This window comes from Anser brachyrhynchus (genome assembly GCF_964034855.1).
Source record: "Anser brachyrhynchus genome assembly, chromosome: W".
In the NCBI taxonomy this organism is placed as follows: domain Eukaryota; kingdom Metazoa; phylum Chordata; class Aves; order Anseriformes; family Anatidae; genus Anser; species Anser brachyrhynchus.
Genome location: NC_137704.1, coordinates 12,704,887 through 12,849,065, shown reverse-complemented (window position 1 = coordinate 12,849,065; position 144,179 = coordinate 12,704,887). Strand labels below are relative to the sequence as shown.

The 144,179-nt window shown below is 45.3% G+C and overlaps 1 protein-coding gene across 1 annotated transcript; it reads left to right on the top strand.

Annotated features, from left to right (window-relative positions):
* Positions 1–36,056: 36,056 nt before the first annotated feature.
* Positions 36,057–133,727, top strand: LOC308184987 (CUGBP Elav-like family member 4; the record flags this gene model as incomplete). Its single annotated transcript, XM_080572531.1, has 10 exons — positions 36,057–36,087; positions 37,918–38,046; positions 42,863–42,942; positions 61,448–61,591; positions 72,696–72,843; positions 86,512–86,661; positions 103,040–103,105; positions 104,880–104,960; positions 111,521–111,604; positions 133,504–133,727. 10 exons carry the CDS (start codon positions 36,057–36,059, stop codon positions 133,629–133,631), a joined length of 1,041 nt encoding a protein of 346 aa, XP_080428657.1. The 3' UTR covers positions 133,632–133,727.
* Between the last annotated feature and the right edge of the window lie 10,452 nt (positions 133,728–144,179).

Sequence of the window (144,179 nt, the reverse complement as noted above, 5' to 3'; positions counted from 1 at the left end):
GCATTAACATTGACTGACAGCTGTCAGCCACCTCAGATGCCCCAATGTTGGCAGCACTGCCTGCTTGGCTCCCTGCTCCTCCATGAAGTGAACCAGAGCCATGAGCGCCTGCCTGCATCTGCCTCAAGCTCTTGTGGGGTCACAGGGGGTTGGAAAGAGGTGGCAGCAGCACCTTTGCCAGTGTCGGTTAATGGGGGAACTCAAGTGAGCACCAAACGACGCTCGACCTGAAAATGTTTCTGCTGCCTGAATCCAACCTGGAGTTCCCCCAGCATTCAGTTTTTTTCCTTATCACTTGGGGACAGGAGTGGGGGAAGCATTTCACAACAAATGTCATTTATCCCTGTATTTCCAAAGCTTTATCACAGTATCACAGTATCACAGATTTCTAGGTTGGAAGAGACCTCAAGATCATCGAGTCCAACCTCCGACCTAACACTAAGTACTCCACTAAACCATATCCCTAAGCTCTACATCTAAACGTCTTTTAAAGACCTCCAGGGATGGTGACTCCACCACCTCCCTGGGCAGCCTGTTCCAATGCTTAATAACCCTTTCGGTAAAGAAGTACTTCCTAACATCCAACCTAAAACTCCCCTGTCGCAACTTTCGCCCATTCCCCCTCGTCCTGTCACCAGGCACGGAGGAGAACAGACCAACCCCCACCTCGCTACAGCCTCCTTTAAGGTAACTGTAGAGAGCGATAAGGTCGCCCCTGAGCCTCCTCTTCTCCAGGCTGAACAAGCCCAGCTCCCTCAGCCGCTCCTCGTAAGACTTGTTCTCCAGACCCCTCACCAGCTTGGTCGCCCTTCTCTGGACTCGCTCGAGCACGTCCATGTCCTTCCTGTAGCGAGGGGCCCAAAACTGAACACAGTACTCGAGGTGCGGCCTCACCAGAGCCGAGTACAGGGGGACAATCACTTCCCTAGACCTGCTGGCCACACTGCTTCTTATGCAGGCCAGGATGCTGTTGGCCTTCTTGGCCACCTGGGCACACTGCTGGCTCATATTCAGCCGGCTATCAACCAATACTCCCAGGTCCTTCTCGGCCAGGCAGCTTTCCAGCCACTCATCTCCCAGCCTGTAGCTCTGCTTGGGGTTGTTGCACCCCAGGTGCAGGACCCGGCACTTGGCCTTGTTGAACTTCATACAGTTGACCTCAGCCCATCGCTCCAGCCTATCCAGATCCTCCTGCAGAGCCTTCCTGCCCTCGAGCAGTTCGACACACGCACTTAGCTTGGTGTCATCTGCAAACTTACTGAGGGTGCACTGGACGCCCTCATCCAGATCATCGATAAAGATATTAAAGAGGACCGGCCCCAGTACCGAGCCCTGGGGGACACCACCAGTGACCGGCCTCCAACCAGATTTGACTCCATTCACCACAACTCTCTGGGCCCGGCTATCCAGCCAGTTTCTAACCCAGCGAAGCGTACGCCAGTCCAAGCCCCGAGCAGCCAGTTTCTTGAGGAGAATGTTGTGGGGAACGGTGTCAAAAGCCTTACTGAGGTCAAGGTAAACCACATCCACAGCCTTTCCCTCATCCACCAAGCGCGTCACTTGGTCATAGAAGGAGACCAGGTTCGTCAAGCAGGACCTGCCTTTCATAAACCCATGCTGACTGGGCCTGATTGCCTTGTGGCCCTGCAAGTGCCGCGTGATGACCCTCAAGATAATCTGCTCCATGAGCTTTCCTGGCACTGAGGTCAAACTGACAGGCCTATAGTTCCCCGGGTCTGCCCTGCGGCCCTTCTTATAGATGGGCGTCACATTGGCTAGCCGCCAGTCAACTGGGACCTCCCCCGATAGCCAGGACTGCCGATAAATGATGGAAAGCGGCTCAGCCAGCTCCTCCGCCAGTTCTTTCAGTACCCTCGGGTGCATCCCATCCGGCCTCATCGACTTGCGCACATCCAAGCTCCGTAGCAGGTCGCCAACCATTTCCTCATGGATAGCGAAGGCCACATCCTGCTCCCCATCCCCTTCCACCAGCTCAAGGCACTGGGTATCCAGAGAACAACCGGTATTGCCGCTAAAGACTGAGGCAAAGGCGGCATTAAGCACCTCAGCCTTTTCCTCATCCTTAGTAACTAGGTTTCCCCTCGCATCCAGTAAAGGATGGAGATTCTCCTTAGTCCTCCGTTTCGCGTTGATATATTTGTAAAAGGATTTTTTTGTTGTCTTTAACGGCAGTAGCCAGGTTGAGCTCCAGATGAGCTTTGGCCTTTCTAATTTTCTCCCTGCACAGCCTCGCTACATCCTTGTAGTCCTCCTCAGTGGCCCGCCCTTTTTTCCAAAGATTATAACCCTCTTTTTTCTGCTAAGCACAAGCCGCAACTCTCTGTTGAGGCAGGCCGGTCTTCTTCCACGCCGGCTCGTCTTTGGGCACGTGGGGACAGACCGCTCCTGTGCCATCACGATTTCCTTCTTGAGGAGCGCCCAGCCTTCCTGGACTCCTCTGCCCTTCAGAACCGCCTCCCAAGGGACTCGGCCAACCAGTGTCCTGAGCAGCTCAAAGTCAGCCCTCCGGAAGTCCAAGACAGCAGTTTTACTGGTCCCCTTCCTGGCCTCGCCAAGAATAGAGAACTCTACCATTTCGTGGTCACTCTGCCCCAGACAGCTTCCGACCACCACATCTCCCACCAGTCCTTCTCTGTTTGTGAAGAGAAGGTCTAGCGGGGCACCACCCCTGGTAGGTTCACTGACCAGCTGCGTCAGGAAGCTATCTCCCACGCTCTCCAGAAACCTCCTAGACTGCTTTCTCTGTGCCGTGTTGTGTTTCCAGGATATGTCCGGGAAGTTGAAGTCCCACACGAGGACAAGCGCCGACGATTTTGCAACTTCTGTCAGTTGCCTATAAAACTCCTCATCCGTCTCCTCATCCTGGTTCGGCGGTCTATAACAGACCCCGACCAGGAAGCTAGCCTTGCCGGCCTTCCCACGGATCCTAACCCACAGGGATTCAACCTTATCATTCCCAGCCTGGAGTTCCACAACATCAATATCAAAAGATTCTCTAATGTAGAGAGCCACGCCACCACCCCCTCTGTGCTGCCTGTCCCTCCTGAAGAGCCGATAGCCAGGCATTGCAGCACTCCAGTCGTGGGAGCAGTCCCACCACGTCTCCGTGATGGCAACCAAGTCGTAGCCTGCCTGCTGCACGATGGCTTCCAGCTCCTCCTGTTTGTTACCCATGCTGCGTGCATTAGTGTAGATGCACTTCAGCTGGGCCATCGCCTTCTTCCCCGGCCTAGCCATTGTTTCCCCCGGCACAGCTCCAACAAGCCTTGTTTGAGCCCCGTCCCCCTTCTTACCTAGTTTAAAGCGCTCTCTATGAGTCCCGCCAGCTCCTGGCCTAGGATCCGTTTTCCCCTTTCTGTTTCTTACACACACAATTGCTTTTTAATTTGAGTTGCTGCTGGTGGTGGGAAGGTTGCCTTTTTTCTTTCCAGCTTTGATTTCTCACTTACAGCTCAGAACCCCCTTTTAAGGTCTATTCTCTGTGACAGGCACTTCGCCTCGTATTTAGGGAATCACACCCACACGCTGCACACATCCATATGCAAACACACAGATGTACACACATATTTTCTAAGTGAACTAAACTCCAGATCTTGTGCTTTAATATAATTTAAGCAGCCTGTGCAGAACTCTTTGGAGTCAGGATTATAGACTATGGCTCTTAAAGCACCATAGAAAAATCCAGCCCCAAAGGAGAAGACCATGCTTCCTGCTGGGTTGCACTGCAAGGCTACGGTCACAATTCACAGAGTCTATTCCAGACTGTGCTTCTTTGTAACTTCACCATGCCTCAGTTTCCCCAAACCTGAATCAGGGCTAACAGCATCACCTGGTGCAATATTTGAGTGAATATATTAGAGCAGTGTTATTACTGTGTTGTTATGACTGTGATAGCATGTTCTTTCAGAATTATATCTCAACACAACCAAGGCTAAAATTCCTCTGGATTGCAGATGGAGAGGTGAAAACAGAGGGATTTGTCCAGAACAACTCTCCCATTTAATAGCAGAAATAGAGAGAGGCTTTCTCCTGGATGTAATACCAAACCCTGGGGTGAAGGGGACATGCTGTTGTATCTTACTCTTGAGTGGATTACTGATGAGCAAACTTTCAGTGGTTTTGTTCAAATTCAGAAAGTTTGCATGAAATCCTTCAAGACTCTGTTCTCTGAGTCCTAGCTTCCACTCAGACTCGGTGTGTGCTGCTACCTAAAAGAAAGATGGGTCAGTACCTGACTGTAAGCCCAAGGACCATCCTGGTTTGCATCCATACCACCCAGAGCCAGACCTCCCTCTGTCTGGCACAAAGTGGCTGCAACAGGCCAAAAATCAATGAGGGAAAGCCAACAGTTAAACAGCAGAGCAGTCAAAGCAGGGTTCAGTGCATGCTCCCTGACTTTCTTTTGGTTAACATTACATATGCTAAATAAATGTCATCCCAACTGAGACTTGGGCTTTGTTTCTAGCTCAGAGAAATGCTCAGGGAAGCTGAATGATAAGAATCCTATTGCCTTACATTGCTTCATTATTCAGGGAAATCTCTAAGTGCATTCAATACAATTACTTCTGCTCCCAGGAAAAAGATGTTGAAGTGAGGAAAGGGAAAAGACTGTCTTGTGTTCCCCCTTGCATGAAACACTCTTCAAAACTGTGCCTTTATTTTCCCTTAGTTGCTGGTCTCCTCCAGTTCTCACACCCAGAGAAGCTTTTTCATCCCAGTGTCCTACAGACGTACTAATGGCAAGGGTCTCAGCATGATAAAGAAGAACAGGGTCCTTCTTGTGGTAGTTAAGTCACAGCTTTTACATGTCCATGCCTGCATAGCAGACACAAGCTGTGAGTGAAACAGCAATCAGCAATAACTACCAAAAGTGAGGAACAGACACTACTAAGGACTGTGTCCAGCTTATATGGTAATATCTGGAGAACACTGTAAGTATTTAGGAAAATACAGCATTCCTTAAATGCTGGTGTTAGAGAACTGTGTTGCAACAGAGGTGAAGGCCTGATGTTCAAGCCCCTAGGAAGGAACAATTCCAGAGGCGAGGGAAGGGAAGAGAGGGGCTATGTGTCTTTGAGATCCTATCTTCCCCTTGGCAAAACCAACTGACTGAGTTTTTGTTATCAGTAGAAACTATCATGAGCTGCAAAGGTTGGATCTGTAGAATTGGACCTTTCTTGTAGTTCCTGCTGAGTACAGCATTCAAAAGGGTGGACATTAAATGGATTAAGAAGTGGGTAATGGACAAATCCCAAAATGCGGTTGTCAAAGAGAAAGCGTGATACGGTGAGGGTATTTGTAGCAAGGTTCTTCTGCATGGATCAGTACCAGCTCCGATGCTAGTCAGCATTGTCATGAATGATGTGGAATTAAATGTCCCAGCTGATTAAATATGTGGATAACACAAAATGGGAAACTGTATGGATAGGACTCTGATACAGTTACCTGAGTTACTTAGGTCACTCTGAATGAGCTTTGCCTGGCTGAGGCGTTGTGTGCGTCTTTCTGCAGAACCAAATCGAAACTGACTCATGGAGGAATAAGGCTAAAAACCAGACCTAAAGAATGAGGGGTTGTATTTCATAAGACAGCAACCTAGAAAATAATAAGCCGATGACCTTAGTGGTTAGCACGGCTGAGGAAGTCAACATTAGCTTCCAGCGTGGTGGCGGGCAAAACCATCTAATGGGATATCTTGCTGTATAAACAAGGAAACTGGAGGACAAAGATGATTTTTTAGTAGATAATGTTGGTGGGGGAGTGCACTGACAAACTGATCCCAGCCCACTGTTCACCTTTTAAAAACTGTAAAAGGTTTTGAAAAGACCTGGATAAATGAAACAGATGCCTCAAAGTGTCAGGCTTCACACAGCTCCGAGCAACTTGGATCCTTATGGAATTATCTTTTCTGGGAAAAAAGCCTATGTACTTAAGAGTGCTTTAATCAGCTGGAGAGACACTGAACTTTTCTCAGAAACTTTTCTAATTTAAAGGCGTTGCCAAACACACTGAAGTGAAAAGTCAGAAACGGGCTCTTCTCACAAGAGGTTATGCATCAAAGCAGCTTATGATGCCTAGAGTTGTTCTGCATCTTGGTAGTAAGACTTGACCCCTCTCCAGGATGCACATTTTAGCCAAAATGCAACCCATTGGGATACCTGTAGAGCAGAAACAGAATGGCTAAGCATGGTGGTTCATCCATTAGATCCATGGGATGGGAGGATCCTTGGGAGAAGCTCTGTGGGCATCTGCAGTATGCAGTGGGAGAGACTAGATCACTGAAAGGCCCTTTTGATGATAACCCTGTGAATCTCTGATTAGCCTGGGGTTAAGGGCGGGGGGGGGGGGGGAAGATGGGGTTGTTGCTCCTAGTATTTTTCCCTCACGATGCCCATCTTTTGCTTCCTGACTGATGCTGCAGATCACTGGAAAGGGTCTTTAGCATAGGGAGCGTGCCGAGACCACGCGCTGGCTCCCCGTGTCAATGTTATCGCTCGCTGTCACATTTCGAAAGAGGAAGCAAGCCTGTGCCACACACGCAGAGCCCTTGCAGAGCCAAGTGAAAGTTACAACTTGTCAGCATGTCTCTCAGCCTGCTGAGGGCCAAACATGAAACACGAAAAGGCCTGAAATGAGGGAAAAGGGGGGAAATAGCACAACGAGCTCTCAAGCTCAGAAAAGGCTTGCTATAAAACAGCACCTTCGCTCTCTGTCTCTCTCTGTGTCTCTGAGTCCTTGCTACTGATGAAGGGAAGAGATGACTCCCCTTAGCACAGTTACAGTACAATTGCAGTAATAGGGACTGGAGCCAGGTTCAGATCTGGCTTGCACAGCTTTTCTTTCTCCAGACCCCCAAAAAAGTATTGTTAGCCAAAAAGCATTATTAGTGATCGTGAAACTGGAGGTGGAAAGAGCCTACTGAGGGTTATATCTTCCCACGTGGACAGTGAAGCTCCAGTAGCTGGAAATTGGCATTTTTGAGACTCAGATTTTGCCCTGAATCTGGGAATTAATTTCTTCAGGTACTGCCCTCAGGCAGGAGTGGGATAATGGTCTTTTATATTTGCTAATCTGGCCATAGCAGTTTTGGTGGGGAAAATAGTCTGTTGTGGCGTAATGACCACACGGACACCAGGGTTCTTTTAGGATCAGTAACTGCTACTTTTTTATTGATGACATAACTTCATTCTCTCTTACTGAGGGCCTAACTTCATCTCTCATATCGAGGGCATAACTTCATTATCCTAGTTGCCTCCCCATATTGAGGACAGGCTCCCTTCTTATACCATTCGCCCCACAGCAGTCCTTTTCCACTAACTATTCATTGGTCAACAACTTTGCCCGGCAACCACAAACACCCAGCAACTTCCATGCCTTAAGGGCTGGAGAACAAGCAACCCGAGACAACAAGGCGTCTCCTGAATCACCCTTCTTTGTTCTTTCTAAACTCTTTACATTCCTGATGGCCTCATCGTTAAGAGTCCGATGTTATCACAGACTATGGGGCTTGCCGACCCCCATGGCCAAGCTCCCGCAGTCTGTATTGTTGATTTACACTTGCTAAAGACCTTGTTTCACAAAGCCTTTTAGGTTTATGCTTACTGATCCAGAGGAATGGTTTTCTGTTGCAAGTACTTTCAGCATGGACAATTTTCATGGCAAGAGAAAGACAGTAGTACTGTCAGCACTGGGCAGGGGGCAAGACAGAACACCTCCCTCAGTTCTCTGCTGTACAGAGATGCATCTTGCATAAACTGAACGGAGAAAATTGACTGAAAACAGGAGACCAGCATCTCAGCTTCATATGGACTCACTACTATATTGCCAATTGTTGTTAATATGGTCTAATTAAAATTAGATGAAACAGCGCTGACAACAGAAAATTACTTAACAAATATTTATCTTGTTCCCATCATAGCATTGTTCTGCAATCTCCTTCTGGTACCCAAACTTTTAAGATATTGAGTTCCTTCCTGTAAGACTCCCCTTCTGTGTAGACTAAGAGATGCCCCTCCTCTTGCAGTTATTGTATGGAAGTACATAGTCTCTGGTCCCCTTCTCTCTCTGCTCGTGCTCCTTCATGAGTTGCATGTTATGGAGTCTCAAGTATGAATGTGGGAATGGCACATGTGGGATCAAGTTGTGGCTTAAGGCCAAGATTTTATCCAACTCCTGGATGAGTAAGGAGACTGGTGCATAAAGCCTGAAAGAAACCAAAGGACAATAATGCTCCTTCAGAGAGTGCAGGACCACCCAACAATACCATCTGTACCGAAGCAGAACCTTAAGTCAGTCAGTACGAGTTAGTAGGTCGTGTTGGGCTGAGCTGTGAAGATCTTTAAAAGATCACTGAAAAGAAGAGACTCGGTAAGGGGACAGGCAAAGCCGGGTTTGGCCCTGAACACTTCCATCTCCCTGCATGTCAGGGAAGAAAAGGGTGGAGAAAACCTCTACTGGTGCAAGCCACCGATACATCATACACATCCACTACAGCCAGTGTAAATTTGCTGTGAGTTGAAAGGACAGCAGCCCAAGCTCAGAGTCATGGGACTGTCCTCATGTTAGCGTAGCAACCACATAACCACCAAGTGATTATATGAAGGTGCTTTATTCAGCGCTGGAAGCCGGGGCAGGTGCCCAAATCTGGCTTCAAGTCCCGTTACTTCCCAGCCGTTATTTATACATACAATATTGCGTCAGGTATACATATTCATTACAGGTTGCAACATCAGCCTCGCTTTTCATTCTAATTAGCTCCCCTCCCCTTTGCACATGCGTGGCGCACTCTGGTGGTCGTCCAGGTGGTCGTCCAGATGAAGTAAGGAGTCTTCCTCTTCGCTGAACTTTTCACCTTTCTATTCGACGCATGCTCTCTCCGCTCCTCGGTTCTGCTTCAACTCACTTCATCATTTCCAGGCCCTTATCCAAGGTCAGGTTGTACCTGTTCCCTCCCAGGGTTCCCCTTCAACGATTCCTTTAAATGTTCAGTGTACTCCCTAGGTTTCCAGTATACATAGATTACTTGATAATGTAAGTACATTTAATAATATTTAATTATACCGTATGATCCATCACCTGAGAAACATTAATAGAACATCCATTCGATTCTCCCCAACACTAACACTCACAGGCATATCAAAGTCTGACTAAACCTTGAATCCCGGTCCTCACTCAGGCTCACAAAACCACCACCAGTGGCATCCTCACAGCCCACCAGTCCTGCAGCCTCTGCACACCTGGAGCAGCTGTGTGAGCAGAGAGGTCCCATGTCTTCTCCTGGCCAAGCCCATCCCTGAAACCCAGCTGCAAATGGAGCTACCAGGAAGACCAGTGCCTGGAGTAAACTGCCTCTGAAGCAGGAGGCTGTTTATGAACTATTCTTTACTGCTGGCATAGCACTGGGCTTGTTTTCAACTTTCTTAAAGGTTAACCTCATTTCCCTCTATTAGTTGTTTTTAGCGAATGCCATTCAGTGCAGCAGTTAAAGAGCTCTGTCATAACAGTGGCATTTAGAGCCAGTCAGAGTTGAAAGTTGGAGGGGTGAGAGGGGAGGGTGGAAGAAATAATCTTCAATAAAACGTTTACAGGGGGATAAGTGATATAAAAGGAATCTCACTTTCCCCAGCGAGAGATCTTTGGCTCTGTGTGCTGAGAGCGACGCTTCCCTGAGTCTGAAGTGTGCCCAAATTTAGAGAGATGGAGTGCTTGGGGGGCTCCAACCTGGGGCAGGGGGCGTCCCACATCTATGGGCAACTCCTTATTGGGTCTAGCAGGTCCAGGTTTGTGCTGATTGTTAATTTTGGTAAAGGAAAGTTCCTCTGTGGCCATGGGTGTGATGGTTATAAATTTTATCCCACCTTTTGTCATGTGCTTCCATTTCTGCAATGGCATTTCACATGACACTATTTAATCATAGTTTTCCTGCATTCCCTCACTGCTCACGGGCAATCACCAACTGTATGAAATTTAACAAGAGCAAGTGTTGATTCTGCACCTGGGATGGTGCAACCCTGACTAGACGTACAGACTGGGGGATGAGAGGCTGGACAGCAGCCCCGCAGAAAGGGATGTGGGGGTTCTGGTTCACAGCAAATTGAATATGAGCCAGCAGTGTGCCCTGGCAGCCAAAAGGGCCAGCCATACCCTGGGGTGCATCAGGCACAGCTGGTTGAGGAAAGGGATTGACCTGCTCTGCTCTGTACTCGTACAGCCTCACCTCGAGCATTACGTGCAGTTTTGGGCACCACATTGTAAAAAGGACATAAAACTATTGGAGAGTGTCCAAAGAAGGGCTACAAAAATGGTGAAGGGTCTGGAAGGGAAGATGTATGAGGAGCAGCTGAGGTCCCTGGGTTTGTTTAGCCCAGAGCAGAGAAGGCTGAGGGGAGGCCTCATGGCGGCCTGCAGCTCCCTCACAAGGGGAGCAGAGGGGTAGGCGCTGAGCTCTGCTCTCTGGGGACAGTGACAAGACCTGAGGGAATGGCATGGAGCTGGGACAGGGGAGGGTCAGGTTAGATATTAGGAAAAGGTTCTTCTTCAAGATGGTGTTGAGCACTAGGACAGGCTGCACAGGGAGGTGGTCACAGCACCGAGTGTGCCTAGAGTTCAAGGAGTGCTTGGACAAGGCTCTCAGACACATGGTCTGATTTTAGGGTGATCCTGTGTGGAGCCAGGAGTTGGACTCGATGATCCTTGTGGGTCCCTTCCAACTCAGGATATTCTATGATTCTGTGCTCTGAGCTGCTGTTTTAAAAGCTGGAGTCAGGCTTGCAAGAAAGTCTTCCACTTCCACTCAGAGGAAGGAAGAGTTTTGGTGAAAATAAGCTAAGAAAAGAGGCAGAATCAGGAAAATATGTAAAGGGAAGTATATAGATTCTCAAACCCTAGCACTCGAAAGGTGTGATCAGCATCATTCAGGCTCTGCTGTCCTTTTCCTCCATCGTCACCAGACCTCCTCTGGCACTCTGGCACTACTGTAATACACCGTTCTGCATCAGGGAGATTTTGCTAACATTGGGGGGGGAGGGGGGGAGGACGACACACATGCTGAACAGCATTTCAGCAAATTGAGGGTCTGATCCAAAGCCTGCAAGGCTCCATGGCACTCTTTTTCATTAACTTCAATAAGCTTCAGCTTTAACCTTGGACCTCCGATGTTTATTTCAAGCACTGGTGTAGCATCGCTTGGAATATAATGTTCTTTCACATACGTACCTTGGGGTAATGGTCTAAATGAGTATGTGGATAAGTTAGGCCAGATCCTGCCAGGCAGCGTCCTGAAGCAGACCCATTCATTTCTTGGGTCATTTGTTGAGCTGGCCAAAGCATTTCAAAGGAACGTTTATCTAGCTGAATGTGAAGTTTTGTAAAAGGCAAAGCATTCCCCTGGAACAAGTCCGTTTCAATGAGATTTTTGCCAGGGGACATTTTTTTTTTTAAATTAATGCATATAGTTCTCATTTCAGGAGGCACAAACCTGTCATTTTAACAGAATCTTTTTGATTAATTTTGCTTCAAGTCTGTATTGTATTAAACCACTAAGAACATAAGCGTTTCCGTTTGGGGTTAGACCAAAGGATTTTTCTACTCCAGCATCCTCTGCTCCAGCAGTGCCCATTAGAAAGAGTAAGAACAGGACTTTTATAAAGAGTGACCCTTCCCTTAATATCCTTCAGCTTCCAGCAGACACGGATTCAGTGATTAAGATAGATTTTGCATCTGGATCTTCATGTTTAGTAGCAGCGAGTGGATGCTCCTCGTTCCTTTGGATCTAATTTATGACTTTTGCCTTCAACAACATCCCATGGCAGAAACTCTTTCCTTTATTCATATAGTGTGTGAAAATGTACTTTCTTTTGTCTGGCTGAAAACTACAGCCATTCTGCTTTATATATTTTATGTTTTGAGGTTATTAAGACAAAGCCTTTGTATTCCTCTGAGACAAAACCCCGTAACATTTCACAACTGAAGAATTTCCATTTCACAGGAACTTTGGCCTCTCCAATTCAAAGCTGAAGCACATTTTTTGAGACATAAGTATTTCCTATAGAAAGAAAATTCCATTTTTCATCCAGTTCAGTCTTTTCATTATATCAGTGTAATCGAAGGTGACAGCAAAAAATAATAAAAACAAAGAAACAAAACCCACTTCAGCATCCTAGGAAGAGCTGGAGAGAATGAATGAAAGTTTCACAACAGCAGCTTCTTCCTCCCAGCTGGGCTAGGAAGGTCACAGGGACAGGTTAGGGGGATCAGTCACCCCCACCTGATCACACTGGCATTGTGTCATGCCCCGACTCTACAGTTTAAATGCCTGTAAGTCAGATAGTATTCATTATAGGAAAGGAGCCTAGATAAAATTCCACCTAGATAAAGCAGGACAGGCTTAAGGAAAGATACACCAGATATTTTTAGGTGGTGTGGGTCTGTCTTTTGGGGATAAAACATCACTTTTAAGGCCTCCTTGCAGTCTGTGGGATGTCTGAAGGGTTCAATGGGTGGATCCCATTTAAATTCAGGTCTTGCACCCAACGTGCACCCCATGCCCAACTCTGCTGCTCACATCCATAGGCAAATCCTGACAGGGTTTCAGCTCTTGCTCAGTAAAGCAGGGTGAAATTAAATTTCTATTTCAAACCTTCCTATTTTTCTGCTTATAGTCGCAGGCAGGACTGTCTCTTTCCATGCTTACGTACACAGCCTGGCGCACTCCACTCTGATTTTAGCTGTGGATTCCAGATACAAGCGTCAAACAAATAATACACAAAGCTTCCATGTGAAATATGGCTTCATAACTGAAGTGAGCATTAGGCCCAGAGCTGAATGATGTAGGAGAGGTGTTATTGAGACCTATGAGACATGCTGCTTGGATTCCTTTATTATTATTGTATTCTTTTGCCTCTCCTTCTTCATCTTCTTTGTTTGTAGATGAAGGGATGGAGAGGAAAGAAGCCAGCAAGTTTATAAAAGCAAGAGAGAAAGGAGCTGAGGCATTTTTGTGGAGATTTTTAATGACATTTTGTATAATTTGAAAGTGGGGAGGGAACAGGGGAGAGAAAAAGGGAATTAGCAAAAAAAGTGGCAAAAGAAAAGTGGAATGTGGAGAGAAGTGTGTGGATGAATTTTAATGCAATCAGAAAGCTGTAATAATGGTAATAAAGGAATATATTCAGACGTCAAGAGAAGAAGGAAACAGGACCTGCAAAGCCAGAATTTAAATTAGACATAGGTGCATAATTCTCTTTTCTCTCCCCCCCCCCCCCCCCCCCCCTTCTTCAAATGAAGGAAATGGAATTTTTAAGCACAGCGAAAGAGGGATTAACAATTGGCAGGTTTTCAGCCCTTTGTCTTTTGGCGAATCCCATTTAATCACCATCTTTAATATTAAGGAGGCTGTGGCCGTGCAGGACTGTCTCAGGCTCGGGGGAAAAGGGATGATATACAGAGGAAAAGAGAGATAACACTTAGGTTCAGGCAATTGTGAGGAAGTGTTTCAATTACCTCCACTGAAGTCTTTAAAAACCGAAGTTTAATTTGATCTGAAATGTCACAGCTCCTGCAAGAGAAAATATGTCCTTCCCACCCCCCTTTCTCCCATGTCTTTGCTGTTCCAAGAACCCTCGGTGCTCAAGGCTTGAGTGCTATCATGGATTAATGTCGTGGCCTTCTGGGATTCTGGAAAAAGTTTCAAAGCCCCAACAGGTCACCAGTGGGATGAGTTTAGGAACTGAAACTTATTTTCCTGACATACCAGCCTTGACACCACTGACCCTGCGGAGCTTGTCAAGAAGCTTCTAAGCTTTGGTCTGAACGAGTGTGAAAACCAAACAGCCCTTCAGGCTCAGCCTCAGCCCCGTGTTGCCACAGAGTGAAAAGGGGACCTTACATGTAGGAATTAAGATGTGTTAAATTCCCCAGAACCAAAGGCTGCAGGAGTTGTATTCAAATCTGAGCTGTCTCTGAAAGATGAGTGTAAAAGCGTGATGCAATTCAGTGTTCGTTTGAGGTGTCATTTGGTAGTACAAGACAGTCTTCTCCTTCACCTCCTTCAGGAAATCCATCAAGCTGGGTGAGGGGACAGCTGTAGATCTGCAGGAGCTGGAAGCCCAGACAGTCATGGAAAATCCTGCAAAACTTCGATACAGCACAGCTACATGCCTCCACACTTCTATGCTGGGTCTCCCTAGGTGCTTTTTTTCCCATGAATATCTCAGTGCACCAGCTCATGGCCAGGGCTATTCCCAGGAAACTGCAACTATAAGCACAGGCTGCTAATATTTAGGGAAAGATGTATGGTGTTTTTTTTGTTGCTGGTGGTGGTTTTTTTTTCCATGATTGGAAGGCTGATTTGAATTCAATTATTCTTCCTATTGTGGAGGAACAGAAAAGAGAAGCTGGGTTCCTGGTCTATACATCAAATTTAAAAAGATCAAATTTTGAATCCTGAGTCTTTTCCCCAAAAAACACTGCCTCATGAATCATTCTCAGAAATATTCCAGTTGAGTGTTTCAGATAATGAATAAACTTGTAACAGTTATGATCTGCCAGGCACAAATCAGGCAGAGTCCTTGTGCTCCATGACACCAGCTCTAAGACTGCTCTCACCACCAGATTTCCTAAGTAAAGGCTACTAATAAAGTAGGTTGTTGCAAGTTGTTTTCACAGCTCCATAGCAAACACCATAAAACCTGTCATTTAAGATCTGCACAGGGAGTAGCATCTCTTGGCAATGGACAGTTGTGATAGCGCTGTTCAGCAAGCCAGTACTGCTGATATTTGTCTTGGGGTTATAATATTCTCAGCTGTGCAAGGAGGTTCTGCTGTTAGAAGAATTGCTTAGGCTATCTCTTCATGGCAGGGTTTGCTTGGCCTGTTGCCCTGGTTTTGTCCATAACCTGTCCTGTATCTAGACAGAGGAAGCCTGTGTGTTTTCCTCTGAGCTACAAGCCTGTAGGTGTACACTTGGATGTCACTTCTCTGCAGGTAGGCAGTAGGTACTGCAACAGGAGCACAGGCCAGCAAAGCCCAGAGAGTGATCGTCCTCCTAGTCTGAACTTTCTTCTCCATCTCCTTCCATTTTTTGTCCCAGCTCCATTCTTTACATCCCTGCTCTCCCAGACAACTTCTGGACGTGGTTCAGCAGCTGGTGAGGACCAACAAGCTCTTCCAGTACTCTATCAAGCAGGTCTCTGCGCTCAGGAGGATAGGCCAGCAGTATGGTTGAGGGCCTTCAAAATAGAGAATAGGCCCTGACATGTTTAATTTGAAAACATAATCTTAGACTATGGGTTCACCAGCTGGCAAAACGTTAAATTTCTTTCCAGTTACTCATGAGGCCAACAGTTATCATCTGTATTCTCTTGGACACATTCACCTAAATTACTGTGACAATGTGTTCAGGGGTCATACCACTGAAGGGCTTAAAAATCTCTTCCCGGAAGACCCCTCCAAGATGCATGCTCGGTGTCATTTGCAGGGCTTTCCATTCAGAAATGAACCTTGCCTGGATTTACCCTCACCATGGAGCTGGGGGAAGCTTCAGCCACCTTAATCTGATAGAGACCACCAAAGGGTTCAGCCAGAGATCTGACCACCAGTTGGCCAGATGCCATTCAGTGTTATTGCCAGAACTGCTTGCATTTGTGGCTCTTGGCAAACACTGAAGAACCTCACCAATGCCAAGATATGCCTGGTGGAAACACCCATCTATTCTTTTTAGAAATGGGAAAACTGAGGCTGCCTTTTTCCCTGGGTGATTATTATATCCCATGTTTCCACTGAGGCCCTTGTCCTTGGCAAAGACGTATTGTAAGTCTTTGGTAACAGTAACTACATGGTCTTCTGTCTTGCTAGTGCCAAGAATAACAAATCACATTAAGGGAAAAGTGATTTTGCTTTCCATAATATCCATATCACAGCTTGAGATGGGACCCAGGAGTTCCAAATACCGGTCAGAAATGTACAGATGGGAACTTTGGCCAAACTCTTGCATATCCTCTTGGGTCTACTCTTCCATAACTGAATCAGGAGTGATTTCCACTCTCTCCCAAAACAAGATGCAGGGCCTGTCAGTGGAAACCAGTTAGCAGCATGCTCAACATAAACAAAAGGAAGCAGTTTGTAACACAGTGCATGATTAAGCTGCAGAACATCTTGCTGCAGGATGCGCTGGATGCTCATAGTCCTCATGGGTTCAAATCCCAGTGAATAGTTACATCGAAGAAAGAAAATTTGAGGGCTGTTGTATACAAAAATACCACTTTAGACTCTGGACGTCCCTAAACTGCAGAGCAGTGAAGTCCAGAGAATATCTGGGGAGATTAACAAAATTGTTTACCTTGTTCTCATATTCTTTCCTAGACATCTGCAGTTGGCCATGGTCAGAGGCAGCACTCTGAGTCAGACACACCATCTCTTGTACAGCTGTTCTTCCACTTCGTGTGCAGTATCCACATCCAAATCAAGGCCCAGAGTGCAGGCAAGCAATTAAACAAGAAAAATCCCTCAAACTAAGTTTTTCAGATGTAGCAGTGGAGAGTAATGCACCTGTGGGATGAACTTCCTTCTTTGTGCAGGAGAATTATACTCCCACACCTGGGCTTATATTCATTTGCGCTTGTCCCCATCACACAGCTGTTCAGATTAGCTGTTATTCTCTCTAGCCCAGGTGTCTCAAAGTCTCTGTCTCCAGCAGTCGGAGACCGGCAGCTGTGCAATCATATCTGCTAACGTATGGGATATAAAGAATCTGTTAAGTAAAACCGAACCCGGGAGGGAGGAGGGGAAGAGATCAGCACAAAGAAATCACTCCTGATAAAATGTGATTAGGGATGCCCCACAACACCCAGCTGTGAGGAACAGGTGAACTCAGCAAACATTTTAAAGCCTGCAGCAGAATTAGCCCCTTATGGGTATTGTTGGATACGTGGAGGGGGAGTGAAAAGGGGGCAAATAGGTGCCTGTGTGGGTGGAAGGAGGATTCAGTTGCTATTGTTCGGAGTTAGGTAGAAGTAGGTTTTTGTTGTTTCCAGTGTGGGTTGGATTTTTGGTTGTTGTTGTTTTTCCCCCATCCTAATTTTTGAAACACCTCCATTTTACAAGGTTCATGTATTTTCCAGCAAGGTACCATGGAGAAGATAATTAGCTACAACAAAATTTGTAATCGTTTCCCCTGTGGAAAGGGCTGTAATCATCATTACAGAGCTGTAGGACTGCTGTGAAAATGTCAGTAGGAGTGTGTAGCCCAGGCCTCAGGAAATGCCCTGCTTTTAGCCTATTGATCCGCCTGATTAGCACGGGGTGAGGGGAGCGGCAGGGCACTCCGGCTGAGTGCTGGGTTGAGCCTGCAGATTGGAGTTCAGAGCTGGATCTCAACCCAAACTTTCATGACGTTCAGGGGCTTGCAGCTCACCCCTCTGCTCTGTAGTTCCTTCTTTGGATACCACGATTGTCCGAAATACCCTGTGTTTATAGCTCCTCCATGGATTTGGCACATTCCTGACCCTAGTGTATGGCTGTCTGGTCCATCCCTCCCTGATGGATACCCTTAGTGCCATTGCCTCTCCCCTTTCCACCGATGGACTGATCAGGAAAGCAGGCAAGGAAGATCCACTCTGTTTCTTTTTTCCTTTGTGGTCGATGTGCCCCTCAGTCCTGTGTACTGGCATTTTCTTCTTACCCACACCTGCATGGCAAACATCTCTGGGCTGCTCATTTGTTCATTCGTGGTGCCAAGAAGACGAGCCTAAAGGCCTTCCCAGTGCCTGGGCTGAGGCTCTTCAGCTGGTCCCTCACTGTGTGTGTAAGCAATGTTTGGGGAGGAGGGAAACGGCAGCAGGGACAAATAATTATTAGCTATACAAATAATGGAATTAATTAGCATCTGCTTTCTGAAACGAAGCCATACAGCAACCTGGTCCTGATGCTTAGAAAGCCGAAGGCATTGAGTAACATTAAAGAACTTCTCTGGTGAATATCATGCTCCCACAGAAGACGTGTGTTCCCATACAGAAATACACAAATGTGAGGTTTGCTCTTGCATGGAGAAGCACATGCACCATCCATCTGTGATGCCGTAGCAATGAACTCACAATAAAATAGGGACGCTCATAAGTTTTAGAATGAGAGGTTTGATGGTTGGAAGGGACCGTAGTGATCTTCTGGTTTGCCCTCCTTATTAGCCCAGGCCACGAAGGTGGTGGATCTGTCCCTCTTTATTTCCAAGGCCTTGAATGTGATGTTCTAGATGGTAAAGCCGGCTTATGCTTTCCTGATACAAGGATTCAACCTCTTTGTTTTGCATGAGAAATACAAGAACACAAGTGTATTTATATACTCTTATCTAAATGTACCCCCACGCGCACACATACATTAGCGAGAGCTATCTGGATAAACACAAACCTGTGTCATGTCTCTCTGAGAGTGACCCTAATTTTCCCCCAGTCCTTCCACAATTGCTGTGATTCTTGTTCTTGTCCTTTTGCTCCGCAGAGGGTCAAACATCTTGCATCTCATTGTCCCTTCTGTCTCTTTAATTAGTGCCCATCCTCCCCCTTCTCCCCCTCACTCCTGTGTCCCCCCTTCCCATCTCCTCTCGGCACTTGGTTTGCAGTGCTCTATTATTTCACCTTTCATGCGTGCTGTCTCCTTCGCCTGGGCCTGTCTGACACCTCTGCCTTACGCTTATCATAAAAACATAACATTTAAATACAAATAGAGCAGGGAATAATTTAACTCCTATTTGCACTGGAGAAGGTGCCGAGGCTTCGTATAAACACAGCTGGGGAGATTTATAGAGAGTGTATATTTATCTGACAAGTTACATTTCTTCACCGCTGCACCTTGCAGCCAGTTTGACCTGATTTGAACAAGCCTCTGTGGCTGGCAGAGCAGCCAGGAAGATGTGTAGGCTAGTTTTGGGGGAATATCGGAAATGTCACCAAGGGGACACCTCTGAAATCTTGTGATTGCTGAAGCCTTTCTCTCCCTACCTCTCTTCCTGGGAGGAACAGGGAGTGCTGACTCCTCTAGTCACTGTGGTTTGTTTATGGCTAACTGGGGCAGACTTGAGATGAATTTAGTTTCCAACATTATGGGGGTGCCTCAGGTCACTCATGGTGAGGGTCTCTGGCTCTTCTGGGAAAGATTAGCGCAGAGGAATAACCATCCATGGTTATTTCCCTGGGCCAAGTATGCATGATGGACTCAGGTTGTTGGGAAAGACTGATAATGGGGTTAACACTAATGAAAGAAAACAAAAATGTAGGGAGAAGAGGCTTACATGAACACCCCACTGAGCCCCCATGCTGCAGGGCAGCGTGACGGCTCAGACTGCTGCTGGTAAGGGCTGCCCCTACAGTGAGGCTAGAGAGGTTTCTTCACTGACACGTAAAATTTGGGCATGAGATGCAAGGGTCCTGAGACACGTCGGTATGGGATGTCCCATGCTGAAAGAGGAAGAAGCATGGGACTCATCGAGATGGTAGGGGTGGACCCTACACCCTACAGAGCTGAAGGACAACTTGATCTGGGGACTGCTGCGGGCTTGTGTGCAGCCCAAACCTCTGTTTTTTGTAGCATGTAGAAGTGGCCTGAGTGACGGCCTGTTCCCATCCAAGGACACTGCACAGGTCCGGCAGGGAGCACCCATGGGTGCACACGTGCTCACTCCCACTGACACCATCACATCCCCTCTGCTTTTCATGCTGGCATCCCCACAGCCTTGCTCGGACACATGTACAAAGCAGAAGTAGTTGCCGTGGTGAACGGCAGTCAGTTTTTTGTCTGGGACCTGGCAGAGCAGCACACGGGCCATGCAGGGTGTGAGAGGCTCACACAAGCACATTAGGGGATAAACTCATTAGCCAAGACTGGGAACGTGCTGAATGGGCCCAGCTGCTGGCCCCCTCCCTCTCTCTTCCCACGCTGGTGTGAGAAACACTCTGTAGCCAATAACATAGGCTCAGGCGAGGATCTCAGTGAAGTAGCATTTTTATTCGTGATTGCAATGGCGGGCGTCCCACAAGAAGGAGCACGTCTACTAGTTACATAGTACAGTTTATATACTTTATCTCTCGACAACTGGGACCCTCCCCTGTTTCCCCACTGAGTGGGTAATCCAGGTTCACAACCTATCCGATGCTTCACAGATAATACATGGTTTTCAGTTGCCAGCCTATTATTTTTCAAATTTCTTTTGAATTTTTTTACTCTGTGAGGTGGTAATGTTTCTTTCCTTATCTGACTTGACTTGATATCGTGAATTTCACCTAATTGCACTAAGGAGTCTGGTTGTCTGCATTTTACAAGGTTGTCTGTTAAGCTTTGTTATCACTGCAAGCATATCTCAATACCACATTCCTTCCCTCTAAACAATATAACTCTAAACAATATAACATCTCTAAAAAAAAAAAAAACCTCTTTCTTACATGGTCACATACAGCCAGTAAATGCTTTTCTGTTGAATATCAATTTAGTACTTGTCTTTCTCCCCCTTCCCGCCCCCACCCCCCAAGCCCCATACATTGGGCATTCCCATGAAGCAGCATGTCTGGTACTTCCTGTGCTTATGTTAACAATTCTGGTACAAAAACAACATTTTTGTTCCCTCACTGGGCATGCAAGGGATGCTGTTAAAACACGCTGCCAAGCTCCCTGGCAGGGCTGGGACGTGAAAGGTAAACACAGCACTTTGTTAGAAGAACTTCTCTGAGAAAAAAAGCGTGTTAAACTGACTGATTTTTATCAGCTGAGCGTGTGATCATGTAGATTTCTGAGATGGCAGACGTGACAAATGATTCTCCTGACGGCCCAAGGCACAGTTTTTTGGGAGGGAGAGAGGGCACTGATCTGGAGGCGGGGCTGGAGGTGGTGTCCAGGCGGTGCTGAGCCCTGGCTGGCCTCCGGGTGCCACTTTGGGCCACCTGCCCCGGAGCAGCTGGGCCAGCAGCCACTGAGGAAGGTGGTCCTTGCCCTTGGCAGAGCCTGTTCCTGGTGGTCTGATGGCCACCTTGTGGGCAGCTCACAAAGCAGTGCATCTCCTGCCAGCCAGCTCTGGGGACAGGCATCACGCCTCCCGGTGTCCTGCAGAGATGCAGAAAAGGAGGCTGAAAGAAAATAAAATAAAATATAAAATTGTTTCCTAACACACCTGGTTTAAGCTTTGCATAAACTAAACCAGACAAGGCAGTTTCAGGCCAGTTAAACACTAGAGAGTTTTGCTGACACAGGAGGGATGTGATTTTTTTTTAATGATACATTTATATTATCAAAAAGCCTGGTGAAAATACAGTTACAGAGCTATAGGAGTGCTTTTGCTGATGCAGCTTATTTCACACAGGGGAAACTGTATAACGTACAATATAACAGACACTCCCTCTGTGCTGGAAGTATTTACTAGACACAAACTCCCTCGTCAAAGCCCTTTGCCAGTGGTGTTCCCAGATCACTCCGACCAATCTGCTCCCATCTTCCAGGACAGCTGTTCTCACTTTGCAGGTGGGTTTTCTTCAGGTATCTGGACAACCCTTGGAGTCTGGACTCAGCTCTTTCTCCAAGGCTTTGTCTTTCCCTATGTGGGAATAAAAATGTTGTTTTTGTAGAGTTACATTGTTTAAAGGTAAAGAATGGGGTATTGAGATATGCTTGCAGTGATAAGAAAACTTAGCAGGCGACCTTGTAAAATGCAGACAACCAGACTCCTTAGAACAATTAGGTGAAAATCACGGTGTTAAGTCAGATAAGTGAAGAAACATTACCACTTCAAACAGTAAAAAAGTCTAAAGAAATTTGAAATTTAACAGGCCGGCAACTGAAGGCCATGCATTGCCTGTGAAGCATCAGATAGATTGTGAACCTGGATTACCCACTCAGTGGGGAAACAGGGGAGGGTCCTGTCATCAAAAAGTATATAAACTGTGTTTTGAAACCAGTAGGTGCGCTCCTGCTTGTGGGACGCCCACCATTGCAATCGCGAATAAATTACTACTTCACTGAGATCCTCGCCTGAGCCTATGTTATTGGCTACGGAGTGTTTCTCACAATTTGGGGGCTCGTCCGGGATCCAGTCACCTACTGGGGAGCCCCACCGCCGCAGCAGCAGGAAGGCATGCCCCGCTGATTTCAGCGGTCCTGTGCGATGGTGGCGGTTCTGCGGAGAGCTGACAGAGGGCCCGAGACTGATTAAAGAGGCAGGATCCGTGAAGTAGTGGGGAAGGGAAGAAGGTAGGCACTCCGGGTTTAAGAATTGATCCGGTAACTCTGTGCACAGACCAAGGTAAGAAATATGAAGTATTGCCTTGGGGGTCGGGTGAGACTCTGTGTGACGTGTGATTGAGACGTACTTTTGTATGAAGCGAGTGTGGAGTCCTGATCCGCGATTCCGTAACTCCGCGAGGGGTGCGGCCGGAGACGGACGAAGGGTGAGATAAGGGAGAGAAAGGAAGAGTCTCGGGAAATTTGGTGTATGGTAAGCCCTTGCACAGGGAAGTGCTTGGCAGTACACCAGGGAATCTGGTAAACTCATAGGTGTGTGGTACCCCTTGCACGGGGAAGTGCTTGGTAGTACACCCCCATTTTCCAGAATCGGAACGTTAGTGTGTGGTACCCTGAAGGAGGGAAATTTCTGTAGAAGCACACTGAGAAGGGCTAGGAAGAATGGGAAATATGAGTTTCAGGGGACAGGGAAATATCCCTGGGGGAGTGCCTACCGAAAGTTCTTCCTGAAGAATTATAAGAAATTGGAAAAATAATCTCAAAATTAGAGGAGATGATAAAAGGAAAAAAAAAAAGGTTAAATATTGTGTATCAGTCTGGACAAAAGAACCAATTAAGGAAACAGCAGTATTTTGGCCAAAATACGGGTCTGATGAAAATTCAGGCTTTAAATTTATGTGTAAACAATAAGATTCCTTTTTTTTTTCGGAGGAGGAGCCAAGTTATGCTCCCTATAATCCTAATATTGCACCGGTGGCAGCAGCAGTCGCTCCAGGAAGGGAGACAGGGACTGCAATTAACACTGTCCCTAGAGAAGAGCTGCTATACAAAAATGGGAAAGAGCTCATCCTCCAGGACCAGGGGTAATACCGGCAGGGCAGAAATACCCACTTGCCGACCTGGCTGGAATAATAATAGTGTGCAACACAGAAATCATATGAGAGACTTGGGGTCAGAATGAGAAAGTACTTGGGGATGAATCCTGAGGACCCGGTATCCCAAGGGCTCTTGAAAGTTCATTTTGTGATTAAAGCCTGGCAAGATACCCAGAAAATGCTCCAGAAGGTGGGGGGATGTAGTGAACAGTCACTGGGGGGCCCTCCTGTGGGAAGCCCTGAACGTGTGTGTCAGGAGGGGAGATGAGAAGGAAAAGCAGAGAGTGAAACTAATGGTATTGACAGTGTAGCAGGTAGTGAGGCAGAGGGTTGGAGAAAGAGGAAGAAAATCTTCAGGGGGAGTCAGGGCCAGGATGGAAAAGAGAGGAAGAGAGATGAAGGAATGGCAGGCAAGGAAAGCTACCCGTGTTGCGGCCTGAATCTTAGCAGGGACAGGATTTGATGGGATGTTTTAAGTGTGGCCAGGCTGGCCACTTCAGGTAGGAATACCTGGAGTGGAAGAAGGAGGAGAGAAGGAAAATGGGATGAAATATATTATACTGATGTGTTGTTTCAGCATCCTGGAGGGAGAAAGGGATGGAATTAAGTTGGCTAATGACTGAGACTTTGGTGAAAGTACAGGCTGGAGAAAGATGAAAAGAAGTGTTAAAAACGGTTATTGAAGGTGCTAAAGGTGTGGTATGTAATGTTTGACAGAGCTGTTTTTTGAATGAGTTGGGAAAGTTGAATGAGCAGGGAAAGAGGATGTAGGCATTATCTAAGTAACAGTCTAGAAGTTTTGGTATATTTGCTGTGGTGTTTGGTCAGTTTCCCAAGTATCGAGAAGGGGGGGCAGCCTGCTCCACCAGGGGCCTCTCCACAGGCCGCAGGGGGCTTCGGCTCTGGCACCTGACGCGCCTCCTCCCCCTCCTTCTGTGCTGACTTTGGTGTCTGCGGGGAGGTTTCTAGCTGCTCACTCTCCCAGCTGCTGTTGAGCAGCAGGTTTTTGTTTGTTTGTTTGTTTGTTTTCGTGGATGTGCTCTCACAGAGGCAGGGACTGTGTTGCTCATGGCTTGGCTCTGGGCAGCGGTGGGCCTCTTCGGGGCTGGATGAAATTGTCCCTTATCTGCCACGGGGAGGTTTCTGGATTCTCCTCGTGGGGGCTGCCACTGCAGCCCCCCCCCCCCCCCCCAGCCTTGCCATCAAACCCAATACACTGAGGCAGCTAGGTCATTACTGGACTGTAAAGTATCAGGGATTAAATTAACTAATGAAACCCTAACAAGTGATGGGGGTAGAAGGGGCTGGGATAACAGTGCCACCTTTGGGGGATACCAAGCTGAGACTAGGGGATAAAATGATCTCTGGGCAATTATTGTATGTACCCGAGGCAGGGACTAACTTGTTGGGAAGGGATTTGATGATGAAATTGGGCATTCAAATAGTAAATTGTTAGACTGGAATAATACTGTTATTTATAGAGTGCTCTCAGGCCCTGAGAGCAGATATATTCACCTCTGACTGGAAAGACTCTGAAGTGGGGGCGGAAGCAACAATACAGATGGACAGTTTTACCTCAGGGGTTTACAGGGCCACCAATTTATTTGGGCAAAGTTCTAGAACAGATTTTGGAGCAATTCCAACCTCCCAAGGAGGTATTACTGTTACAAAAATGTGGATGATCGTTTATTGTCAGGACAGGAGAAAACAGTTGTGAAGGAAGCTACTAACAAGCTATTCAACTTTCTGGGAAAGCAGGGCTTGGGAGTATTGAAAAATAAATTACAATATGTAGAAAGAGAAGTCAGGTATTTAAGGCATCTAATGTCTAAGGGGAAACGGAGAATAAATCCAGAGAGGATTCAGGGAATTGTTGAAAACTAAGAAAGAACTAAAAAGTTTTAAGAGAAAGATTTTTTTAAGGAATCAGGAGCCACGAAGTCTGAGGGAAAATGGATACTCCCTGTTATAAATTAGTTTTGGTAGAAATCATTCCCAACACATCGTGGGTAAGGTAGATCGAATTTCTATTTATTTGAGCAATTCAGCAAGCAGCGATAAGTAAAACAGCGCTGGGCGGCCGGGGAGTCTCCTGCTCCGCCAACGGCGCACACCTAAGCCTGCCAGAGTCTTGATTTATAGCCTAGTAGTTCCGGGTTTAGTAGCACCTCCTGGTGTCTTCTACGACTGTGCGGCCTGTTGCTAGGGGGTCTTCGTCAGTCCTCTGGTGGTCGTGGGGATGAAGATCGTCGTCTTCCTCTGCGTTGGGGTCGTGACTTTGCTGCGGTATCTGTGTTCCCATGCAAGGAGGAATGCCATTTTGCCCTTATTTGGAGCTGGTTTCTATTGCAATTGTTAACTTAACAGGAAGTTCCCATACTTGTTTTTTTCCTTCAACAGGATATTGGGGGTATAAGCAGTCAACCGTTGAAACCCCCCTATCAGCAACATTTAATGAACAAACAAGGCTTTACCCATTACAATCCCCCCTTTTTCTCTGTATCATTTTGTTCATTAAATCTATTTAGTTCTAATTGACTCAGGATTAATGTTTCCTCTAGTTTGGGTCTATCATTTATCGATTCGTACTTTGTCCTCATAAGCATCAGATGAGCAGCCTCCAATCTACCTTTAACAATAGCTATGACTTTGTTAAGGATCCAAGGACCAAACGTCAGTGCTAGGGTTAATAAAATCAGCGGGCCAACTATTGTTGACAACAGAGCGGTGAGCCACAGCGAGTGATTATACCAGGACTCGTACCAGCTTTGCTGGGCCTCCCGCTCTCTTTTTCTTCTTTCCAATCCTTCTCTAAGTTTGGTCATGGTATCCCTCACAATTCCAGTATGATCAGCATATACACAGCATTCCTCCCTGAGAATGGCGCACAATCCCCCTTGCTGTACAATAAATCTAGTCCTCTGCGATTCTGTAATACCCCTTCAGATAATGATCTTATAGATTTTTCTAAAGCACTGATAGATTTCTCAATTCTGGCTAAATCTTCATCCACAGCTGCTCTTAGAGAGGTGAACTCTCTTCCTTGTTTGATTAGCGAAGCAACTCCTGTGCCTACCCCTGCACCCCCCCCCAAAACCATTAGGGTAGCCACTGTCAGTGTGGAAATTGGTTCCCGTTTTGTCAAATGGTGTTCTTGATTGATCTGATTGTCATACATGAAACTCTCTGGGTGGTAGAGTATCTTTGGGATGATTATTATTTGAACACAGAATTCTGCAGACCCATTGAACAAGTCCAGGGATAAACAAGGGGTAACTCCTATCTTTGAGCATACCCACCTAGCATCCTTCGCTGGTAATAACCATTCCGCCAGTTTCTTTATATTTCCGATGTTAGTTTGATTTGCACACAAGTGCATTTTATTGGGTGGGACTTGTCCCACGCATCTCCCCTTCTCAGTCACTTGGGTCAGCGTTATGCCCTGACCCTCTTTCCCCCACGTACATTGTGAGGGATTGGATCCATTTACCCGTCGGGCCTTCTCATTGACCCCCACAGCTTCGCAAAAGGGCGGCCTTACCCCATAACAGAGCCAGCACCGCTCAGTCAGGTGAGGGTTGGTAGCATTTAACGGCTGGTAGCTTACTTGCATCAATTTCCACAGGGCCCCTTCCTGGGTTCGAGCTGGGGCAGAGGTAGAAATCTATTTGGTTCAGACACAGGCTTGTGAGTGCCAGTTGACAAAGGGATGTGAGAAAACTTGGTGCACCCGCCGCAGTTACTTGGTTAATGATAACTTGGTCCTCCCACCTAATTAAACTCCACTTAAAGGGCTGGTGCGAATATCCCTGGTCGGCCCCAGCCGGACAGGGGATATTCAATAGGAGAGGTAGCGCCAACATACACCAGAAGGGCAACGTCCTTTTAGAATTCTGGGGAGGCGGCTTCGAGTTATGGTGGGTACTAGGGCGGTTTATTCAGCCGGACTCCATCATCTCAAATAGGGGTGGGTACCAAATAACTCTCCCCACTGTTGTACCCCTCTGCCTCGCCCGCCTACTTGGTTGCCTCAAGCAGCGGGGTTCACTTTCTTCACGGCAGCAAGGGTAATCTTCAGGGGCCTAGGTACCGATTTCCCTGTTCCAGCCACTCCCAGTCCCAGTTACTCACTCCTCCTTAGGCGCGTTACCCTTCTGATGTATGGGTCTGGGTACATTAAAGAATTTCCCTTCCCCTACTTCCCAGTTTCGTTTACAGTGAACCTATTATTCCTTAGAGAGGGTTACCGATCATACGATTACGAATTCACTCTTCAGTCCCTTTTCGCATGGTCAGCCTCAAGTCTCCGGGTCGGCTGACCACTCTCCGCCGTTCCTCCGGTATTGGTCCTTTAACTCGGCTGGCGTGAGTCCATCCTTTCTCGGCTGTCCAGACAGCTGTGTCTGTGGTAAGTAGAACAAGGTAGGGTCCTTCCCATCGAGGAGTTAAAGAGGTCTCTTTCCAGGATTTTATCAGAACCTGGTCTCCTGGTTTGATCCTGTGTATGGCCATCTCTAGAGGGGGGGCGTTGTACTACTCACTTTGCTGCAGGATCCCCCTTATATTGTGAGGTGACAATACCCTCAGTTCGCCCCCAAAGGTGATTTTATGCGTTTCTTCCACCAAGAGCGCAGCCGCGACCACTGCCTGGAGACAGGTGGGCCATCCCCTACTCACGGGGTCCAAAAGTTTAGAAAGATATCCCACAGGTTTCTTTTTCCCTGCCCAGTCTTGAGTTAAGACCCTGAACGCTGTCCCCTCATTTATGTTGATAAATAGATAAAAGGGTCTCTTCACATTGGGTAAATTTAACACAGGAGTGTTCACTAAATCCATTTTTAAGTCTATCTGGCTTTGCTCATCGCTTTGGCTCCATTTCATTACTACTTCCCCAACCAGTTTCTGATACAAAAACTTCACTTTGCTACTATAATTTTTAATCCATTGCCGACAATATCCTAACAGGATGCCTAACAGCTGTCCCAGCTATCCCAGCAGCTGCCTAACTTGTCTTTTGCTTTTTGGCGCTTGTAGTGACAAAATCCCATATACTCGTTCGGGGTCTAGTTTCTTAGTACCCTTACTTAGCCAATGTCCTAAATATTTCACCTCTTCCTCCGTGAACTGTAATTTTGACTTTGATACTTCTAGTCCCTTTAAGCTCAAGAAGTTTAGTAGCTCGATACTTTCTGTTCTGACTGCCTCCTGACTCTCTCCTGCTAATAGCAAATCATCCACATATTGGACTAAGGTTACTTCAGGATTTGGTTCATAGTTCTCTAATACTTGTTCTAATGCCTGACCGAATAGATTTGGTGATTCCGTGAATCCTTGGGGAAGCACGGTCCATCTTAATTGTTGTTTCCGATGGGTTGCAGGATCTTCCCACTCGAAGGCGAAATAATCCCTGCATTCCCTTTTTAAAGGACATGCCCAAAACACATCTTTTAGGTCTATGACACTATACCATTTCTGCGCTGGGGACAGCTGGCTTAGCAAAGTATGTGGGTTAGCTACTACAGGAAATCTGGTTATTGTTCTTTTGTTGACCTCCCTCAAGTCTTGGACTAGCCGATAAGAGCCATCAGGTTTCTTGATAGGTAATATAGGAGTGTTATGAGGTGACATGCAAGGTTCCAGTAATCCCTGTTGTAGTAACCTCTCGATTACTGGTTGCAGCCCCTCCCTGCTTTCTTGAGACATTGGGTATTGTTTTACCCTGATAGGAGTCTCGGGATTCCTGATAGTGACTTCAAAGGGACTAATATCTAAATGGCCTACTGATTCGAGAGAATACCACACCTCAGGGTTTATTTTTGCCTCGTCCTCTACAGTGAGGGCATATAATTTAACCTCAATTCCTTTATTTTCCACCTCCAAATTAATTTTTAGCTTAACCATTAAGTCTCTTCCCAACAGGTTATATTCAGCTTCTGGTACTAATAAAAAGGATCCTGTGCAACTTTGGGCTGGGGTCTCTATTTCCACCCCTTTTATTACTGAGACCCTAAAGGGCTCTCCTTTTGCTCCTATCACCTGTAATTTCTCCGAGGAAGGTTGACATCCCCGGGGTACCATTTGGACAGTCGATCTTTCTTCCCCAGAGTCCACAAGGAACTCCACTTCTTGATGCTGGGGACCTAACTTCAAGTTTATCAAGGACTCCGTTATACCAGAAGTCCCCAGTCGATGGAGCCCCTGACTCCCCTAATCTTCTTTAAACATTCGCTCATCTTGTAAGCGTTTTCTGCAGTCCTTTTTCATGTGTCCCTTCTTTTGGCAATAAAAACATTCTATCTGTCTTAGATCCCTCTGATCACTCTGGCTCCTCAGAGGTCTTTTTCGTGGTAGCGGAACACCCTTTGGGCGAGGGGGGGGAGCCCTTTTTGTCCTTCCCGGACCGCTGCCACTAGAATCCTGGCCTGCCTTTTATGAATCTCTTCTTCTCTTCGCACATATACCTTCTGAGCTTCTCTCAGCAGTTCATCCATCCCTCTATCCTGCCAATCCTCTAATTTTTCTAATTTCCGCCTGATATCCCCCCATGATTTTGCCACAAATTGCATTTTTAACAAGGCCTGTCCCGCTGGTGTACCGGGGTCCAGTCCTGAATAAAGCTGGAGGTTCTTCCTTAATCTCTCCAGCCATTCTGTGGGAGTTTCATCCTTCTTTTGATGTTCACTAAAGGCCTTATTTATATTTTGTCCTCTAGGGACTGACTCCCTTATACCTTGTACAATAATAGTCCTTAAATCCTGCATATGACTCCTATCTTGTTCATTTTGGTTATTCCAGTTAGGCCTCTGTAGGGGCCATTTAAGATCTCCTACAGGACCCTGCTGGTGTTACTGGTCCCAGATTCGCATTCCAGCCCTCCGGATCATATTCCTTTCTTCCGCAGTGAATAATATACCTAAAATGGCCTGGAGTTCTTCCCAGGTGTAAACATTAGACCCCAAAAATTGTTCTACTCGCTCAGAGACTCCAAGAGAATCTTCTAAGAGGTTTCCCATTTCCTTCTTGAATTCTCTGACGTCTCCCGTATTTAGGGGGATGGAGACGTATCCCATACCGGGTTGGGGCCCTCCCATTGCAACCTCTCTTAGGAGATATAGTCTACCCTCACCCTCTCGATTTCTAGTTTGGCTCCGAGTTACCCGTCTAGTTCCCCGAGGGGTGTCCGTGGCCGAATCAGAGTCACTATGGTAGCCCGGAGCCGTGGGGGGGGGGGGGGGCTGGAGGTGAGGGAGGAGGGTGTATATAAGGGGGGGGGTGAAAGTGGGACTTCTTCCTCATTCCATTCATTCTTTCCCGCCCCCCCCCCACCTTTTTCTCTTAATGGGTATAAGTTGGCTCGGGTCTCAGATCCTATCCATAAGTGTGCATACTCACTCTCCTCTTAGGCTGAAAGGCTCCTTTGAATTCACATAAAGGTTTAGAGCCTGACAGATCCATTCCTCAAAGGACCCAAACACAGGTGTTGTGGTTTAACCCAGCTGGCAGCTAAACACCACACAGCCGTTCGCTCACCCTCCCCCCTCCCTCTCTGGGATGGGGGAGAGAAACGGGAAAGTGAAGCTTGTGAGTTGAGATAAAGACAGTTTATTAAGACAGGAATATACTAATAACAATAATAATAATAGTGATAATGATAATAGTATTAATAATAATAATGTGTAAGAAACAAGTGATGCACAATGCAATTGCTCACCACCCGCTGACCGATGCCCAGCCTATCCCCGAGCAGCCGGCCCCCCACCCCGGCCAGCCACCCCTATATATTGTTTAGCATGACGTCAGATGGTATGGAATACCCCTTTGGCCAGTTTGGGTCAGCTGTCCTGGGTCTGTCCCCTCCCAGCTCCTGCTGCACCCCCAGCCTGCTCGCTGGCAGGACAGAGCGAGAAGCCGAAAAGTCCTTGGCCTGGTGTAAACACTGCTCTGCAACAATTAAAACATCGGCATGTTATCAGCGTTCTTCTCATCCTAATCCAAAACATAGCACCCTACCAGCTACTATGAGGAAAAATGAACTCTGTCCTAACTGGAACCAAGACAACGGGCCAGTATAACGGGTGAGCCCCTAATTTGCTTCCCACCCCAGACTTCCATACAATAATGTATCATCTTAACTTTATCCTTACCCCGCCTAGTGGGGTAATCTTTCCAATGTTTAATCATTAACCCTAACGGGCTCTCCGGTGGTATCGGGGGGCAACCTAGCCTTGGGTTCCGACCCACCCATGGGACCAGAAGACTTGCTCCTCTTCTGTCCCATCTTCCAGAGTGCCTTCACACACACACGGTCTTCACCTCCCGTTCGTGGCCCAGTCCCTCGCGGAAGGTGGGAACCGCACTCCCAGGGAGTCCGCACTCGCTTCATCCTCGATTAGACGTCTCACACAGGCACACTCTGGGATTCCCAACCCCAACCGAACGGATAACTGGCCTATACTTACTCACTCCTGAGTCTTCGTTCGGAGCTTCGTGCACAAAGATTAAGGGGTTACCGGTTGTTTATTTACTTATCGCTGGAACTTTAGGTTCGTCGGTAGGGGTGCGTTGGCTTGGGGACCTCCAGACAGGGACCGCAGAATCAGCGGGGCGCGCCTCCCCTGGGAGGGATCCAGCCAAGCTACCACTATCCGAGTCACGGCACCAATTTGTTATAAATTAGTTTTGGTAGAAATCATTCCCAACACATCGTGGGTAAGGTAGATCGAATTTCTATTTATTTGAGCAATTCAGCAAGCAGCGATAAGTAAAACAGCGCTGGGCGGCCGGGGAGTCTCCTGCTCCGCCAACGGTGCACACCTAAGCCTGCCAGAGTCTTGATTTATAGCCTAGTAGTTCCGGGTTTAGTAGCACCTCCTGGTGTCTTCTACGACTGTGCGGCCTGTTGCTAGGGGGTCTTCATCAGTCCTCTGGTGGTCGTGGGGATGAAGATCGTCGTCTTCCTCTGCGTTAGGGTCGTGACTTTGCTGCGGTATCTGTGTTCCCATGCAAGGAGGAATGCCATTTTGCCCTTATTTGGAGCTGGTTTCTATTGCAATTGTTAACTTAACAGGAAGTTCCCATACTTGTTTTTTTCCTTCAACAGGCTATTGGGGGTATAAGCAGTCAACCGTTGAAACCCCCCTATCAGCAACATTTAATGAACAAACAAGGCTTTACCCATTACACTCCCTGATGGGAGAGAAATGCTGAATAAAGCACCAGTGAGGCAAATATGATGTTTTACATCAAGACAGTCATTGGGATGTGCAAGCAATGTGTGATGTTGTGCTAAAAAAAGTATGTCTGTGTAGGAATATACACTTCAGTGAAGCAAATATGCAGAGGATGTACCATATGTCAAAAGGTAAATAAAAAGGTCATCCGTAACTCACCTAGACGGAGACGGGAGCCAGGGATTCGACCTTTCCCAAGTATACAGGTAGACTTTACTGAGTTACCTAAAGCAGGGAGACTTAAGTACTTGTTTGTCCTAGTTGACCACGTGACTGGATGGGTGTAAGCTGTCCCCTCGGTATCTGCCACTGCGAACACGGTGGCTAAGGTATCACTGGAGCAAATAGTCCCTAGATATGGGATAGCTGAAAACATTGATTCAGATCAAGGAAGTCATTTCACTTCACAAGTACTGCAAGGGTTAATGCAGGCCTTAGAGATTGAGTGCGATTTTTACACCCCCTGGCACCCCTCCTCTTCTGGGAAGGTAAAGCGAATGAACCAGACATTAAAGAAGCAATTAACTAAATTAGTGTTAGAAACCCAACTTCCTTGGGTAAAATGCTTACCTTTAGCACTCCTGCAGGTTCAAACAGCACCAAGAAACGATATAGGAATTTCACCGTATGAGATGCTGTTCGGATTACCCTATCTGGGCAGAAGGGATAAGATACCACAATTCGAAACAAGAGAGTTTTCTTAAGAACTGTATTCTGGGGTTGTCCTCTTCTTTGTCATCTCTCAGGACCCGTGGGAAATTGGGTCCTGATTCAGACCTGGAAAGGATCAACTCCGGCCAGAATGGGAAGGACACTTCCAAGTACTACTAACCACTGAAACAGCCATAGGAACTGCGGAAAAAGGTTGGACTCACTATACTCGAGTGAAGGCATCCGTCGACCCTAGCACCTGGGAAGCTGTTCCTACAGAAGACTTGTTGGAAGCTGAAATCGAAGAGAAAAATCTCATAGTGGACTCTGAGCAGGATAAGAGCTTGCAATTGTAAACTAACCTTTTATTTTCACAGGTAACTAATGAGTGTGACTTGTGATTGAGAGAAAGGACAGACCTATAGCGAATTGAAGTGCTCCCAAGGGGTTTTTGTTCTAGTAGTAGTGTACATCTTATTCTTTGTATTGATAATTATTTGGAAACCTAAGGTTTAAAAATAATGACAGGGAAAAATCAATTATTAATTTTGTTTTTAGTGATTGTAGGCCTCAGAGAAAGCCTTGGTCAATTGGCAACTTGGAAAAGGCATGACCAGATAATAGTAAGACGGATATCCCGTAAAAATATGGGTGAATGTGACAGAGGGTTATGTACCACAATCTGTCACGGTTGATGCTTGTGAGGTGTTAGCTTGTGGAGATTTAAATGCCCAACGACAATTGAGCAGAGAGAACAAATAACTGGGAGAGACCCAACAGCCAGATTGAGAATAGCTGTATGGAAACGATCCTCTGTTGCCACCAGAGATAGGAAGAAACTGGAGGAGAAAACAGGAGGCCCTCTTTGAAATGCGGCAGTTCAAACATTTGAGATTGAAACAGGGTATGGGGATGTGAATGCCTGGATAGAATGGGTCAAATATACTGTCCAGAGTCTCAACCATAGCAATTGCTATGCTTGTGCCTCGGGATGACCGATTCCCCAGATAGTGCCCTGCCCATTGGGGTGGACCGAGAACTCCCAGGGGATGCGATGCATGATTGCATTGTACCAAGAAAAGACTGCCTGGGGAAATGAGGCCTGTAAGTCTCTCTCTTTGCTGTTCCCTTCCTTGCGTGATAGCAATATCAGGGTTCCCCCTGCATTCTCTACAGCTATAGGTAACCATACAGCTTGCCTCTCACGGCAGGGTGTGAGTGCTACCCAGCATCTGGGAGAATTTGCCTTGTGCGCGAGGACCTTGAATGCTACCGAGGACTTGATGGGAAACTGCTCAAGACTTGAGATCCCCAGGGCAGATCTCTGGTGGTACTGTGGAGGGAAGATCTTACGGTCCACCCTACCATCTAACTGGGGAGGCACTTGTGCACTTGTTCAATTAGCTATACCCTTCACCCTGGCATTTGAAAGAGAAACATCACAAATACCCAGAAGAAGTAAAAGAAGCTTAGGAGTATCATTTGATGATAGAGTGTACATAGATTCTATTGGGGTGCCTAGAGGAGTTCCCCATGAACAGGAAGCCAGGAATCAAATTGCTGCAGGATTTGAGTCACTGTTCTGGTGGGTAACAATCAATAAGAATGTGGATTGGATTACTTATATTTATTATAATCAGAAGAGATTCATAAATTATACAAGGGATGCGATAAGAGGAATCGCTGAACAACTAGATGCCACCAGCAAAATGGCTTGGGAAAACAGAATAGCATTAGATATGATGCTTGCGGAGAAAGGAGGTGTGTGTGTATGATACTGAGCAACCATTGTTGCACTTTTATACCCAACAATACTGCTCCGGATGGCACAGTAACTAGAGCATTGCAAGGGTTTACCACCCTTGCCAGTGAATTGGCAGAGAAATTAGGCATATTTACATCCTTGACTGTAGTAGCAGGAGTTTTGATAGCCGTTGGTTGTTGCATTATCCCCTGTGTAAGAGGACTAGTACAGTGGTTAACTGAAACTGCAGTATTGAAAGAAATGACCACGAAGCCACCACCTTACTCAGATAAGGTGATGATATTAGAGGAGATGGAAAGCAAAGAAGGTGAAGAAGAGGAAGATATCTACCAAATTACACCTTAGAGAAAAGTTTTGCAAAAATCAACAATTTATAAAAAAAAAAGAAAAGGGGGGAATTGTGGGAATAAAAATGTTGTTTTTGCAGAGTTACATTGTTTAAAGGTAAGGAATGGGGTATTGAGATATGCTTGCAGTGATAAGAAAACTTAGCAGGCGACCTTGTAAAATGCAGACAACCAGACTCCTTAGAACAATTAGGTGAAAATCACGGTGTCAAGTCAAGTCAGATAAGTGAAGAAACATTACCACTTCAAACAGTAAAAAAGTCTAAAGAAATTTGAAATTTAACAGACTGGCAACTGAAGGCCATGCATTGCCTGTGAAGCATCAGATAGATTGTGAACCTGGATTACCCACTCAGTGGGGAAACAGGGGAGGGTCCTGTCATCAAAAAGTATATAAACTGTGTTTTGGAACCAGTAGGTGCGCTCCTGCTTGTGGGACGCCCGCCATTGCAATCGCGAATAAATTACTACTTCACTGAGATCCTCGCCTGAGCCTAAGTTATTGGCTACGGAGTGTTTCTCACACCTAGCCTGAAAGACACTCCGCAGCACAAATTCAGCTTCAGTTGATGCTTTATACCTCACCTCTGTGAGTCTCTTTTGCACATCAGTTTAGCCATCAAGTGAAGTGATTTCTGCTGGGACCTACAAAGTGTTCCATGAAAACGGGAGTTAGGTCATGCAGAAGAGATGTTTCTAAAGCTGAATTCCCACCTGGCTCCCCATCATTTGGTTACTTGACTGAGAGATGTCACTGGTCCACCACAGGTGAAAGAAAGCCAAGGAGGTCCCTCAGGCCCACAGGGATATGATTTGTAGGGAGCATTTTGACTATTTAGTTCATTCTTTGCCATTACTGGATTGAAATTACTCAAATCCTTTCTAAAAATAATGGGCAAAGCACTGACAAGTACGTTTTGAGGAAAAATATCCTGGGATTATACAGGTTCCCCTGATGCAGTTCCTTGGGGTTCGCAATCCAATCAGTGAGCCTAATTGCCAATGCCATTTTACCTCCTGGATGAGAGCAGGAACAAAAACCACCCTGAAAATGAACCTTCGCAATGTCCAAGGCAGCTTCTCTTGAGGTGGGGACAACATACACAGGACTAGTTAGGGCTTTGTGCATCATTAAAGCCTCAACTTTGTGTTGCCAACAAAGACCTCAAAGAGTCCCTTTGCCTAATCAATGCCAACATAAAGTGGGCATATTTCTTGCTTTTAACATGTCTATCAGAAGGTTATTCCTGTTTTTTCTCTTCTATCAGAAAAGCACATGTACCCTCCTCAAACTATTTTTCCTACCATTTCAGCAGCCTAACTGAAACCAACATAACTCCTTGTTTTCTGTGGGCAGTGCACTCTTGGTTCATGTGTATAACTCCACTGCAGGACTGAAAGCTCCTAATATCCTCAGTAGATATCAACTGCATGAAAAATTATCCTCATCCAAGGCTATAGAGTAATTTGCCAATTTGCAGGTGCATCTTGGAGAGGGGAATTTTGATCAAACACTGGTTGAAGCAGAACAGATTGTCTACACCAATGATTTCTCAGTGAACAAAAGTGACATAAATCACCCAATTAGTCAGCCAAAAAATATTTGTTGCAAAGCAATGTTTTGTTCATCTTTAGATTAATATGTGCATTAAAAATAAATGAATAAAAATTCAAAGTGTTTATTTATTTACATTTATTTATTCAGATTGGTTACATTTGCTCTGTAAACTGCTCTAAAAAAATCATGATTCACTCATTTACATAGTGTTTAATGAATGATAAATAAGACATTAATGAATCGTGTGCAAATGGCCTGTTTACATACAAGATGTAAACTATGTAAATTTCTCTTTTTTTTTTTTCTTTCATGGTGTAATGGTAATAGTCTCTAAATATAAACCTGATTTATAGGCATCCCTCTGAGTCCCCTGAGATCTTTCTACCAACTCAGTACCCCTTGGTTTGGTCTGTTTTCACAAACATTTTCTCAAGGTGTTTTGTTCTGGACTGAAGCGCTCCATACTTGGTATAAGTCCAAGTATAAATAGTCTTCTTCATTCAAAATACAATTATCTGTCAGCAGACCCCATCCTGCTTTGACATGAAACAGCACCTTCTTGAGCAAACTCAGATATTAGCATTCGTATAAGTTAACTTTATGTTTCAAGAGACAATATATGTTTCCAAAACTTTGGGTTTATTTCAAATTAACTTTATATATATATATATATATATATAAATGCATCCAAACTTGTAGGTACGTGTCTGTGAGTGGGTATGAACAACAAATCTCAATTTACTGGCTGTGGCTTCAGTTATATCCTGATTCAAAACAGCTTATGTTAAACATTTTTTTTCCCTGTGACTTATTTAGTATTGCGAGGGCTACTAATTTATGTTGTTTTTCAGTTGGACTTTATTTATGTATGCTATCTTTATCCACATTTCACTTAGATGGCAGTCTGAGCAATGTTGTCATTTCAGTTACTGCAAGCTGACTGCAAGAATTGATCAGAAAAAGCTGATTTGGAAGACTTTGGTGCCTAGATTTTGAGAAGCAGTTAAAACATTTTAGATATTTCTGGGTTTTGGGAGTGTTTTTTTTTCTTCTTCTTTGAAATTGTCAAATTATTTTCAAGTACTCACTGAAATTCAGATGTTATTAAGGTGTTTTGAGCAAGGCACCTGAAATGACTATCAGCTTCTGAAATATGTCACCTCAATGAAATCACTGTTTCTTCTGCATGTGATACTGAGCTATCCTGGCTTTCACATCCCTCCCGAAATATGGTAAGCATCTCCTTATTTTGTTCCAGAAGACAGAAAACTCTTTGTGGGCATGCTCAATAAGCAGCAGTCAGAAGATGATGTGCACAGGCTATTCGAGGCATTTGGCAACATCGAGGAGTGCACAATCCTTCGGGGACCTGATGGCAACAGCAAAGGTAAGACAATGGCTTATGGCACACCATGGCTTTAGCTTCGAGCTAGACCCAGTCTTGGTGTATATATAATTTCCTGTCACAACAAAGTCACTAGGTGTCTGCCAGGTCAGCATCTCTTACATTAGGAAGGGTCACGTTTGCCAAGAGAGGCCATTTCTTTGCTGATTGCTGTCTGCTTGTGCATGAGAACAAAGAGTTGATTCCACCTAAATACATCCCCCTCCACAACAAGCTGTGTCTGACCACATTCAAACAGCTGCCTATTGCTGTTTCTTTACAGGACAGCCTCCGCTCTGAATGCAAAACCTTCAAATTTGCTCAAGATCTGCTCTCCCCACCAGCCTTAGGAAAGTTGGGAGTTTCTTCCCCCATTGAACAGGCTCATTCTTTCCTTAAACAAAGCTGTATTTTCTGTTTTACATCCTTACTCACCAGCTCCGCCATTGTCTCTACTTATTTCTCACCCACCAGCCCCAGGTCCTCCTCTTCTTTAGTTGGTTCTTGCATACTTACACACCGACCAGTAACCACTATTTCAAGCATACAGGATCGGATGTAAATATTACACTCAGTAGTTATTTGCTGCTTGAAACATCTCAATGCTTAATTGCAAAACTAGGTGTCTTACCTCCTTCTGCCACTTTTTGGCATCCCTCATTACCTGGATAGCACAAGGAAACCTTTTCTAGAGTCCAAGCTTCTCTGTTAAACATAAGGGTCATTTTTTTTCCCCTGTCACTTTCTAGACAAAGTAACTTCAATTTGAATAGGAAGCCTTCTTCTCTTGATAGTATAATGTGTCCATTAAATATTGATCTGCATATAATACATCATAAACTGCGCTGGAATGTGCAGTACCAGGGAAGAGACCGGTCTTGCAGATGCAGTTCATATCTCACTGGATATTTTGACATGTGACAACATCAACCAGCATATTTTTGCAACAGGGAGGTGAAAAATCCAAATCAAAGTTATACACTGAAGAAAGATACTGCTATTTTGTAAAATCACTGTTAGCCAAGAAAGACTTCACTCTGGCATTATAGGGCAGTATTTTGATGTATGTCAGGAAAGCCCAGCCTTCCTGATACAAATAGCTGAAAATAAACTGTGGGCAACTTCTTTTGATTTTATGGCTACTTTAGTTTCATGACACCCAAAGGTTTGATTCACCAAGAAGAGTTTCAACCATCATAAATGGCAGGCAGTTTGGCACTCCCTTCACTGAACAAATCAGTAAATTGGGGAAAAGCAAAAAAAGTCTGTCTGCCTCCACTTGGAATTGTACAGAACAAAATCTATGACAAAGGAGCTAAACAGAGTAATAATAAAGGCAATAATGTCTGAGATCTGTAAGAAACAGATTCCAAAGGAGATCCAACCCCCAAACTTGTATTCATTCTTGCTCTCTCTCTTTTTTTTTTCTTAAACAATTTCATTATAAGTCTGAATCTGAGTGGCAGCTCCATATTGCTAACCAGTTTAATTATTAGTGCTAGCAGGCTGCAGTCTTAGGCTTGCATTTCACTGAGATGTTCAGGATCAATACTGAGCCTTGACAGAGTTAATATCACCAGCTTCCATTTGCAGGTGCTATTTACTGAGAATGTGAAGCTTCCAATTTCCACACACACAGATACATACACACACACACACACACACAGAGCATTCAATCCAAACTTAAGGGTAGTGCCCTTATCTTAGGAGACAATCAGGCGAGCCACAACTCCCACAGACTTATTCCCAGTCTGTAATGTTTTCCATCTGCTAGAAACCAATGTGACAAATACTGCTTGTGAGATACTTATTTTGGGTAAAACCCATAAGGCATAAATTCCACCTAAATTGAGTTTTAGGCAGATTAACTAAGTGCATAGACTTCAGTCCTAGCAAAGCCATTACATGAAGCCTCACCAGGCATCCCTGTGATGAGCGAGCTTTGAAGACACCTCAATGAAAGCAATGTTTGGAGGAGGTAGGTCCCAGCTTCCCAGTGAATAACACCACAGGCCAGTCATAGCCAGAAAGGCATCTGAGCCTTTCCTGAAGCCATGGGAGGCTGTCCGGAGCCATGTCCTCCATGCAAGCTCCATCTCCTGCACAAGTCACCCAGGGTCAAGCATAACAGTTACTGGAGCATGCAACCAGGTGGCAGGAGAGCTGGGACCAGGACATTTTTCTGCCTTAAGGGAAGTGCAGAGTCTGTCTGTCCTGAGAGAGATGGGAGAGGAATGAGCCTGCCTGTATCTCTCTGGGTAAAGCTCACCTGTGTGCATCCAGGAGCGCAGGAGTACTCAGGTGAGGAAGCCACCATGAAATGGGATCCAGTTTAGTAATCCAGTAGGACCCACAGGATTGCAGCTGCCTGGACAGCCTCTTGGTTTTGTTTTGTTTGTTTTTAATTCCGCAGTTGTCTACTTCAGTAACTCAGAAAGTAAAGATTTCCCACAACACCAGAAGTCCCTCAAGAGGAGTCTATCACCCTCTGCAGTCATAACCTTAGGCTCTGACTCTGCAGTCTCCTCCGTTCCTGCAGGAGAGCTGACAAGACAGTCAGAGCAGCCCTTCCAGCTCTGTAATCCTGAAATAAGGAAAGAAAAAAAAACATACGAGCACATGTATCTCTCTGTTCGGCACAGGTTATATATCTCTCTCTGTGTCAAAATCCCTTCAAACTCCAGAGCTGCTCTTGTCACGAGGACACCGTTGTTTTGAAGAGTGGTATGATTCATGTCCTCAGCTCATGAGATCCTGGAGATCACCTCAATTCTGGTGACAAGGGGCAGAAAGAAGATTATGTACACATTTGGTGTTGAGTTCAGAAGCCATCCCACTGAACACACAAATAAAGGGATCAAAACATTAGGCTCTCCGCTACTGCCTTGCCACCATACACAGGTGAAAGCTGAGTTTTCACCTGCTTTTCTACTTGAAAACCTATCAGAAGCAATGGAGGGATCTCATTAGCATCTCAGGTATTAAACAAGATAAATTCCTCCTGTTCCCTTTATTCCCATCTTTATCCAGCTCTGTTCATCCATCAGGTTCCTCAGCACAGGGGTGAATTTCACCTGAAGAGAGTGAAGACCTCAACATGACAGCAACACGGAAGCCAAAAATCCTGCTCTAAATACAATGGGTGACTGAAGCTGGAAAGTTTTTGTATATTTGCTAATCAGCATCTTCTTTTTAGAGGCAGAAAGTAGAAAAGAATCTCTGCAAATAATTAAACACCCTAATTCTGGATTATCTCTGATTAATGAAGAGGAAGGTGCAGTATCTCAGGAGCCCGGGAATGCTGGACTGTGATTATGTCATAATTGATCCCTATTGTTTCCAGCTGAAGTTTATCTATCTCATTTTCTCATGATTGTCTCCTCTCAGCTCCTTATAAATTATATCCAACTATTAGCAATAACTGCTATGCTTTTCCTGAAATACAGTCTGAGCACAATGGTAAGGAGGAATGCAAAGTGAGGGGCTCCTAACTACAAGCTACTTTTATATGTGTGTGTTCTTTTTAGAAGGGGCTACTATTGTTTCCTTTGATTCTACTTCTGCCAGCCTGTAGTGATGATTATAGAGACTTTTGTTTCTCATTCTTCTAGTTTACAAGTGTTTTAGCACTGCAGTTTCCACCATGCACTGTATGGATCTGTGAGGGTGTGCTGACCTTCTAAAGATGCTACAAAGGGAATAAAGGACAGCTGTCCCATTGTTAGGGCTGGCATCCCTTGTGCAGTGATCTGCGCCCCTTCAGGGAAACAACTGGGGCTTTGCAAATTGATTAAAAGCTTAAAAGTCTTTAATAGTAATAAAAGGGGATAGAAGCCAGAACTTCTCAGATCTCTTCCAATTTGTTCTAAAAACCGCCTTAGCATATGGAAATTACTCTTCTTCTCTGAGTCAGTTTGCTTGTAGCTAAGAACATTAGCAATACTTTCCCCCACTCTAGTGGTGCATGTGACCCTTTGAAGTGTTGATCATTTCTGCACTCTAGCACATATTCATAAATGCACCTCTGTGACCTAAAACCTTAAGTAAGAGTTCAGGCAGTGTGAAATTCCTCACGTGGCAGTGCAGGCCAGAGAAGCACTGCCTGCATTTCTCTGATGTCTGCAGGAAAGCACCCATAGAGGCACTGGCTCTGCAAATTGTGATACAATATTTGCTGTAAAAGACTGATTCAGATTTCAGTGGTAGCAAGATGACAGTCATCACATGTAGATCTCTCCCATCCCTACTTTTTTTATTAGAAGGTATTTCATGCTTTGTCAGACCAAAGCTGTTTGGAGCCTGGACAAGCACTGAGCAGTCTGTGTAATGGAGCTCTACCAGGCAGTGATACAAGACAGAGACCTTGTGTGTTTGGAGCAAGCAGAATGCCTCTCTATAGCTGGCCTGTGGTTGCTTGTAACAAGCATGTGCAGCTTTCTGTTGACTTTCACACAGCTCCTCACTGTTTCCCATAACACCAGAGGGAGGAGCATTCAGCATTATGTCTAATACAAATAGAAGGAAGATCGTTTTCACACAATAAATTATAAAATATATATTCATGAGAAGCTATGGAGGTCAAAAGATAAGTAGATTCAAAAAGTACTCACTAAATTTGGGTCCGCCAGTGCCTGCTGCAGGCAGTATAGGGTTTTGTGATGCAGCTGTGTTTAATGGCTGGGCTTTGAGAAGGAATAACTGGTTTGCTATACTTTCTCCACTAGCTTCTTTATTGCTAGTTCTGAAGACAGGGCACTTAGCTAGATGGACTGTCATTGGTACCTCTGCAACCTTTCTAATGTTCTTTTTCCTTTTCTAGGGTGTGCATTTGTGAAATACTCTTCACACACGGAGGCCCAAGCAGCTATCAATGCCTTGCATGGCAGCCAGACAATGCCGGTGAGTAGCTCTGTAACATGGCACGTGAGGATTGGTCCAGACTTTGCTGCCCTGTGGCCTGATGGAGGAGGAGGGATGATTTATCTATGCTTTGCTACTCGTCTTCTGGGAAGGATGGCTTAAGCATGTGGGACCTTGGGTGTGTTTAACTCATCAGAAGAAAGGCCGGGATGACACTGTCAGTTCATTACACATGCACAGAACTCCAAGGGGTGCTGTGTTCCATCATCAGCAGTTTTGATGCACTGAAAAAAAGACATGGTTCACAGATGCCAAAAACATTGGGTCAAATTCACCATGAGTTTAAGGACTTAAGTTTCGGAGGGATGAATCAAGCACAAACTTGTGTCTAAGGGCTTTTGTTTTCCCTCTCCAAAGAGTCCCTGCTTCTACATGAAGGAAATTTTTGCCAAAACTGAGCAGAAAACAGCATGCTCACATGATAGCGCTAGAAGCTAGAGATGCATCACACCATGATGTGCGCTCTCACTGCCTTTCTGCTGCTGAAGTGCCTGCCTGGGCATAAATGTGGTCCCTTACATCCAGCTTTTGAAAGACAGTCAAACGCTACTGAATCTTCCAGGAAATGTTTGAGGTAATGCTTGGACTTATGTCTAGTAATACAATGTTTCCAAGCTGATAGTTCAGGGAAGTGGAAATTAAAATGGAAATGTGTTTTCTATGCAAAATGATACTTGTACACCACCATGCAGACTTGGAGGAATGTAAGACATTCCATTATCAGCACAGAAAGGCAATCTGGTCCAATATGTTTTGGTTTATTATAATAGCATATTATTATTACTAATTATTCACAGTGTAAATAAGGAAAGGCTAAGAAGCATGCTGAAGACTTGTAAAGGATACAGGGAATCTCAGTATTCAAAATCTCCCTTTCAATAAGAACCTCTGATCTCAATTCACAAGTTTATCCAAATAACTTGAAAATGGGCCGAGTGGACTGGCTCTAGGTCTGTGTAGGGTTGAAAATGGGAAGTTTGTCACAGGGTGTGGTGGTTTTACCGTGCTAGGCAGCTGAACACCACAACCGCTCTCTCACTCCCCCCTCCTTAGATGAGGAGGGGAAGAAGTAAAGGAAAGAACAACTCACGGGTTGAGATAAGGATGATTTAATTAAAGGGAAAAAAATAATTATTAAGGAAAGATTATTATTAATCAAACAATTTAACTAAAGGAAAAAAAGGAAAGGGGAAAAGGGAGGGGGAAAGGGAAAAAACAAAACAAGTAAAGGCTACGTGGAAGTGCGGAGGAAAGAAATTACTCTCTACTTCCCACAAATGAGCGATGCTTGACCATGTCCTTGGAGCAGGGCCTCAACGCACATAGCTGGTGTTCGGGAGGAGGACAGACGTTTTCGCAACGAGAGCCCACCCCTCCCCTCTTCTTCCTTTTTCCACCTTTTATTGCTGAGTGTGACATCATATGGTATGGAATATCCCTTTGGTTGGTTTAGGTCAGCTGCCCTGGTGATGTTCCTTTCTCACTTTTTTGCCCACCCCCTAGGAGGGTTAGAGAGAGTCCTGATGCTGTGCCAGCACTGCTCAGCAGCAGACACAGCACTGGTGTGACACCAGTGCTGTTCTAGCTACAAGTGCAGAGCACAGCACTGTATGGGCTGCTGCAGGGAAAGTTAACATCCCAGCCAGACCCAGTACACAGGGGAAGAGGTTTCTGGTAGTAGCGAATCATCAAGACTGTGTTTTTTAGAACTCAAGCTCAGACAGGTCAGATTAGAAAATGGTACATGTTTACCAGTGAGGTTATTAAAAGGTGGCATCTCCATTTTTTTGAATTATTACAATCAAGACTGTGAGACTCTTCTCAGGAGATTCCTTCTAACAGAACCACATGCTGGGCTTGATGCTGGCATCGCACAGTAAAATACTGTGGACATCTTTACTGAGCAAGGCTGAAGAGGTATTTGAATGTCTTTCTTTAAAACTTTGACCCAAAGTGATAGCGTCTATAGACTGACACCAGGAATTACAGTTCCACAGGGTGTGGTACTACTGAAGAGTGTAATAAAGTCAGTTCCAGACCCAAAAAGCTTAGAAACTTGGGTGACATTGAGACGAAGACAGGGAAGAAAACAGACAAAACCGAGGGAGAGTTGAAGATTTTATCTAGATCTACTATATCCAAAATATCCTTATCCTTCCTATTTCAGCACTCTTTATATAAAGAAAAAATACTTCTCTCTTGACCACTTCAGAGCAAATTTTTGTTCCATCCTGCTGAAGCCAACTGAACTTAGGATGTGTAAAATAATGAAGAATTTGGCCATTTCATCAGTCAGATTTCTATGGGACCATTTTTCTTGTTGACTTATTTGACTCATACTTGCTTTAGAAATGTTCTTGAGTAACCAGATCTGGTTATCTGAGAAAGCATTGCACTTTCACCCTCACTAGATACATCCTAGAAATGTCCATGGCTTGACAACTTCCCATGAATTGGCTGAACCTCATCAGTACTCCATATAAATACTGTTAGTTCACAGAAAATTCAAGGAGAAAATTATGAGCTTAGTCTTCATTTTGAGCCAAATTACGTGGCAGTGCCTTGTATCTCCCATGTGAGCTATGAGCAGTCGTACAGGTGGTTACCACGGCTCAGCAGACTAGTGAGGACCCGTGAAGTGACTTGCCACTTGATCAAGACATTGAGCACACACTGCTTTTCCCACAGGGCCTCAAAATGCTTTGGACACTTTGAAAGAAATAGGCCAAATTCTGCAAGTGATCTCTGTTCCAATTCTCCTTTTCATGGTGCTTCAGGGTGCACTGCATCTTTCAGGGCTTGGATGTTCACAGAAAAACGCAGCCACCTCGTGGTGAGATGATGATGTAGCCCTTGTCCTTGGAAAGGAGGGGTGTGTTGCTGCCATCTTCCTTCAGCTCCCCCTCCCATTTCTTTCACCATTAGGACTGGCCTCATTTGTCCAGCTGCGATGCCAACTCAAAGTTGTTCCTGTGGTTCAGCCAATTTAAATGTCTCTTGCCTTGTCCTCGTGTACTACCAACGGGGCATCCATCATCATTCTTGTCAGGTCTCGAGCTGTTCATTCCTGCGGCAGACTCCTGTTTCTCCACAGCTGTCAGGATTATTGCTCTACTGTGACTTCCTGTTCACACAACATATGTTGCCTAATAGTTTCAAAAGGTAACTTTCTTTTATGAATTTTTTTTATAAACCTTTCCTTGGACAGGTGCCTGACTGCCATCCGTCACAAGCCCACTTCTCTGTACGAGTCTCTTTTTTCTCCACAGGGCCCACCAAGCATGTCTACAACTTTCAAATTTTCACACAAAGAAATTGCTTTGAGAAATAACTTTCCCCAAATCCCTTACTTCTGAGCAGGCCCAAAGTTCCTTCTGTATTTGAGAGCACTAGCCAAGAGTGCTTTTTTAGGGTCTTTTAAAATTGCCTATCAGCTTTAGGATAGAGTTTATTTGACCTTCATGTCCTCCTTTGTGAGAGATCATCATTTTCATGTACTTTTGCACGTATTTTTTTTTTAACAATGATATGTCCTTTACCTTCAGCTTTGTGGGCATAAACAGGTCTCTTCCCTTGAGTCTCTTTACTTCTTCATCCTTGTCCCTAGCAGCCTTATCTACCAACACAAATTCAGCTACTATTTCTATATTGACAGCTTGCAGATCTAACTTCTCTACTGCAGGACTGACTCCTGTCCAAACTAAAATCTTGGCCTGTCTTTCCAGCATCTCCTAGTGGATGGATGTCTAGCTGTCAGATCAAGCTCAATATGCATAAAGCAGAGCTCTTAAACTTTTCCTCCCAAAGCCTGAATCTTCTCTCTTCCACCTCCATTCTCAATTGCTGTGGACAACATTATCATCCTACCTGTCAATCATGCTCCTACCTAAGCATCATCTTCAGCTTGGTTTTCTCTTTCTCTCCGTGTCTTCACATTTGGGCAACAGCCAAATGTTGAAGAGGCATTCTGCGCAACATATATAAGATATGGCCTTGTACATTCACCCACGCAGAATAAACTCTCCTTTGTGCTTCATCACTCATACCAAAATTGCAGCAGCCTTTATGCTACCCATAAAGTACACAGGGTTAAATATTATACTACTGTTGTATCTCTTTGGCTGTCTCACCCACCTCAGAATGGCACATCAGAATTTCTTGTTCTTGTGAATTAATCCCTGAAAGGGGTAAAACTAATGTTACCTATGTTTTTTTGTTTTTTGTTTTTTTGTTTTTTTTTTATTTTGCACAGAAGCAGATAAGGTAAGGAGGAATTAAGAATGTAATCCATTTTATTTAGCTTTAACAGCCTGAAAATTTATAATCTATTCTAAATGTTTTCCCACAAAGGAGGGAGGGGGAGAGAGAGAGAGGAGGAGCGAGAGAGATTTCTAGAGATTTGTGCATTCTTCCCCTTACCTATCTGTGCTAGGATAGGATAAATCACCTTCTGGGCATGTCTGTCCCTTTAATAAATTATAATGGAAATCCCTTTCATTAATTATAAGGAAGATCTCCGTAATGGCATTAGACTGAATAACTGAGGTGGGACTTGTCTCACCTAACCGAAGACATCTAAAAGTTTAGGAACTAAGATCTTGTTGTCTAAGTGCTTGTCATCTAAGTTTCTGTTACAATCAATAGGGAGAAATAGATACCTCTGGAGGTATTCTACTGTACAGAAATATATTTTAAAACCTGTCAAACCAAAACCCAAGTAGAAGTGTGTTTTTTAGCTAATTCTAGGTGTTGGATTTCCATGGTCTGTCAGATACAAAATAGTGGTTAGTCACCTGAAGTGCAATTTAGAATGAAAAAGGACCCTTATTGCTTAAAAACAAAAGCAAAACCACTTGCTTCCTGCAGATGTCTTGGAGTCTACAATTGCCTTTGCTCCCTGATGACACACCATTGCCGTCTGACATTCTGCTCCACTTGTCACTGCCACAGTAATCTTACTGGAGATAAAGTTTTTTGGTAACTTTATCACAGATTAGCCATCTACAAATCAGATGCTGATGCTCTTAATTTGGCCTCTCTTCAGAGAGTGAGTCCTCCTAAATACCTCAGACATCTACCTTAGTATTACCCAACTCAGCCTTGGAGGCATCTGTGCAAAGAGCAAGCAGCTTAGAGTGGACACCTAACTTCATGTCTAATGCAAGGGGAGCTGAATCCCATTCTGGGTGTTTGCTGCCCAAGTAAAGCAATTTGGGATTCAGTAACCAGGCATCCCCTTGTCAGAGTCCTCTGATACCTGATCCATCGAGTGTATTTTGAACTTGCCTAACACCCAACTGTCAGCACTATGTTCATTCTATATCTCTCTTTATTCATGAGTTTTAAAACTGTTAAGACATCCAGAATGCTATAGGGTGGTTTCCTTCATTACACAAAGTACTCTTTTGTTTAGCTATTGAAGTCTCTGCACCAAGTTGGTCAAGCTGCAGCATTTCTTCTGCATCCAGGAAATAGCATTCCAAGTCTATCTATGCCTGGCTGAAAATCTTCCATGAAAATTACTTTTCATGGGGAATCTTTCTTTTTGTGAAAAGAAACGAAAATGTGAGACTTGAATACAAGCACTGAACAGATGTCTGCTTTACAGACAAAGATTCAAATTAGTTGAACTTAAAAAAAAAAAAAAAAAAAAAAAGAAAAAAGTATTGCAACCCCAAACTCTGCTAACCTGGGGACTTCCATTTCCACATTTTTCTGTGCAGATCCTATCAACACAAATAAGAAAAACAATTTCAGATCTCAGTAGCCACATGTATCAAATTGGTGATTTGATAGGACTTGGACTCGATGATCCTTGTGGGTCCCTTCCAACTTGGGATATTGTATGGTTCTATGAAATCATGCAGTTTTTAACTCAGTGTTGTTAGGCTACAGACTGATCGGATCTGTAATTACTATATTTACTATTTTTTATTAATCTATAAATACGAATGACACAGCACAATGAACAAGGTTGACTTTCACCCTCTACCCACCATATTCCTTGGAAGTTCACCCATGGCACTGAAATTCCCAACCAAGCCCATGATTAATAGTCAAATGAAGGGATTCTCTTCTCGCCCTATACAATGTTCATTCTACCCTCTGATACTGTAAGAGACTGTGAACTGAATAGGTTAAAAAATAAATATGTAATTATTCTAGTTTAATGAATGACAAAGTGAGAGTGACTTAAATATGAGATTATCAAAAATTGCCCTAAGAAACAAGTGTCAGTGTCATTATATGCAGTGGGCCTCTTTTTGACTCATAGGAAATGGGGCACCATTTGCCATCTTCCTGGGTTTGGATGCTCAGGTCTCCAATCAAAGAAACCAACCCTGGCTCATATTTATGACTGCTATTATTATTGCTGTGCGTTCCTACAGTGCAGTTAAGGCTTTGCAAAGCACTGTGAAGTTAACTTCAGACACGGCCCCATTATGGAAACTGGCCAAGCAGCTATTCTCACTCCCTGTCAACACAGCAGAGGAATATTTAGGTGAATTAGGGATGGAAGAGAAAACTGTGAGAGTCTGCAAAAGGAGTATTGAGCAGGTGGAGGAAAGAAGGAAAATAGCCCTTTGTGGGCATGATGAAGTTGCAGCCCAGGCGTCTTACTTGCAGAGCGGCGGGGAAGCAGTGTGTACGCTGGCACCAAAGTACTGAGTTGGCAGAAACTCCCTGGGAGGAGCAGCATGGCAGCTCTGGTGAGTGGGGGGCCATAATGCCGTAGATCAGCTGAGGTATTTTTAACAATTATTTTTATATAAACAGCTCTGAACTTGAGGAGCTCCATGTAAATGGGAAGCAGTGGGGCTTGTAATTAGATTTGTGTACGCTTTCATAAATTGGTGGGAAACATCAAAGCTGTGATAGAAGTCTGTGGTGCACTTTATTTCCTTTTTCTGTTCTTCTGTTAATTGAATGGTTGATGTGTGGATAGGAAGTGTTGGCTTCACGGAGTACTATTTACAGACCTGCTGACAGCTGCACTGTGAAAATTAACAGGATCAGAGCAGCCTCTGTCACAGCCCTTCCCATGAGGGACTTGCTTCAAATTGGATCATTTCTTTCATAGGAGAAACTTTCCTCATCTCTCCTTCCTTCTTCGCAAACACACACGCATCCAGCTGCACAATCCAATTCTCCCTCTGGGCTCATGGCAGCCTTTAGTGCTTGGAAGGGGGGTTTGTCATTTCCATGAAGTTGGGAGAGTTCAACTCCTTCACAACTTGTAGCATATTACGCTTCCAACAAGATATATCTTCAGGAAATCAACCAAAATAGTCACTTAAGCAAATCTGGGAGCTGGGTGGGTGAAGCCACAGTTTCATGTTTACATGTCTCACCTCAGCAAGAGCAAACGCTTCACCCTCTTAGAGACTGTATTTGGTTTCCTCTGTGTAACAACTCTGTGGTGGTTTTTACTAATGGCTACTACTGGAAATGTGGCTATCATTGGCCCTACATGGAATTGCTGTGTGCAAAGCACCATGCAAACCTCTTACAGAATAGTTTCCACATTCAGTAGCTTATCAACCAAGGCCAGGGCTGACGTGATTGAATTACATCTAAGTGTTGGTCAAACTATAAAACTTCAGTGTCATCACTAATCTTATCGTCTACACTTCTCTTAATGTCCCTTGCCCCTCAGAGGAACATCTGTTGGTTTAAAGTAATTGATGATTTAGAATAGACACCAAAAATGGCTGCAATTAGGTCATCTGAATGCTCCCTTAAGGGCCAAGACACACAAAAGAAGCAACAAGAGGGAATACAATGTCTGGGAATGAGCAAGTCTTACACACAATTAGTATATTTAGCCAGTTTGTAGCCAGTCACAAAAATTCTTGTTCCTGATCCAGTAGAGAAGTAATTACTAGTGGATACTTGGGTACCTACGTTTTAATATTTATTTAAGTCTGGAAAACACAGAATTAAGAAGGCCAGACTTGAAGGCATCAGTCTACTGCCTCACTTCCCCCAAAGTGTCTTCAAAATATCTAGGTAACATCATACACAGAACTTTAGACAAATCCATCATACAAATAGATAACTAAACAGGCCATGATTCAAAGTATTAATTAACCAAGAAAATTTAGTTTCATCTGGATTCCAGCAGGGCCTCAAGTCCTCAGTTAATAAAAGCATGTGGATAGAGCTGCTGACCCCCTCAGGCTGCCAGGTTAAATAGGAAATGTGGAAAGTCATTAGCTATGTTTTACGTGAATGCAGAAAGATGGGGCGGAAGGGATTTCCAAAGGTAACTCCTGGTGAAAGTTGTTGATTCTGGCATGTAAGTGCCCTCCATGTCTTGAAGCTGAATTTGCCCTAAATTTACTTGCCCAAGGTCTGAGGTGGAGTGGGTTATCATCAACATAAGTCTATCTCCTCAAATAAACATAAAAGGTTGAGGCTTCATTTTACACTGATGCTGGAGGAGCTAATGGAAAAGAGTGGAGATGGCAACTCAAACTCATTTTTTTCTTTTCTCTGTTGATCTTCTGCTCTGTAAAAGAGCATACACTCCAAGTAGTGGCTTTCTGTAACACCACAGACTGGCTTAATTAACTCGGGACTGGACGCAACACACTCATTCCTTCTATTAAAAAATATATATATATATTGCATTAGGAGTCCATTCATAGCTCAACAGCAGTAGGCCTGGCCCTCCTTCCAGTAACTATTTTTATGAGTATGCTACCTAAACACCATTTATAAAGTCATGTGTTGGCCATTGGGATGAAAGAAGCAACAGACACCTAATACCAGGATATTAATTTGCAGTGATGTATTCTATCAAAATCCAGTGCTTCCTGATAGCACAGGCTTATTTTCCTCTGAGCAGCAGGTTAGGGCCAGAGGGGGACTCAGGTTCATGGGCTGTCCCACCCCACTGCTGTCACTAAGACAGCTGATTTCATGTCCTTTGAGCCGGCAGTATCCCAGTATTAATGTAATTCCCCTTAATAATTTCTATATAAAATAAAATCACAGGACCATGTTCCCTGCCTCCCCCCTTGTTCCATAAATGAACTAATAAATCACATGTTTCTGGGTCCTAGAATAGAAATCCAGGCAGCCCGGCTGCCTGACGGGGTATGAATCATACTAGCGCTGAAGATGGCCTTTGGGGGCCAGAGCACTCATTAGAGCTGCTTTTCTTCTCCAGTCACATCGCTGTAGCTGTGCAGGCATCTGGCAGGACAGTGAAGAGACCTGTGGGCTGTGACAGGCTTCACTGGCCATCTTCCCTGGCTTCCTCGCTACATCTCTTCCCTCCATGCCACGGGATTCATGGCCTCCAAATGGGATAAGAGGTGTAACTGCTCGTGAGCCACACAGCCTCACCCTAGACAGAAAGAGCTAATTGGCACTGTAATGTCTCTTCGTGGGTCTGAGGGGGCTTAGGAACTAAACTAGCAGTCGTGGAGGTGGCTGGGAAAAAGCAGGCACAGGACTGTGCCAGAACCCCATGTTGCCCAAGTCCCAGCGCCAAAGCAGGCCTGCGAGGCTCACCATGCTTAACACTTCATCTGGATGAGATTAGGAGCTGGGAGGGGGCTAAAATAATTTGCAAGCGCTGATGTTTTTAGGAGATCAGAGCCATTTATATGACATAAAACACTCCCTGCCTGGCAAAGGAGTTCCCAGCTTTCTGGAGGGTGCTCCAGAGGGCAGCACTGCTGTCCTGTAATAAGGACATCCTCCTTCTGCCACAAAGAAGAGTGAAGGTGTCAGCATCACTCTACTTGCTTTGAGGGGGGTTTCTTTCTTCCTCCCTTTCCCCTTCTTTCTTTTGCTCCAAACCTCCTTTAAATCAGTGGGACCATCTCTTTTATTTTAGTGGCCTCTAGATCAACTTTAAATCACTCTGGATGCTTCTGCTTGTTCCTCTTTAATCCACTCCTTCCTAGCCCTCCTTAGATGTGTGATCTGGATTGATAACATTCTTGTATGGAAGGCAAAGATACCTTAGTATTGGGCAGACTGCTATCCCTTTCAAAATTCTGCCAGGGTTGTGATTCGGTAGTTATTACCCAAATAGGTTATGGAGAGATCAAAATGAATTTTTAAAGGGCAAAAGTATGTTTAGATCAAAACAATAACTTTCAAATAAGATCCTCAATCAAAATCCACACAAATTCACAATTGTAAAGCATCTTATCAAACACCTATGTCTTTGCTTCAGATGTTCCCTTGTTGTCTGTAGGGGTTCCAGACCTACACCCTGGCAAATGAAATCAGGTAGGGAAATATGCTTGACTTCCCATCCTAAAGGTCTGTGTGGTACCCCCAGGGAACAGTGGCTGCTAAGTCTCACGCAGCAGCAAGGAGACATGTTGCAGTCTTGGTGGAGTGGGATGCAGTACGGGTAGATCTTTCAGCATAAACAAACTACTTGTTCTTTCAAAGCCACCAAACTGGAGCTTTGCACCAGTTCATCTCATAGTTTCAGTTCACCACCTGTTTTACCATACTAAAGCATGCAAGTACCTCCTTGCAAGCGTATATGTGTGTCAATGACCCTGCAGTTGTACAGTGCTTTGGGACCTCCAATTTAAACATGCCTCAAAAATGCAAATTATTTTTAATATCCCTGTTAAGCAGCATGCTTTACACTGCAACAGTCTAAAGTGGTACAGCCTGACAATGATCTGGGGTGCCCTGTTGTGTGCAGCATGTTTGCAGCTCAGTGCCAATGTAGTGTTCTTCTGCATCACATGCACGCTTGAAATGTATCTGGTTGTGATGCCGCTGTGCTGTGACAACAAGCAGTTCACTTTATGGCAGCGGAATTATTCTACTTTGTTTCTCTTTCTACTTTGTTGTTTTCATCCCTTTCTATTTAGACTGAAGGAGAGGTACTGTCTCTTTTAAGTTGTGATCATTCAGACACTAGCTTTAATGGGGTTCTATACTGCAGCTACCAAATAGTTTTCCAATAGTAATAATCACAGAATCATAGAATATCCTGAGTTGGAAGGGACCCATAAGGATCATCAAGTCCAACTCCTGGCACCGCACAGGTCTACCCAAAATTTTAGTCCATGTGACTAAGTGTACAGTCCAAATGCTACTTAAATTCAGACAGGCTTGGTGCAGTGACTACTTCCCTGGGGAGCCTGTTCCAGTGTGCGACCACCCTCTTGGTGAAGAACCTCTTCCTGGTGTCTAGCCTAAACCTCCCCTGCCTTAGCTTGACACCATTCCTGCAGGTCCTATCACTGGTGATTACGGAGAATAGGTCGGTGCCTGCCTCTCCACTCCCCCTCGCGAGGAAGCTGTAGACTGCGATGAGGTCTCCCCTCAGCCTCCTCTTCTCCAGGCTGAACAGGCCCAGTGACCTCAGCCGCTCCTCATATGTCTTCCCCTCTAGGCCCTTCACCATCTTTGTCACCCTCCTCTGAACACTCTCCAACAGTTTTACATCCTATTTGTACTGTGGTGCCCAGAACTGCACACAGTACTTGAGGTGAGGCTGCACCAGTGCAGAGTAGAGAGGGACAGTCACTTCCCTCGACCGACTAGCAATGCCGTGCTTGACGCACCCCAGGATACGGTTGGCCCTCCTGGCTGCCAGGGTACACTGCTGGCTCACATTCAACTTGCTGTCAACCACAACCCTCAGATCCCTCTCTGTGGGGCTGCTCTCCAGCGTCTCGTCGCCCAGTCTGTATGTATAGCCAGGGTTTCCCCATCCCAGGTGCAGGACCCGGCACTTGCTCTTGTTAAACTTCATGCAGTTGGTAATCACCCAGCTCTCCAATCTGTCCAGATCTCTCTGCAAGGCCTTTCCACCCTCAGCCGAGTCCACAACTCCTCCAAGATTGGTGTCGTCGGCAAATTTGCTCAAAACACCTTCTAGTCCTACATCCAAATCATTTATAAAAACATTGAAGAGGACTGGCCCTAAAATGGAGCCTTGAGGGACCCCACTAGTGACCATCCGCCAGCCAGATGTGGCCCCATTTACCACAACCCTTTGAGCCGTGCCCATCAGCCAATTGCTCACCCATCGTATGATGTTTTTGTTTAGTTGTATGCTGGACATTTTGTCCAGTAGGATCTTATGGGACACCGTGTCAAAAGCTTTGCTGAAGTCCAAAAAGATCACATCAGCTGGTTTCCCTTGAATAATAATTTATCGCGCTCTACAGGTACCTTAAAGAAGGAGGCTGTAGCGAGGTGGGGGTTGGTCTGTTTTCCCACATCCCTGGTGATAGGACAAGGGGGAATGGGCTAAAGTTGTGTCAGGGGAGGTTTAGGTTGGATATTAGGAAGAACTTCTTTACTGAAAGGGTTGTTAGGCATTGGAATAAGCTGCCCAGGGAAGTGGTTGAGTCACCATCTCTGGAGGTCTTTAAGAGATGTTTAGATGTAGCCCTTAGTGATATGGTTTAGTGGAGGACTTGTTAGTGTTAGGTCAGAGGTTGGACTCGGTGATCTTGGAGGTCTCTTCCAACCTAGATGATTCTGTGATTAAAAAAAAATAATAATAATAGAAAGGAATCTCGTGGCTGTTTTAGATGAATGCTGTTTGGCTCCTTTGCTAAAAATCCTGCACTGGGTGGCCTGATAAAGTTCACTGCCTGATTTCCTTCAGGCCATGTGGAAGGGCTGCACATGAGGAACCACATATAGAAAGTATCCATCCCAAAGTCAATGGTCATATTCAAGAGCAGAGCAGCATCTCTATTGGCTACGTATCTTTAACTGCTTGCGTGTGCATCTCATTGCAGCGTGCTCTGAAAAAAAAAAAAAAAAGCTGCCTTTTCTATTCCTTATTTGTAGTGTGTGTTCTAACTTGATTCTGTTTGCCAATGGCCTTTCTGCCCTGTGTGTATGATAGTGGTATTCAAAGAGGCCTGAAGTCCTGCTGTGACAGGCAACCCAGAAAAACATCTCATAAGAAGCAGTCTTGGATCCCATTGGGTCAAATGGCTGCTGTGCAGTCACTGTGACTCACATCAGGAGGGAAGAACACTCCAGGGGCAAGAACTTCATATGGAGCTTACCCATGTTTTCATGATGTCATCTACAATAAAAGCTTGGTGTGAGAAACAAAGTTGTGTTTTTGCAATAGAAGGTGCTTTTGCAGTGGAAAATTCCACTAACCTTGCATATTCAGAAGTGATTGTGCAGCATAGCAGTGTGGAGTATGTTAAGCAGGTAAGGGGAAGGTCCTACTGTCTCAAAACAAGGAGGATAGCTAAGGAAAACAGGATGAGCAGCACAAAATCAGTAAAAACAAAAATCACGGACCCTCTAGTCATGAGAGAAGAAGGAAAAAAAAGGAAAAGGAGAAATTAACTGTTGGTCAAATCAAATTGTACATATATGGTATAGAAGTGCATTGAGTAGGTTGTGAACCTGTAGTACTCAGCCAATGAGGAAATGGGGGAGAAATCAGGTGTTGGGTAATAGGGAATAAAAGGTTATGATAAACTTTTACTGTGCACTCCTAATTGGCAGGATGCCCACCATTGCAATTGCAAATAAAATAGCTTCACAGAAGATCCTGTCTGAAGAAAATTATTGAGATTTTTCTCACAATTTGGGGGCTCATCCAGGATTTGAACCCAGGACCTTGTTTCTCACATTGGTTTTCAAAAATGTGAGGGATCGGCAATTTCCTAAGGCAGGTCTCCAGCCCTAACACTTCCAGGGCAAACAGAGATAGAAGGAAAAGTCAAAAGAAGAAGACACCAACAGGTCACATCTTCAAAACCTATTTGCGGAGATGAATACTCATTCAGTTTATTCAGTCTGAAAATCCTCCATGTTGTATTGTGCCCACTATGCTGCAGCCTCTGCTCTGCAAACCACAACAACAGCTCTGAACAGCCCAATCTGCTGTGGACCACTGCCTCCTTCCAATACAGCTACAAATAGCTTTAAATGATGAGATTCAGGTTACCAAACAGTCTCCTGGATCAGGGTTAATTAAATGAGTGTTGAAATCTAATTAAGGACTGGTCCAGGTGATAATTAGCAGGAAATGTATGCATTAAAATATTCATTTGTCGATGAGCTGCAATTAAAAGTGTGATTTGGGGAAGGATTAATAACTACATCATGTGATTTTTTTAAAAAAAACTGAAAAGTTGCCCAGTCTTGAGCAGAAATGCAGGGGAATCTTGGCTGGATTTTTTTTCTCCCCCGCTCCCCCCCCCTTCACTCCTGTGTTCTGTTTTGCTCTCATGATAACTTCTGAAGACTGCTCTCCACCCTTGAATAGAGCATTCATCTCTCCCTGCCTTTGTTTTCCTGAAGCACTTCTTTCAACCCCTTGTTCTTCACCACATTGTTCAATTGGGTTATAGATTTATTAGAGAAAGAGTAACAGGTCAAAAAGAAAGATTCTTTGCCAATGAAAATCACTTTCTCCCAGAGCAGGCTGCTAATCCAGGCAAGCAGTGCTCATTGTGTGGCCTTAGATTGTTTTCTGTTTTAGCAAGTTAATTCCTCAATTCCTTATTCATAACTGAGGATCTGGAGAGGCTATTAAATATGCAAAGCCTGGACTTATATATATGGTATGTCTGTAGTTGTTGTTTACTACACTATTCCCAGTTTCTCATGGAGCAACTCTGCTTTCCCTGAGACTGTTTTTGTTCTGGTTGTGGGTACATAGGTGTGTGTGTGTGTAAGCACGTTGACTACACTCCCTGTGTGCAGTCCCACGTAATCCCACCTCTGCAGGAAAACAGAGGGCCTCACAACAGCCCAGCTCCTCTGGCACGGAATTGGCGTTCCCCTATTGCCATCTCCCCGCTGACTGTATTTCCATCAGTGAATACCAGTGTGTCAAAAGGGAAACGTACCACGGGAACATGATGATTTCAGCTGCTCTTTGTCAGTCTCCTGACAGCTCACCTGCCCTTCTCCCCAGGCATGGTGGCAGCCCAACTCCCAAGGCAACAGTCTGCCTGCTGTTGGGGCTGCATCCCTGTCCCCCTGGGGAGACTGCGCTGTAGGGAATCAAGCAACCCATGAAGTGAGGAAGTTCTTGGAGCCAGCCAAAACAATCTCAGTGCATGCCTTCCTAAGCAGATCTATTTCTTCCCATCTCTGCCTCCTATCAGAAATTTAAGAATCACAGTCACTGACCTTTCATCTCATTCTGGGGAGGAGAGGGATTCCTTTCATTCCCAAAAGCTCTACGTTTTTCAGACTTCTGCAGCCAACTCTCATGATCATCAGTAGTTCTGCATTAGTGTTGACTGCAGACAGAATCCAAACATTGTGTAACTCGCCCAGAAAAACGTAACATTACATTTGGGCTCTTTTGTGGTAGCCTCTCTATTCCCTGCTGTTCATGGATGGGGAAGTGAGATCTAGCAGGTCCTATTTTTGCTCCCCTGATTTAATAGTACTGACTAGATGCTGCTTGGTGGGGGGACTTCTGCCCTACCGAGCATACTGAATCCTGCCTCCAAGGCTAGGCAGGGTTTTCTCACTAGACATAGGGGTTACAAGACACCACAGTGTGGAAGTGTGTGACCATCTTAGTGGTCTGGCATGCACAGAGCTAACACATTCTGTCAATTCACAAATCCCATGACATAACTCCAGCAAAAGCTTCTACATATTGCTGCACTGAGCCCAGATCCTCGCCCTCTGTAGAGAGCTAGCAGGCCAGAAGGTTTTCTACAGTTTGAAAGAGTAAGGCAACAACTTTTGCAGAGAGTATATTTATGACAGGCTGGAAGTTTGAATTTTGGAGGAAACTAGGAACTGGGCTGCTGGCCTCAGATGTTCATCCTCCTTGATGTCCTTTCCTTCCTGATGCCCTCAGCCTCTTGCAGCGGTCCAATTCAAAAGGCCAGAGAGTTTGTGTGGGAAAAATCTGTGTCATCTGGATCCAACACTGCCTAGTTGTGATTTATGTGGTCTATGTTGTGTTGTGGTCTATGCCAAGGATGCACGGAGCATCCGGGCCAGTCACAATACGGTGCTTTTGCCACTCGTTCACAGTTAGACTCACTTCAGCCTCCAATACAGTTAACTGCTGGGATCCCCCCATCACGCCATAAATACAGATGGGCTCTGGCCCTTTATAGCTTGATGGCATTAGAGTACAGTGTGCACCGGTGTCTACTAAAGCCTTATACTTCTGTGCGTCTGACGTGCCAGGCCATCGAATCCACACAGTCCAATAAACTCGATTGTCCCTTTCCTCCCCCTGGCTGGAGGCAGGGCCCCTCTAATCCTGGTCAGAATCTTCGTTTCTGTGTTTAAAGGACTGCCTGCTGGAAGTTGGATCAGCAAACTTTTCAGAGAACCCCTTTTTCCCGATTGTTTTCTTTTGCAACTCACGTACCCGTGCCTCTAGGGTCGAGGTAGATTTTCCATCCCATTTTCTCATGTCCTCTCCATGGTCACATAGGTAAAACCACAGGGTGGCGCGGGGTGTGTACCCACCATATCGTCTTCCTTGCACAGATGGACGTTAACCCCTAATAGCTGAGACACTGGTTTGTACAGGTGGGGAGGAAAATAAACTCTCTTTAAGTTGGTGGACCTCTTCAGAAAGTTTCTCAAAAGTATTCTCTTTTAGTTGGTGGACACTGGTTCGTTCAGGTGGGGGAGAAGATAAATTCTCTTCAAGTTGGTGGCCCTTTAAGAAAGTTTCTCCACAGCCGAGACGCAGGCCTGTAGGGAAGAGGAGAGACTTTCTTCGTACTGCCGGAGTTGTTTAGCCACTTCATCCATTGTGGGTTCCTCATCCTCTTTCCAGGTCATTACTGCCAATGAGCTGGCATATGATGATGGTTCACTCCGTACAAACTTCCGCCACATGGGTCGTGTACACTTGACTTCATCTGGATCTGTGGATGTTTGTGCGTCGTCTAGGTCCTTATAAATTACCTCCCGTACGGCTAATTCCCTCAGGTACTGAATTCCCTTCTCCATGGTGGTCCACTTGCCTGGTAGACATACAAGTTCTTCCTTGAAGGGATACCTTTCCTTCACAGCTGACAGGAGACGCCTCCAGAGGCTGTGAGATCGTGCTCCATCTCCATTTGCTTTGTCAATGCCTGCATCTCTAGTAAGGGATCCCAGCCGCCTGGCTTCCCTGCCCTCTAATTCCAGACAATTGGCTCCGGTGTCCCAGCACCGGAGCAGCCAGGTGAGAAGCTGCTCACCTATACAGCGACCAAAATCTTTTTGCACATCTCGTAGCTCACACTGGTATAGGTTTCGGGTAGTTACTGTTGATTTTTCAACATCCTCATCTTCATCTTCATCCTCCTGCACATTTGATGGCCCAGCCTCGTCTTCTCTATACCCAGACCTATCAGAAGACTGTCTGCGTTCTAAACGACCTGACTCTCTATATCATTTTTTCACCTTGTCTACAGGGGCAACTTGCACTGCCACAGCTCGTTTCTCTGACCCAGCCACAGGGTCTGCCACAGGGGTTGGAATACCCTCTGCAGGGGCAACTTGCATTGCTACAGCTTGTTTCTCTGACCCAGCCACAGGGTCTGCCGCAGGGGTTGGAATACCCTCTGCATGGGCACCTTGCACTGCTACAGCTCGTTTCTCTGACCCAGCCACAGGAGCTGGAGCGGCTGCAGGGGCTGGAGCGGCTGCAGGGGCTGGAGCGGCTGCAGGAGCAGGAACTGGAACGGCTGCGGGAGCTGGAACTGGAGCGGCTGCAGGAGCTGGAACTGGAGCAGCTGCAGGAGCTGGAGCGGCTGCAGGAGCTGGAACTGGAGCAGCTGCGGGAGCTGGAGCGGCTGCAGGGTCTGTCACTAGATTGATAGTAGCATCAATTGCAGCTCGATAGGCACAAGCCAGACCCCAGCACGCTACAGTGATTTGTGTCTCTTTGGAACTCCCAGAGTCATGACACCCTTTTTTCAAGCATTCTATAGATGGGGGATTATTAATAGATGGGGGAGAGAAACGGGAAAGTGAAGCCTGTGAGTTGAGATAAAGACAGTTTATTAAGACAGGAAAATAATAACAATGATGATAATAATAATAATAATGATAATAGTATTACTAATAATAATGTGTATGAAACAAGTGATGCACAATGCAATTGCTCACCACCCGCTGACCGATTAGCAGCCGGCCCCCCACCCCGGCCAGCCACCCCTATATATTGTTTAGCATGACGTCAGATGGTATGGAATACCCCTTTGGCCAGTTTGGGTCAGCTGTCCTGGGTCTGTCCCCTCCCAGCTCCTGCTGCACCCCTAGCCTGCCCGCTGGCAGGACAGAGCGAGAAGCTGAAAAGTCCTTGGCTTGGTGTAAGCACTGCTCTGCAACAATTAAAACATCAGCATGTTATCAGCACTCTTCTCATCCTAATCCAAAACGTAGCACCCTACCAGCTACTAGGAGGAAAATTAACTCTGTCCTAACTGAAACCAGGACATCTGTGTGTGCTGTATGGATTGCATGAGCCAATGTGTACCTGGCTAATTGCCTTGCATTTCTCCTTTTCTTTCCTGTCCTGCAGGGAGCCTCTTCAAGCCTGGTGGTGAAGTTTGCAGATACAGACAAGGAGCGTACAATGAGACGCATGCAGCAAATGGCAGGACAAATGGGCATGTTCAATCCCATGGCCATCCAGTTTGGAGCCTATGGCGCCTATGCACAGGCAGTAAGTATAAACATTGCCTCTGTGCGTGTTCACAGGGACAGGAATAGCACGTAGAAAGCACAAAAGCACACGTGAGCAGAGAGACAAGTACAACAGCAAAGGAGGAACAAGTGATTTCTTCATTAGTTGAATGATGGGAGCAAACTGAGCTGTGTCATCCTGGGGTAGGTGAGGGCATCTCCCGGACAAGCTCCAGAGGTGCAATAATTGCTTGTAGCAGTAACCAGTCCATGTGTGTACCTATGCACGACAGTTCCCATGGCATCTAAGCCATTGCTGTTAAATCCAAACACAACTAACCTTTGAGTTTTGGGACCAAAATAGGCCCTGAATTCAGCTCATGCTGGTTCTCTGTCCCATGTCAGAGTTGTCTGGCCCCAGAGAAGGTTTTTAAAGGCATAAATAACTTTCCTGTTCTACTAGGCCACACAGATTGAGCTGAACAGTGGACATGGCTCTTTGCTCCATTTGGCCAGGCCCCTTCTGCCCTGTGCATCATTGGGGGTAACTTTGGAGTGATCATGGGATAAAATATCAGCTGCTTAAAGAAGTGCTTTTAGGTTTATGGAAGCATGCTAGTTTATACTAAAATGGAAAAGCAGATATATGCACACACACACACACAGTTCTGATTCCCCAAAGCAGTATTGTTTAAGCCCCCTGGGAAAATGCGTCAGCTATTCAAAGCAGTGTTGTGATGTCTAACTTTTGGTATCCATCTTACACACCTAACCTGGATGCTGGGCCCCTGGGACATTCATGACTGGACAGGGAGCTGGGCTCCTGACATAGCCCCAGAATGGATGCTTCTAGCATAAGTACCTTTCCTTAGGCTAAAAATAACAAGGATCTGCAAGGCAAGATCAGGTTCATGTCTCTCTGCCAGGTACTTCAGGGCAAGGTAGAGATTATCCCTGCAGTAGGCAGACACAATACTGCCAGGTGACTTTGGATGACTTTTCTGGAGCAGATTAAACAGGAGCAGGCAGTAACACTGTACCTAGATGCTTCATCAGTCTGGTGGTAAAACATGGCCTTCTTTTTCTCTGTGCTAGATTTGCAAGCAGGAGGGAAGCACCATTAATCCCGTTTTGCAGAGTAACATCTTCCTCAGTCAGAGGGACTTGCCTTAGGTGACACAGAGCCAACTCAGGAATCACTCCAGTGTGCCTTTAGTGCCTCTAGCACACTGACTGCAAGGCCCTGTTTTCTTCCCTATTTCTTTCTCATACACTGGCACCATGGACTTCCCATCCCATTCACATGTTCTTTTTTATAGTTTGAGGGCCTAGAAATTTCCATCCTCTACTGTGTCATGTGCTTCACCAAGCACTTGGTATAACCTGTCCTGCCCCTTGCGTGGTCCACATAGAGTCATGAGGACATGCTGTAGAAGCTCCACAGACATTTGTACTCTCCTCCCAGCTGCACACCCTGGTGCTATTCTGGACCTTTTTTATTCTCTCCCCATTAGACAAATTCCATTTTTGCTTCCATTTTGTCCTGTTTATTTTTATTCTCAAAATGAGAGGAGCACTCAGCTGCTTCTTCCTTGGTCCCCTGTTCCTTTCCTCATGCGAATGCAGAGCTGTTCCCTCCCTAGCCTGGCTGTGTTTAGCTATTCTTCTGTCTGGACAAGGCTGCAGGAAGGGGGAAAGAGACAGTAATTCCCAACTGAGCCCAGGCCAGTGGTCAGCAACCTGGCAGAGGGATGCAGCATCTGTGCCCCTGTGTACCAGGGGAATAAACAGGAGGGATACCCATGGGCAGCTGGGAACAAACATCTGCAGATGTTTTCAGGCAAAAGATGTGACTGCAGCATTATACTACAGGCATTAATCAGGCAGCTGGAGAGGTGATAAAAACACCGCTGTCCTGATGCTCTGGACATCTCTTCTTAACTGCACTCTTCTTAGCTACATTCATTTTTAATCTAGACTAATTCCTATAATTGCCATGATAAAAGAGTCAGCCCAGGGTTATACTGATACAAAAGCAGATGAGGTCTGCATCTTTACACCATAAAAGTTCCCTCCATCTATTTCTCACTAGACAATACAGGACATTTTGAGGATAGGTGCTTGAGTGAGGATTTATCTCTGAAGAAGGAGTGGAAACAATTCCTGGGTCTGCTCCCGCTCCCCTTGAAACCAATGAATATTTTTTCCTATTGACCTCTGTGAAAACAGAATTGGACCCATCTTTTTCTTTTTTTCTTTTTTTTTTCCTGGCAAATATGTTAATAAGGGGGAAAGAATAAGTTTTAGATGACCCATTGGATATGACAAGCTGGTGACACCAATTACCCTGGGGACTTCAGAGCTGTCTAAATGATGGGATCACATTTCCGTGTGGCGCCTGTACACCCAGAGCCTGCTCAGATGCTGTCTCTCAATCAGCATCCCTATCTGTGTCTCTACCTATCTGCTTCATCTCGCAGGCTCACACAAAAGGAAAGGAAGGGAGCGCCGAGGCTGTGTGACATTCCCTTGGTCGGATTAATCCACCCCCGACTGCTGGCTCTTAGATATCAGGGTGATTGTCACCTCATAAATGACAGCAGGAGGTGGAGAGATCGATAGCGTGAGAGGGAATGGGAGGCCAGTTTTATTCAGCCTGAACTGAAGTTTAAGAGCTAAGGCAAGTCAAGAGGAGGGAAGGTGAAACAGTGAAAATGCAAGAGCAGGACAGCAGTGACAGCTGTTGCCAATGCCACCAGCAACTCATGTGACCTTGGGTGAGTCATTTGACCCCCTGGTCTCATTTTCCCATCTACAAATGAAGATGATGGCCAGATTTATTTATTTTCCAGTCTCCCTCAGGGACATGTCTCTCTCTCATGCCATCTCTCCATGGGTTTTCACACATGGACCTGGTGGTAATACAAGTTTAAGAACTGCCTCAGTGCTTAATAGTGAGGTCAGGACTAGCATGAGACACTGATTTGTACTCATAGCATGTCCTCCCAGCTATCCCACTGCAGTCCAGCCCTGACTGACATTGCCAGATGAGTTCCCAAGCAGTCCTACAAGAGCTGGTTAACCAGCAGCTTCTAGTGGCTTGTCCCATGGAGCAGGTTGTGGTGTCCCTAGGCAGTGGGTGCGTGCTGAATCCCCCAGAGAGGCACCCTCACCCCATCCACTTCACCAAGGCTGAATTAGCTCCTACACAGAGGTTTCCATGCATCAAGGTTACCAGTTCAACAGAAACCCACATGGTGCACTTGTTTGAGAGATTAGTGGGCAGCCCCGGATTTATAAATCAAGCAGCACCACTGGGTGGTGACAGTCGTTAGCGTGCTTACCAAGAGTGCTCTGGGCCCAATCTCCTCTTTAAGTTGCTTCCATAGCAGCTCAGCAAATGGCCATGTCATGGTTCACTCCCTGCTGCTGCTTCCTGCCAAGCCACTCAACCTCAGCTTAAGCAACCTTAACCTTGATAGCAGCAATGGCCCCATGTCAGCCAAGCAACTAGTCCTCAGGTTCAGCAGCTATATGGCCCCAGCTCCAGAGGCAACGAAATCAGCAAGCAGTGGGGATTCTCCTCTGTGTGGGGTTTTTGCCTCCCCCCTCATGTGCCACCTTCAAGAAAACAGGACAAAGCTTGGCACAAACTCCGTGTGCTGTTTCAGGGTTGCAGAAAGTCACATCAGACCCACCTCACCTCTTCTGTATGCAGCTCAAGGCAAGTCAGGTTTCATGGTTCCCTAAAGCTCCCAGAGTCCCTTTACTAATTTGTTTCAGTTTGTTTGGGTTGTTTCTTTTTTTTTTCCTTTTTTTTTTTCTTTCCCCAGCAATATCTTCCCAGATTCATTTATCTGCTTCTTTATTTTTTTTTATAAGGCAATTAATTATTTTAGTTTATGCATGTATAGGGCACCAGCCCTTTTTGTTGTCAGGTTCCTGTGGATCCACATCATCTGGGCATCAATTTCTGCAGTCTCAGTTAAAGCCTGCTTGAGGTACAGGTCTGAACTCAGCCTGTAGAGGAGGCTGATGCTAAGCAGCACCACCTTTGATCTGCTGCCAGCTGAGAACGAACCTGCAGGCACATACTGCGGCACAATGTGGCACAAAAACTCTTAGATTCTGGTAAGCAATGGGGTGGCCAAGCCTGAAATCATGAGCAGTGAAAGTCAAACCAGACTATGAATGGTGGTAATACAGTCTACAGTCCTGGCCCAAATAAGCAGCAGTGGAAAAGGTTCCTCCAGCTCTTCTTTCTGTGTAGGAAGTGGCAAGTGCTTAGTGACTGTCTCAGGTCACTACTGCCCCACCATGAAGAAAAGGAAACATGCAGAGACCAAGAAGGGTTGGGAAGATGGGAGAATGCAGAAGAGCAAAGCAAGAACAAAGGAAGGAGCCTTGGAAAGTGACAGATACTGTATAAATTATTTAATTTTTAAATTATTTAAAATAAGATCAAAGTCATAAATCAAGTTTGCATAAAAAATAGGGTGGGAGTATTAGCCACAGTCTCCTGGCCAAATTCCAGTCGTGGCACTGATTGTATCCTGCAGCAGGGGACAGGCATAGATTTAGTGAGTGAAAATGGACAGATGGGGACAGAGGCAGAACAGACAATGGTAACATTTGCTCTCTGGCCTAGAGCAAGTCCTTTCCCCTCAGTAAATCCCAGCTCCCCTCCCTCTGAAAAAGTGCAAATGGCTTTGGCTTCTGAACTGCAGACAGTAACTGCAACACATCCAGCACTGCACAGATCTCAGTCATAATCAGAAGTGGTCACCTTGGGATTCTGGGGTGGCAGTGACTCTATGGTGCTGACCATGAAACCTAGCTGCCCACCTCTGCCTCCCTGCTCCAGCTCCTGGGGAGCCGAAAGTGTGTTTCTGCTAAATGATTTGAGGTAGTGCTGAAGGTAAGAATCACTTTTTCCAGTGTTTATTCAATTTGTACTGTAAATTTATTTTTGAAATATATGTATATATATTAAATCTAACCCTACAAAATCAGGGAAAAAATTGCTTTATATAGATAGACTGTCTTCTCCATAGAATTATTTTATTTAAATGACCAAAATGGGACAGTATACTTGGTAAATACTACCAGTTATGCATATCAGTTGTTCTGATCTGTTCCAGAAGAGAAATCTATTTTGAAGTCATGGTATTTTGTAGCAGGGCCAATACCATATTTCTGATTGTCGTTTCCTTCGTATTTCAGAAAAATCGAGTAGCAGGGAATGAACCATGACATAGCCATTTGCACATTTGGGCTCCATATATGTATATATATGTGGTTGTTTTTTTTTTTTTTTTTTTCCAATAGTTTTCAGGAAGTTAGAAATCCAAGCTATCATGTAACAGTTTTCAGAAAGTCACTAAGACACATGAATCCATACATCACATATTTATTATTTTTTTGGTCTTAGTTCAATTTAAATAATATTTTCAAAGCAGAAATTTGTTTCTAAGAATAAATTTTTAAAAGGAAGGACCCTTCTGAATATTTTTCAGAATGCCTTAAGTTTGTTTGAAGGCTTGGAAGATGTTTTTATTTCCCAAGGGCCAGTTAGGTAAAACAGTCATGAGTTTGTCAATTCTGTGATTTACCAAATACGAGTCCTTTTACTGCTTGATTGATCGCTTTACTTACCTCTTTCTACCACAGGGATACCATGAGGATTAATTAGCTAAGTGTTTGTATAGAACATTAGAGGTGAGAAGCGTCGGATGCTGTTATATTACTTTTATTATTATTACTGAATGAAGAATATGAATAGTCAAACAAAGCATCAGGTAATTCAGATATGAGGACAGAAAATAACACTGAAAAAAATGAGAAGGTCATCGGATCATTCAGAGTAAGCCTTCTCCAAGGGCAATGATCACACTATTTCAAAAAGAGCGCATCAGAAATAATCCTTCTCGCCTCTTCCCCTTCTACAATTTCACATGTATTTATTTTGGGGACTAGGGAATGTTGACCGTAGCATCCTTGTCCTATTTCTAGCAGGAATTTTTGGCCTTGAGTAAGTCACTTCATCTCTCCATGCATCTGTTCCTCCTGTAGGAAAAGGATAATATTTCCTTTCCTGGAGTGCAGTTGCACAACCCTGCTGTCTGACAGCCACCCAGTGCCAGAGGCAGCCGTCTCATTCCCAACACCACCTCTGGCCATGGGTCCCCACCGCACTCCTCTAGGCTGGCAGTGACCATGCAGGGACCCACTTCTGGGAGGAGGACTGGCAGCAAGCACCAAGCAAGCTCTTGTTTTGGTGCAGCTGTGCTGCAGAACCTCACCCTTTGCTGTGCTTCGTCTAAATCTATCATGATAGGATATGATGGATAACCCTGTGGAGGTACCTGTGCATCCACTGATGATATAGCCGTCTGAAGTTCAGCCACCTCAAGGTGAGGTAGCAAAAGATGTGAGGTGAATCCTCCCATCTTTCCCCGTTGACCAGCCATCATGTACTACCTCTCCCCACGCTTTAGATGGCCTCACCAGTGCTTGTCCAGATGCCCCGTTGGTTCTCAAGCCCTGGAATGGGGACTGCAGGCTCATAGCTCTAGAAATGCTGTCCACGTGCATGGACCGGTTTGATAACATCTCCTGGTCTCCTCAGAAGACGCACATTTGAGCAATGATAATGGCCAGGCTGGAGGAAAGAGGGAACGAATCCATAAAATCTGATGGGAAAAAGCTCTAAATGCTGAGGCAAAGATCATGCCAAGGAAGTGAGAGAAGCAGAAGGAAATACGTCCTTTCACGTGAGGAAGGGAAAAGCTCCCCTCTGTCCCCTTGGAACAGCCTGAGATAATAAGGCTGCTGCCTTTCTGATTAGTGCTCTGCGGCCCCAGCCCACGCAGGGAAAATCTGCATTTTAAATGGCATATTTTAAAGTACACAATACCCAGGGGCCCTGCTGCTATTGATTTGTCTCTGGTGGGGTCACTGCCTCACTTTCTACAGCTTTATTAACTGGGATCATACACTGGGCCTCTTTCAAAGTGAAAGGAGAGTGGATGGGACATTTGTCTTCAGGGGGAGCTGGGGAAGGAGCGGGGTGACTTTTATTTTAGCTCACTTGGGGATGCCCTGGTGGTTTTATAAGAAAGACCAGTGACCCTTAAGGACTTGCCCTCTTTTTGTAAATCCCCCTGGAGCCACGCGGGGGGAAGGAGTTAGGCCCGTGCCATCAGCTTCTTTCAAGGTGACCAAGTTCTTGTCCTCCCACTCCTGCAATGCCACTGCACTCAGCAGTGCTGTGACCATCAGCCAAGCTGTGACCATCATCTTCTGGGCTGGGAAGGTCCCCCTCCCCTTTCCCCTTAGCCCTTACCCTTGAGCACCTCCAACCTGATAGGGAAGGGCTGCATCTTCAAGGCATGAATGGGAAACATGACAGTAAAAGGGTGCTGGCGTGTTGCAAAGGGCTGTGATGTCTGGGTGTGGATGGGACGTGGTTGGGGTCCCCTCTCCAGCCAATGAAGCAAAGTCGATTAGCTGGGCTGCATGGCTGTGTTCAGGTATGGGATGCTATACTCCTTCCAGCTCTGGAGGAGATCCAGGTTTACCCCATGGGGTGGCTCTGAAGGCTGTAGTGAGCTGTATGTCCTCTGGGTCATGAGCTACAGGTCCCCAGCTCCATGTTTTACTGTGCCAAAGGGGCTTCCAGGTCTCCAGGGCAGCCCAGGTGTCCCCAGAGCACGGAACATTACAGAAATGGGGTGACCACTCCCTACAGGATGCCTGCTAGAGCAGAAGCAACAGAACCTAATTTCCCAAATCACAGTTTAGGGCCTTTACTACTTTATTTTTTCTGCATTAGCTTTTTAACCCTAAGCTGTATTTAACCTCTTTGCTCCTCAAGCTCCCAACTCAGTCTCTATGGGAGTATGGCCAGTTTTATCTGAATGTTTTTTTGAAACACACCAGACTTTAGGCTGTAGTCCCTGCACCTTCAGCAGTCATGAGCAGGTTAGGAATATCTTCCTCCTCTCATGATGAGAAAATTTCTTCTTCTTCTTCCTGAAGATCTATGACAGAAATACACGCATGGCGTTATACTGTAAGAAGTATCACACATGTAGCCAAGGTATAGTCTCCCAACACACATCTTCCAGTGCAAACTTATAAGCCCTCTGAATAGACAAGAAGCCACACATGCAGTTTGCAAACCAGAAGCACCTGCCGTTGTGGAGTTAACTCTGAACAGCTTAGAAACATCTATAAGCAGGAAAGGAAGTTGCATAAGCCATAAATAATGTCACAAGTGATTGTTTAGCTCTGCTGAGTGCAAAATGGAGATTGTCTTTGGAGCAGCACAATCATTTGTACTACCATTGGCAACACAGTGTCTTGTAGATAGAGCCCTGTGTCTCTTACCGCAAAGGTGAAACAAACAAAAAAAGGATTAACACTTTTCTTTTAAATGGTTGGGAACCGACATTCAAAAATATCCGCGGAGGGCCAAGTAAGGGGTGGGAATGATTTCACCTGACTGTGTCAGCATGTGCAGCTGAACTGATCACCAGGGACTTCACATGCAGTCAATAGGAAGAAACAAAGCTGCAATTCATCTTCCCAGAGGCAATTGGATACAGAAGGGATAGATGAATTTTGGCCTAGACTCTTCTTCCTGTTATCATATCAACCATAATAGGTGACTAACTCAGAGGCAACCCCATCTATATTTAGTTTACAGAATCTGACAAATGGAAATGTCAAAATCAAAGTCCACTGTCTGTCCTAGAAGTCCTAAGGAAAGTCCCTGGTACAAATTCCAGGCTATTATCTGCCAGCCAGACTGACCATGACACACACATGACCAGCTGTAGGTCGCTCCATGTTTTGTGTGTTTGTTTGTGCAGCTCTGATCAGGTTTGGAGGAACACAGAGATAAGTCAGCAAAGGCCAGACTGGGACTGACCCCAGCCCTTGCAACTGCATCCATCTCAGAGAGATGCTACTTGGATCAGCAATTTTAAATGGATCCTATAGGCACAGGTCTTGGCCATCATTTCTGCAACCAGCCAATTATATCCTCAGCTGTCCCCAGGTGAAAATACCTGGCACAGAAAATGAGATGTGGGTCAGTACACCCAGTGCTGGAGTCAATACAGTGTTAAAGATGGATGGATTCCCCTTTCTTTATTCACTTCATTGGCATACTTAATAAAATCACCTGCTCAGTGCCTCATTTGGAGAATAAACTCAAATGATGCCTAGAAACAAATGTACTCCTTAAAGGGGAATCAGCATTGTGCTACAATAGAAAAGATTGTCTAATCACTCCATCAGTAATTACAAAGAACAGGATATCACTAATTAAAATGTGAAAGTGTCTTATGCAGGGTATAATAAAACAGGGTAATTAACAATCAAAGGGGAAGCCACCACCTTGGCACCAATCTCCATGAGGCTACAAAAAATAACAGTACTCAGCTCTACTACAGCACTCTTAATCTGTAGATCTGAAGGCACCCCTGCATGGGGAGACAGATATCCTGTGCCTCAGTTTATAGCTGGAGAAACCAAGACAAGTTTACACAATTTGTCCATGGTTAAACAGCAGGTCAGTGGCAGAGCATCCTTTAATTTTGTCTCTTCACAGATGGTGACAAGGAAATTTTCAGCATTTGAGTGAGAGAAGTGATTTCAAGGATTTGTTTCAGTGTGTATATGTAAGAACAGTCAATTTAATATTTCAATATTAAACAGTAAGGAACAGATTTTGTCATGACTTTGTCAGACTTTCTCACAACTTTGTCATGACTTTTCTGTCGTGACTTTTGAAGTCTGAGAAGCATATCCCATGTGCTTAAACAACAGCATCAGAGGGTGATTTCTTGATGCGAGAGAAAGTAAAATCACAGAGAGCAGCAAAACTCATCCTGAAGACAGCAAAGGCATGAGTCACTTCTAAAATCTTTATAAAAAAATATTTTCCTTCTCTGCTGTTATCATCAAGTCATGTGTTACCAGAGGCTGGGGAATGAATACAGTGAGGTTTCAGTCTCTGCTCATCCTCTTTCAGTGGCCATTTGAAAATACCTCTCAAAAGCAAAAACAAACAAACAACAACAAGAAAGTAGCCAACAAGGAAATGCATCAGAATTTGGTTTTTGGTTACTATATATCTATTTAAAAAACCTCACAACATGTCCTATAATTCTGACTTATCTTCCCCATCCTTTCTCTAAGCATCCACCATCAGTCACTACTGGGGATTGGACACTGTTTCACAGGACCTCAAATGTACCTTGTCTGGCTCTTTGTACAGCTCCAGGGAAGGGAGACAAGAGGCAGCTTCATCTAAGCTGTCTTCTTCATACCAGGAGCATTTTACTGGCCCACTGCGGCCGTACTGTACACATGAACTGCACTGTCCATGAGTTAGGTTCAGAGTGAAAAATAATGATAGCAAAGTCTGGTTTTAATATAGGAAGCATTTCTGGCATAGTTATCCATTTGCCACCCTTCTCTTCCAAAATTCTTACTGCAAAATGCCTGAAAATATAGCCCAGGTTCCTTGTTTCTGCCTTTTGTAGGTGCTTTAGAAGAGGCAGCATTTTGATGACATTCTGGAAAAAAAAAAAATTAAGGAAATCCCAGCAGCATGAGAAAGTGATTTTTCTCACCACCGGATGAAAATGGGTCAAGTTATCCCCAGAGAACTAGCTCAGCTTGCTGCTCTGGAGAGGGGATCCTCTCTCCTCACTGCTCCATATGCACTGGTCTCCCCTCAGCAGCCACCAGTGCTTTCCCAGAGCTTTGATACAAGCAACATAAGCCATGAAACCTCTCTGCTCAGGAACATATAAAGTGTTTTCTCTGCCTTTCTCATCAAGGAAGGGCCTGGCAGTCAGAGTGTTGAGTCCAGCTCACAGGAGGCCTCCACACAGGGGAACACACTGGGGATGTGGGGGCCATAAAGACCCCAAGATGAGATGATACAATTTGCCTCCTGTAGTGAGAAGGAAGGCCAAAGTTGGGGGGTACCACAGACGTGGCAAGCTGACATCTCAAATCAGAGGGATCCCTCACACCCTGGTGTGTGGCCTCCATCCTGGTGCTGGTGCCCCAGGCTGTTCTGCTGGTGATCGCGTGATATTTTTTCCCTGCTCTCTTTGTTCCAGCTGATGCAGCAGCAGGCCGCGATCATGGCATCGGTGGCACAGGGCGGCTACCTGAACCCCATGGCAGCCTTTGCCACGGCCCAGATGCAGCAGATGGCGGCTCTGAACATGAACGGCCTGGCGGCTGCCCCCATGACACCAACCTCAGGTAAGGGGCCGAGAGGGGTAGAAAGAGCAAAGGGCAGGAAAATCTGGCCACGTGGCAGAGGAGACGTGGAAGGATGTGTTAGCTGTCAGCTTCTCCTACAGTAAGTGTTTTCTAAAATGGTGGCCTTCCTGGTGAAGGCCACCAGAAGGAAGGAAGGAGCAGAGGTGACCAGATCCATTTTTGGGGCTGGAAGAGGGAACCTCTGCTGGGACTGGGGCCAGCTGGGGGTCAGTGTCTGTATCATGAAAAAGGTACGATAGCAAAGTCAAAGAGGGGGCCAGCAGTGAACTGTTGGGCTAGCAGTGCGCTGTGCTGAGCAGCACTCACTGGTTGGTGAGGGGAATGAGGGGGCTGAGACCCACCAGAGATGGGATGCAATGGGTTTTGGAGGAAGGAGGGAGCATGCCAGAAAGGAAGGCACTGGGAAGGGCTCCCAGCCATGACCCTTTGTGTTATCCCTTATACAGCTTCCCCTTAGCTCTTAGCATCAATGGAACAACATCACAAAACATCCCAGTGACCTGCGCTGGTTTATTGGTTGTTCATAGACACATGAAGGATCAGTGCTAGTTCTGTCACAACCATGCATGTCCAAAACCAAACAAAATAAGGTTTGTGGTGAGATGCTACGTTGTTAATGAGATGAGCTGTGTCTTTGGGACACATAAGCATTGTGCTGGTGTGAAATAGGACTGGAGGTGCTCAGGGAAGACTGGTGCTACCTGGAATGCAAGCATTTGGCAAGAAGGTTTCTTGCTGCTGGAGCAGAGACAGGTAGTCAGTGAAGGGCTGCCAGGGTCTGGCTAGACTGTGACAGGTCACAAGAAGCCTGTGCTAGGAGGTGGGTTATGTTATTCAGAGGCAGAGAATTAAGCTGGGATGGAAACAGGACTGGCTTTCCTGGGGCTTGAAGCACAGGTCAAGGAACTGGGCAGGACAGGTAGTCATGCAGTGGCGGGTGGCCTAGCAGCCAGGCACTAGGGTGGCAGCTGGGGAAAGCAGGGCCAAACTGTGAAAGAAGTGAGAATTTTGAGAGCTTTGTAATATACTGCTGACTCTGGTAGGGGAGCAGAAGATTCAAGGATGTAACTGCAGAGAAGGACCATTTCTAAGGGACAGTTTGGGATAGAAGTGTCCCAGGGGTGATGCCAGTTGTTCCTATGCGAGGTACTGGAGGTGATACTGAGCTCAGTGACATGGCATTGCAGTGAGCAATGCACTGAAGCACTGAGCTAGCCTGGAGAGGAGCAGCTTGACATGGGTTTGAGTTGAGATGTGGCAGGAGTGAGCTAGGCCTGAGCCAGCCATGGTGCAGCCAGTGATGGGAGGGCAGGATCTGGGACTCCTGCAGAGCAGAGTTGTAAGAGAGCAGCTTCACTGCTGAACATGGAGAAGTCTACACCAGCACTGGAGCAGGAAAGGGCCAACTGACAGAGCAACCAGGAAAGATACCTCATGGCTGAGAAACACTGGATGGCAGGGAGATAAGGTACTGCGGCAGAGCAGGCTTGGAGGCTGTTGAATACAGTTCTAATGAATCCAGTTCTGCTAACTCTGTCTGCCAAAGAAAACCTCCCCATTAACACACAGCTTAGCATCTCTTTGCAATCTGTAGCTGGGAACAACGTCAGCAGCTACTGGGTCAGATTGTATTATATGAGAGGGTGGAGGGGAAAGGGGAGAAAGAAAGATAGATCTCATTCCACATGAATTTATGGAGAACCAAGAAAAAGTGCTTGACTCAAAAATCATACCATACATTTTGAAATATTTGCTTACATAACGATAAATTTATAAACAAAGAGTCGATGAAGCTACTGCGAATCCAAATAGAAAAGTGGCTTAATTATATGTGCACCCTTTAAACCTGCTGCTGGAAAGATTATCATATTTGCATTAGCTAGATTTGTTTTGTGTTGGTGGGAGCAGAGAGAATGTCAAATGTTCTTTAGTCACATGGTCTAAAATTTTGGGTAGACCTGTGTGGTGCCAGGAGTTGGACTTGATGATCCTTATGGGTCCCTTCCAACTCGGGATATTCTATGATTCTATGATTCTATGAAACAAAGAATGCCTGGAATTCAAATGCTCTCAGGGCCTGGAAAGCTGAATCCAGGCTGTGGTTCATGATGGCCTCACCACAGAAGAGCACAAACCCTTTTGCATATAAATGTCTTGAGAATTAGCAGTCCTGTGACATAGGCGTGTAAATACCAGTGAAACAACCAAATCCTGCGTCTGCCATGATATCCAGGACATGAAAAATATCCTAGCTCTTCTTCCGTGTAAGTTCTGCTCCTCTTCTGATGTGCCCACTGCCTTCTGGGAACTGTTAAACTCTTATTGTCAGAATACAGGAGGAAAGAAAGGTCATGTTTTTTACATGCTTTCCAGAGCACCCATGACTGGTCATTACTGAAAATAAGATGCTGGTTTAGATGATTGTTGTGGTTTAACCCGGCTGGCAGCTAAACACCACACAGCCGTTCGTTCACCCTCCCCCCTCCCTCTCTGGGATGGGGGAGAGAAACGGGAAAGTGAAGCCTGTGAGTTGAGATAAAGACAGTTTATTAAGACAGGAATATAATAACAATAATAATAATAATAGTGATAATGATAATAGTATTAATAATAATAATGTGTAAGAAACAAGTGATGCACAATGCAATTGCTCACCACCCGCTGACCGATGCCCAGCCTATCCCCGAGCAGCCGGCCCCCCACCCCAGCCAGCCACCCCTATATATTGTTTAGCATGACGTCAGATGGTATGGAATACCCCTTTGGCCAGTTTGGGTCAGCTGTCCTGGGTCTGTCCCCTCCCAGCTCCTGCTGCACCCCCAGCCTGCTCGCTGGCAGGACAGAGCGAGAAGCCGAAAAGTCCTTGGCCTGGTGTAAACACTGCTCTGCAACAATTAAAACATCAGCATGTTATCAGCGTTCTTCTCATCCTAATCCAAAACACAGCACCCTACCAGCTACTAGGAGGGAAAATTAACTCTGTCCTAACTGGAACCAGGACAATGATCCCTTGATCTCTTTCATGGTGGCAGATTTTGCACTCTCCTTATGACATATTTTCAATCATGGAGCACATGCACTTTGGTATTATTGCAGATTTACCTTAAATGTGTAGCTTCCTTCATGAAATTCCTCTGTAATGGGTTGTGGAAATGTCCACTGACAATTATTCCTTGGGTGAAATGTTTAGACTTTGAAATGACTCCTTGTATTACTGCCACACTCACAAAGCTTGTGATAAGATGCATAGAAAATGTTTCACATACGTCTGAGCAAGCAAGCCTACAACACTAGCAGTGATTTCTGAGTAGCCAAGAGATATCTGAAGCCTAAAGTGAATTCTCCTAATGGCTTCTGTTAGCATTCAGAAAGCCAAATGGAAAATGATCATTCTGCTTCATAGCAGGATTTCCAGTCATTGAAGTATATCTTTGTTCTGACTTGGAATGAAAATGAAACATTTCAAACTTCTGTGAAAAACAGGCGTTAGAAAAAGTGTTTGGAACATTGAAAAAAAATTCTTTTGCTTAGGAAAGATCAAAACACAAGAAAAACTGCTAGAAAAAGGACTTTGGTAGCCCAGAATTCCTAAAGGCATTGGAGATATTGGCTGGGCACCGTGCCTCTGTGCTGGTATCTTCAGGCCCCTCGGGTTCTCACCTCCCTTTCAGACCAGAACCTGCTCCTGCAGAATTCCTAACCCAGCCCCCAGGACAACAGGTTTCTCAGGTCATGGCCATGAGTTCATTGATGTTCATGAGTTCCCATGAGACCTGGGAACTTCAAGAGTCTTGGATCCAGGCAGATCTAACAGACTAGAGGCAGGGTGCATCTCATGTGGCTTTAACCATACAAAAATTAGACACCCAGTTTGAACTAGTCATCTGGCTTGCCTGCAGTCAATGCAGAGCAGTAGGCAGTCCCAGTGGGTAACTCAGACCATAATAACTTTATGCTACTTGCCTGCATTTTGATGGCTCCCTAACAAGAATCAGTTTTATCTTGCACAATAGTCTGCAATAGCAAGGAAATTAATTTGATGTCTCTGAAACTTTGGTGCACATTTTGCTTTTCTCCCATCTTTGGTATAATCTGAGTGAAAAGTGGGTCTTTCTGGTTGCTTGTGCCACACTGTTTACTGCAAAGAGGGGACTAGAAATGAAAGTTCATTTAGGCTTCCTTTCTTCCCTTCTCCCTCCCTCCCTTCCTCCCTCTCTCCTTCCATGCTGTAAATCTACACCTGGTGTAGCTGCAGTGAGATGCCTCAAACTGGGGATGAAATCCACAACTAGCATGCGACACTGCCATTTGTTCTCTGTGGTGGCATTATGCTAGTCCTCCTCCGATTACAGATCTGACCTCTCCAGGGGGTTCTTTAAAAGAAGAAAATTAAAGAATTGCAATGAATATGCCTAAACTTCCTTACACATGCACAAAATGGCAAGCGCAAATCCCTTGCTGCAATTTTAGAAAAAACTACTTACATTGCCTATGCAAATAAAGGAGAGATCCAGAAAAGAAACTGAAATTTTAACTAGCTTTTGTGATTTGCAAGTTGATGGCATAAGCTTTGAGCATTGCCTTTGGACTGGGGTTGCCACCATTGGCTCCCAGTACCCCCACTGAGGACATTTTTAAAGGCCAACACAATTTAAATAAGCAAAGGGAAAGCAGCAGCTTGTCTGCTCAGGGTATAAGAAAAGAGATGAAATATTCCCTGCTTCTTGGGCTACTCAAATCAGAACATATAGAAACAGTTCATGAATCTTATTGGCTCTCTTAAAGCACCAACACAGATTTAAGTAGTCGGTAAAGTGTGTTGTTGGACTAACCCATCATGGTGTGCTGCTATGGTGAAGAAAATTTCTTCAATTGGTTTTAAAAAAGAGTTTCCTGTGAAAATGGTACTTTCAATCAGTAGTATACCCTGACACAGAAGGATATTGCTGAAGATAAGATAGTTTAACTTCACCCGCAGTTGGCAAGAGAAAAGTATGATTTCATACGTATTGAAAACTCATTTGGGGTCTTCAGAAACATCCTGAAAATGATTCAAGAAGCACAGACCATCCAGCCATTTTAAACAGACATAGGAGAAGACAATAAGATATGTGAGAAACACTCTGTAGCCAATAACTTAGGCTCAGGCGAGGATCTCAGTGAAGTAGTAATTTATTCGCGATTGCAATGGCGGGCGCCCCACAAGCAGGAGAGCGCACCCACTAGTTCCAAAACACAGTTTATATACTTTTTGATGACAGGACCCTCCCCTGTTTCCCCACTGAGTGGGTAATCCAGGTTCACAACCTATCCGATACTTCATAGACAATACATGGCCTTCAGTTGCTGGCCTGTTAAATTTCAAATTTCTTTTGACTTTTTTACTGTTTGAAGTGGTAATGTTTCCTCACTTATCTGATTTGACTTGACACCGTGATTTTCACCTAATTGCTCTAAGGAGTCCGGCTGTCTGCATTTTACAAGGTTTTCTGTTAAGCTTTCTTATCACTGTAAGCATATCTCAATACCACATTCCTTCCTTCTATACAATGTAACACTGCAAAAACAACATTTCCATTCCCACAATTCCCCCCTTTTCTCTTTTTATAATTTGTCGATTTTTGCAAATTTTTTCTCTAAGGTGTAATTTGGTAGATGTCTTCCTCTTCTTCACTTTCTTTGCTTTCCATTTCCTCTAATATCATCATCTTATCTGAGTAGGGTGGTGGATCCATGGTCATTTGTTTCGAAAGTGCAGTTTCAATTAACCGCTGGACAAGTCCCCTTACACAGGGGATAATGCAACAACCAATGGCTGTCAAAACTCCTGCTACTACAATCAAGGATGTAAATATGGACACTACCATTCCTTTCCATTTACCAAACCAAGATTCCAACCATCCTGTGATGGAAGTGTCTGTTCCTGAGTTTTCTGCCAATTCATTGGCAAGGGTGGTAAGCCCTTACAATGCTCTAGTTACTGTGCCATCCGGGGCAGTATTGTTAGGGATAAAAGTACAACAACGGTTGCCCAGCATCACGCACACACCACCTTTCTCCGTAAGAATCATATCTAATGCTATTCTGTTTTCCCAAGCCATTTTGCTGGTGGCATCTAGTTGTTCAGCGATTCCTCTTATCGCATCTCTTGTATAGTTTATGAATCTCTGCTGATTATAATAGATATAATTAATCCAATCCACATTTTTATTAATTGTTACCCACCAGAACAGTGACTCAAACCCTGCAGCAATTTGATTCCTGGCTTTATGTTCATCCGGAACTCCTCTAGGCACCCCTATAGAGTCTATGTATACTCTATCATCAAATGATATTCCTAAGCTTCTTTTACTTCTTCTGGGTATTCGTGATGTTTCTCTTTCAAATGCCAGGGTGAAGGGTATAGCTAATTGAACAAGTGCACAAGTGCCTCCCCAGTTAGATGGTAGGGTGGACCGTAAGATCTTCCCTCCACAGTACCACCAGAGATCTGCCCTGGGGATCTCAAGTCTTGAATAGTTTCCCATCAAGTCCTCGGTAGCATTCAAGGTCCTCGTGCACAAGGCAAATTCTCCCAGATGCCAGGTAGCACTCACACCCTGCCGTGAGAGGCAAGCTGTATGGTTACCTATAGCTGTGGAGAATACAGGGGGAGCCCTGATATTGCTATCATGCAAGGAAGGGAATAGCAAAGAGAGAGACTTACAGGTCTCATTTCCCCAGGCAGTCTTTTCTTGGTACAATGCAATCATACATCGCATCCCTCGGGAGTCCTCGGTCCACCCCAATGGGCAGGGCACTATCTGGGCAATCAGTCGTCCCGAGGCACAAGCATAGCAATTGCTATGGTTGAGACTCTGGACAGTATATTTAACCCATTCTATCCAGGCATTCACATCCCCATACCCTGTTTCAATCTCAAATGTTTGCCTAAGATCTTTTATTTCTTTAACTGTGACAACTGCCGCATTTTGAAGAGGTTCTCCTGTTTTCTCTCCTGTTTTCCCTTTGAGTTTCTCTCTTTCTCTGATGGCAAGAGAATCGTTTCCATACAGCTATTCTCAATCTGGCTGTTGGGTCTCTACCAGTTATTTGTTCTCTCTGCTCAATTGTCGTTGGGCATTTAAATCTCCACAAGCTAACACCTCACAAGCATCAACCATGACAGATTGTGGTACATAACCCTCTGTCACATTCACCCATATTTTTATAGGGTATCCCGTCTTACTATTATCTGGTCATGCCTTTTCCAAGTTGCCAATTGACCAAGGCTTTCTCTGAGGCCTACAATCACTAAAAACAAAATTAATAATTGATTTTTCCCTGTCATTATTTTTAAACCTTAGGTTTCCAAATAATTATCAATACAAAGAATAAGATGTACACTACTACTAGAACAAAAACCCCTTGGGAGCACTTCAATTCGCTATAGGTCTGTCCTTTCTCTCAATCACAAGTCACACTCATTAGTTACCTGTGAAAATAAAAGGTTAGTTTACAATTGCAAGCTCTTATCCCGCTCAGAGTCCACTATGAGATTTTTCTCTTCGATTTCAGCTTCCAACAAGTCTTCTGTAGGAACAGCTTCCCAGGTGCTAGGGTCGACGGATGCCTTCACTCGAGTATAGTGAGTCCAACCTTTTTCCGCAGTTCCTATGGCTGTTTCAGTGGTTAGTAGTACTTGGAAGTGTCCTTCCCATTCGGGCCGGAGTTGATCCTTTCCAGGTCTGAATGAGGACCCAATTTCCCACGGGTCCTGAGAGATGACAAAGAAGAGGACAACCCCAGAATACAGTTCTTAAGAAAACTCTCTTGTTTCGAATTGTGGTATCTCATCCCTTCTGCCCAGATAGGGTAATCCGAACAGCATCTCATACGGTGAAATTCCTATATCGTTTCTTGGTGCTGTTTGAACCTGGAGGAGTGCTAAAAGTAAACATTTTACCCAAGGAAGTTGGGTTTTTAACACTAATTTAGTTAATGGCTTCTTTAATGTCTGGTTCATTCGCTTTGCCTTCCCAGAAGAGGAGGGGTGCCAGGGGGTGTGAAAATCCCACTCAATCTCTAAGGCCTGCATTAACCCTTGCAGTACTTGTGAAGTGAAATTATTTCCTTGATCTGAATCAATGTTTTCAGCTATCCCATATCTAGGGACTATTTGCTCCGGTGATACCTTAGCCACCGTGTTTGCAGTGGCAGATACAGAAGGGAAAGCTTACACCCATCCAGTCACATGGTCAATTAGGACAACCAAGTACTTAAGTCTCCCTCCTTTAGGTAACTCAGTAAAGTCTACCTGTATACTTTGGAAAGGTCGAATCCCTGGCTCCCGTCCCCCTCTAGGTTAGTTACAAATGACCTTTTTATTTACCTTTTGACATATGGTAAATCCTCTGCTTATTTGCTTCACTAAAGTGTATATTCCTACACAGACATACTTTCTTAGCACAACATCACACATTGCTTGCATCTCCCAATTTCTCTCTTGATGTAAAACATCATATTTGCCTCATTGGTGCTTTATTCAGCATTTCTCTCCCATCAGGGAGTATCCATTTTCCCTCAGGCTTCGTGGCTCCTGATTCCTTAAAGAAATCTCTCTTAAAAACTTTTTAGTTCTTTCTTAGTTTTCAACAATTCCCTGAATCCTCTCTGGATTTATTCTCAGTTTTCCCTCAGACATTAGATGCCTTAAATACCTGACTTCTCTTTCTACGTATTGTAATTTATTTTTCAATACTCCCAAGCCCTGCTTTCCCAGAAAGTTGAATAGCTTGTTAGTAGCTTCCTTCACAACTGTTTTCTCCTGTCCTGACAATAAACGATCATACACATTTTGTAACAGAAATTCCTCCTTGGGAGGTTGGAATTGCTCCAAAATCTGTTCTAGAACTTTGCCCAAATAAATCGGTGGCCCTGTAAACCCCTGAGGTAAAACTGTCCATCTGTATTGTTGCTTCCGCCCCCACTTCAGAGCCTTTCCAGTCAGAGGTAAATATATCTTTGCTCTCAGGGCCTGAGACCACTCCATTAATACCACTGTTATTCCAGTCTAACAATTTACTATTTGAATGCCCAATTTCATCATCAAATCCCTTCCCAACAAGTTAGTCCCTGCCTTGGGTACATACAATAATTGCCCAGTAATCGTTTTATCCCCTAGTCTCAGCTTGGTATCCCCCAAAGGTGGCACTGTTATCCCAGCCCCTTCTACCCCCATCACTTTTTAGGGTTTCATTAGTTAATTTAATCCCTGATACTTTACAGGCCAGTAATGACCTAGCTGCCCCTGTGTATTGTGTTTGATGGCAAGGTTCGGGAGGGGGCTGCAGTGGCAGCCCCCACGAGGAGAATCCAGAAACCACCCCGTGGGTGGCAGATAAGGGACAATTTCATCCGGCCCCAGAGGGGCCCACCGCTGCCCAGAGCCAAGCCATGAGCAACACAGTCCGTGCCTCTGTGAGAGCACATCCACAAAAACAAAGGAACAAACAAAAACCTGCTGCTCAACAGCAGCTGGGAGAGCGAGGAGTGAGAAACCTCCCCGCAGACACCAAAGTCAGCACAGAAGGAGGGGGTGGAGGCGCTCCAGGTGCCGGAGCCGAAGCCCCCTGTGGCCTGGTGGAGCAGGCTGCCCCCCCCTGCCCCCCCCTTCTCGATATTTGGGAAACTGACCAAACACCACAGCAAATATACCAAAACTTCTAGACTGTTACTTAGATAATGCCTACATCCTCTTTCCCTGCTCATTCAACTTTCCCAACTCATTCAAAAAACAGCTCTGTCAAACATTACATACCACACCTTTAACACCTTCAATAACCCTTTTAAACTCTTCTTTTCATCTTTTTCCAGCCTGTACTTTCACCAAAGTCTCAGTCATTAGCCAACTTAATTCCATACCTTTCTCCCTCATCCCATTTTCCTTCTCTCCTCCTTCTTCCACTCTGGATATTCCTACCTGAAGTGGCCAGCCTGCCCATACTTAAAACATCCCATCAAAGCCTGTCCCTGCTAAGATTCAGGCCACAACACGGGTAGCTTTCCTTGCCTGCCATTCCTTCATCTCTCTTCCTCTCTTTTCCATCCTGGCCCTGACTCCCCCTGAAGATTTTCTTCCTCTTTCTCCAACCCTCTGCCTGACTACCTGCTACACTGTCAATACCATTAGTTTCACTCTCTGCTTTTCCTTCTCATCTCCCCTCTTGACACACACGTTCAGGGCCTCCCACAGGAGGGCCCCCCAGTGACTGTTCACTACATCCCCCCCACCTTCTGGAGCATTTTCTGTGCATCTTGCCAGGCTTCAATCACAAAATGAACTTTCAAGAGCCCTTGGGATACCGGGTCCTCAGGATTCATCCCCAAGTACTTTCTCATTCTGACCCCAAGTCTCTCATATGATTTCTGTGTTGCACACTATTATTCTTCCAGCCAGGATCGGCAAGTGGGTATTTCTGCCCTGCCGGTATTACCCCTGGTCCTGGAGGATGAGTTCTTTCCCATTTTTGTATAGCAGCTCTCCTCCTGATCATTCCCATTTGTTTCCCTGTAAACAACATATTTATGTACATAATTCCCCCCCCCCCCAAGAGTATAAGTTAGGTCCTAGGAAACTCCTAACCTCTCTGCTGGTAAGGAGGGGGGGAAGTTCACTTAAGAGGATACACAGTTCGTGTTAGTACTGTTAGTATCAGGGAAGGCAAAATTCTCAGTACCTCTTCTACCTTGTTCTAATTCTTGCCAGAGCCTAGAGTACGCTCTTCTCTAGGGACAGTGTTAATTGCAGTCCCTGTCTCCTTTCCTGGAGCGACTGCTGCTGCCACCGGTGCAATATTAGGATTATAGGGAGCATAACTTGGCTCCTCCTCCAAAAAAAAAAAGGAATCTTATTGTTTACACATAAATTTCAAGCCTGAATTTTCATCAGGCCCGTATTTTGGCCAAAATACTGCTGTTTCCTTAATTGGTTCTTTTGTCCAGACTAATACACAATATTTAGCCATATTTATTTATTTATTTATTTTTACCATCTCCTCCAATTTTGAGATTATTTTTCCAATTTCTTATAATTCTTCAGGAAGAACTTTCGGTAGGCACTCCCCCAGGGATATCTCCCTGTCCCCTGGAACTCATATTTCCCATTTTTCCTATCCTGGAAAATGGTGGTGTACTGCCAAGCACTTCCCCGTGCAAGGGCTACCGCACACCTATGAGTTTACCAGATTCCCTGGTGTACTTCCGAGCACTACCCCGTGCAAGGATTACCGCACACCAAATTTCCCTGGTGTACTGCCAAGCACTTCCCCGTGCAAGGCTTACCGCACACCAAATTTCCCTGGTGTACTTCCGAGCACTTCCCCGTGCAAGGATTACCGTACACCAAATTTCCCTGGTGTATTGCCAAGCACTTCCCTGTGCAAGGGCTTACCATACACCAAATTTCCCGAGACTCTTCCTTTCTCTCCCTTATCTCACGCTTCGTCCGTCTCCAGCCGCACCCCTCGCGGAGTTACGGAACCGCGGATCAGGACTCCACACTCGCTTCGTACAAAAGTACGTCTCAATCACACATCACACATCACACAGAGTCTCACCCGACCCCCAAGGCAATACTTAATATTTCTTACCTTGGTCTGTGCACAGAGTTACCGGATCAATTCTTAAAACCCGGAGTGCCTACCTTCTTCCCTTCCCCACTACTTCACGGATCCTGCCTCTTTCATCAGTCTCGGGCCCTCTGTCAGCTCACCGCAGAACCGCCGCCGTCGATGCACAGGACCGCTGAAATCAGCGGGGCATGCCTTCCTGCTGCTGCGGCGGTGGGGCTCCCCGGTAGGTGACTGGATCCCGGACGATCCCCCAAATTGTGAGAAACACTCTGTAGCCAATAACTTAGGCTCAGGCGAGGATCTCAGTGAAGTAGTAATTTATTCGCGATTGCAATGGCGGGCGTCCCACAAGCAGGAGCGCACCTACTGGTTCCAAAACACAGTTTATATACTTTTTGATGACAGGACCCTCCCCTGTTTCCCCACTGAGTGGGTAATCCAGGTTCACAACCTATCCGATACTTCATAGACAATACATGGCCTTCAGTTGCTGGCCTGTTAAATTTCAAATTTCTTTTGACTTTTTTACTGTTTGAAGTGGTAATGTTTCCTCACTTATCTGATTTGACTTGACACCGTGATTTTCACCTAATTGCTCTAAGGAGTCCGGCTGTCTGCATTTTACAAGGTTTTCTGTTAAGCTTTCTTATCACTGTAAGCATATCTCAATACCACATTCCTTCCTTCTATACGATGTAACACTGCAAAAACAACATTTCCATTCCCACAGATAGCAGAGAGATTTAATTCTCCCCTCAGAAATGTAAGATTTCTTCACCGGTGGGTGACAGGATCCCACCCAAAACATACAGACTAAATTGTTTCTCTGAAATAGCAGCATTACAGCCCCCCATGACAGGGGGCTGGGAAGAAGGGGAGGAGTATGGTTCCATGAAAAAAACAAATCTAGCCCAACTTTTACCCCTTTTCAGTGGGAGATCAAAAACAAAGTCAGGCCAGGGCCAATCAGCAACACTAAAAAATGTATCACAGGCTGCCTTTAGGCTACAAATCAACTTGCCAAATCTTTTCAGTATCTCTGATGCTGAGGAAGTTTAGAATTAGTTTGCAAGTTAAATGCATATTCATGCGAGAGTGCAGAAAGAGTAGCCCTGGAAATCACTACGCCCACAAAGCTGACATCTCCAAATAGAAACTGTAGAAAGGTGGGACTGTGAATTTGCTTTTGGTGCTAAATGATATCTAGGAAAGAAATGTCTGCTTATTAAGCCATTAAACATGTAATACTCCAGGGAGAGAGTTGAGGAGGAAGCATGATATTCCTACAGTCTTCTATTACTTGATGTTAGCTGTGGATCTAGTCTAGAGATAGATCACCAAGCACAGGCCTCTCTGTTGAAGAAAGCTTTGCAAGCCTTTCTTATGTTCAGTGCTTTCCAAACAGAGGAGCAATGACAAGTTTAGCCTGTAATGGTGTGTGGGAGTGTGGCCATGGGGGTCGGCAAGCCCCATGGTTGGTGATAACATTGGACTCTTAAGGATGAGGCCATCAGGAATGTAAAGAGTTTAGAGGGAACAAAGAAGGGTGACTGAGGAAACGCCTTGCTGTCTCGGGTTGCTTGTTCTCCAGCCCTTAAGGCATGGAAGTTGCTGGGTGTTTGGGTTGCCCGGCAAAGTTGTTGACCAATGGATAGTTAGTGGGAAAGTACTGCTGTGGGGCGAATGGTATAAGAAGGGAGCCTGTCCTCAATATGGGGAGGCAACTAGGATAATGAAGTTATGCCCTCGATATGAGAGATGAAGTTAGGCCCTCAGTAAGAGAGAATGAAGTTATGTCATCAATAAAGAAGTAGCAGTTACTGATCCTAAAAGAACCCTGGTGTCCGTGTGGTCATTATGCCACAGTGGTGTGAGCAGTCCCTTTCTTTGTGAGAAAATTTGGAAGATCTTTCATTTCTTGAATTATCAGAAAGCTTCTGTGTGGTGGTCATAGCTGTTGTGTCAGTAGCTTTCTCCATGTAGTTATTGCTTCCAGTACTCATCAGCTTTAATTTTGTGTTCTCCCCACTTGCAGGTGGAAGCACACCTCCTGGTATAACTGCACCAACTGTGCCTAGCATCCCATCTCCAATTGGGGTGAATGGTTTCACTGGCCTCCTGCCGCAGGCTAATGGGCAGCCCACCGCAGAAGCCGTGTTTGCTAATGGCATCCACCCTTACCCAGGTAAGCCAGACCACAACCTGCTCCTTCAGTCCTAGGGAAATTGTCTACATCTGAGGTAGTGTAAGCTACTTCAGAAGGATTATACCTTGCACCTTCAGACCATGTGCACAGGCGGTGGGTGCTGGTCCCCAAAACAACAGCTGCATTCAAACCCTGTTGCCATACCAGGTCTGGAGACTGAAGCTCCTTCAGTACAGCCACAGAACTGGCTCAGCTTCACCCTTCAGTGGTACACCACTGAGGCACGGCTGCTAGGATTCATAGACTGTGAAAAGCTCAAAAGATCCAGTATTGAAAGAGTGATTTTGCAAGTCCTGGCAGTCAGGAATGAATGAGGCAGATTAAAGAATAGGTACCTACCTCTGTACAGGTACTTAACAAATATATGGACGCTGTGAGGCTGTAATCACCAAGAACTTAGGGGTTTACAGGTCCTTAATGTGCACTGACATTTTTCCAGGGTCCTTGGGATTTGATACAGCCCTCTTCTCCAGGCTGTACTTTTGATGGAAAGATCTTCCTAAAAAATTGGTGTACACAAACTAATAATACCAATCATAACAATAAAAATTTAAATAAATGTTACTAATTGATCCTAGTCACCAACATACAAAAAGGCATATTTTACCCTGGGGCACTCAGATTAATCTAGTCTGTTAGGAAGTCAAACATTCAGTCAGATACTCCAGCCAAAAACTCTGCAAAAGCCCTAACAAAAAAAAAAATATAAATAAATCTTTCCATCTCAACTAGTTCTGAAAACTCAGAAGATTCAACATCACTAGGGAGTTTATGAGCTACAAGGAAAAATATCACATAACACAGAAGTACAAAAGTCTTGCCTAGTTACTGCTCAAAGTCACTGGGAAAAAAAAAAAAAACAAAAAAAACAGAACACAAAACAACTGTGAATGCAGCAAAGGAAATCCCAGAAATATCAAGAGTATTGAAAAAATAGTTATGTGAGAAACACTCCGTAGCCAATAACTTAGGCTCAGGCGAGGATCTCAGTGAAGTAGTAATTTATTCGCGATTGCAATGGCGGGCGTCCCACAAGCAGGAGCGCACCTACTGGTTCCAAAACACAGTTTATATACTTTTTGATGACAGGACCCTCCCCTGTTTCCCCACTGAGTGGGTAATCCAGGTTCACAATCTATCTGATGCTTCACAGACAATGCATGGCCTTCAGTTGCCGGCCTGTTAAATTTCAGATTTCTTTTGACTTTTTTACTGTTTGAAGTGGTAATGTTTCTTCACTTATCTGACTTAACACCGTGATTTTCACCTAATTGTTCTAAGGAGTCTGGTTGTCTGCATTTTACAAGGTCGCCTGCTAAGTTTTCTTATCACTGCAAGCATATCTCAATACCCCATTCCTTACCTTTAAACAATGTAACTCTGCAAAAACAACATTTTTATTCCCACAGTTATAATTTCTTCCCACACAAAACTTGTAAACATTTAGCCATGAGTTCAACTTTAAGCAGAATTGAAATCAAGGGTCTTACTGTGCTAGAAGTTAGACGTGTACGTTTGTAGCAGGTTAGAGGGATGGGAAGCTCTTGGTAGCTTATGGGGAGGCATCAGAAGATTGAAGGAAGCCTTAGTGTGCTCAGTGAGCTCAGCCACTGCAGCAAGAAAGCACCCTATCTTTAGGGTGATATAAATAAATCCATTGGTTCATCTAAGCATCTACCTGTTTTCCAGTCTGTCATCTCTCTGTTTATTCGTCCCTTTCTATGTCTATCTTTTTTTCTGCTTTATCTAGCTCCTCTTAGCTAATTTTCCATGATACATTACTGCAGATATCAGAGAAAAGACGATCCCTGTAGATGAATCATAATGATTTGAGCTTTCATTACTACCTCCAAATACTCCCATAATTAAAGAAAGCTTTGAGTTAGGTATTTCATCTAAGATTATATGAAAGGCAGTGGCCTTAATCTGATCTTTTCTGAGTTTTGGAGAGACTTGTTCAGCCAGCAGTCCACAGTAAGCCCCTGCACAAATACCAAAAGCCTAACACACTGAAAGGTGAAAGTCATCCTAGCTTCACTTCACTGCAGGATGAGGGTCTCCTCTTTGCCAGTAGAGCTGACTTCCAAATATTTTGCTTTGTGTGAAGTCGGGATTTATCTCAGCATGTCTTCAGCAATACATTGGTCCTTCCCAGTGCTCAGCTTCCCTATAACTCAATGACATCCTAAGTGATAGCAGAGGTGTAAAGTGGTCAGCCAGAACCTTACCGTTCATTTTATTTCTGCCTGTCCCGACTAGCAATGAAACCTTGACAGCAAGCTCCTTTGTAGCAGGTTAGGTGTAGGACACGTCGTGTTTGCTCCATCATATTCTCTTCCTTCTCATGAGCATTAATACACCCTCCAAAACTTTCTTCCTTGCCACACGCTTTATTGAGGCCTGGAGCTTACCAGCATTAAAAAAATAAAATAATAAAATAAAATAAAAATAAAAAAAGGATTAGACATTTATGTGGCTAATGAGAACATCCACAGTCACATTAGACTAGATAAAAATGTAGAAAGGACACAAACCTTCATGTTTTATGGTATAATCCAGCCACTAATTGCTTGGGGTTAGAAATAAATTTTCATCACTGGGCAGCTTATTCCATCATTGTTCATTGATTTTTCGCACTTTCCTCTGTAGCATCTGTTATTGGCACTGCCCTGTGGTTCTGCATTTCTGAATGCAAGGGTAGAAATAAAATATTAAAGCTAAGCATGCAATTGCATTAACACTATAGAGAAGAAAAGAACACGACAGTCCCTATTCAAAGTCAGCATCTTCCAAACAATTTTCTTTTATGATATATTTCTCATTCTGAAAGTGGCCAAGAGTGCTGCAGTATTATGTATGTAACCATAGCAAGACTAGTCTCGCTATGGTTATGACTTGCTCTATGTTGTTTAATGCCTGAATTTTGCTCTCAGATACTCTTTCATACTCCACAAAAAAACTGAAATGTGGGTTCTGACCGTTATATCCTGTAGCAGAATGTGCTTTGTTGCCTGAAAATAGCAAAACAGGACAATCAAAATCTGTAGTGGCATGACATCCACATCATTCAGACCCAAATAAATCCCATTAATTGTGTACTTTGTCTACACGTCCATCTTTGTGTCTTGCTATATTTTTGCTGTTGCATCTAAACGACTTCAGAACTCCAGTCTTTGCACTACAAAAGCAGGTGCAAATCATATAATTGTATTTGCCCTGTAGTTTCACTATTTTTTTTCTGTCTTCACCAGTGCTCTTTTTTTTTTTTTTTTTAACATTCCCTTTGTCTGGAGCAGGAACAGACACACAGTATCATTTGGGTCTTAGGTTTTTCACTACCGAAATCCCCATGACTTTGGAGCAAAGGCAAGAGTAGGTCAGACATCCCTACTCACCAGATCTCTGATCACAGCTCCAGTCCCTGCAGGAGTTCTCTCTTTCTGTGGCTTTGGTTGGGCTATGGATCCATGCAGCACCACCAGAAAACAATTCCTTGCAGACATACACTTTGCAAGCCATGCTCACATCCTCTCCAAGCTCAACCACTACATACATAATGCTTCATCGTGCACTTTTTGGCATGGACAGAAAAACAAGGGAGCAAAAATTTCGCCTTCAACTAGCATGAGTTCCTTTGGAGATTTGGCCTTTTTGTGCATTAATGCCTGCCCTTTAGTCTTTCAACTTGCAGAGCTATTGAACATGGCAATGTGTCACAACACATAGTGGGGACAAAGAGTATAATCTGTTGTGCCATGACCTGGCGAGTCACTTTGCAGCAGCACAAGAGCATTTGCCATTTTCACATTCATCATAGTAACAAGGATTGCACTCTTCTGCCAACACTTCTTAGCCACCAAGAGCCTGGTGCGTCTCTTGTAACAGTGTGTGACCTACAATAACAGTGGAGGCCATCTGCACTGGTTTCTGCTGTGTTTCGCACCATCAAAGTTCTGCTCTCCAGGAATGGGTCTTGCCCCTACTGGATTGCATTGTGAGGATCTAGACAAAATGCTTGCTGCAGAAATAAAGCCTCCTCAGGAAGAGAAGAGGAGGGCAAGATGAGAAAACTGAGAGATCAAAGGGTATCAAACAAGAGAGAGACAGGAGCAGCTGTCATGGGTTCAGTGACTCAAAATGAGGGAACTGGAAGAGGGCACAGAGCACAGCACTCAGAAAAGAGTGAGCACTGCTCTGTCATCTTCTGCCCAGTGATGTGCCCAGGAAGGAAGCATAAATATAGCCCGGGCCAGGGGATGTCCAGCCCAACTAGAGCCAGGGGTGGACCCAGTGGTAGGGCAACTTTGAGGAGCCTCAGATGGGGAATGTTTTCCAGGATGCTGGCTTCTTCAGTGCATTTAGTCTGGGCATGTGTAACTGAGGACAACGAAAGAAGACTTCCCTCAGCTGTCCATAATGCACTATAAACATGTTTCCTCATTCACAGCTCTCGGTGCTACTGTTTCTGACTGCCTACCACTACCAGGAATAGCTTTATAACTCCTCATTGCAGACACTGCAAAAGTCCCTCCACTCCCCTTTACTTATGCAGTGGGCACATGTGGGCTAGCAAGACAGCAAGCTCCACTTCATGCCCTACTTGAGGCCCACTCCTCTCTGGTGAGGACTACCTGTCAGTACAAATGGACAGCCAAGCCTTTATGCCTACCTTTCCAAGCCACAGCTGAGACTGGCAGCAATTCACCCCATGGGTGAATTCCTGTGCTGTAGAAACTCATGTCTCAGGAACTGACGTGAGACCATCAATTCATTTTTCTTGGCTTAACAAAGAGCCATCAGGCAGTAACCAGTTTCACCCATTGCCAGCAGAGACAGGATTCAAACTCCATCTGTAATTATTATCATTACCCAAACTCATTTTGTAGGGGAGGAGTTTCAGGCATGTTGATATGACAGTCTTATCTGTTAGTTTGTCAATTAGCTAGCAGCACTGCTGATGGGCAGGCTGCTGCTCCAGGCCAGTTGGTCACAGGATCAGTCCTGATCACAACAGACACCCTCCGGTGGCATTGGCCAGGATCAGGGATTCTTTTGTGCAGGCAGAGAAAGGGACTGGCTTCCCCTGCCCCAGTGCATGCCCTGACATTTCAAAGAGGTCACACGGAGTTCCAAGAGCAGGTGAATGAGAAGAACAGAAAAGGAGTGACCTTCCTGCACCTGTAGAAGGTCCAGGATGAAAGCCAAGCCCCCTAGCATTCGGTCTGGTCATACACCATGCCCTAGAAATTACCTGGCTCAGCAGCCCCTTTACTTGCAATAGGAAATCTTTAGCTTCATTGTGTTTGTCCACCCTAAATCCTTGAGTGAGAGCTTTCCCTTTAATATTTTGTATCAGCAGTTCAAAAAATGCAACAGTGAGCTCCTGAAGCATCATTATGAGTGGGAAGCATTTATTTGACCCATTTGTAACTATCTGCCACGTGCCATAAACCACGCTTTACTGGTAAAATAAATAAGTGAATGTTCTGGTTTAACCTGGCCGGAAGCTAAGCACTACACAGCCTTTCATTCACCCTCCCCCCCTCCCTCTCTGGGATGGGGGAGAGATAAGGTCACCCCTGAGCCTTCTCTTCTCCAGGCTAAACAACCCCAGCTCCCTCAGCCGCTCCTCGTAAGACTTGTTCTCCAGTCACCATTGTATCCACTTGTCTCCACTCACCATTAGACTTTTGCACTGGCCATATGAGACTATTAAAAGGTGAATGAGTCTTGCTGATCACTCCTTGGCTCTCCAGTTGATGAATTAGCTTATGGATGGGAATCAGGGACTCTCGGTTGGTGCGATATTGCCACTGGTGCACAGTTGTGGTAGCGATTGGCACCTGCTGTTCTTCGACCCTCAGCAACCCCACAACAGAAGAGTCCTCTGAGAGACCGGGCAAGGTATACAACTGTTTAATGTCCTCTGTCTCTAAGGCAGCTATGCCAAAAGCCCACCGGAACCCTTTTGGGTCCTTGAAATATCCTCTCCTGAGGATATTTCCACTCATTCCCAGTTAGACTCACTTCAGCCTCCAATACAGTTAACTGCTGGGATCCCCCCATCACCCCATAAATACAGATGGGTTCTGGCCCTTTATAGCTTGATGGCATTAGAGTACACTGTGCACCGGTGTCTACTAAAGCCTTATATTTCAGTGCATCTGATGTGCCAGGCCATTGAATCCACACAGTCCAATAAACCCGATTCTCCCTTTCCTCCCCCTGGCTGGAGGCAGGGCCCCACTAATCCTGGTCAGAATCTTTGTTTCTGTGTCTAAAGGACTGCCTGCTGGAAGTTGAAGCAGCAAATTTCTCAGAGAACCCCCATTTTGTAACTGTTTTTCCTTGCAACTCACATACCCGTGCCTCTAGGGTTGAGGTAGATTTTCCATCTCATTTTCTCATGTCCTGTCCATGGTCACGTAGGTAAAACCACAGGGTGGCGCGGGGTGTGTACCCACCATATCTTCTTCCTTGCACAGAACGACGCTTACCCCTGATGGCTGAGATACTGATTTGTACAGGTGGGGAGGAAGATAAACTCTCTTCAAGTTGGTGGATCTTTTCAGAAAGTTTCTCCAAAGTATTCTCTTTTAGTTGATGGAACTCTTGAGAAAGTTTCTCCACAGCCGAGACGCAGGCCTGTAGGGAAGAGGAGAGACTTTCTTCGTACTGCCAGAGTTGTTTAGCCACTTCATCCACTGTGGGTTCCTCATCCTCTTTCCAGGTCATTACTGCCAATGAGCTGGCATATGATGATGGTGCACTCCGTACAAAATTCCGTCACATGGGTCGTGTACACTGGACTTCATCTGGATCTGTGGATATTCGTTCATTGTCTGTGTCATCATAAATCACCTCCCGTATGGCTAATTCCCTCAGGTACTGGATTCCCTTCTCCATAGTGGTCCACTTGCCTGGTAGACATACAAGTTCTTCCTTGAAGGGATACCTTTCCTTCACAGCTGACAGGAGACGCCTCCAGAGGCTGTAGCCTGGTGCTCCATCTCCAATTGCTTTATCAATGCCTGCGTCTCTAGCAAGAGATCCCAGCCGCCTGGCTTCCCTGCCCTCTAATTCCAGACAGTTGGCTCCAGTGTCCCAGCACCAGAGCAGCCAAGTGACAAGCTGCTCACCTAGACAACAACCAAAATCTTTTTGCACATCTCGTAGCTCACGCTGGTATAGGGTTCGGGTAGTTACGGTTGATTTTTCAACATCCTCATCTTCATCTTCATCCTCCTGCACATTTGATGGCCCAGCCTCGTCTTCTCTATACCTAGTCTTAGCAGGAGTTTCTCTGCGTTCTAAATGTTCTGACTCTCTAAACCATTTTTTCATCTTGGTTACGGGTGCAACCGACACTGGTACAGTTTCTTTCCCTGGCTCAGCCTTGGGGCCCGTTGTAGGGCTTGGAGTGGCCGCTGGGCCTGTCTCAGGGGTTGAAGTGGCCTCAGGGTCTGTCACTGGGGTTATATTGGCATTGAATGCAGCTCGGTAGGCATAGGCCAATCCCCAGCATGTTGCAGTGATTTGTGTATCTCTGGTATTGCCAGGGTGATGACACACCTTTTTCAAACACTCTACCAGTTTTTTAGGATTTTGCAGTTGTTCAGGGGTGAATTTCCAAAGCACTGGAGGTGACCACTGCTCTAGAAACCTGCCCATATCCTCCCACTCTCCCTGCCACTCATAACTATCCTGCCTCAGGACAGATCTCTGGATGACACTCTTAAGTATTTGTTTAACCTTAGACAAAACCTGAAGTGCATTCAGGAGACATAACAATAAGAACATGCTGGTCTGAACATCCCAAGGATATTCGACGTTTTGGAAAGCTACCATAACTCGCCTGGAGTTCTGAAAGGGGTAGAGGAGAAAGGGAGGGTGAACAAGTGGGAAAAAATGTCTTCCCCTGACCCCTCCATAGATTGGCTCCCTGAAGGAAAAGCGTGAAAGGTGTAATTGTTAATAGTTTCTGAGGTAGGCTTCCCAAAGTATGGAGTTGATGGCAATGCTGAGTACAAATACCAAATTAGTCTCATGGCCGGTAACTTTATCATATCGTAAGCCGGTGTTACACAGTACAGCAAAATAATAACCCTGTACCAACCCCCAGAAGTGATAAGCAACGCAACAGGGAACACATACAGTAAGTAATGTGCTATATAACTCAATTCGGAAAGCAGGTACATCATACTTGAGATCACAAAAATCGGCATTGTGATTAGCAACTATTAAACTGATGTAATGCTTATCAGAATCTTGTTTTAACATGCTCTGTTGTTATCTCAACACTTCGTGCCCCATGCTGGGCGCCAAAAGGACTGTTGTGGTTTAACCCGGCCGGCAGCTAAGCACCACATAGTTGTTCACTCACCCTCCCCCCTCCCTCTCTGGGATGGTGGAGAAAATCAGGAAAATGAAGCCTGTGGGTTGAGATAAAGACAGTTTATTAGGACAGAAATGAAAAGGATAATAATAATAATAATGATAATAGTGCTACTAATAATAACGTATACAAAACAAGTGATGCACAATGCAATTGCTCACCACCCACTGACTGATGCCCAGTCTATCCCCAAGCAACCAGCCCCCCCACCCCAACTAGCCACCCCTATATATTGTTTAGCATGACGTCAGATGGTATGGAATACCCCTTTGGCCAGTTTGGGTCAGCTGTCCTGGGTCTGTCCCCTCCCAGCTCCTGCTGCACCCCTAGCCTGCCCGCTGGCAGGACAGAGCGAGAAGCTGAAAAGTCCTTGGCTTGGTGTAAACACTGCTCTGCAACAATTAAAACATCAGTGTGTTATCAACATTATTCTCATCCTAAATCCCAAACATAGCACCCTACCAGATGCTAGGAGGAAAATTAACTCTGTCCTATCTGAAACCAGGACAGTGAAGGAACGCACTCATTAAAAATATAATAAGTTGCCATCTTCAATTGTAGTCTAAGCTACTTTAATGATGCTGTGTACTTCCAGCGATCACACTGCAGCCATAATGAATGAGGTTGTTTAAGGCAGCTGTGGGAGTCTTTTCAGATCCAAAGTGTTTTCTCCTCTGATCTGGAAGAAGGTGCAAATACAAAGCGCTAAAGTTTTCAGAGGCACCTAAGTGAGTTAACACCTTGATCTTTATTTTTCAGAGGTGACTTAAAGCAAGCTCCCAAAAAATATGGAGTTAAGCGCCCTAATAGCTTTAACAACCTGAACCCGATTTATGTGTTTATGGGCTCAGGCAATGGGAGGGAAGCCTGGTCCTGTCTCTGCTGTTGAATTAGTACATCACCTTGGGCAACTACCTTCACCTTTCCGCATTTCTGAGTCTTATGTGTCTTTCTTGCTTTGCCCGCTGGAAGCTCTTCATGGGCAGACATGACTCGTATTGTGTGTTTGCACAGCACCCATCTCAGCAGGGGCCCGACTATGGATGAGGCTTGGAGGCAGGAGTATTAAGAACATACTAAGAATAATCCTGATTTCCAGGGATGAGCTATATGAATTCCATACTATGGCCATTTGTTGTCCTAAACAAGCATCTCCTATGCCTGTGGATGCTACAAAAAGATGTTTCCAACCCACAAGATGGAGCGGGGGGCACAAATTCCCTGGATTTCATGGCTCCCCTGATTTGTACAGAAAGAGACAATAGGACAACATGTCTTTGACTGAGTGATGTCCTAAATGACAAAACGAGACTATAAAACACAGAATCAGTCTCTGTTTTCTGCTGGATCAGCACATTCTTTCTATTATTGCAGTTATTGTTGTGTTTGAATACCTAATTAATTACAACAGTAAATGCTGGCTTCTTTAATCACAGCATCAGCTGTCCTGATCAATCTTAATAATATGGAATCTGTACTATGGCACCCATGAATTTTAATCTACATAAATTTCTTAAGACCTGTCGCAAGCTTGTTGTACAAAATGATATACTTATGGATATAGATTAGGGCTGTAGAGAGTGATTTAAATTGGATTTAAGGAGAAGGTGAATAGAACCCTCCCACTCATTTATTTATTTATTTTAATCCTGGACTTCACATAGATTTGTCGTGCTATCATTATTTTATTTCCCCCCCACCCTGACTGAGCAGCGCTAGCTCCATTTGATCACCCTGCACCCTGCCTCCGCCCTCCCAGAGGCTGCAGTGACAGGTCCAGGGAGAGGTGTAAGATATCCCTGGGACTGTGAGGGAAATGAATAGGTGGGGCAGAGCACAAAGCTGTGGATCCAGGTGATAACATGTTTTTGTAGATTAGCGAAGGGAGCAGTGCTGGAAAATAGGGTGAAATAGGTGAAATAAAGCATGACTCCCAGGAAAAGCAGTCAATGAAAAGAAGGGTTTCGAGGGTATATCATATAGGTGGAAGGTTTGCTGACTCCTTCTACCACAGTAAAATCCTAGGGTGTGTAGGGGCCCAAAATTTGCCAGAATTTTGAGAGAAAAAAATCCCTTTTTTGTCTCTCATAGAAACTGGGGCCTTCTGCTTCCAGGTAGTAACCAGCATTGTTTTTCCCCACCACCTCCACTGGCTTCAGTGCAGTTCCTCCTGATTTCATCCCTGAGCATCACAGCAGACTCCAGCCCTCTGTCCTACAACCATTTTCACCTGGAGCACCCACATAACAGCTCAGCTGCAGGTACCATCTCAGGAGGGATTCCTTATAGAACATCCCTTAAACTAATTTTATTTATTTTTAACAGTGTGCTTCTTACTGCCACCTCCATCCTTTCATTCTTAGACAAAAGCTAAATGTGGGGTCTAACACTAGCTGAATGCTCCTTTAAAAAGTTGGACTTCAATCTAGAGTTTTATCAGTAGTAAGAAAGCTTCCTGGTGTTAATTTTAAAGCACTGGTATTTCGTGCTGACTTGGGAAATCATCCCTGGTTTTTGGCATCAGGCAGAGGATTCAGAAAGTGACATTAACAGATCTACTTTCTTTGAAGGACTTGGGAGTCATTTCTTGACTTCCGCCTAATGAATAAGTGCTGCCTTCATTAAATTTATATTTATCGCCATATAGTAGGTCATTGGCTTGTTTTATGTCTCCAGGTTTATGGAAGGTTATCTGCCATGGTCACCTTGTGGCATCTTGGCCAGGATTGTCTTGCAAAGAGACAATAGTATCTGAGCAGAATTTTTCCCGTGGAGATATAGAAATTATCAAATTAATATAGAGGCAATGTCCAGGGATAAGGCTCTTGCCCTGAGCTGCCAAATGAAGTTACTATTAGCATCTGTTTTCACAGTACACCTTTAGTTTGCCCTGGCAAGGCCAGATCCTCAGCTTCTGTAAAGCAGCATGGCTACACTAGCTGCAGTGGGGCTGATGTGACTGATACTTGTCCTCTGGCCTCTCGGGAGCCTCTCTGCTTTTTTTCACTTCACCAGCTGATTCCCGTTTAATCATGTTACATAACATTTAATCACTTAAATGTCTGTATATTGGTCATAAGATCTTCATGAATATGACAACAAGGAAAGCTATTTCAAATGGTATCTATGGGCAAATTTGTACATATAGTCACTAGCACATTTGAGGTCTTTTGCTGATGTCACGACATAAACATGCACTTGTTCTGGTGCAAAAGCCCTTGTAGGTTCTTTATGATAGTCTCATTCCTCATCTAGTGTCCCCTACATCCCCATAGGTCTTACCTGGCCTTACTTAGCTATTTACCTTCTGGATCATGGTGGACTTGAACCCCAGCACAGACAGCATGCAGAGGAACTGTCTCCAGCCCTGCATGCCCATGTTGTCTATGAAATGAGCACAATTATTGGGAGTGCCTGTGAGGGGACAAGTTGCAGGAACAGGGGTGTGGCATTATTATGCATGTTTGCATGGATGTTAGTTCGGTTTGTTTTTTTGACAGTGTGTAACCATTATCAGAATTCAGTGGTCACTCTCTTGAAAAGGATACTTGAAAATTTCAGAACTATTCATAAAGAGTTGAAAGAAAGGCTCAAGATGCAGAAAGCTTCCCCATCTCTGAATTTCATCCATCATTTTCTAGGGATATCAGATCCATTAGTTGTTGTAACACTAACTTCAACTAATATTTGCAGTAACAGAGAAGACTTGTCAGCTGGATGGGGAGAAGGGGTGGCAGAGACAGGGTAAATCTACCTTAGAGGAGCATGATAATATTACGTTATGTGCATCTTACCGAAGAGTAAAGCAACCTTCCCTCCTGGTCTCCTGCTGAGACACAAAAACAATTTACATCTCCCCACCACTGTGAATTTTAGCATGCGGCACACTCCAGCCTACAGTTACAAACAACCCTGGGGCAGGTTGGCTCTGGATCGTGAGCCCCTCGTACATTTGAGCCCTTCCTGAACTTCACACTGGTCATTAGTATGTAGGAGGGCTGTCACTTTGATGAACACAGCATGGCCACAACTTCCTCAAATGTCTAATCAGTGTTTTGAGATTTCTGGATCAATACCAACCGTTGGCTTCATCCATACTACAGCTGGGAGAACAGGCGGTTATGCCCTTCACTAAGTTTAATTCATCTGGCACAGCGAGTGGCAGCATGAGGTTATGCTCATGGATGCCCAAGCTACTCTGGCTTCATGCCAGGGTACCCAGCCAGCCCTGGAGCCTGTGTCCCTGCATCTTCCTAGGCCATGTTGGCCAGCATGGGCACATCCACTGTATTGAAGTCACATCTTCATTTGCTGAGTAAACACGCCTTCGGAGCTAAGGAAGATGAATTTTTCAGTGAGCAAAGGTCATCACTTTTATTTTTAAGAACACCCAGGTTCTTAAACAACACCAAGTAGGTGGTGAATCACCACAACTGCCTTTCCCAGATGGCCAAGGTAGGGTATGAGGCTCTGAATAAAAGAGAGCACTGAACTGGGGGTTGCTGCCTCCCCATGGGGTCTGGTGCTACAGCCCAGAGGTGCTTTTGCCTTGCTCCTTTTCAAGAGCATCCAGGGACTCTTGGGCCATTGTTGCAGTCCTGAGTGTCAGACCAGCCACAAACACCTTGCATCTTCTTTACCTGTGAGTAAATGATTCCCAGCTTGGATCAAAGCTGACTGAAATCAAGGGTTGAGTTATCCCATTGACTTGCATGTGCTGAGAGCCAGGAGGAAATTCTCTCTGTAATCTGGGGCACAAAACAGTCTCTTGAGAAAGAAACTCCCAGTTAGATACTCCCCTTGCTGCAAGTCCTGAAGGCTCAGGGAAATAATGAACTCTAAAAGCTTTGTGTGGGAGGGAAAAAGGCTGCATTTAAATGCCTGTTGTTCCAAAACCCTTTAAATAAAGCATTTGCCGAGTTTTAATATTTAATCTTAAAGGTGAACGGTGATTTTCAGCACATATTACCTACACTGAATGGCTTACTTATGATGGGCAGAGTATGGCTCTGAAGAGAGACAAGATATCCTCACATGGGGTAAGGAGAGCAGCTCCCCAGTGAGCTGGGAGGTCCCATTCAGTTTCTAGCACTAGCACAAAGACAACAACTGTCTCAGGACATCATCTTCGTCATCCAGATGGTGTGATGCTTCTGGAGCTGCTTACACCCATTCTCCCTGAGAAAGTGATCAACCCCACCACGATTTAATCCATTTTAAAGGTCTAAGCCCAGAGCTGGGTCCAGGGAAAGATGTTTAATTGTGAGAAAGAATTTATTCTGATCCAAACCAAAATCAGTAGAAGTATCAGGTTCCCAAAAGGAAAGGCAAAGCCTGCACTCTCAGGCCTGAGAAGCCAGAGGTAAAATAGCTTCTTTGGAGGATTTTGTCATTGTAGCACCCTGTGGGCAGGATACAGACTCAGGTATAGATGGGAGAGTGGGCAGTTTCCATGCATGCCCAACTAAGGCAAGGAAGAAAGAAAAGGCCCACAGTTGGATAGGTACAACTCCATGTATCAACAAAGAGGCAGTCATTGCTAATTGCCAGCATGTCAGAGAAGGAAACAACATGCCCAAGTCCAGCCTCAACTTTAACAGTGTCTTTCTGCATGGCCTGCAGATTGAGCAATGTCAGCACAGACACCTTGGAAGAAATGTTCACCAGCCATACTGCTGTAATGCCCCAGGACATCAGCTAGGTGCTCTGCACCAGCCTGTAAGCCCCAGCAGCCCAGTTTGGGGGCTGGTGTCTCATCCTACACTATGCCCTCCTGGGAAGCTGATTTTTGGTTTCTGACAGGTGTGACCTTCTGCTCCAGCTAGGCTAACCCAGGGCAGAGAAAGGAAATGCCGAGTGTATCTCCTGAGCAGCAAAGAGAATTTCTTTTTCTAGCTCAATAAGCAGATGGGTACCACCAAGAAAGGGCAGTTACCTTTGGGGCAGACACAGTAGATCATCTCCTTTCCTTCAGAGTGCAAGACCATAATTCTCTTATAAAGATTTGCTCCCTCTACCACGTCTCCTTTCTCACCTTGCTCAGGATGTGCCTTCTATTTGATGGCACATGGTCTGTTTGGGGGGGTCCAAGTTATTAAGATCCTTTCTCCCATGGGAGCGCAGGAACTGGTGTATCACTCAGCCTTTCATAACCATTCAGTTTTCTTCTGGAGCAATATGCTCAACAGCCTGTTTTTAGTGGAAAACAGGTTTGAACAGAGGTTAAAAAGAATAGACTTTGGTCACTTCCTTCTTCAAGAAGGGAGGAGTAAGTGGAAAACAGATTTTATACTTTGCAAGCATTTCCTCCAGTTTCCTGCAGCATCTAAACTTTAAAAATACAGCGTTACATCCCCACTATGCCTTCCACTGATCTCCAGAGGTTTTAAGGAATTCTCCTCGTGCCCCTTTTCAAGGGGTGCAAATCTTTACAGTAATTCAGTGCTTTTCCATTCCACATGCATACTGTGGGGCCTGCCAAAGGTCCCACCTGCCAAAGCAATTCAACCAGCCAACTTCCAGCCTAAGACTACAATCCCACCTGTTTCTTCCTGTGACTACCCCGATGATCCAGTAATACCCATAATCAACAGGAGCCTCCAAGACTTAGCCAGCTAATTGAGTTTCTCCCCTCCAATTTTGGTCTTACCATTCATCTTTGCACTTGGGGAGATAAATGTACTAGGAGACCTTACAAGCTGCCATCATTATCAATGGTAATCTTTGCCATTAAGGATCAAATCTGTAATTGCATCTGTAACACAGCACTTTGTCCATGTTCCCCGGGTCCATAGCACTCATGTTTGCCACTGCATCATGCACTTTGGCATGTAGCCAGTCTCTCTCCTTGGCTAGGTCAACAGCACCAGCAGATTTCCTTCCAAGAGGTCCCCATCAGGTGCACCCTCCAAGCCCTTTCCTCCAGCTACACCTCTGCTCTTGTAGGAGGGAAGAAGGTGGGAAGGAGGGGGAAAGCAGCAGTTCCCTAAGGGATCATCCTAAAAGTATGAAGCTGGAGGGACTGAATAAATGTAGAACTATGCAGCATGAATAAATATAAATTAAACTCATAACAAGAAGTGAAATATTAGGGCCAAGGTGACATTTGGACTGGAGGTTCAGCCAAGCTTTGCTTTAAATATTTTATTGCTGCAGATAAAGAAAGAGCTTATCCAACACGTTTCACTCTCTCTCTCTCTTGCTCTCTCTTTCTCTCCCTATCAACCAAAGGGGAAAGGGAAAAAAAAATCTTAAATAGCTTTGGTTGTATTTGAGCTAGACTTCAAAGTTTCACAAAAATAAACAGTTTTAGGGGGAGGAATGCACACTTGTAAAGAGGAAAAAATGCACTTTGAAGCCAGCTAGGGATTGCATGCTTTACACAGAGATCCACAGCATCCTCCTGGAGCAGACAAGTGGTGTCCCCCTCGCCTCCAAGCAGCCTCTCCTCCCCGTGCAGGGGGCTGCCTGGCAGCAGCATGGTCCTTCAAAGGGATGTCAGGGTAGAAAGAGCCAGTGCTCTCTTCCCCTTCCTCCTTCTATGCCCCTGTTGTTTTCTGCTCTGATTGAAAGTTTCATGCGCTTGTAGCCATCACTGAGATCTGAGTGTGCACAGCACCTAGTACAGCGTCAGTCCTGGCTTAAGATGAGGGCTTTTTGGGGGTTGATTGCTGCAGCGCCAAAAATCTGTATGAGTAGAGGTGGTCTCTATAATTTAAACTTAGGAAAGGAGAGGATAAGTTTGTCTGCCTTCTGCTCTGAAGTCGCTCAGGGCAGCTGGGGGACTGTTATCATAGGGGGTCTGCACCACACTGTCTGTAGGGCGAGCAAGCTGCTTCTCCTCTGGAACCTTCAGCCTCTGGGTTTGTCTGTCCCACATCACCCATCGATGAGGGAAGAGAAAGGGGGACCATCTGTCATGTTTTAATCCCTTAATTCCTTCTCTCTCTTCTGTCTCCACAGCACAGAGCCCCACTGCAGCAGATCCCTTGCAGCAAGCCTACGCTGGAGTGCAGCAGTACGCAGGTCGTTAGTATTAACACTTTCTCCCAATAAACCTTTCTCTTCTCTAAAGCCTTTAATCTCTGAACACACCTAAGGGGGCTGGGGGAAGGGAGGTATTTGCTGAGACAGGAACACCAGGGCCACAGATCCTCAGATTAAATTTGCATTACTCATGAAAACAAAGACCCAGGGTCTTCTTCCCCTAAGGAGGCAATCTTCAACCATAAAATACCAGGGAAAGGCTCCCACTGACCTGTACCTTGGTGCAGCTTCATTGACAGGACCGGGTCGGGTCTCCTTAGCACAATGAACAAGTAGAAAATCAGGACACTTGGTTTGGGGGCCACTTTCTGTAGCAACAAAATTGGGTGTTTCCTGAGTGCTGTGGTGTGTAGGGGAGATGGGCAGTCAGACCCTGCTGTGCCTGGCAGGGTTTGGGATGTCTGCACATCCCCATGTTGTAGGGTATGTCTATGCTTTGCAGGTTGGCCATGCGTGAGACACCTCAGCACTGGTTAGCTCTGGTGTGGCTGGAGGTGCAGCTGCTGAAGCGGGGGCTACCACACTCACCCCAAAAGCTATCGTCTCTGCAGTCAGCCTTAACACCATATCCCAGCTAGTTACTCTGAGGCCTGCTTAGAAGCTGCAGACGTACTCCTGGTTCCTCAGCAGCTTCTTCACAACTTCCAGTGGGTCAGCTTCTGCTGACTCTCACGTTGCCCTGTACATGGAGCTGCTCCTTTGCAGCTGATGGACTGACACCAGCCAAAGTGACTTGGTGCAGATCATGACCCTGCCGTGTTCAGCCTCCCCTTGCGAGGTGTCCATGGCCAATGTTGCGAGGAAGCTGCCACCCCAAAGTCATTATTTCCTGTGGTAACTGGAGCAATCATGGGCTCCCGCTGAGGAATGGCTATTATCTCATGTCAGCACTGTATCTGGAAACTTAATTTAATTCTCCATGTAGGGGTTCATTTGCCAGTGTTTTAGTTATTGTCATTTATTGCTTGTGAGGTTTGATAGATGGGAAGCAGCTCAACCCTTTGAGCTGTTAATTAACCCCTCTGTACACACATGGCCCCTATCCCCCTCTCTCTGGGCTCACAGGCGACCCATACTCTGTATTTTTAGCAGCAAGGCACATCATCTACCATCTGTGGTACTGAATGGCTCCCCTTGTCTGCTTGGTGGGGGAGCTGAGGTGGGGAAAATTGTTTAATTGGCGCACACTGTTTCCACTGTGTCTGTGTGAAAGAGAAAGTGTCTGTAGACATGAAAGGATATATATATCTAAGAGTGTATGCACGAGTGTGCCTATACAGGGTGTGTGCATATGAAGGTTACAGTAAGAGAGAGGAAATACGTGTGAACTATTACTATGAGCATGTGAATTAGTCAGAGTGCAAAAGAGATTACACAGGGAAACGTGCATGGGTGCTGCACATGACTGCCAACATGGGCATCAATGTGCTGAGCTCGTCAGTGAGCGTGCTTGTGGTACCATCAGGGATGGTTACGCATCTCTGGTGGGGGAGATCTTAGTGGAGACCCCCGTTTAGACCACGTGGCTGTCCTCAGTGCTACTGTTAGGATGTTGAAGGGAGGTTGGGTCTTCAGGGCCAAGTGCCACCACCTGGAGCACCACTGTGATGTTTCTACTGCATCTCAGGCTGTATGAGGTGGTTAAAATACAGGGAGAAAGTCCACCTTCAGCTTGGTGTGATTGTTTGGTGTGAAAGCTCCATGCTTCCCAGCACTGAAATCTGTCCTTTCTTCTCTCCCTTTCTCTCCCCTATAGCTGCTTATCCTGCTGCTTATGGCCAGATTAGCCAAGCATTCCCACAGCCATCTCCCATGATCCCACAGCAACAGAGAGAAGGTGAGTGAATGGCCTGTTCGTGCTGGACCCAGCATGCCATCCCCACCACATTGGTTCCCCTTCTCACATACCTAGAGAACATCCATTAAACGCCCCATTGCTTCGAATCCCTGGTCCACTGACTCTTTTCTCAATTTCCATATGTGGCATCATTGGCACTAACTATAATATGCATGAACATCCTTGTGGGGAATAGCTGCTGAGATCTATCTTCTCAGCCCCCAGGGACAGGAACACGCTGTTTTGCATGGGCCATGGAAAGGCCTGGTAGCAAAGTAGGCAATAACATCCAGTGGGGGTTTTTAAAGACAGCCAACAAGAATGTGGATCAAAACCACAACTGCATTGGAATAAAGAATTTAATAGGAAACAAAGCACTGGTGGCCCTTCATTAGAAGCCAGTAATGTCATTTCAGAGACCTGCTATTTAGTGGAGCTGATAGAGTCCTTTTAGCCTCCCTCAATAATCAGGAAACAGAAATCAGCCATTTTAGAGTGCAATATCTGTATCAGGGTGAGATGAATCATGTAACAAAGGTACCTATTTATTTCTTTACATTGACTGTGAGAGGAGCCAGGGTTAAGTAGTCTATAGGACAGGCAGCACTGGAGACATGAAAAGTAAGGAGAGGTGAATCTACCCTTATTGCATGTAAATGTTTTGGGAGATAGAATCATAGAATCATAGAATCATAGAATATCCCCAGTTGGAAGGGACCCATAAGGATCATCAAGTCCAACTCCTGGCACCGCACAGGTCTACCCAAAAGTTTAGACCATGTGACTAAGTGCACAGTCCAAACGCTTCTTAAATTCAGACAGGCTTGGTGCAGTGACTACTTCCCTGGGGAGCCTGTTCCAGTGTGCGACCACCCTCTCGGTGAAGAACCTCTTCCTGATGTCTAGCCTAAACTTCCCCTGCCTCAGCTTAACACCATTCCCGCGAGACCTATCACTGGTGATAATGGAGAATAGGTCACCTGCCTCTCCACTCCCCCTCGCGAGGAAGCTGTAGACTGCGATGAGGTCCCCCCTCAGCCTCCTCTTCTCCAGGCTGAACAGGCCAAGTGACCTCAGCTGCTCCTCATATGTCTTCCCCTCTAGGCCCTCCACCATCTTCGTCGCCCTCCTCTGGACACTCTCCAACAGTTTCATGTCCTTTTTGTACTGTGGTGCCCAGAACTGCACACAGTACTCGAGGTGAGGCCGCACCAGCGCAGAGTAGAGAGGGACAGTCACTTCCCTCAACTGACTAGCAATGCAGTGCTTGATGCATCCCAGGATATGGTTGGCCCTCCTGGCTGCCAGGGTACACTGCTGGCTCATATTCAACTTGCTATCCACCACAACCCCCAGATCCCTCTTTGCGGGGCTGCTCTCCAGCGTCTCGTCGCCCAGTCTGTACGTATAGCCAGGGTTGCCCCCTCCCAGGTGCAGGACCCGGCACTTGCTCTTCTTAAACTTCATGTGGTTGGTGATCGCCCAGCTCTCCAATCTGTCCAGATCTCTCTGCAAGGCCTTTCCACCCTCAGCCGAGTCCACAACTCCTCCAAGTTTGGCGTTGTCAGCAAATTTGCTCAAAACACCTTCTAGTCCTACATCCAAATCATTTATAAAAACATCATTTATAAAAACATTGAAGAGAATATATCCATGTCAGGTAATGCTTTGCACCCAAAGGGTTGCCTGAATGAAGAGAGGAGTCCCTCATGTTTCCTTTACATGGGGAAGACTAGAAGAGGAGACTGCTTGCCTAAGTGACGCATTTAAGTTAGATGCTTCAGCCTAGTATAGAGACCCTCATTTTAAAATTTATATTTCAGCTGTTATCCTCTATTAGGTCACTGATTCAGGTATATTCTATGTTATAAGTGCTATTATATATATATTATAACATTTAATATTTTAATATAGTGTAACAGAGTGAAATGAATCAAGATTATATTATCAAACTAAAACATTCTGATGGCCTAGAATTACTTTGAGGGAGAAATCTCATTCTGTGAGAAAATTGGAAATGTTGGCATTTCGATCTAATTTGGAATTATTTTTTTTCCCATGTCAGAATTTCCTGGGGAACATTAATTTTGTTAATGAGCCAGCCCTACCACAACAATAACATAGATGATCACAGTGTTAATAACGATACTAACTCTCAGCTCCTGTATCCTGGTTGGATAACAAGCCCAGAGCTGCTTGGCTGCTGCATCATTCCCATAGAGATTAGTCATTGCTTCCACATGAGTGCTGAGGCTGCTGGCAGCGGATGGGGTGCATAGGGTGGAACAGATCCAAAATGATCAAAGGTAGAGACGACAACAATCAAAGGTAGAGGTGAAGTCTTGATTCAGACTATGTCAACCAAGCAAAACTTGGGGGTAATTTCAAATTTGTATGGTATTACTCATCTTGACATAGTTTCTGAAACTCAGAAACACACATTAAAATAAAGTGATGCAGGCTTGTGACTCCTGCACTCAAACATGCTGAGGACTTGAATAGCAAGTAGATGCAGAAGAGGCAATGAAGTTACAGCCTCTGAGTGTTTGCTGTAGAGGTGAGGTGTATATGCCACTTACTGTGCATCCAACCAAAGGGCTGCAAAAATTCATACAACCTTATGGCACAGCTCATTTTTAGTTACTGTTGGAAGAGCTCTCTGGTCATAGGCTCTCCTTATGACACTGATTCACAGTGCTGGGGATGCAATCACAGATAGCTAATCTCAGCTCAGGTATGTGGAGTTTACTCATGTAGACAGTGGACACCCAGGATAGGTTGGGACGGCTGCTGTCCCCAAGCCAAGTAATTATCAACAATCTGGAGGGTGAGGAGCATGGGCAGAGCAATGACTTAGCAGCTCAGGTCCAACCAACCCAAATAAACAGGGACCCACAGCAGATCTCTTTGCCGTGTGTTCCAGTGCTCCCACGTACAAGTGTTTCCAACATGGTTTGCCTGTAATATAAAAAATATTCATAAACTGTGCGTTTCTCTACAACTTTTCTTTCCCTTTGTCTGAACCAAGACTATCTGTGCTTCTAGTGTATTAATGAGCAGAAATATCTGTTACTTAAAGCAATAAAACCTAAATCCATGGAAGGTGTCAGGGTAGAAATGAACCTTGATTCTCTTTTCATAAAGTGTCTCAAGGGTTAGATTTTGAGCTGATTTACAGCCCTTTCAAAAACCAAAGTGAAGTGCTTAGTAAAGAATTTTAGTACTGTATTCAGCCCTGAACTGCCAAGTTTACTGATCTCCAATAATCCATTAACTCAGTCCAAAACAAGACCTTTCTCTTGACAGTTAGAGTTTTCACTGAGGTTTTGCCATACCAACAGGGATCTTGCTCCAGTGATCCTGATCCCTTCTAAACTCATTGGCTACGTGCACTGAGAAATAACTTAGCTCTTCAGAGCATTCTGAGCTGAACAACTCTTGCATTCAGTTTCTCGAAAATATACATATATGTAAAAAGCAGTGGCCATACACATAACTGTGTGGTCTACCATGGACTGCCTAGATTAGCTTGACTAGGAATAAAGGAAAAACAAAATAGAAGGGCTGAGAGAGAGCTTGTTTTGTGAATTCTTTACCAAGGAATCTAACTGTGATAGGTAACTTACGGACAGATGGAGTTAACGAGAAATTTCTTGTTAAATTCTAATAGCATAATTTTCATATGTGAGAATGATAAAACATCAAACTACCCCAGGTTGTTTCTCAGTAGCAGGTGGAGTTTTCAGCATTGGAAATTAGCAAAAATCTTCTGTAGTTGGGAATGGAGTGAGTTTGGCCTTGAATATCTGAGTCAGTATGGGAAGCCACAGCATGGGTTTCACAGCCACATTTCAGAGCAGAACTGGGCTTTGAGGATGGTCTCTCCTCTTTCAGTTCCTCCTGGTCTCTTCCTCTCAGTCTCCGAGCACTGTGAGTGAGACAAAGCTGAGCTCAAGGTGAGCTAAGGGTTGTTTTTTCCTTAAGCCCAACCTCTAAGCCTGGTGTTGAAGAAATTGCATGCCTTCTGATCTGCCTTATGCCTTAGTAGGTGTTTCTCAGCACATGCAGGCAGAATCCCTACTCATGCACAACACGTCCAAGACCCCAGGAAATGCAGCTGGCATTTTTGAAAGAATTTTCCAGTTTTACAGAGCAAACTGCTGGCTCTGGTGATGTCAGTGGGAATTTTGCCACTAATTGCAGCAAAGCCAAAATTTTACCCATTCTATAATAATGTGGATCTCAAATCCCACAGCAGAAGTGCTCTGGGGCACGTTCAAATGAAGAAATGAATTTTTCCCTGCTATTCTGGACCATGGTCTTCTCCTGGGCAGAATTTTCTCAACCCTAACAGACACCTAAGGGGGGGGTCGGTGTTTGTTTAACACTTTCAGACTTTCATATCTAGTTTATTATGCCAGTAACTGCACGTTGCATCTAACTGGACTGCAGCAAGGACTGGGGAAGGGATAGTTGCTTAGTTGGGAGACTGAGGAGGAGGCAGACAGGAGGTGAGGGGAAGAATGAAAAGCTTGGCATGAAATAGGGGAACCTGATTGTGGGCCACTGAGGTTCAAAAGTAATTTAGTTAAGCAGATGAGTGGGTGCCTAATTAGTTAATTATCCCACCATCCCACTATCCCCTCCATTTGGAAGAAACCCTGTCACCATCTTCATGACCTCTAGGAAATGCACAAGATGCAAAGGATCAGATGTTCCTTTGTGACAGTCCTTTTAGCAAATTAGTGGGGAAAATTGTGCTTAGCAAATATTCATTAGGGCTTCATTTTCCATTAATCCAAAAGGAAATGTGGAGAGCCTGTGACTTCAATCACGCTGAGGCCCAGGAATTTTAATGAGCTTTAAATGGGCATCTGTCAGAATCCTGACTTCGACGTACTTCTCCTGCCAGCCGGGGGGATGAGTAATGGCTAATAAAAGGTGGGAGCATCTAGGCTAACTCCTCTCCCTAACAGGAAAGGCAAAGTTGTAATTTACTGTGTTATGACACCGTAATTATGCCTTGATGAAGAAAAGGAGCGTATTAAGAAACCCTTTACTTCCCCACACTGTGCCCCAGCCATAAATGGGGGAAAACTGGCTCAGTCAGGTCACAGGGTTGTAGGCACAGAGACCGGGTGGGAGGAGTATTACCTGGTATTCCTTCCACCCTTCCTATTTCTCTCTGTCCTCTTACTGTCACAACAAGGAACATGCACTAATTCCCCTTCATCTTGACCCCCCTGAGCAAACCAGAGCTGGAGTTACCTTTGGAGGTCAGTGCAAAGCTGGGCAGCAGCTGGAAGTACCCTTGGAAATAATCCCAAGAAAAAAAACAATCCCAGCCTCCTGAAATTATACAGGTTTCTGCTGGTGGACACTGCAAGTGGTTTAAATGCTTTTTTTTTTTCCCAACAAAACCACTTCGACACAAATGTTCCCTCTGGATTTTTACTCAATGTATTTATACACTATACTTAAAAGTCACATTGATAAGCTTCATTCTAAGCCAGAGGCAGATTCTCCCTCTTCTACCCCAAAATTCGATTCCAACAGAACATGTTCTGAGTCTGAACTTTAACAAAACTGCATATTCCAATGAAAGACTCCTCTCTGGATATTTTTCCAAGCACCCTCTGAAGTCTGTAACCCTTTGAAGTTCGTTACAGCACTGAGGCAAAAAAAAAAAAAAAAGGCAATTTCTGTCCTGATGTCTAGTATTTTGGATTTGAATCCATCTATCATCTCTTTTGAAGAACCCTGTAGAACTGGGGGGGGCGTGACCAAACTGTCCAGATTTGGGGGAGTCTTTGGGCTGAGTCAATCTGGGGAGGCTGAATGTAAAATTCTAAAACCAAAATAAGCCTGGGGGTTTCTTCATCTCTTCCTACTTGTTATCACAGTCCTCCCACAGACATGAGAAAGATAATGAAACTTCTGTGTGCAGACATTGAGAAGAGGCAAGGGTTAGTGGTGGTCACCTAATACTCTACAGATTAAATGACATTATGGGGAACAAAGAAAAACTATGATCTGCATCTTTCATTCTTTTTGCTCTTATTCCTCCATTCTCTCTTTCCATGACCACATGTGCTCTTGCATTCCTCTGTCTCTAGGTTTTATCCTGGTGTTTATCCTGGGAAGGTTAGCATAACCTCTGGGTGGCTTTCTGAACTCCCGGTCTTCTGCTTTCTTTGTTCCTCTGAAAGTGTTTTGAAGACCAATATAGGAGAATAGGGAAGGGTCATTAGGACAGATGCCACATTGCTAGGCATACAGTTTTCCAAAGAGGATAAAATGGTAAAAATAAACAGATGAGCCAAGAAAACCTGTGAAAACACATCCCACAGCCACTCTTTCCCAGCTGAGGAAAGTCAGACATGCAGAGGAACAAAGGGAGGCCTTTCTCCAAGACCCATTAATGCAGTCTGGGCTCTGCAGACTGCTTCCTTGCAGTGACCCTTCAGCTGTCAGAGAGAGGGGACACCAAAGTAAATCTCCACCATGTGCTTCTCATATCCTATTAATTTCCATTCATGGCTCTTTTTTTCTCTTGACAGGACCAGAGGGCTGTAACCTGTTTATCTACCATCTGCCCCAGGAGTTTGGGGATGTTGAGCTGATGCAGATGTTCCTGCCTTTCGGTAATGTCATCTCCTCGAAAGTGTTTGTGGATCGGGCGACAAACCAAAGTAAATGCTTTGGTGGGTAAAGATAACAAAACAATTAGATTCATCCAGGAAAGGGCTTTCTCTGAATACTTCACCTTTCAAACTGCTTTCTTTCTGCTTAAGCTTTATGATTTCTCTTGATTTACTCCTGTTGATACTTTCCCCTTCCCTCTTTCTCTCCTAATTGTCTCATGCTCAGAATTGTGTGCTCTGCTTAGAAGTGAAGGTTGGCATCTCACTGGCAGCTGGGTGCTGCAGTTGCTGCTGGTGGGGTGGAAAACACCCCCCCTTGGAAGGGGAGGTGGGGAGGGTGCAGAAAAGACTAAAGCACCTGGAGCAAAATGGAGGGGGCCAGGGAGTAGGTGAACTGCTGATGGAGTCAGCAGTGGGAATTTCTGTACCCAAGGGAAAGGAAAAACAGGTTGTGGAGTTGAAGGGAGGACAGAGCTTGAGGGACAGCTCTCTAGCGTGTGTGATGCATTAAACTGCAAAGGGCTAAGGGCTGAACACCATCAGCTGAAATCCTGGTCTTCTGCAGGGATGGCTGCTCAGCAGACTGCAGGCAGCCGTGCTCTGAGCCCGCCAGACCTGAGCCAGCACCACGGCATGTACAAATAGCCCCAGCTAACCCTGTGCCTCAGCCAACAAGCCATGCTAAGAGGCTGGGTCTGAAAGCAACGCTGTGCTCACACAGCTCCAGGCCCAACTCCACCAGCTGGAGCATGAGCAGAACACAGCTTCAGCTGCATGTTGGCCACCAGGCAGGGACACCCCAAGGTGCACCCACAAAGGGAGGGTTCAGCCTGCCATCAGTGGTGTGCTGATGTGTGCGTGATGTCTCAGTGGGATCCCCCTGTTCGCAAAGGTGCTGCTGTGAAAGGTCCCTTCTGGCAGCCCCAGAAAGGTCCCATCCCACTTGGTGGATGGGGGATCTCCTCTCACCCGCCGCTGGAATGTGCAGTTTCTGGTTCTCCACCACCCAGTGCTCTTTGCAAACTTTCTCTGAGAACTGCAACGGGACAAACTATTGCTTTTCTTTTCCTGTTACTTGCATCTGATCTGGACTCTGTCTCTCAGGCAAACTTCCAGAGTTAAGACTTGCTGGAATTTCATTTGATTTTAAAGTCACTCTCAGTCTCCACACTATGCTTCCCTCCCATGTTGCCTTCCCCATTCCCTTCATGGACAGCCCACCTCCCAAAACTCTTACCTCATTCCTTGCTAGCTATGGTGCATGACAGACAGTACTTCCAAGAGATTGTGCCCCTTCTCTGTGCACAGTTTCTCCTGCCCATTCACAGAGGGTCTGAACAGGCTGCTTTTTGATTGAAAAAGCTTTGCTCCCTAGTGTGAGGGGATACAGCAATCCCTTCACCAGTAGTCATGGGATTGCTGCACTCTCGAGCATTAGAGAACAAAAGAGTTTGTTAAGAAGAACTTGGGAAGTTCAAATGAGAAATTTAGAGCTTTAACCGTATAAAAGCTCATAACAAAATAAGCAGACCAGCAAAGCTCTAGGTAACATCGAACACTAATGCTCCAAGGATATCAACAAGTGGACCTTTGGCAGTGAAACTGCTATTCCTATCATAAATAATATTTAGGGGAGTACTGAGCTTGTCTCCCCTTATACAGGCAAGGGGGAAGGGCAAAGGTAAATGGAGAAGAAACGAGGTGGGAGCCAAGTCCAGTAAGGAAGAGTATCTTCTGGATAGAGATTCACCTCATATCCTCCTGTCTCAAAGGTTCTTTGGCTGTAAGGCTTAATGAGGGTAATAGCACATATCTAGCTTGCGGGGCAGGGTTATGGGGCTGGCTTTGTTGCTGTTTCCAAGGTACTGTGAGGTTGTGGCTGATAGCTGAGCAGGGGTTGAGGGATCTTAGCAGAAATTTTTCTTATTGTGAGTCTTACTGGAAGAACCTAAACCACAGCTTGTTTGATGCAGTAACCTCCGACACCAATGGTAGGGTATTCCAGCCTGAAGGCAGGAAGGTGCACTTTGGATGTGTAAACTCAGGCAAGCAAAAGCAGGAACTAGAGAATGCTGATGGATTTTAGTCACCTTACATTATCTTCTGAGACACCAATATCCAGTCAGTTTTGGGTTCCAGGCATCAAGCCCCAGTTTTCTCTGACTTCAGCTAAGTTTCCCATAGAGCTGAGTGCCTGATGTGACTGTTGGTTTCAGACACTTACACTGCCATGTACACCTCCTCCACAAGGACAGAAATAGCAGACATACAGGTAGCTAATTATCACAAGTATGTCACACTGCTCTTCAAAACTTCCCACCCCACTGACCTTCAACTTCAGAGCAATGTAAAAATGTGGACATTATTATAGATAATCAGGCCTTTCATTTGTTGTGCTAAGTCCACTGAAGTTGGCACTGATTATAATTCTTTGTTCAGAAACTCAGCTTTTTTAAAAAAGGAAAGATTACTTTTTCCTAAAGGAAAAGAAGGATTTTTGTTAACTTTGAAAGTAAGAAAACTCTTTCCTTTTCTGCTTAAGCATTTCCCCAAACTCATCATATAAAAACATAGCATTTGCATTCTGTTTCACCTTTTTTTTTTAACCAGCCAGAGCTCTCCAACTGGTAGCCTGGGGGGGACAATTCTGTCTGGCCGCAGAAAGATATTCCACCATTATATGACCTTTTAAAGTGTATCTGCTATGCAGATCCCAAGTAAATTGCTATAACAGAGTCTAGCTCGAGGTTGTCGAGAAATTGTCAAGAAGTCCTTCTTTAGACAAACTCAAAAAATTCCATGGAGAAAAATGTCACCATTTTTTTCTTCCACGGGAAGAGAAAATACTTCATTTGCTGCTCTTCTCACTATTGAACTACCAGTAAGTAGCCAGCCCAAAGTGCGTCAGTAGAGCAGCATCTCAAAAAAAAAAAAAAAAAAAAGAGACTTTTATTCCTTTGTGTTCAGTTCTGAACCTCCCCTGTGCTTCCAGCACAAAGATGGATGCATTATCTCCTTTGGCCACTGCTGGCAGGATTGTGTAGGGGCAACTATGGGAGAAAACAAGACCAGCCACAAGCCTTTCTCCCGGTTTCCCAGGGTCCACCATCCTGCTGAGACCCATTAGCACCTGTGTGTGTTGAAGAAACCACACTGCAGTTATGAAGCCTTGGACTTTCTCAGTTCAAAGGCTGCCTCCTGGCTTGACAGTGAGCAGTGCAGAACGGTGACTACAGCAAACACCAGTCTTGTGCAAAAAAAATGTGAAAGTGGTCAAAATATGGCTGTTGTTTACCATAGCAGGTCTGCTTGCTGCAGTGTGTAAGACTGCCTGAGACACAACCCTGACCTCACTGAAAAACAGTCATTGAAGTTGGGAGGCATCTTTGTCTGGGACTTTCCTCTTGCTGCATTTATCCAGTCTAGACCCAAATCCTCCCTTTTTTACTACAATTTTTCAGGCCCCTGGCTTTTATTTTCCCCCCTATCCTGATGCAGCTGAAATATGTCCCACTACAGGCCACACTTCTTTCTCCCTCGCACTCATCACCATCCTGTCTATCCCCATGGCCTGAGCCTCCATCACACCGACCACATCAACATCTCCTTGGGATTCTCCTCTGGTACTGCCCTTTCCACCGTCTTGGATTCAGAGTTATTAATTTTACTTTCACAGCCCTTCACCATTCTGTCTGTCTTTCTCCTCTCCCACCAGCTCTTCACAGCTCTTCAGGGCCCAATCTGTAGCCTCTTCCCATCCGCTTCTTTTATACTTAGCACATTTCTCCTCACTGGGCCTTGCTGTCCTTTCTCAGTGAAATGGCAGGGACACCGCAGGAGTTGTCTCACTTGAGGAAAAATTACACTTAATAAGGCTTTCCTTGAAGACAGCAACTCCCATTCTCAGAGCAGACTGATCTGGGATGTCTTGCACAGAGGCACAATGTGTCACAGCCTAACCATCAGCTTCTGCAGGACCCTGAGTCTATATTTTGTCTCTGTGCAAGGCATGCACTTCCCACTGCATGTGTGTAAGCTCATGTGTATATATACTGAATGTCAGAGGACATACAATATATCTGTATGCTGATCACAATGGTTCTATTGAAAATTTCCCTCTCAGATATGCAGATAAGTTTATTGTGACCAATTTGTGTACAAGGCAAAAAGAAAACTCGATTAAAATGATGCTATTAAAGCTGCTAAGGCAAGTAGTCAATGTGAGAAGAGCTGCTCTTCGTGCTGCCCACACAAGGTTAATTCTCCCTCTGTAGGGTAGGATGACGCTACTATACAGTTGTAATTTCAGCAGCACTAAGTGTTGTCACACAGAACACACTTTAAGAAGGCATTTGAAGACGTTAAACTAGTGAAATGCAAAGACAACCATGTTCTAAGAAAATGTTTTAACAGAGAAGAGAAAGAAAAGGATAGGTTTGAGCAATATTAATTAGGAAGGCATGACAGAAATTAGAAAAATGAGGACGCGGATGGAACAGCAGAGGCCAAATGATTACCCTGAGGTGTCAGATAAGATGTAGATAAATTAAAGCCAGAGGAAATGCTGTACTGGTGCACTTGGAAATTCATTCCCCAGCCTCCCCTTTCCAAGAGCAGCAAGCACCTGGATGTGCCAGCTCTGCATGACACCAAGAAGTGGGCACTGCAAGGGCAGCTCTGCACCATGTAGAGTCCACCCAAATGTTGCTGATGGCCCCCCCAATTTGGCAAAACAACTAATCTTCTTTGAAGATGCCAAAAGAGAGAAGAAAATGCCACTTGATGAGGGTCATAGTAGTTAATTACCCTCGCCGTGAAATATTTCTACTCCCTACTCAACTTTTTCTGGCTCCTATCTTGTGAGCCAAGTGACCGAGATTAAAGGTGAGAAAAGCGGTAAGGAATGAGGACTGGACACAGGAGGGGATGAAACTCAGGAGAAGGGCTGAGACATAGGTAGAGCTTGTGTTGTGTTATTAAAAATACATTGTGGCAGTTCAAGACAGCAGCGTGGTGGCAGAAAGGTAGGGTGGGAGTTGCAAGGCAGCAGGCAGGTCATCACAGTCTGCAGAGTTTCAGCTTGGAAGCTGAAACAGAAAGAGCAGAAACATCGAGAGACTGGGGCATCGGCAAAGCTATGCAGGGCCCCAGGACCAGGGGCACTGCACATCAGGTCTAAAGTGCATTGGCAGCACTCCATAAGACATGAGAGTGGAACAACAGACCCTGAGGTACATCAGAAAAATATTGCTCAGCACCTGCTCGCAATGTGCTTCCAACAAATCCTGAAAAAGCTGGCAGTTTCTCATTTAATTTAAAAATAATAAAAAAAAAAATCTGTCCTTAAATTCATCCAAGGAAATGAACATGTCCAGGAGTAAGGTGATGTACTGGTGAGAAATTCCAGCCCCATGTTCCCGTCCCATCTGGGTGATGACGGGTTAACCAATCTGTGTGCTTCTGTTTCCCCCTCTTGTAGCAGGACACTGATTCCTTTACATGGGGATTTGAGATACGCGGATGAGGAGAGTTATTTATCAGCTCAAAGGTTTTTTTGTTTTGAGGTTTGTTTGGTGTTTTTTTTTTTCCCTCTGTTACTTCCTTTTTCTCACCAGATAAAGGAATTATTAGAAAGCACTTGGGACAGAGATGGAGCTCTGCTTGCTAGTATTACCAGTACTATGATTAAATTCAATTTTTTTCCTTTTAACCTTTAACCTGATTTCAAACTTCCTAAGAAAAATCTCTGCCCCAGACTTTCTCTCTGTAGCCCACAGAATTAGACTATGTCCTTTGTTTTGCATGATCTATGGCAATTAATTTTGTTTCAGTTCCCTGGACAATATGATATTGCCATAGCCATATAGCTATGGGTTTCAGGCCAAAGTTCAGAGTGTAATGAAAGAAACCACTAATTTTAGCACCTGAGTTGAGACAATATGGGAACAATCTTCCAGGTGTATTAAAATACAGAAATACAGAAGTTTATATTTGCTAGCTCCAAATATTATAATTATTATAATCCAAAGCAGCCAGGCTCTAAGACTTCAGATCCACAGAGTGAGGAAGGGACAGTTCTCCAGGTGATAAGGAAAGAGTTGTGTGAGTAAGAAAGTGAAGGAAGAGTTCATCAAACTTACTGCACAGCACCTCCAGCCACTGCAGTTGGTTGAGGGAGGTTTTAGGGGGAGGAAGAGGAGCGGGAAAAGTATTAGGGCTGTGAGCCACTATTCATTTAGAAACTATAATTAATTTGATGTTTAGATTAATTTCTGATGTACTCTCAAAGGTGCACTGAAAGCATTTTTCCTTTATTATAATGTTGATTGCTTACTGAGGAGATAAATCTAACTGTCAGTTATGCACTGACTTACCAAAACTTTCAGACCAAGCAAGCATGTATGCATAAGGAACAGCTGTTTGCAGCTCTCCAGTTAAAGGGGTAGCTCTGTCTTTTCCCAATAACTCACATTAAAGAAAATCTATATATTGTACACAGGGACTTCTGCTTTCTTTTGTAGTTTAACAATTTATTAGACAAGAATATGTTAGCAGAATCTATGTTCTATTTATCTGTCTGTCCTTGTGTCTATCACTATTCTATCCATCTCTGCACCCAAGTGATAGATGTAGTCCATCCAGAATATGTCTAGAAGTTATGTATATGTTTGTACGTACCTACTCGCATACACACACAATCATTTATAACATTTTCACTCATGGTGTGATTAGATGGAGGAACTCATTACTGCAGGGTCTTTGTGGCTACTCATTTAATGAACTTCAAAGGAGGAATGGCCATTTATGTGACTAATGGAAATGACCAATGTTAAGAGTTAATGCCAGAAGAAAGAAAAGAAAAAAAAAGTTTTGAAAGAGGTTAAAAACTTAATGCTCTGGGCTTCAAATTAATCCTTCAGCTTTGGGAACTAGGAAAAGAACCTGAAGGGTTTTTCGCATGTGCCTGCACAGCGTGCCATTTACTGCCACCTCCTCTAAAAATACTTTGATTTTAGATAGAGTAGATGAACCCTAATTAGATACAGCTGGTCCTCCCTATGCTCCAAGGATATTGTAGTTTTAAATGCAAACACCCCCATGTGTAGAAATGCCAGAGGAGTCTCTAGTGCTACTTTCATTTGGTCCAGAAGTTTCTGTTCAGAAAACAGTTAACCCTTCAACAGGCAGGCCCATTTCTGAACTCAAGGTGATTGAACTGCTGAACATGGACTTACCACATCCTGCTCTTGTGAGACTGCAGACCTACAACAACATTTAGCTTTCCATTACATCTGTTTTTATTTTGTTTTCCCAAGATCTCTCTCATTCAATGTAAATTTGAGCTGTAGAACAAGTGTTTCTCCATCCATCCATCCATCCATCCATCCATCCATCCCCACATATTTATCTTCAACTTCTTTATACCTGTCTGTTCTTTCTCATTCGCTGCACAGGACTGCTCTTCAGCATTTTGAAGTCTGTCAGCTAGCTTGTTACAGAGCAGCTGTTCGATAGATCCTCACAGCTCCCTGCTTGGCCCCAGGCCTTCCTTCCCGCACAATATTCAAATGTTGCTATGAATATGAATTGATTATTATTTCCTCATCTGTTTTCCTAAGGCCCTTCCTAGCAGAGCATTTGAGAGGTTCATGGAACTGAGAAACAGCATTTTCACAGTGCTCACGTCGTCCTCATTTCACCAAGGGGATGGTGAGACATAGAAAGATATTCAAAACTATTTATTAATCTTGAATGCCTCATCTGAGATGCCATGAGCCTGATTGGTCTGTTTGTGTGTTTTCTCAAAATGTCTAACACAATGCAGGGCATGCTATGTTTATGTTCATTTCAGATGCAGTACAGGCATGCAGCCTTTCTATACCAGCAAAATCTCAGGTCATACACTCAAAATCTCAGGTCACACACTGACTGAGCACCAAGAAAAAAATAAAGAGGCCTCGCATATCAGCTCATGCACTGTCATAACTGCCCATATCTTTTTAACATTTGTATGCTTTTGGCTCTAGTTGGGCCAGGACAGTTAACTCATGGCTGGACGTCTTTGGGGCATGGCTCAGGGGTGGCAAGGTACAGAGACCGTCCCTAGACAGCAATATAGACAAGACCACTCCTCTTTTAGGGATAAGAGAGTTTAATCATAAGGATAGAAGGCATGATGTGCCATTTGCACTCAGAGCCTGCAGATTTTATTTACTAATAAGAAAGTAGCCTAGGAGATCTTATTAAGGGTTTTTGTGATATGTTATTTACCCAGCATAATTGGGATGTCATGCAAAAAATAGGCGTCAAGTCCACTTCTCCGAGGCAGCATTTGGTTGTACAACTGCATCACAAAACCATACTTTTCCTCCCTTATTTACTGTCTGTATTCCAACACTAGCAATAATGAGTCTGATACATTGCCATCTTCTTTACCCTGTTCTGTTATTCATTCTCTACAATAATTAAAACAAGGATATCATGAAAAAGAAAAATACAGAAACATGTGGTTAGAAGTGATGTCTTAATGCTTATACAAAACAATACAAAATTAAAATTTTATACATAACATCAATTCTTGCATTTTTTAACTCTTGAGTGCTTCATTTTGTAATCTTTTCATTGCTTTAGTGTATTGGTGTGTGTGATATCTTACTTTTTCAAGTAAGCAAACCAAAACTAATGTATGAGATGAGATGAACAGACAGTGTATACTGACATCTGTTGTGGTTTAACCCGGCTGGCAGCTAAACACCACACAGCCATTCGCTCACCCTCCCCCCTCCCTCTCTGGGATGGGGGAGAGAAACGGGAAAGTGAAGCCGGTGAGTTGAGATAAAGACAGTTTATTAAGACAGGAATATAATAATAACAATAATAATAATAATAGTGATAATGATAATAGTATTAACAATAATAATGTGTAAGAAAACAAGTGATGCACAATGCAATTGCTCACCACCTGCTGACCGATGCCCAGCCTATTCCCGAGCAGCCGGCCCCCCCACCCCGGCCAGCCACCCCTATATATTGTTTAGCATGACGTCAGATGGTATGGAATACCCCTTTGGCCAGTTTGGGTCAGCTGTCCTGGGTCTGTCCCCTCCCAGATCCTGCTGCACCCCCAGCCTGCTCGCTGGCAGGACAGAGCGAGAAGCCGAAAAGTCCTTGGCCTGGTGTAAACACTGCTCTGCAACAATTAAAACATCAGCATGTTATCAGCGTTCTTCTCATCCTAATCCAAAACATAGCACCCTACCAGCTACTAGGAGGGAAAATTAACTCTGTCCTAACTGGAACCAGGACAGATATCCACCCCTTATTCCATACCATTTATGTCATGCTCAGGTTACACTCTTTCCAATACATTCTAATTAATCACCATTTTCATCTATGATATATAGCAATCATGGCAGTGATGACATACAGTATTATATAAGAATTAACGTACTACAATTCAACTCATGGGCTATTCTCACCCAGTATCAAATCCCCTTGAGGTACACACCGGACCTCCCCATTCTTTTGCATTACCCACCAAGTGCATCCAGGTCCCTGAGCAAAAGCAATCCCATGAATGGGTTTGCCTTTTCCTGAGGCAGGAGTAGCCCAGACTGTTTTACCCAGCATGTTTCTTACGTGCACTACAGTCCATTGTATCGTTCAACTTTTCCAGAGGCTGGTGCATGATAGGGGATGTGATACACCCACTCAATACCATGTTCTTTGGCCCAAGTGTCTATAAGGTTGTTTCGGAAATGAGTCCCGTTGTCTGACTCAATTTTCTCTGGGGTGCCATGTCGCCATAGGACTTGCTTTTCAAGGCCCAGGATAGTGTTCCGGGCGGTGGCATGGGGCACAGGATATGTTTCCAGCCATCCGGTGGTTGCTTCCACCATTGTAAGTACGTGGCGCTTGCCGTTGCGGGTTTGAGGGAGTGTGATGTAATCAATCTGCCAGGCCTCTCCATATTTATATTTCAGCCATCGTCCTCCATACCAAAGAGGTTTTGACCGTTTGGCTTGCTTGATTGCAGCACATGTTTCACAGTCATGAATAACCTGTGCTATAGTGTCCATGGTCAGGTCCACCCCTCGATCACGAGCCCATCTGTAGGTTGCATCTCTACCTTGATGGCCTGAGGTGTCATGGGCCCATCGGGCTATAAATAATTCACCTTTATGTTGCCAGTCCAGGTCCACCTGAGCCACTTCAATCTTAGCAGCCTGATCCACCTGCTGGTTGTTTTGATGTTCTTCAGTAGCCCGATTCTTGGGCACATGAGCATCTACATGGCGTACCTTTACAACCAGGTTCTCTACCCGGGCAGCAATATCTTGCCACAATGCCGCAGCCCAGATGGGCTTGCCCCTGCGCTGCCAGTTGTTCTGCTTCCATTGCTGTAACCACCCCCACAGGGCATTTGCTACCATCCATGAATCAGTATAGAGATAGAGAACTGGCCACTTTTCTCGTTCAGCAAAATCTAAAGCCAGCTGAATGGCTTTCACTTCTGCAAACTGACTCGATTCACCTTCTCCCTCAGCTGCTTCTGCAACTCGTCGTGTAGGACTCCATACAGCAGCTTTCCATCTCCGATGCTTTCCCACAATACGACAGGACCCATCAGTGAACAGGGCATATTGCTTCTCATTTTCCGGTAGCTTGTTGTACAGTGGGGCTTCTTCAGCACGAACCACCTCCTCCTCTGATGATATCCCAAAGTATTTGCCTTCTGGCCAGTCCATAATCACCTCCAAGATTCCTGGGCGACTGGGGTTTCCTATTCGAGCCCGCTGAGTAATCAGTGCAACCCACTTGCTCCATGTAGCATCAGTTGCATGATGTGTAGAGGGGACCCTTCCTTTGAACATCCAGCCTAGTACCGGCAGTCGGGGTGCCAGGAGGAGCTGCACTTCAGTACCGACCACTTCCGAAGCAGATCGAACTCCCTCATATGCTGCCAATATCTCCTTTTCAGTTGGAGTATAGCAGGCTTCAGATCCTCTGTATCCCCGACTCCAAAACCCCAGGGGTCGACCTCGAGTTTCCCCAGCCACCCCTATATATTGTTTAGCATGACGTCAGATGGTATGGAATACCCCTTTGGCCCGTTTGGGTCAGCTGTCCTGGGTCTGTCCCCTCCCAGCTCCTGCTGCACCCCCAGCCTGCTCGCTGGCAGGACAGAGCGAGAAGCCGAAAAGTCCTTGGCCTGGTGTAAACACTGCTCTGCAACAATTAAAACATCAGCATGTTATCAGCGCTCTTCTCATCCTAATCCAAAACATAGCACCCTACCAGCTACTAGGAGGGAAAATTAACTCTGTCCTAACTGGAACCAGGACACAGGTTCAAACCTTCTGCTTGTCATAGCATCCCTTTTAGAAAATCTCTTAATCAAGATTTCATGTGATAGGTGCTCCACCCCTATTGCTGAACAAGATGTTCCAAAATAGTTAATTACCTTCACTATTTAAAAAATGCAGACTCAGTGCAGACTCAGTGTCTTATTTCCATTTTAAATTTGTCAAATGTCTGCTTCCATCCAGTGGAAATCGTCAAACTATTTTTTTTCTGTATTAAAAAAAAAAACAAAACACAAACATTCTATTAGAAATTATTTATAGACTATGATTGGAAGACTGTTTAACCTTCTCTTCAATAAACTGTGGCAACTCTTGTTACTTTTTCAGACCTAGAATTATTCTTGCAGTTCTGCATAATTCTTAGACTTTTTTTTTTTTTTAAGAGAAATCACCTGAACTAAATGTAGAATTCCAATATGGACCTTTAATGAACCATATTCATAGGTAACATCTCCTCACTATTTCTAGAGGATAATCTCCAAAGACTGGCTTTATCCAGAGAATGTACCGAGCCCTATAAGTATTTTAGCATAATCCTGAGAGCTCGTGTATTTGGCTTTTACCAAGATACTTATGTTCTTGTTATAAGCACTGTTTTCTATTGTAGAATTCTTCTTTTTATGAGCTATCCACCTGCTTTTTCCTGTGGATACTTAATTTTACATTTTGTTGGGTTAAAATGAACACTCTCTGACTGAATCCAGCCTACACAGTGACCCAGGTCAGCCTGACTTACTTCTGTCATTATTTAACACTTTTAGTATGACTGGCAAATTTTACCAGTAATTACTTTAGATATCTTACAGGTAGCGTTAGAGAAACTGAGTAGCACAGAGATTTCAGCATGCTCCTGGAGGACCTACTAGAAACTCCTCAATATTATAAGTCACAATTTACAATTTTTTTCAGTGGTGTATCAGTTATCCAATTTTTTAGAAGTTTAATATGGGCTGCTTTCATCTTCTGTAAAGAAAATCTCTGTCAAATGCTCTAGAAGGGTTTAAGTAAACTTTATGAAAATTTACTTTATTAACCAAACTTGCAATTTCATGAAATCAGATTCATTTGATAGATTGTATTTTCCATGAAACCATGCTGATTAATATTAATTGTACACCACTTATTTTTTTATCATATTATCTCATGTCAAGATTTTCATAGTTTTACTTAGGCTTATAAAAGATTAACTAATTTTACCAGGTCATCTGGTTTACATCCTTGAAAATTAAGAATAGATTTTTTTCTGGAGCACTTTGAAGCTTTTCTAATATTCCATAAATATCTAAAATGAATATAAATGATTCAGCAAATTTCTGAGACAATTCTTTGAATATTCTGGGGTTCCAATTATCCAACAGATTTGAAATATTTAATAGTAGTTGTTTAGCATAGTCATCAGTTAAAAACTGTTCATACGTTACAAAATGGGTGGGTGGGTGGATGGATGGATGGATGGATTGGATAACTAGATAGACAGATCTCACTTGGAAATGATTAAGCATCAGTGGAAGGTTAAATATTCCAAAAAGTCATCCTACACTATTAGACACTGGAAAACAGCTGAAGTGCTATGCCCTTGATCTGCAGACATGCTCTTTTACTCAGTATTCCACTACCTATAAATCACCGTACAATACAATACCTTCCAATGCACACATACATTATAGAGCTACTTACATATGGATTGTATCCTGAAATTCATTACAGCACTAAAAAAAATGCAAGACAGCAGCTAGTACATTGTGTAAAGAACATAGCAAGGTAAAGACCTTGCAAGGCAATTAAAGGGAAGCCTCCATTCTCTGATAAGACTAATAAACATGGGAAAAGAGAAACTGAACAGTCTTAGAAATGAAATGTACTGAGGTAGCGAGGAACTGCAGGGCAGCAGGTCAGCTCCCAATGGAGAGAGAAGAGTGGGAGTTCCTCCCCAGCACCCTTTCCCCAGAGAAGGCCCCAGTGATTTGAGCACCTCATAGTTGCCTTCCCACCAGAAAATGCCTTCTTGCCATTCCTAGATCTGCCCCTTCACTGGTTAGTAACAAAAGCAAGGAACCCAAGCTCTGATGGGACAATGATATTAATAGCCAATTATATTAATATGCAATTCCTTAACTACTAACACAAGCGTTTGGGAGAAGGAAAAGAACAGGGCCATTGATCTAAACAATTGCCAGTGTTTTCTGCAGCTTCCTCCATCTTAGTAGTCTGGTCCAGGCCCCCTCCTATCTCCTCGGTAGCAACACTTTGGGTGCAAGAGAAGCAAGGGGCATGGACTTTTCCTGCACTGATACTCAGCATATGTGCACCATGTTTCTTCTCTCTCACTTCACGGGAATTTGCCTTCCACAGGCTGAGGCAGATTCTGCAGACCACAGTATTTTCCTCTTTTCTTACTCTTATTACTCTCTGCTGAGACGAGCATGGGTTGAATGACAAGGTGGAAGAGTTCAGAAGAATAAGATCCTTTCCTTAGCTAGTGACATTCTTAACTGGAGCAACAAGAAGTGCTAGGAAAGATCCCTCGTGGCTGTCAGAGAAATAGACTGACAGCCAGAACCAAAACGGTGCATCTCTAGCCAAAAAAGCCAATGAGCACCAATGTCTATATTTCCATTGCAATCTCTTGTGAAATGCATCACTGAGATACTAGTTTTGTGCAGCAAGCACATGGCATATATATCCAGTAACTCTTCTTAGTTTTAGGACAAGTTAAATATTTGTTTCTTTGAGGTTTCCTATTTTCCTTTCCACTGCCTGAGACCAGCCTACTTATGTAAATGGACCTGCTGTAGGACTGTCTGCCCCCAGTTCAGGAGTCTGGATCAAAAGTTGGCATCTGGACCTGTCACTGACCATGGTCTTGACTTCTAATTTTGGGTATGCTCAGTGTACTTAACAAGCTTTGGGCTGCATCCAGAGAAGGGTTTCTGCTGAAGAGAGGCAGCAAGTTATTCCAACCTGGTAGCAGATCATCAAAAGCCTGTTTTGCACATTGACTGCTAATTCTCCTTGCAGCATGCAAAGAGAAACAGAAAACTCACAAAGGCCAATTAGGGATCCATGGGAACCTAACGATGTGCTCATTCAGGACTGTTCTTAGAGCACAAACTAATTCATGGCCATGCAGAGACACTACTCACTGTGAATGAAAAGTTTACAGTTACAAAACAGTCTTCAAACGCACTCTGAGATAGATTGCAAATTCCCTTCTTTATCATGTCAGCCTATTAAAACAGAAAAACAGCCCGTAAGTAATATCAGCTACATAAAGCCAATGGTGATCATGTTGGTGTCTTGAGGAAGGCATGAAGCTCCCTCAGCAAGCCACACTACCAAGATTTTCTGTGGAAGAAATGGGGAGTTAAACCAAAGCTCCCTCCAGGATGCTACCCCAGTTTCCACCTGTAGTAAAAGTTATGCAGGAAAAGAGCAGGACAGGAGAAGCCATGGACTCCAATGTCAGTACCTTCCTGGAAGTTGCTGTGCAGACTCAGGAAGATTAGATGCCCTGAGCTGCAATCCCAGCACATTTCTTGATTCTTTGCTGCTTTGATAAATCATTTATTAGAGCAGCCTTTTTACATAATCCCTGGGAAGAAAAAAAAAAAAAAACCACCAACAAAAAAAGCATAAAATAGATTTATCACAAAATTCTGTCCTCCTACCAACCATCTTCGACCAGGACATATATTTCTCTGATTATTAATTAACTGATGCACAGAAACAGCTTTGAGATTTTTAACCTCTCCCTTTCTCTTTTGTCCTTCAAGAGCATAGATGACAATGCAGGGGTGGTATTCAAAATACAGATAGCTTCTCGAGCAATGGAAGTACAAGCATCGTGCATTGAGCCCTGTAGTTATGAACTCAAGCATTAAAGCCATTCAGAAAGCAAGCATGTAAGCTATTTTCCAGGTACACTCATTCTGTCCTTAGTCATACATGTTTAAATCTGGCATAGCACCAGAAGAGTAACAAAGCTGGTTAACTGTCAACAGTGCACATAACAAAACATACTGTCATATAATCTATCAGTAGACGTTTGATCTGCAAAGAGAAAGGAATATATTGTTATCATGGCTTCTCTATCTGCTTATCCCTTATCATTGTGAAATCTCAACTCTCAGGATAAGCTATAGCTCTTCTTCTTTTTGGAGTCCATCCAAATATCCTCAACAACATGAAATACAACTCCACATAAATAACATGAAGGGGGAAAGCTGAATGCATCAACAACTTCTGAGCATATCAAGCCCCCTGAAACTAAAACAGTCAAATGAAGCTAGAGGCATTAGCTGCTATGTCCCTAGGATGTGCTTACAAAGAAAATGCACAATTATTGGCATTTTCCCTCCTCCTTCTCTCTCCACAGCCCACCCAACACAGTCCCTCCACCCTCAGCAGCTAGACAGTAGAGATTTCTTATATTACAGCAGTGGGCTGCCTGGGCTGCCCAGGGAAGTGGTTGAGTCACCATCCCTGGAGGTCTTTAAAAGACATTTAGATGTTGAACTTAGTGATATGGTTTAGCGGAGGACTTGTTAGTCTTAGGTCAGAGGTTGGACTAGGTGATCTTGGAGGTCTCTTCCAACCTAGACGATTCTGTGATTCTGTGGATATCAGGACAACTAATGAGAATAAAATAACTAATACAAATCCAGTCCAGATCTGTGGGCAACTAATATACCAACAGCATCAAAGTACAGCTCTCAGCTTCATTATCTGCTCTAAATGAAATATAGTGAGCAAATGCACTTCTAATCTCTCTTATTAGTCCCATTTTTTTAAAAATGCTGTATTATTTACAGCTTTTCACAGAATGAGGAAATGGCCCTAGATTTCCATCTGAAAAGCAAAATGATTGTAAAAAATAGAGTAGCTTTGTGAGCTTATCTAAAGGCAGGGTATTTTGCAGGGGTCCAAACGTATCAACATCCCAGTACCAGGACTTATCACCCAATTAAAGGCCTCGTCTTGGCAAAAGTAGAGAAATAGTAGACTTCCATCACACCTGGCAGTAAGTTGCGCAATCGCCACCACTTGTCAGTTGCACAATCGCCAGCACTTGTTCTCGTGGGAGACTTCAACTTCCCAGGCATGTCCTGGAAATACAGTACAGCTCAGAGGAAGCAGTCTAGGAGGATTCTGGAGAGTGTGGAAGATAGCTTCCTGGTGCAGCTGGTTAGAGAGCCTACCAGGGGAGGTGCCCCGCTAGACCTTCTGTTCACAAACAGTGATGGACTGGTGGGAGATGTGGTGGTCGGGAGCTGTCTTGGGCAGAGTGACCACGAAATGGTAGAGTTCTCTATTCTTGGCGAAGTCAGGAAGGGGACCAGTAAAACCGCTGTATTGGACTTCCGGAGGGCTGACTTTGAGCTGTTCAGGACACTGTTTGGCAGAGTCCCTTGGGAGGCAGTTCTGAAGGGCAGAGGAGTCCAGGAAGGCTGGGCACTCCTCAAGAAGGAAATCTTAATGGCTCAGGAGCGGTCTGTCCCCATGTGCCCAAAGACGAGCCGGCGCGGAAGAAGACTGGCCTGGCTGAACAGAGAGTTGTGGCTTGAGCTTAGGAGAAAAAAGAGGGTTTATAATCTTTGGAGAAGAGGGCAGGCCGCTCAGGAGGACTATAAGGATGTTGCAAGGCTGTGCAGGGACAAAATTAGAAAGGCCAAAGCTCATCTGGAGCTCAATCTGGCTACCGCCGTTAAAGATAACAAAAAATGTTTTTACAAATACATCAACGCAAAAAGGAGGACAAAGGAGAATCTCCATCTTTTACTGGATGCAGGGGGAAACTTAGTGACAAGAGATGAGGAAAAGGCTGAGGTGCTTAATGCCTTCATTGCCCCAGTCTTTAGCGGCAAGACCAGTTGTTCTCTGGATACCCAGTACCCTGAGCTGGTGGAAGGGGATGGGGAGCAGAATGTGGCCTTCATAATCCGTGAGAAAATGGTTGGCGACCTGCTACAGCACTTAGATGTACGCAAGTCGATGGGGCCGGATGGGATCCACCCGAGGGTACTGAGAGAACTGGCAGAAGAGCTGTCCAATCCACTTTCCATCATTTTTCAGCAGTCCTGGCTACCAGGGGAGGTCCCAGTCGACTGGCGGCTAGCAAACGTGACGCCCATCTACAAGAAGGGTCGGAGGGTAGACCCGGGAAACTATAGGCCTGTTAGTTTGACTTCAGTGCCAGGGAAGCTCGTGGAGCAGATTATCTTGAGTGTCATCACGTGGCACTTGCAGGGCAACCAGGTGACCAGGCCCAGTCAGCATGGGTTTATGAAAGGCAGGTCCTGCTTGACGAACCTGATCTCCTTCTATGACAAAGTGACGCGCTTGGTGGATGAGGGAAAGGCTGTGGATGTGGTCTACCTTGACATCAGTAAGGCTTTTGACACCGTTTCCCACAGCATTCTCCTGAAGAAACTGGCTGCTCGTGGCTTGGACTGGCGTACGCTTCGTTGGGTTAAAAACTGGCTGGGTAGCCGGGCCCAAAGAGTTGTGGTGAATGGAGTCAAATCCAGTTGGAGGCCGGTTTCTAGTGGAGTCCCCCAGGGCTCAGTACTGGGGCCAGTCCTCTTCAATATCTTTATCGATGACCTGGATGAGGGGATCGAGTGCACCCTCAGTAAGTTTGCAGACGACACCAAGTTAGGTGCATGTGTCAATCTGCTCGAGGGTAGGAAGGCTCTGCAGGAGGATCTGGATAGGCTGGACCGATGGGCTGAGGCCAACTGTATGAAGTTCAACAAGGCCAAGTGCCGGGTCCTGCACCTGGGGCACAACAACCCCAAGCAGAGCTACAGGCTGGGAGATGAGTGGCTGGAAAGCTGCCTGGCAGAGAAGGACCTGGGAGTACTGGTTGATAGTCGGCTGAATATGAGCCAGCAGTGTGCTCAGGTGGCCAAGAAGGCCAACAGCATCCTGGCTTGTATCAGAAGCAGTGTGGGCAGCAGGGCTAGGGAAGTGATTGTCCCCCTGTACTTGGATCTGGTGAGGCCGCACCTCGAGTACTGTGTTCACTTTTGGGCCCCTCACTACAGGAAGGAGATCGGGGTGCTCGAGCGTGTCCAGAGAAGGGCAATGAAGCTGGTGAGGGGTCTGGAGAACAAGTCTTACGAGGAGCAGCTGAGGGAGCTGGGATTGTTCAGCCTGGAGAAGAGGAGGCTCAGGGGCGACCTTATCGCCCTCTATAGGTACATTAAAGGAGGCTGTAGCGAGGTGGGGATTGGTCTATTCTCCCACGTGCCTGGTGACAGGACGAGGGGGAATGGGCTAAAGTTGCGCCAGGGGAGGTTTAGGTTGGATATTAGGAAGAACTTCTTTACTGAAAGGGGTGTTAGGCATTGGAATGGGATGCCCAGGGAAGTGGTTGAGTCACCATCCCTGGAGGTCTTTAAAAGTCATTTAGATGTAGAGCTTAGTGATATGGTTTAGTGGAGGACTTGTTAGTGTTAGGTCAGAGGTTGGACTAGGTGATCTTGGAGGTCTCTTCCAACCTAGATGATTCTGTGATTCTATGATTCTGAGTATTTCTGGTGGGGCTTGTATACATAAGGATTTTGATTCAGCAATTAACAACACTGAGGAGTAACCCATACAGGCACTAGCCAGTTAGCACAATCTTACCTTGAGATGTGAGTCCCAGCTGCAGAACTGGTAAACCTTGGTTTAAGCTAGGTGCCTGCTTTCACTGCAGTCAGTGCTGATCCCTGGTAAACAGCCAGTGGGATTTATAGTGTGATTCGTTTGGGCACAGCTAGCAGTGTCGTCCCGCCCCCCCCCCCCAAAAAAAAAAAAAAAAGTTAAAAATTGTATTCTACACTCCACGGGGTGTATTGGCTAGACCTCTATTGATTATTTTAGGATCCCAAGGTGATTTGCTCACAAATGGATGCCTGTGTAGGCACTCTCTAAATGTATGTGTTTAGCCAGTAGGAGGTACGTTGCAACAGGATCAGTCACAAGAGTAGAAATCAAAGTTTTCACAGGCAAGTTATGTTCTCTAAAGATGATATAAGCAATTGTGCAGCTGCAGCCAACTCAGCTTTGATATTTGGTAGCTGTGTCTATATTAGTAACGTAAACGTACCTGGCACTTTTCTTGAGCAGTGGTGCCAGCTGGCACAGAATGGCCCACACCCAAATTATTAAATCCTGTTACTTTCCAGAATATCATGGCAACCTCCAAGCGAACTACTGAAAACAGCTTCTGTCCTGTGCTAATACTCACGCTGCATCCAGGAATTGTTTGGAGTTAGGCATAAGCCAAACTATGTCAAGAACCTTTCTAAAAATTCAGTGGCATAGATGATTGGGCTTCAGTTTCTCTGAACTTCCCTGGCACGTTTTTAGTGTACTGTTAGAGCTGATGGGTCTTGGACAGCAGTATTAACAGTCCAGAGGTGATTTTAAAAAGAACTGTCTTTCACTGCAGCTATATTCAAGGATGTGAGGTAGCTAGACAGCAAATTTCAAGTTGAAGATCGAGTAAAGCATTTCCAAAGGAGCTGCCAGCAGTATTTAAAGACTGAATCAACTCAGGTGAAATCAGGAAGTGCTTAGTTTATTCCTTTGCTGAGACCAAATCACAGGGCCTTGTTGACTGATAGATTATTCAACTAGTCACATGTAAACTGGGAACATTACCAGGTGCTTACTGGCTAAAAAGTAATTGCAAATGCAGATCCATTGCCATTTAATAATACGTAGGCTCATTACCATAACTCTCTAGTTTTCTGTCTAGAGATTCATGACTGCCATGAGGCTCGAGCAACACTTCTGCTCACACCTTCAGAGCTGCAGTGTTGGTACCTCCTCATCCAGGTGGCTGGCAGGATAACTGTGTGGAGAGCCAGTTACCTGGAGCCTCAGCTTCAAGAGGGGAGGATGAGGAGGGATGCCTGTTTATTTCATGGGCCTCCCTCTTAAAACCACATTTGCCACACTTAATAAACCTGTTGTCTCACTTTGAGGCTGAGATCATAGGTTTTATGACCTCTCATAAACCTTTGTTATTAGCCAAAGGCAGGGAGTACAGCTTCAATGCAAGAGTGAGGCGGTGTGTTTCTGTATATGTGTGTATTCGTGTGTGCGTGTCTTTTCCAAACAAAAGCCACCCTGTGTCATGTGTGAGCCTTGCTTTCGAGGAGGAACTAGACCAGAGAGGAGGTTCTGCTGAATGCAGTCACAGAACAGCCCAAGGCTGTAAACCATGTCTGGTGCTGTTGTCAGGAGCAGGTATATACCTGGCAGCAAATGCTCAGCATTATCTTTTTGAGGGGCTCTAAAGCTGTCTCTTCATTTCAGCCTGTCTGTCTAGAGACACTGGGTTTCTGGGGCTGATTTGTGCTGCCAGAGCTTTGCAGGGGTGGGAAAACAGATGGCTTTGTCTGGACTGTAGGCTTGTCCAGGCTAGACTTACCTAGAGTTTTTGCTCAGAAATATTTTTGGCGAAGAGGGACATTTCTGGCAAAGGTAGCACAGGCAATTCTTGTACAATGTGATGGCCCCCTGTCTCAGTCATATCTCAGTCTCCTGGTCACTCCAGCTAAAGTCATGTACAGTATGTGCAAACGAGGTCTCCTCCTGGAGCTAACATAAGAAAAAAAAAAGAAAAAAAAAAGAAATTAAAAACCTTCCTCAAAGCTGAATGAGTTAGATGCATTGCATCTAGCTTGGTTCTGAGCTATCTTGCCTCTTCTGATCCTCTTCCACTGAGACAAAGAATAAGTGGCTCGTAGGTACAATATTCAATCACTATGGGTGCTTCTATTGCTGGATGGAGTCCATGGCTGATTAGATGGTGTGCTGGCAAGGTATGAAACTACTTACAGAAACCATGTTAGGAAAGCACTAGTGTTCATATTTCTCAACTGCAGCATCAACATAAAGTAAAGGTCTGCAGTAATTGACAGTTAATAAAGCTCCTCATATTCTTAAGTGGCCAACAATCAAACTATTCGTGCCAATGAATACCATAATGGAGAGCTTATTAAACTCACATTTTGCTTATATTGCCATAATAAGGAGGTAGCAGTAGGTATATCAGGTTCCCTTCATTTTGAATATTGGAAGGCAAAGGAAAGGTTATGTTGGGGAGTGAAGGAGGGTCTAGGAAGAGATGTTACCCAGTCACAACAGAGGAAAAAAGAACAAGACAGAGAACAAGTGCCTTGAGACCATGCATCACATCTGCTCTAGGGTTACCCAAATCTTTCTTGTGCTGGTACTGTGGCACCAGCCTTTGGATCCCCATGCTTCACATAGTCTCGTGTCTGAACTGGCACTCAGACCAGGCACAGCATCCTGGGACACCGATCTGTAACAACCCCTCCTACTCTCCATCCCCCATTGGCAACCTTCCTCTCCTCACTTTACTGCCCGTCTGCCCACCCTCCTACCTGCTCACTTCCTCCCTCCCGCCACCCTCACCCCCTTCCCCATGTTCATCCCCAGTGGTCATTGCATGTACATGCCTTGGCCCCCTTCAGCTCATTAAGCCCTCTGCCTTGCCTCATGTTTTGACAGGTTTTGTGAGTTTTGACAACCCTGCCAGTGCCCAAGCTGCCATCCAGGCTATGAATGGCTTCCAGATTGGCATGAAGAGGCTGAAGGTGCAGCTGAAGAGGCCAAAGGATGCTAATCGCCCCTACTGAAGGGTTGTGGGAACCACTGGATACAAAGCACTAGCACAGGTATCTGCATGGGGAAGGGGGTGTCAGCTGTGGTTGTAGCCTCTCCTTTGTGCTGTAGACCCCCAAAAAGATTCAGCTCTGCAACTCTCTGGCTTCTGCCTTTTCCACTTAGGCCTCTGGCTAGAGCCACACCTCACAGACACCCACCCACACATAAACCAGAAACTGTTTGTGCCTCATTAGAAAGAGAGACGGAAGGATGCTTAACGACGGTTCCCCGCCCCAGTAGCATCCTTCATCTCTCCAAATTCTTCCTGGTCACTAGAGGGGAAGCAGCAGCTGTCCTGATTCCCCTTGCTCAGCCAAAGGCAGCATTTCTGGTGGCTGAAGAAAATCAGCAATTAAGCGATGGGACTGGGCTGCAGTTTAATCCCAGGTGACTGGACTGAGACAGTGTCTGTCTCAATAGCTCTGTGTTGCAAATGTTTCAAAGCATTCTTCATTCTTCATGTAGTATAGTCTGTATCCAATTTCATTCCAGCATAATAACTATATGTAAATATGTCTCCGTGACAACTAAATAACACCTAATTTCTTTGTTTCCAAGCCCAATGAATTAATAGGAGGATCCATGCTGTCATCTTGTTCAGTTGCTGTTAACTTCTGTATATAGATAAAACCCAAACAAAGCCAAGGAAGCTTTGCTTGAGTGAGGACCTAGACGTATCTGAATGAGGGTCTCATTGTAAGAATCAAGCACTTTGTGTTGTTGAAAAGGAGACAACTTGATGCTACAAGGAAACTTCCAATACATGTAACAGTGTCAAAAATATCAGAAGCAGCAGCTTGTTTCATTGGTATTCCAGCCTATTAGCAATAACAACAATGGAGATGTTTCCAAAAATTGAAACATTTTCCACCACTGACTGGCCTTTCCATTAGATAATTCTTAGAGAAATTAAATATATAAAATGTATGTGTTTGTTGCAGAGATGGCAAGTCTCTGCTGTTAAAGCCATTCCATACCAGAGATTCCCCAATAAACCCAGCACTTAGGGTCACCCTAAGCTGCAACAAGCAGTTTGCATGCCTAAGTTAGTGACAGAGAGATGGGTTAGGTAAGCTTTCTAGGCCATTACGACCATAACACCTAAGATTCAGTGATTTTAATTCAGGCCTTTTTGATTCACTTAAGGTTTAGGCAGAAAGTCCCCTTCTTCAACCCTCCCAAAGAACTATGAAGTGATCCAGTTTTTCACTGGTATCTCTAATATCTTTGAAAATACCCTATTGTGGTCTGCAGAGCAGTATCCTTTCTATTGAGAATTAAAGAATGGGATTAAAATGTCTTTGAAAGAGGTGCTGCACTGAACAAAACATGGAGCAGACTAAGAAAACTTCCAGTAAATGTATTAGGCGCATGTTCTAATTTCAAAGGGCCTTTTAGTATCTCTCTGGCAATAATGACTCAAGATACAACTTCCATAGTCCAGAATCTCCTTTATATGTGACTATATGAAGATAATTTTCAATGCATTTTCCCTCTTCATATACCTCTTTTCTTTTCCTTGCTTATGACAAGGCCTCTTGGAAGCTTGAAACCAAAATACGTTTCCATATCGAAATGCTTTTTGCTTCATCACACTGGGTTTTTTTACTGCAGGCTTTGCTCAGAAGTATTGGGAGAGAGCGGGAGATGCATGCATGCTATTTTGTTAAAGCAGGGACTGTCTTTGTTGGGGAGATTTTCAATAACACCTGCAAAGGGATGAAGGAACACATGTATCTCCCTAGTTGTTTGGCACCAAGCAATAGCTTTATATTGTAGCATAACTGTGAACAATGAGGACATGCTTGTTTCTTATGGTTGTGTAAGAAAGTGCAGGGCTGTAGACTCCAGTGTTGCTAAAGATCCATGGGTATGAGTCTGTGGTATTCTCCTTATCATGGATCATCATGAAGTGTTCTAGGTCTAGCTTTTCATAACCAGGCTGACTTTGAGGTCTTAGCTTGTTTCCCCCCAAAGAATCACTCAGTAGTTTTTGTGGTTTTGGTTTGGTTTGGTTTGGGTTTTTGCATCTAATAAAAGGGATTAGCCAAGTGTACGTGGCCCCTGGAGGGCACTTAAGGAGTGTATATAGCACAAGGAAGTTTCTGATTTAGCATAGGGGGTTTTCAGGTCAGACTGAAAAGGACATTTAGTGAAGGGCAAGGGTAGTCAAAACCTCGGAAGGGCTTAGATCCAAATCTCTCTTCAGCTTATTTGCTTTCCAGTGCTAGGAGACATCCATACCAGCACCCTAGAAGAAAACACAGGGTTTTTAGTCATGATGGCTCAATACAAGGCAGTTTCCAGCCAGGGCACAGGGCTAACCCCTCAGTAATTAGCCCTACTTAGAGATAGATCAGTTGTCCTTGGCTCAGCACTGTGTTATTGTACCCCATGGCTGGTTTCATGTGCAACCTCTAGTCAGCCACCAAAATACCACTGGGAGTCTCTGACACACCTACTCAGTAGACAGTAACATTAATACAACAATAAGTTTCCTAAAAACACTAGAGTAAAAGCCAGCTAGATCCATAGGCACAGATATCTACTGCAAGGGTAGAAAGCAGGTAGCTCCTTTAACTGGCAGAAACACAATAACTCCTGTATGGTTTTTATCTTCTTTTACTTTGGTCACAGCTCTTCAGTCCTTAGTTCCAATCTGAAGCATGTGAATAACCATATTGACATCAGGGCAATTACTCATGTGCTTCAAGAGTATGCTCAAGAAACTTTTTCATTGAAGATTTTCTAAGGAAAAGCTTTGTTTTATAAAAGTCCTTTCCAAAAATAAGAAGCTGCCAATAAAATCACAGGCAGCACCCAGTTTGATGTAATCCACCAGAGTGTTTTTTCTCAACCAAGAAAGCAAGCTATTCGCTCTATTTAATTCTGTATGCACTTTTTTTTAAACTTATAAATCTCCCTTTTGGGACACAAGCAGTCTAGGCCACAGTGATTCAAAGTCTTTTGTTTTCCTTGCAAGTGCTCTAAAGTTGTTCTCAAATACTGAAAGGGTCTCTGTGATGTGGCAGATCACAGTATCACAGTATCACAGATTTCTAGGTTGGAAGAGACCTCAAGATCATCGAGTCCAACCTCCGACCTAACACTAAGTACTCCACTAAACCATATCACTAAGCTCTACATCTAAACGTCTTTTAAAGACCTCCAGGGATGGTGACTCCACCACCTCCCTGGGCAGCCCATTCCAATGCTTAATAACCCTTTCGGTAAAGAAGTACTTCCTAACATCCAACCTAAAACTCCCCTGTCGCAACTTTCGCCCATTCCCCCTCGTCCTGTCACCAGGCACGTAGGAGAACAGACCAACCCCCACCTCGCTACAGCCTCCTTAAGGTAACTGTAGAGAGCGATAAGGTCGCCCCTGAGCCTCCTCTTCTCCAGGCTGAACAAGCCCAGCTCCCTCAGCTGCTCCTCGTAAGACTTGTACTCCAGACCCCTCACCAGCTTGGTCGCCCTTCTCTGGACTCGCTCGAGCACGTCCATGTCCTTCCTGTAGCGAGGGGCCCAAAACTGAACACAGTACTCGAGGTGCGGCCTCACCAGAGCCGAGTACAGGGGCACAATCACTTCCCTAGACCTGCTGGCCACACTGCTTCTTATGCAGGCCAGGATGCTGTTGGCCTTCTTGGCCACCTGGGCACACTGCTGGCTCATATTCAGCCGACTATCAACCAATACTCCCAGGTCCCTCTCGGCCAGGCAGCTTTCCAGCCACTCATCTCCCAGCCTGTAGCTCTGCTTGGGGTTGTTGCGCCCCAGGTGCAGGACCCGGCACTTGGCCTTGTTGAACTTCATACAGTTGACCTCAGCCCATCGCTCCAGCCTATCCAGATCCTCCTGCAGAGCCTTCCTGCCCTCGAGCAGATCGACACACGCACTTAGCTTGGTGTCATCTGCAAACTTACTGAGGGTGCACTTGATCCCCTCATCCAGATCATCGATAAAGATATTAAAGAGGACCGGCCCCAGTACCGAGCCCTGGGGGACACCACTAGTGACCGGCCTCCAACCAGATTTGACTCCATTCACCACAACTCTCTGGGCCCGGCTATCCAGCCAGTTTCTAACCCAGCGAAGCGTACGCCAGTCCAAGCCCCGAGCAGCCAGTTTCTTGAGGAGAATGTTGTGGGGAACTGTGTCAAAAGCCTTACTGAGGTCAAGGTAAACCACATCCACAGCCTTTCCCTCATCCACCAAGCGCGTCACTTTGTCATAGAAGGAGATCAGGTTCGTCAAGCAGGACCTGCCTTTCATAAACCCATGCTGACTGGGCCTGATCGCCTGGTTGCCCTGCAAGTGCCACGTGATGACCCTCAAGATAATCTGCTCCACGAGCTTTCCTGGCACTGAGGTCAAACTGACAGGCCTATAGTTCCCCAGGTCTGCCCTGCGGCCCTTCTTATAGATGGGCGTCACATTGGCTAGCCGCCAGTCAACTGGGACCTCCCCTGATAGCCAGGACTGCCGATAAATGATGGTAAGCGGCTCGGCCAGCTCCTCCGCCAGTTCTTTCAGTACCCTCGGGTGCATCCCATCCGGCCCCATCGACTTGCGCACATCCAAGCTCCGTAGCAGGTCGCCAACCATTTCCTCATGGATAGCGAAGGCCACATCCTGCTCCCCATCCCCTTCCACCAGCTCAAGGCACTGGGTATCCAGAGAACAACCGGTATTGCCGCTAAAGACTGAGGCAAAGGCGGCATTAAGCACCTCAGCCTTTTCCTCATCCTTAGTAACTAGGTTTCCCCTCGCATCCAGTAAAGGATGGAGATTCTCCTTAGTCCTCCGTTTCGCGTTGATATATTTGTAAAAGGATTTTTTGTTGTCTTTAACGGCAGTAGCCAGGTTGAGCTCCAGATGAGCTTTGGCCTTTCTAATTTTCTCCCTGCACAGCCTCGCTACATCCTTGTAGTCCTCCTCAGTGGCCCGCCCTTTTTTCCAAAGATTATAAACCCTCTTTTTTCTGCTAAGCACAAGCCGCAACTCTCTGTTCAGCCAGGCCGGTCTTCTTCCACGCCGGCTCGTCTTTGGACACGTGGGGACGGACCGCTCCTGTGCCATCACGATTTCCTTCTTGAGGAGCGCCCAGCCTTCCTGGACTCCTCTGCCCTTCAGAACCGCCTCCCAAGGGACTCGGCCAACCAGTGTCCTGAGCAGCTCAAAGTCAGCCCTCCGGAAGTCCAAGACAGCAGTTTTACTGGTCCCCTTCCTGGCCTCGCCAAGAATAGAGAACTCTACCATTTCGTGGTCACTCTGCCCAAGACAGCTCCCGACCACCACATCTCCCACCAGTCTATCACTGTTTGTGAAGAGAAGGTCTAGCGGGGCACCACCCCTGGTAGGTTCGCTGACCAGCTGCGTCAGGAAGCTATCTCCCACACTCTCCAGAAACCTCCTAGACTGCTTTCTCTGTGCCGTGTTGTGTTTCCAGGATATGTCCGGGAAGTTGAAGTCCCCCACGAGGACAAGCGCCGACGATTTTGCAACTTCTGTCAGTTGCCTATAAAACTCCTCATCCGTCTCCTCATCCTGGTTCGGCAGTCTATAACAGACCCCGACCAGGAAGTTAGCCTTGCCGGCCTTCCCGCGGATCCTAACCCACAGGGATTCAACCTTATCATTCCCAGCCTGGAGTTCCACAACATCAACATCAAAAGATTCTCTAATGTAGAGAGCCACGCCACCACCCCCTCTGTGCTGCCTGTCCCTCCTGAAGAGCCGATAGCCAGGCATTGCAGCACTCCAGTCGTGGGAGCGGTCCCACCACGTCTCCGTGATGGCAACCAAGTCGTAGCCTGCCTGCTGCACAATGGCTTCCAGCTCCTCCTGTTTGTTACCCATGCTGCGTGCATTAGTGTAGATGCACTTCAGCTGGGCCATCGCCTTCTTCCCCAGCCTAGCCATTGTTTCCCCCGGCACAGCTCCAACAAGCCTTGTTTGAGCCCCGTCCCCCTTCTTACCTAGTTTAAAGCGCTCTCTATGAGCCCCGCCAGCTCCTGGCCTAGGATCCGTTTTCCCCTTGGAGATAGGGACCCGTCTGGGGCCATCAGGCCGGGTGCCGAGTAAAGCTCCCCATGGTGAAAAAACCCAAAATTTTTGTGCTGGCACCAGCCTCTGAGCCACCTATTAACCACGGGAGCTTTCCATGTCCTCTCCGTGCCTCTCCCTTCCCCCGTAGGGATAGACGAAAACACCACCTGCACTCCCGCTCCCTCCACCAATCGTCCCAGCCCCCTATAGTCCTGTTTGATAGCCTTGAGGCTTCTCTTTTCAACATCGTCACTGCCAGCCTGGACTATCAAAAGCGGGTAATAGTCAGAGGGGCGAACCAGGTTTGGAAGCTTCCTGGTAATGTCTCTGACCCTGGCCCCAGGGAGGCAGCAGACTTCCCTATGTGTGGGGTCAGGCCGACAAATAGGGCCCTCCGTTCCCCTGAGGATGGAGTCGCCCACAACAATCACCCTTCTTTCTTTCTTGGTGGAGGCAGTCCTGAGGCGTGGAGTCAACTTCCTCACCTCAGGCATCCTCCTGGGTAGGCTTCCTACCTCATCCTCACCCACTGGTCTCTCCAGCTCCAGGGCCTCAAACCTATTGTTCAAGGGCACCTGGGAAGGCGGCACCGGAAGGGGAGGGCATCTCCTGCGAGGTCGAGCAGGGACCTGTCTCCATTCCTCCTCAATTCGCAGGTCCCCTCCCTCTGCCCGATGGCGACAGGGCAGGGGGTCCACCCCCCTTTGGAGCGTCTCACCCTGGTCCCCCTCCCTCCGGTCCTGCAGGGAGTCGCTCCACCAGTCTATCTCCCGCTCGCACTCCCTGATATCCCTCAACCTCTGCACCACAAGATAAGACCACAAGCTGCGTCAAGCAAAGCCCTGAAGAATTCAGATGGCAAAACATTTCCAAAATGGCTGCCTCTGTTCTCTTTTTTCTTTATAATTAAAGAGGTGGTTATAGCAGTGAAAAAAAAATAAATAAGGACTGTTGTGGTTTAACCCGGTCGGCAGCTAAGCACCACACAGCTGTTCGCTCTGGGATAGGGAGAGAATTAGAAAGAAATGAAAGCCTGTGGGTTGAGATAAAGACAGTTTATTAGGACAGAAAATAAAGGAAAATAATAATGATAATAGTACTACTAATAATAATGTGTACGAAACAAGTGATGCGCAATGCAACTGCCCACCACCCTGGCTAGCCACCCCTATATATTGTTCAGCATGACGTCAGATGGTATGGAATACCCCTTTGGCCAGTTTGGGTCAGCTGTCCTGGGTCTGTCCCCTCCCAGCTCCTGCTGCACCCCTAGCCTGCCCGCTGGCAGGACAGAGCGAGAAGCCGAAAAGTCCTTGGCCTGGTGTAAACACTGCTCTGCAACAATTAAAACATCAGGGTGTTATCAACACTTCTCATCCTAAATCCCAAACATAGCACCCTACCAGCTACTAAGAGGAAAATTAACTCTATCCTAACTGAAACCAGGACATATATCCACCCCTTATTCCATACCATTTATGTCATGCTTTCACTTCTGGAAACTGACTCCATTCACCTCCCTCAGCAGCTTCTGCAACTCGTCGTGTAGGACTCCATACAGCAGCCTTCCATCTCCGATGCTTTCCCACAATACGACAGGACCCATCAGTGAACAGGGCATATTGCTTCTCATTTTCCGGTAGCTTGTTGTACAGGGTGGCTTCTTCAGCACGAACCACCTCCTCCTCTGATGATATCCCCAAATATTTGCCTTCTGGCCAGTCCACAATCACTTCCAGGATTCCTGGGCGACTGGGGTTTCCTATTCGAGCCCACTGAGTAATCAGTGCAACCCACTTGCTCCATGTAGCATCAGTTGCATGATGTGTAGAGGGGACCCTTACTTTGAACATCCAGCCTAGTACCGGCAGTCGGGGTGCCAGGAGGAGCTGCGCTTCAGTACCGACCACTTCCGAAGCAGATCGAACTCCTTCATATGCTGCCAATATCTCTTTTTCAGGTGGAGTGCAGCGGGCGTCAGATCCTCTGTATCCCCGACTCCAAAACCCCAGGGGTCGACCTCGAGTTTCCCCAGGCTCTTTCTGCCAGAGGCTCCAGGTGGGGCCATTCTCCCCGGCTGCGGTGTAGAGCACATTCTTTACATCTGGTCCTGTTCGAACTGGCCCAAGGGCTACTGCATGAATTATTTCCTGCTTAATTTGTTCAAAGGCTTGTCGTTGCTCAGGGCCCCATTTCAAATCATTCTTCTTACGGGTTACTTGGTAGAGCGGGTTAACAATCAGACTGTAATTTGGAATATGCATTCTCCAAAACCCCACGACACCTAGGAAAGTTTGTGTTTCTTTTTTGCTAGTTGGTGGAGACATAGCTGTTATTTTGTTGATCACATCCATTGGGATTTGATGACGTCCATCTTGCCATTTTATTCCTAAAAACTGGATCTCTCGTGCAGGTCCTTTGACTTCATTTTGTTTTATGGCAAAACCGGCCTTCAGAAGGATTTGGACTATTAATTCCCTTTCTCAAAAACTTCCTCTGCAGTGTCACCCCACACAATGATGTCATCGATGTACTGCAGGTGTTCAGGAGCTTCTCCCTGCTCCAGCACAGACTGGATCAGTCCATGGCAAATGGTAGGGCTGTGTTTCCAACCCTGGGGCAGCCGATTCCAGTTGTATTGGACACCCCTCCATGTAAAAGCAAACCATGGCCTGCACTCTGCTGCTAAAAGGATGGAAAAAAATGCATTAGCAATATCAATTGTGGCATACCACTTGGCTGCCTTTGATTCCAATTCGTACCGGAGTACTAGCATGTCTGGCACAGCAGCAATCCGTGGTGATGTGACTTCGTTCAGGCCACGATAGTCCACTCTTAGTCTCCACTCACCATGAGACTTTTGCACTGGCCATATCACAGAATCACAGAATCGTCTAGGTTGGAAGAGACCTCCAAGATCACCTAGTCCAACCTCTGACCTAACACTAACAAGTCCTCCACTAAACCATATCACTAAGCTCAACATCTAAACGTCTTTTAAAGACCTCCAGGGATGGTGACTCAACCACTTCCCTGGGCATCCCATTCCAATGCCTAACACCCCTTTCAGTAAAGAAGTTCTTCCTAATATCCAACCTAAACCTCCCCTGGCGCAACTTTAGCCCATTCCCCCTCGTCCTGTCACCAGGCACGTGGGAGAATAGACCAATCCCCACCTCGCTACAGCCTCCTTTAATGTACCTATAGAGGGCGATAAGGTCGCCCCTGAGCCTCCTCTTCTCCAGGCTGAACAATCCCAGCTCCCTCAGCAGCTCCTCGTAAGACTTGTTCTCCAGACCCCTCACCAGCTTCATTGCCCTTCTCTGGACACGCTCGAGCACCCCGATCTCCTTCCTGTAGTGAGGGGCCCAAAAGTGAACACAGTACTCGAGGTGCGGCCTCACCAGATCCAAGTACAGGGGGACAATCACTTCCCTAGCCCTGCTGCCCACACTGCTTCTGATACAAGCCAGGATGCTGTTGGCCTTCTTGGCCACCTGAGCACACTGCTGGCTCATATTCAGCCGACTATCAACCAGTACTCCCAGGTCCTTCTCTGCCAGGCAGCTTTCCAGCCACTCATCTCCCAGCCTGTAGCTCTGCTTGGGGTTGTTGTGCCCCAGGTGCAGGACCCGGCACTTGGCCTTGTTGAACTTCATACAGTTGGCCTCAGCCCATCGGTCCAGCCTATCCAGATCCTCCTGCAGAGCCTTCCTACCCTCGAGCAGATTGACACATGCACCTAACTTGGTGTCGTCTGCAAACTTACTGAGGGTGCACTCGATCCCCTCATCCAGGTCATCGATAAAGATATTGAAGAGGACTGGCCCCAGTACTGAGCCCTGGGGGACTCCACTAGAAACCGGCCTCCAACTGGATTTGACTCCATTCACCACAACTCTTTGGGCCCGGCTACCCAGCCAGTTTTTAACCCAACGAAGCGTACGCCAGTCCAAGCCACGAGCAGCCAGTTTCTTCAGGAGAATGCTGTGGGAAACGGTGTCAAAAGCCTTACTGATGTCAAGGTAGACCACATCCACAGCCTTTCCCTCATCCACCAAGCGCGTCACTTTGTCATAGAAGGAGATCAGGTTCGTCAAGCAGGACCTGCCTTTCATAAACCCATGCTGACTGGGCCTGATCGCCTGGTTGCCCTGCAAGTGCCGCGTGATGACACTCAAGATAATCTGCTCCACGAGCTTCCCTGGCACTGAGGTCAAACTAACAGGCCTATAGTTCCCCGGGTCTACCCTCCGGCCCTTCTTGTAGATGGGCGTCACGTTTGCTAGCCGCCAGTCGACTGGGACCTCCCCTGGTAGCCAGGACTCCTGAAAAATGATGGAAAGTGGATTGGACAGCTCTTCTGCCAGTTCTCTCAGTACCCTCGGGTGGATCCCATCCGGCCCCATCGACTTGCGTACATCTAAGTGCTGTAGCAGGTCGCCAACCATTTTCTCACGGATTAT